Here is a 138181-nt window from a genome sequence, read left to right as displayed (position 1 = left end):
GGTAGATGACGTGAAGCGTTGAGCAGGCTCTACAAGGAGCCGGTTTGCTCATGGAGTACAGTGCTTTACAAGACACCGAGTCCTGGGTAGTGGTGGTAGGAGAAGCCTCCAGAAGGTCAAAGGCCCTCAGCTCCTCCTTTATAACCATACCATTTCCCCGTCCTGGAAGACCTTCCAGTCAGACACAATTTCATGGCAAGCAGTTAAAACCTGACCTGTACCCGGAGCTAGCGCTTGTTAGAAGAAAAACATAAAAGCAGATTTAGGGCTTAAAGCCTTTAGGTGCCTCACTTATCTCAACAAAGAGATTCCCATGATGGGTAGGAACCAAGGCAAAAAGCCTGAGTTCTGGGATTGCCAGGTGACCCCTAAGTCCAGCTCCATATTAAGACAAAAACAGCCAGAAATAAGCCCCCATCTGGGTCAAGATGTGAAGCCTTCAGTTGATTTTCCTTATGGAGCTTTGTTCTGTGGAGTCAAAGCCATTAGTGAAACTGCCTTTTCTCTCCACGGTCTCTCTCAGGAATAGAAGTCACTTCAAATCAGGGAATACTTGATAAATACGCTTAATTCAATACATCATTTAGTCTCTCACTTTTTTTTTCATTGAACTGTCTATTGGACCAGACTGAAATCCACAAAATGCTTGTCTCTGAGACTGCCCTGATGTCGAGGTTATAAAAGGTCAAACTAAGGCAAAAGCATCCAACTGATATTTTGTTTGGGTTCAAAAATAATGGAAGACTGGAAAAATACATTTTAACTCTTCTTGGAGAAGAATACAAGAGTAAGGATCACAAAATACAAACTCTTAAAATGCTCAAACTTGCCAGGCAGGAAGATAACAAATTCGAGGTCCACTTGGTTACAGGGTGAGGACCAGGGCAGCCTGGGCAATTCAGTAAAGTTCTGTCTGAAAATAGAACAGGAATTTGGGTATGTTCAAAGCCAGCCTGGTACACAGCAAATTTGCAGCTAACCTAGGTTTGATGAGACCCTGTCTCAAAAAGCCAAAAATATATAAACCAGACATGATAGCACTCACTCATCATCCCAGCAGTTGGCAATTTGGAGCTGGAGGTGGGTAAATAAGAATTTCAAGGCCATTCTTGGCTAAATAAGTTTGAGGTCAATTTAACTACATGAGACCTTTTTAAAAAATGAGTGTCTGGGGAGACAGTTCAGTGTTATGAGCACTGCCTGCTCCTCCAAAGAAACCACAAGGTGACTCAAAGCCACACCCTCTTCTGGTTTCAATGAGCACCAAGCATACACATGGTTGGTACACAGACATACATGCTGCAAATAAAGTAAAAATAAAATTTAAACTAGTAAAAAGTTTTTTAAAAGGATGGAAGTTGTAGCTATGTGGTAGAGTCTAGCATGCACAAGATCCTGTGTTCAATTCCCAGCAGCACACTAAGAAACCATGACAACAAGAAGCACAAAAATCACCCTAGAATCCTTGACACCTGGTTTGTGTTTGCTCTCATTCCTTCCAGCTACTCAATACAATCTAAAGAGAATATACCTGAGTCTGCCCAGACTTGCCACTCTGGGTGAAAAGGAATGCTACACTGAAAGCAGTAACTGCTTATATCTAGCTCATAATTAAATTCCCAGTGTCAAGAATAGTGCTGACAATTACTATTTGTATCTAATAGATAGGTCTTCTTTGTCAGATCTGCTTTCAGGGGTCTTTTAAAAATTATATGCCTCTTAAAAGTGGGAAACTTCACAATGATTTCTTTCAGTACTGGCCTAACCCACACTTAGAAGGAGTGCGGGGTGGGTGGGGGGACACGACCTTGAGTAAAGACCCAGCACAACTAACCTTAAGAACGGTACTAGAGGGCTAGAGAGATGGCTCAGGAAAAGACACTTGCTGTCAAGCCTGACAACCTGAGTTCAAACCCCTGGACCATTGTATAAATAATAAGATGAAAGCAGATAGACTGACAAGGCTGGGCCATGTGTGGTGCTCATGCTTATACTCCCAGCACTTGGGATGCAGAGTCAGGAGGATAATCACAAATTCAAGGCTATTCTGGTCTATACAGCATATTCCAGGCCAGCCAGAGTTACACAGTGAGAGCACCTGTCTCAACAAGCAAACAAAGGACAGCTCTAAGGTTAAAGGTACAGCACGTACAAGGCCCTGGGTTCACTGACCCAGCATCAGAAAAGTGGGTGGGAGGAAGGGAAAAGGTAAAACACTAAACCTAGAAATAAGGGAGAGGACCCTCTTAGCCTTCCCATTCCCTTTACCCAGGAAACATACAAATCCACAATTAACTTACCAAGTGTCGGATCCCATTCCACGTGTGGTACATGAGAGGGAAGACAAGCACAAACTTTGCTGTGTGGATGAGTGCTGGACCCAAAGACAGGGACTTCACAAACATCAAATAGGACTCAAAGCTCCCAGGAAGCAGCAGCGCCGACAGGCCAAAAAGAGAAACCCCTAGAGAAAAGCAAGGCTTCAGGTAGTATAATGGATTAAGTTGGGTTCTATGACACTTCTTGACACCTGATACAGAGGAAAGTTAGGTCAGGGATGTATTTTAGTTGCCGAAATGTTTGACTAACATATACAAGCCCTGGGTTTGAAACTAGCACCAATAAAATCCATGTATGGGGGACTGGAGAGATGGCTCAGCAGTTACAAGTGAATCCTGATGTTGCAGAGAACCTGAGTTTGGGTCCCCAAAACCACAATGAGTAGTTTACACCACCTGTAACTCTAGCTCCAGGGGGATTAAACACCTCCAGCCTTCAAGGGTGCCTATACTCATGTGTACATATCCCCCTACAAATAAACACATAAATAAACACACACAATTAAAAGAAACAATAAGCCGGGCGGTGGTGGCGCACGCCTTTAATCCCAGCACTCGGGAGGCAGAGGCAGGCGGATCTCTGAGTTCGAGGCCAGCCTGGTCTACAAGAGCTAGTTCCAGGACAGGCTCTAGAAACTACAGGGAAACCCTGTCTCGAAAAACCAAAAAAATTAAAAAAATAAATAAATAAAAATAAAAGAAACAATAAAAATATATTTTATAAAACATGTAGGCTGGAGAGATGGCTCCACTTCCAGAGGACCTGGCTGGGTTCATTTCCCAGCACCCACATGATTGTTAACACTATCTCTAACTCCAGTTCCAGGGGAGCCAACGCCTTCTGGACAATTTGGGTAGCAGGTGTGCACACAGTACACAGACATGCATACAGGAAAAACACTTAGAAACAAAAATGAAAAAAATTAACCAAACAAAGCTGAGCGGTGGTAGTACATGCCTTTAATCCCAGCACTTGGGAAACAAAGGCAGACAGATCTTTGTGAGTTCAAGATCTTCCTGGTTTACAGACAGGTAGGGAGGGCTGTTACACAGAGAAACCCTGTCTCAAAAAACAAAAACAAAACAAAAACAAAAAGCAGGGACTGGAGAGATGACTCAGAGGTTAAGAGTACTGGCTGCTCTTCCAGAGGTCCTGAGTTCAATTCCCAGCAACCACATGGTGGCTCACAACCATCTGTACTGAGATCTGACACCCTCCTCTGGCGTGCGGGCATACATCAAGACAGAATGTCGTGTACATAATAAATAAATAAATCTTTAAAAAAAGAAAAGAAAACAAAAAGCTTAACCAAACAAAACATGTATGGTAAAACATGCCTATATACCCAGGATTTGGGAGATAGAGGAGGATTAGAAGTTCAAGGTTGTTGGGAATAGTGGTGCAGGCCTTGGATCCCAGCACTCAGGAAGCAGGGCCAGGATTTCTGTGAGTTCAAGACCAGTCTGGTCTACACAGTGCATTCCAGGACAGCCAGAGCTATATAACAAGACTCTATCATTAAAAAAACATCAAAAAACAATAGTGGTAGGACAGAGCTGGAGAGATGGCTCAGTGGTTACGAGTACACTGCTCTTCCAGGAGACCCAAGACAAATTCCCAGCAGTTACAGTGGCTCATAACTGCCTGAGTCCTGGTTTCAAGGGATCCTGCTTCCACATATATGCTGCACACACACACACACACACACACACACACACACACACACACACACACACACACACAAATAAAAATAAATCTTAAAAAGAAATAGAAAAATTTAAACTCATGTTTAGATTTTGTATCTCATGTTATAGTGAGAGGGCTCAATTTGGCTCAGGAGTGAAGTGTTAGCCTAGCATGGACGTGGTTTGGGGCTCAACCTCCAGAACAGGAGGGAGGTTTGTGGTAGAGTGCAGGCTACTGCGATTCTGACAGTAAAATGAAATTGCAGTATGATGAGTTACTCCCCAAGACATTAAATCTGAGGTTTCCTGTATCTTCCTCTGGTGTTCAATATATCAGGTAAGGGAACAGCCCCTCTAGACCCCTCCTAGAACCTAGGTGCCAGGGTAGAGACTCTTCAAACAGCACACAGTACAGAGCAGCTAAGGTTACCCCATGCATCACCAGGAAATGCCAGCCCTGCAGGCTCTACTGTCTGTAAAGTGCTATGTGGGGCTATGTGATTGGCAGTAAGTGTTCTGCCCCTTCTAGAAGCTGCCAAAAACTCTTTCAGACGCTTCTTTAAAAGCCCTGCAATAAAAATGAAAACACCTAAAGAATCCCAGGAAGGCTCTCCAAGTGACCATGAAACTTGGATTGGTAGAACCTTGTTATTTTTATCTACAAGGTTGTTACACTAATAAGACATGTTCTGGCCATCTGCTTCCCCGGAATCTCTCGGCCTCAGGAGTATGCAAACGCTAACTTAGAGTGAAGCTGTGTCCAGCACTTCCTCTGCTGGTGACAGCAGCTTCCTTGTGCATGTCCAATGCCCAAGATTACTCTGCCAATTATTAATACAAACAATAATCACAACAGCCTATATTCAAAATTATACGTAGCTAATTAAATTCACAGTCATTAGTAGACATTACAAATAAAAAGAATAATGATCCAGGGAATCTCAAAGGAAACAGGAATTCTTTTCTTTTTTTTTTTTTTTTTTGGTTGTTGTTGCTTGAGATAGGATCTCATTATGTAGAACGGACTGGCTTCAAACTCACGGAGACTGGTCTGTCTCTGCCTCCTGAGTGTTGGGGTTAAAGCATGCACCACCACGACCAGCTGGGAATTCTTGGAACATATCCTACAGGAATAAAGCCTACTCTGTCTTGGTTTTTGTTTGTTTGTTTTGTTTTTTGAGACAGGGTTTCTCCATAGCTTTGGAGCCTGTCCTGGAGCTAGCTCTTGTAGAACAGGCTGGCCTCGAACTCACAGAGATCCGCCTGCCTCTGCCTCCTGAGTGCTGGGATTAAAGGCACATGCCACCACTGCCTGGATTTTTTTTATTACTTTTAGAAGATTTATTTTATTTTTATGTGTGTGGGGTTTGAATTGCAAATATGTATATGTACCAGCTGTGTGTCTGGTGTCCAGAGAAGCCAGAAGAGGGTGCTGGATCCCCGGGAACTAGAATTACAGATGGTTGTGAGACACCATGTTGGTTCTGGGAACCAAACCCAACGCCCGTCTTCTACAAGCGTAGGAATGCTAATGAGTTACAGTGGGAATGTGGGAAATCATAATTAATTTTTAAAGGAATGAATTAATAAAAAGCTTAAAAGGAGTTGGGGGTGTTGTCATGCTACCTTTTCTACCAGCACTCAGGAGGCAGAGGCAGGCAGATCTCTGTGAGTTTGAGGCCAGGCTGGTCTACAGAGTGAGTTCCAGGACAGCCAAGGCTACACAGAGAAACCCTGTCTTGAAACCCTCCCCCCAAAAAAGTCAAGCTTAAAGGGATTACATTCACTCTAAGTCAAGTTACTGAGGTACAAAAGAGGCATGGATAAGAGTCATAGAAACACAGTTTCAAAGATCCCTTTGTGCACACAAAGATCTGTGTGTGTGTGTGTGTGTGTGTGTGTGTGTGTGTGAATACACACTTACCTCCACTTAAGGCCACACCAGTGCCACGGTGGCAAATGGACATTACCATGGGAAGAGACCAACTACAAAGAAACATACAAAGACAATTTTAAAAAAGGATGCCAGGTTTTGTTTTCGTTTGCTTTTCTTAAGGATACATAATTTAAAAACAAAACAAAACCAAAAGCCATCTGGGGCTAGAGACATGGCTTAATGGATAAGAGCACTTGTTACTCCTGCAGAAGGCCTAAGTTTGGTTCCCATCACCTGAGTAGTGGTTCACACTCAGTTCTGGGGTCCTGTCAAGCATTCTAACCTCCAAGTGACCAAGCATACATTTGGTATATACAAATACATGTAGGCAAAACGTTCATAGACATAAAAGAATTTCTTAAAAACAAAAAGCAAGAAAACCCCACCTAGCTTTCACATTCCTTTTTCCACTTTCTAATTTTGAAAATAAGAAATTTGACTGAGTACACAGCTCATAGGTAGAATGCTTATGTATCATGCACGAGGTCCTGAGTTCAATACACTGCAAAAAAGAACAAAAAAAATGATTCATTTTAAAAGAAATCTTAAACTGGGCGGTGGTAGCACAGGCCTTTAATCCCAGCACTCAGGAGGCAGAGGCAGGAGGATCTCTGTGAGTCTGAGGCCAGCCTGGTCTACAAGAGTTGGTTCCAGGACAGGCAACAAAGTGACACAGAGAAACCCTGTCTTGAAAACAAAAAAACAAGAAAACAAAACAAAACAAAAAATCTTAGGGAAAAAAAAAAGCCAGATGTGGTGGCGCACGTCTTTAGTCCCAGCAGTTCTGAGGCAGAGGCAGTGGGTCTCTGTGTTTGAGGCCAGCCTGGTCTAGAGCGGGAGCTCCACGACAGCCAGGACTACACAGAGAAACCATTTTGAAAAACAAAACAAAAGTAAATAAGTAAAAATAACAAGCGTCTCTCGGGCTGCAGAAATGGCTCAGCAGTTAAAACACTTGTTCCTTTTGCAAAGGCCAGAGGTTCAGTTCCCAGCACCCATGACCTGTAACCCAGCCCCAGGGTATCTGGCACCCTCTTCTGGCCTCTGAGGGTACAGGACATGTATGCAGGTGGTGTACATGCCAAAAACAAACAACAACAACAGAACACTCACACATATCTAATAAAACTAAATCTTTTTAAAACGTTATCCCTTGATTTTACAAAACTAAAGCACTGCTACCATTAAGAAGACAGGAGCACAACTCCAGCGCTTCCCACCAGGGCCCACCCAGGTGCCGGCCGGAGCTTGTTCAACGAGAGAGCAATCATGCCGGTCGTGGAGACTCACGCCTGTAACCTCAGGTTACACAGCGAGACCCTGTCTCAAAAAACAAAAAAACTTAAATAGTTCCAGGCCAGTCTGAACTATATAGGACTCTGTTTCAAAAAACAAAGAAACAGAAGTACTATGCTAACTACTACGATATCTTTCCTTGGCATATTATTTAGGAAATAGCCCCACGTTTCCTACTGTTTCTTTTTTTCATGCAAAGTTCCATAATTGGACCTAATGTCAATTTTTTCAAATGACTTGTGAAGAAAGGCCAGGCTTATTTGGAATTATCTCCATCCTCATAAACCTACCCCTCCCCAACCCCTCCCCTCTTTTTTGAGACAGGCTCTCACCATTTATCTTAAATACTAAGATCATTTATTGACCTTCTGTTAGGGTACAATGTCTAATTTCTACAATAAAAATTATTTCTGGAATCTGAGCTGGAAAAAAAATCCTGAAGGGTTGTGGTATTTGTGGAGGTGGTTAAAAAAAATGGCCAGTATCCCCTGGCAGGGACCCAAGTAAAGAGGGCAGCAAGCTCAAGACGCTTTGCTGAGTTAGTGTTTATTTATTTTTAATTTTTAAAAGCTCTATAGGCATTCTTTAAGAAGACATAAACATAATCAGCTAGCACTTCTACTTCTGAAAACAAGAGATGAACACACATGTATGTATAAATACACACACACACACACACACAACTGCAAACACAGTATATATCTGAGCTCTATCCGACAAGAGGACCTAAAGTCAATGATGTGCTGGTAGCAGCAAGCACATCTAACACTCCGGTACTGATGCCATATTGAAGAACTCCGAGTAGCCATGGGCTAGAACAACTTGAGCATCAGAATAAACAATGACTGTAAAAGAGCGTAACTTCTGTGCAAAACAGGAATCCTTGAAAGCAAGCAAGGTTTGTCCCCACAGAAAGAAAGCAAGCTAGAGTACGTGCAATAAGGCAGGCATGGCAGACTCAACCTGTAACCTCAGTCTCTACAAGGTGGAAGCAGGAGGGTAGCCTCAGTTACACAGTGAGACTGAAGCCAGCCTGAGCTACGTAAGACCCTGTCTAAAGCACCAATAAATAAGGAAATTAGTAAATCACAAAGTCGAGAAATGAGCAAGACCTCCAGAAGCTAGAAACTGCAAAAACAAATGGATTCCCCTAGAGCCCAAGGAAAAGATAGCCCGTTAGCCCGTTTATTTATTTTAAAATATTTCATGTATAATTTAGTGTACCATGGTACACAAAATGCAAACTTTGGGGAGTCAGTTCTCTCCTTCCACCATGAGGGACCAGAAGATCAAACTCGGTCGTCAGGCTTAGCGGTAAGAACCTCAACCTACTGAACACTCTTCTCAGCCTGATAACTTTAGCTTAATGGAGCGAGTCACATTTCTAACACAAGTGCAAAAGTATGAACTTGTGTGTTTTTCCATAACTCAGGCTGGCCTTAAATTTGCTATGCAACTGAAAACAGGTTAAACTCCTGATCCTCCCCCCTCAGCACCCAAGTGCACCACCTTGATCAGCCTCAAACGGCAATTTTTTTCCCTCTGTGAAACAGCCCTGGCTGTTGTTTTGCAGACCAGGCTGGTCTCAAACTCACAGAGATCCGCTTGCCTCTGCCTCCCAAGGCCTGGGATTAAAGGCGTGTGCCACCATGGCTGGACTTTAAACAGCAATTTTTAAGATCAAACAACTTAGCATAACATATTCCAATGCTATAAGATTTTGCTGTTTATATGCTAAGGAATCATAGTAGGAAAGTACTAAAAGTCACTGTTCTCCATAAGTAAACCATAAGAGCAGAACACTCTGTATGTAATAAAAACGCTACAATTCAAAACAAAACATTCCAGTCTCAAATGTGAGCAGGGTCAGACAGCATTCAGTGCTGTGTGGTTACAGGACAAAGTGTGTGTGAAGTCTTCAATGTAACAGCAAGCAATTCCAGAAACACCTCTGACTCATGAGCTCTTTGCGTCTGAACTTTTTTTGGCAGCTGTGCATTCAGAAATCTTTCACTTGTGATGAACTTTCTCAAGACACTCCCACCGACTACCAACAGATGAAGAAGCTGTGGATGGTACCATCATTACTGCCCAGCCCACTGCTCCCGTGTGCTGCATTCAATAAGATACTTAGAAAAGGGCCAACTCCAGACCCACCCAGCTCCAGGGCCCTTACCTGTAGATACTGATATGGGGAGAAACAGGACGGTTTGAACTCGTGTTCTTATTCCAGAACCGCTCCATCTCTTCCTTGGCTGTGGTTCCCAACGGAACAGCACTAAAATAAAACAAGAGGTTCAAAAAGGACTAAGGTTTGTATTTTACACAGTAAAAAGTGTATTTTTAAAGTTTTGTTTTATTTTAATTATGTGTGTGTGTGTGTGTGTGTCTGTGTCTGTGTGTCTGTGTCTGTGTCTCTATGTGTGTACGTTAGTGCAGAAGCCTGAGGAGGTCTGAAGAGGGTGTTGGATCCCAGAGGGCTGGAGTTATAGGCAGGAGTTAGCTACACAACATGGATGTTAGGAACCGATCTGGGTCCTCTGCACGAACAGTACATGCTCTTACACTGTGCTATCCCTCTAGCCCTTAAATGTCTTGTTTAAGAAAGGAATGGTTGGATCAGGAGGATGGCTCAGTGAGGACATGCTTGTTGACAAATCTGATGACCCTTGCTGACAAATTTGATCTCCCTGGATGCACATGGTAGGAGAAGAAAAACCACTCCCACAAGATGTCTTTTGACCAGCACCTTACCATCCCTGAGCCCCACCACACACACATCAATAAGTAATATATATATTTTTAAAAAAGCATAAGGGTGTAAAAATGCACTTAAAAAAAGATAAGGCTCAAAAGTTAAGAGCAGAGGCTGCTTTCTCTTCCAGAGGACCTGAGTTCGATTTTCAGCACCCACATGGTGGCTCATAACAGTTAACTCCAGTACCAGGCAATCCAACTGACCTCCTAGACACTGAATAAATATAGTACACAGACAAAAATACAAGAACACCCATATAGATAAAATTAAAATAGGAAAAAGTAAAGAACGCTGGGCGGTGGAGGTGTACTCTTTTAATCCCAGCTCTTGGGAGGCAGAGGCAGGTAGATCTCCGTGAATTCAAGGCCAGCTTGGTCTACAGAGAGAGTTCCAGGACAGCTAGGGTTGCTGCACAGAGAAAGCCTGTCTCAGAAAAAAATAAAAATAAAAAAAAAGGTAAAGACTATAAAAAGATAAAGTGCCAGCAAAGGCAAGAAGACTGGGAGTCCAAGGCCAGCCTGGACCGCATAGTAATTGTAAGGCCAGCACTTAGGAGGTGGAAACATGATGATCGAGTTCTGTATCATCTTTATCCACATATCAAGCTCGATGATTACCCTGAATTACACGAAACCCTGTCTCAAAACAAAACAAAACCCAAGCCTAAAAAAATCAAAGCCAAAAGAAAACATAATAGTTATGTATATTTATGAGTCTGACTAGGTTCTGGCTATAGGAATAGAAAAGATTGTAGTTCTATAAAGTACATTATTTGGGATAAGCAGAAAATTTGAAAATCAGCTGTGTATCAGGTAAGCATTAATCAGCTAATTTCTTAATGGTAATTATTATGCTTGTATAATTATACTGTTACGGGGCTGGAGAGATGGCTCAGAGGTTAAGAGCACTGATTGCTCTTCCAGAGGTCCTGAGTTCAATTCCCAGCAACCACATGGTGGCTCACAACCATCTATAATGATGGTGCCCTCTTCTGGCATGCAAGCATACAGGGAAGGAATGTTGTATACATAATAAATAAATAAATAAATAAATAAGTCTTTAAAAAAATTATACTGTTACATAAGCAAAGAAACATGTTAGCAATTGATGAAACTGGATGAAATGACCATAGGACTACACACAAAATATGGCAGTGACTGTCTATAACGTCAGCACAACAGAGGCTCACACTGGGGTCACTGAAGCTCAACACCATGCTGTACAACACTGCAAGACTTACTCAAAGAAACAAGGCAATGAGACCAACACAAAGGACCAAAAATGTACTATTCTTATTTTCTGAAAAGATAAGGTTTTTGATATTTCCAAGGTAAAACCTTTAAAAAAAACTGTTGAAGGCAACTGCTGAAGTCAACAACTAAGAATAAATATTTAGCAGGAAAAAGTAAAACTCCCAGAGATTCAGCTGCCTCTGACTCTAGAGTGCAGGAACCACCACACCCAGTTTTCTATAGCTTTTTCATGAGGAAAAAAGTTAATAATATAAAAGAGTCATAGTATATAGACTGATTTTTCTTTGGGTTACCAGCTCAAGGGAAAAACATAAGACACGGAGACTTATTACCTACGTTTTAATCTTTTAATCTACGTTTGTTCACGTGGCCGAGTTACCTTTACTCCGTACTGCCCATCCTGCGTTCTCAACGTCTGGCTGGCGACTCCGCCTTTCTTCCCAGAGCTCTTTCTGTCCAGAAGTCCCTGCTAAACCTCCTGCCTAGCTATTTATTAAACAAATAATAGCCCTGTTTAGCTTTTTATTAAATCAATCACAGTGACACATCTTCACACAGTGTAAAGGAATTCCATAACAATAGACTTCAAAGCTTACTTTCTGAGACAAAGCTGAGAGTTAAGGTGGGCTCGGAGGCAGTGACGGCCAACGTGTCTGCAAGAGATTCAAGAAGACAAATTTAGTCACTAACACCAGCATATCAATTTCCCCACCTTGTACTATATTATTATTTATATATTTTTATCTTGTGAGACAATACAGAAACAAGTTTGTTGTGTGTTTTTTGAGACAGTGTCTCATGTGCTCTAGACTGGCCTCAGACTCACGATGTAGCTAAAGTCTTTCCACCTCCCAAGTGCTAGGAGTCCACATTTGTCTTCAGGATGCTTTTGTTGTTGTTTTGTTTGTTTTAAAGCTAGGTCTTACAGGAGGTGGTTTGTCCAGGTCCGGAACCACACCTCAACTCTGGCACGAGAAATAATTTAGGTGCGGGCTGGTCCCGGATCCCGACATAGGTTAAATAAAACACAAGAGTTTAATAAGAAGGGGGGTTGTAATAGTTCAGTGCTTGCCTAACATTCAAAGGATAAGGCTTTGGGTTTAATCCCCAGCATTGCAAAAACTAAACAAGCCAAAATGAGTAACTGACACTAGGAAGCATAGTTTATGTATGGCAGAGACCTGCTCCAAATGGCTGAATTAAATTTTGAAGAACAAGGGATTTGAGGATGGGCAGTCCTAATAGTAAGCCAGGTCATTTCAAAAACTACCATCTGGAGCCAGGGAGATGGCTCAGTGGATAAAAGCACTTTATATAACCCTGACAACCTGAGTTCAATCCCACAAAACCCACTTAAAGGTGGAGGACAAGAGTCAACTGTACAAAGTTCTCTTTGACTGTCACATGTGCACACAGCCACACACACACACACAACATGCAAATAATTAAAAATTATTTTTTAAAAATTAAAATCCTACGTCTACTTCCAGCTAGCAGAGACAAACTTTAAGTCCCAAAGCTTTCTACATGACAGTATAAAAACATGAGAAAGCAAAAGTTCTCTCCATTCCCACAAAAAGTATTTACAAAAAGTAATTACTTTTTCTACCTAAAAGTTGCTACTTAAAAAAAAAAAAATTACATGGACTGGAGAGATGGCTCAGCAGTTAAGAGCACATGTTGCTCTCCTAGTGTACTAGGATTAGTTTCCAGCACCCTCATGGTATTCACAACCATTTGTAACTTCAATTCCAGGAAACCCAACGCCATTTTCTGGACTCTGAAGGCACCAGGCACACACCTGGTACATAGACATACATGTAGGCAAAACACTCATACACATAAAAAAATAATAAACTAATTAAATTTTTTAAATTACATTTTATTGTGTGTGATGGTGTACACCACAACACACTTGTGGGAATCAGACAACTTGCAAGGACTTGGCTCTCTCCTTCCAACATGTGGATCCTGGGATCAAACTCGGGTAATCAGGCTTGTAGACCTGTGATACCAGCATTCCAGAGGTAAGACACAGGAAGACTGCTGTAAATTCAAGGCCACCCTGGTCTAAACAGCAATTTCCAGCCAGCCAGGGCTATATCAAGACCTTGTCCAAAAAGCCAAAAAGGAAAATGAAAAAGAAAAACATTCAACAACACATCCTTTAATCTCATAATTCCAGCCAACACTTCCAAAGCATTGAAGAAGGTGACCACAATGAAGTTCTGGAAGCCAAAATATTTACTATGTTAATTCCATGTAATTAGAATTGTTCACTATGTGCAAGGCACTGTGGAGACAGCAGAGCTCATTAAGACCCCAAACCTGAGACAGATAGTGGTGATGCACACCTTCAATCCCAGTACTCAGGAGGCAGAGACTGGTGGATCTCTGAGTTCAAGGTCAGGCTGGTCTACTCTACAGAATGAGTGGAGCCAGGACTGCCAAAGCTACAGAGAAACCCTGTCTCAAAAACCAAACTAAAAAAAAACCAAACACGAACAAATAGTATATCTTACCTGGATAATTTATTTAAAAAAATTTAAACTCCTGCATGTAATAGTTTAGGAATTAGCTTTCTAGCCAGTAGGTTGTGGCACATGCCTTTGATCCCAGCACTAGGGAGGCAGAGGCAGGCAGAGTCTGAATTTGAATTCGGCCTAGTCTACAGAGCAAGTTTCAGGACAGTCAGGGCTGTTACACAGAAAAACCCTGTCTGGAAAAATAAAACAAAACAAACAAAAAGCTCCAATCGTCTAAATCCAATAGTCTTCTAAAGGGTTTATGATGTCCATCACGTCACTGACACTAGACACACATCAAGAGCCTTGTACTCTACAACAGAGCATCAGAAGGGACCATTATTCGAAGAGAAAAACCCAACCAACCCGTCTTCAGTTCTCCCTCTTCCCTTTGGAGGCAAGAGGTGAATGCAGACATTGTGTACTCAGGGCTCTTAGAAAGAAGTGGGAACAAATCTCTTTAAATCAACTGAATTGTCTCTGAAGTTGCAGGGCACACATTCCTCACACCAAGCTAGGCCCCGTCACTCAGCTACCCAGCAAGAGTTTGCAGATGTGGGCTGGAATCTACCGCATGTTCTGTCTAGTGCTATTGTTTTCCCAAATACCAATGTACGCTTGACACAAGGCCCTACAGAAACAAGCTGCATAAACTCCATAGCCTTATTTGAAATATGAAAGTAAGTATCTATCCTTGTGTTCCACATGAAACCAGAAACTCTGAAAAGACTTTCTGTGCTGGAAAGGAGCCAGCGAGACGGTTCAGAGAACAAAGGCACTTGCCACCAAGCCAACTTTAGTTGGACCCTTGGGAGTCACAATTGTCCTCTGACCTCCACACACAAGCCACGGCACATGTGTGCACACCCACACCCACAATAAAGGAAAAGTGAAAAAATCGTAAAGGGCTATGGCTAGAAGCAAGTGCTTTGTTTTGGGATAGGATCCTGCTCTGTGGCCCAGGCTGACCTGGAACTCAGGCTATAGCTCAGGCTGGCTTCAATATTACAGCAACCTTTCCTGTCTCAGTCTCCTAAGTGCTGAGACTACCGGTGTGAGCCTCTTCAGGCAGCTGATTAAGTCACTTATGTGGAATGGTGTGGCATTTATGGATGTCCTGAGCACATTGTCCTATACTTCCAATAATTTCTGTTACTTATTATGCCCAATATAATTTAAATGTTCCATAAATGTTATGCCATATGGTTTAAGAAAGAGGGATGCTACTTATGTGCAGTCCAAATACAATCAACGGGGAAAAGTTTTATATATATACACCAATGAACAGTCCAGATAAACCAATCACATGCTTACACGAGAAAAAAGGTTTTGAAGCAAACAATACCCGTAAGTGCTGGACTGAGAATGAGTATCTGAATGACAGAAGGTTACAGGAGGGTATACCTACAGTTTCTTCCACATGGACTCAGCATAATGCTTGTCAGGTAACAAACTCAAACTGCTTTTTGTAACATGTTTTTCAAATATTTTCAGCCTCAGACTGGCTGACTCCAGGAAGAACCCAAAGATGAAGACTCTAAACACTAACCCTAAAACTCCTACAATGAAATGTTTGAAACCAATATGATCATTTCAAGCTAAATGTTAATTCACCCAACAAGCCCTAACAGTCACCAACGTATATTACATCAAAGAATTTGAAGGCATTCAATTACGGGTCAAATAATTAAGAATGAAGGACGCAGCTCTGGAAAACCTGGTCCTGCCCTATCTCAGAGAAGAGACGTCTAAGAAAATGCACAGCACCATGAAAATAAGACTGAAGATAACTGATTCCCAACTCCCAAAGACTCACTTTGTAACAAAGAAAACTAAACAGAATCCCTCTATTTTTATACGGCATGACTGAAATGGAAAGAGAAATGAAAACACATTTGGGAGAATCAGGGACTGGAATTTCAACAGCACTGAAGTTAGTTTTCCATAACAAATAATTTCCAAAAATAGGACAGGCATAAAACTGCGTTGGGATTCGTACCACAACTGTCTATGCCCTTACAACTATAGAGGCTCTGGGGATGATACCTAAACAGTGAAGAATTCAGAACAAAAGAAAATCTAGGCTATTTCTCTGGACAGGAAATTGAATTTCAGAGAAAGGCGGGGATACCCACCATAACACAACGCTAATGAAAACAAAGCGAATTTTCTGGGCAGCAGCAGAGACCCACTCCGGCTGCTACTGCTCACCCTGGGCTGGGAGGAATGCATTCGGAAACCAGACAGTGCCCACGCGTTACAGCAGCAGAACGCCAGGGATTAGGAAGCACGGAGGTGCACCACGGAGTCCCTCCCTCTATAGTCCCTAAATCCCCCTCCCCGCATGCCTAGGGGGCAGCTGATCTTGAAGTTAGAAATTTTTGGAGCCTCGGACCTGGGTGGGTTCACAAGAGCAATTTGGGAAGAGGCTTTAGACGTGGGTGTCTTTAGCAGAGGGGCAGCTGCGCCACTCATCCACACAGTGACCTCTAAGCCCTTCCGAGCCGGGCGGGACGGGGGATGCTAGGATCCCTGGGGCGCGGCCTGCACATCTACGGTCCCTTCCCCGTCCCCGTACGCCTACGCCGCTGTCACCACCCTGAGGGCCCAATTCAGGTCCTCCAAGGATGGCGGGCACGGATTTCCAGCCCCAGGCTAAAGTCACCTCAGCAAGAGCGCAGCCATCTTGAGTTCCGGTCTGGACGGAAATGACGCACGGCTCCCATGCTGCCCCTCCCTTTGCGGAGGAGCGGGCGGGACTGTCATGTGACTACTTAGGTTTTTTTTTTTTTTTTTAAAGCTGGCTTTTGCGGTTCGGTTCTTTGTGGATGGTGATTTTTTTCCCCCGGGTCTTTGGTTTTCCTCTCTCGTCGTAGTTTCTTGCATCGTTTGTCAAAGCATTGGCCAAAGCTTCGCGTGATTGTACTTAGTGCTTTTACCTACCTAAGTGTTTATTTTGTACTGCTCGCTCTACCAGACAGCGACTTTGCACCGTTTATTCACTGAGGGTTTCGGCAGCTCACTTCAACTCCCTCCTTTCCAAGTTGTCCTAAAATCTCCGAGTTAACTGACTGAGACACTCAAGGAAAAAACTACTTTGGGCTTCCTTTGGTTCCTTAAGTGCTTCCTTACGGTTCTTCAGCCCTAAAGAGATGTTAGGCAAGCACTATACTTTCGAGCTGTATCCCTAGCGAGATAAGCACACGGAACCTCAATTTGGACAGTACAGAGTGGGGGCGGGGCTGTCAGAGGGCCTTACACCATTATTTGCAAGGGTCGGGGATCCTCTTTGACCACCTCCATTAGGCCTGACAATTCCAGGGCTTGAGCTGCTTGCTACATGAACCAAACTCCCACCGGCCAAAGACAACGCTCCCTTGTTTCTTTTTCAGCGCTATGTGGGTGACACCCACAGCCACAAGAAGCTGGGGCGTGGAGAACCCATTTTTGATTTATATGTGCTGTATATAAATGGTTTTGAGGAATCCAAGTACCGAAATCAGTTGCAGAGCACTCTCAACTGAGAAAAGAGAGTGAGCAAGTGAGAAAGGAATGAAATAGAATGCCAAAGTTCCTGACCCTGGGAGCTGTGGTGGCGGGGCAAAGGGAGAAAGAATAAGGGGGAGGGCAGGGCGACTTATTCTATTGTAAATCTCTTTCGGTTGTTAATATTCAGATCCCATTTATATTTAGCTCGCTAGCACTCTCCTGCCTTTTTCCTTTCAGGATTTAAATAGCACAAATTCGCGTTTCCCCCTGCATCAAATGAATAATACTATTTCTGTAACATTTGACAATGCTCTTTCGTAGACTTTAGGGACTGGAAGGGACCTTAGAGGTTCTCTCGTCCAATCTTCTATTCAGTGCAAGAATCTATTTTGCAGTGTTTCTTGATCTTCAAGACGGCTGCAACACAGTTCAGTGCTGGATACATCAAAAAAAAAAAAAAAGTTTCATGCTGGGAATAGTGGCGGTGCCTGTAGTCCCAGCACTTAGAAGGCTAAAATAAGAAGATCATGAGTTTGAGGCCAGCCTCCAGAGACAGGAGAAACAAAACAAACAAACAAATAAAAAACCCAAACCCCTGCTTTTAAAAATTTAGTAAACAGGAGAAACAGAACAACAAAAAACAGCTTTTAAAAGTAAACAGGTTAATCAGTAAACACAGCCTTCTGGTATTGAACTCTAACCCTCTCGCACCCAGGCTCGGTGGCACACCTGCAATCCTAGTACTTCAAAAGTAGAAGCAGAAAGATCAGGAGTTCAAGGTCGTCCTCAGCTACAGATTGAGTTCCAGGTAGTCTGGACTACATAAACCATTATCTCAAAAACAGAAAAAGTAAAATGTAATGAATGCCTGTTTAACTCAGCTCTGTTATTTTTTTTCATTTTGTTTTGTTTTAGTATGTATAGGTGTTTTACTTGTTTTGTATGTACACCACAATGTGTGCTTGGTGCTCCAGGAGGTCAGAAGAGAGAGCCAGATTCCTGGAACTGGAGTTACAAACCTGTGAGCTGTGGGTGCTGTGCTCACCTTGCTGAGGTGACTCAGTCCCCATTCTCTGGGACAGCAGTCAGTATTCTCAACTGCTGAGCCATTTCTCCAGTCCCATCTCTTGTCTTTTATAATTTTATTGAACATATATGTATAATTGACTTTTTGCCAGTCTGTGAAAGTGCTATAGGGACTCAAAGATACAAGAATATACTGACCAGCCCACCTAACTTACAGCAAGGTCAACAAAGAAACAAACATAGAAAATAGTAAAGCTGGGCATGTAGCCAAGTGAGTAGAATGATTGCCTAGTATTCACAATGCCCCAGTTTTTAGGCCCAGCACTACATATAACCAGACACAGTAGTGCACACCTGTAATCCCAGACTCTGGCCATGTAGACATTCCACACATCTTGTTTGCTTGCTTGATGAGATGATCTCTTATAGCCCAGGCTAGGCTTGAACTCCTGATTCTCCTGCTTCCACTTCCTAAGTGCCAGGAAGGCAGGCATAAACTGGAGCTGATTTCCCCATCTCTAATTCAGTTCTTGAGGAGATCCTTACAGTGCACTAGAGTAAGTCTACCCTCTTGAGTCTGTCATTTGAGACCTTCAAGCTGCCTGTTCAGACTTGTTTCCTACTGTACCCTAAGATCCCCACAGCAAATCCAACATGGGTGTATATAATCTGCTCTAAATATGCCCAGAGCTTCACAAATCTCTCTCTCTCTCTCTCTCTCTCTCTCTCTCTCTCTCTCTCTCACACACACACACACACACACACACACACACACACACACACGCACACACACACACAGTGGCAGGAGGAGACTTATTTTTGCTTCTGCTTTCTGCTGTTCCTTCTAGCCATTGTCCCTTCTTTTCCCCTTTTCAAAATAGCACTTCTCCTTCAAGGTCCCTATAGAACATTGTCCCCTATATCTGGCTGCTCCTTCCTCTGAACTCCATATATTTCTTTTTTTGGTTTTTCGAGACAGGGTTTCTCTGTAGCTTTGGAGCCTGTCCTGGAACTAGCTCTTGTAGACCAGGCTGGTCTCGAACTCACAGAGATCCGCCTGCCTCTGCCTCCCGAGTGCTGGGATTAAAGGCATGCGCCACCACCGCCCGGCCTGAACTCCATATATTAAGTGAAGGTTATTTGAAGAACCTAAGCTTCCTGATGGAGTGAGTGGTTGGTGTTGTGTGGTATTCCCAGCGTTCTGTTCATTGGCTGTTGATGAGTTTGTTGGCTGTTTCTCCCCTCTGCCTCCTCAAACTAGATTTTGAGCTTACAGGCAGAACCGACTTACCATCTGAATACCAGCAATTCTTATACTTTCAAATGGCCAGCACGCAGGACAACATGTGCCTTTGCTCGTTTAAACTGCTGCACAGCAGAAGGCATTGAAGGGTTTCCTAACAAAAGGGGGAGATTTGGGCTTCTTGGAAGTTTCTGAGTTTAAAAAAAAAAAAAAAAAGCTTCTGTCTAGGTAGAATCTCCTAGGATTCAGGGAGATGGAAAAAGTTGTTCCCAAAGGGCTTTGTCATCTCAAGGAGGCTACAGTGTTGCCGTAGCAATCAGAACAACATGGGACATCCTAATTTGGGAGTTCTCTGAAAGAAATTGGCCTCTAGGTCCTAGGGCTCTCAGGCAAGGAGGCTAAGAAGGAAGCCTTTGCATGGCCTTTTGGATATAGGTTTCTTAGCTTATCTATTCCCCAGAGAAGGGTGTCTGTGTCCCTTTTTCAGTCCCTCTCCCTCACCCCCCCCCAACATTCCAGCCTAGGGTAGGGGGAGGTCAGAATATACAAAGCTTTCTGTGTATGGGGTGGTATGTGTTCTCCCACCCCTCCACCCAGAGTATACAATGCCCCTTCTGCTCCATGCCCCCTGCCACCCTCCTAACCACCTCTCAATCACACATGCCAGGCTGCAATTGGTCACTGGCTCAGGACAGCCTCCTCATGCTGGGAATCCAGGGGATTTTAAGCAGGTTCCAGAAAACCCTGCTCAGTTCCTTGTCCCCCACTTTCTCCACCCCACAGATGCTCTGGGCCCTAGCCCCTACCCCAGCTATGGCTCCTGGGGCTCCCTCATCCAGCCCCAGCCCTATCCTGGCTGCCCTGCTCTTCTCTTCTTTGGGTAAGTGGAGACCCCAAGTCCTGGAACCCTGAGATTCAGGTGTTCTCTCAGCAACTTCTCCTGGTCCCCACTGCGCTCTTCACAGCAATTGAGAGCAGGAAGGGGGTGCTATGTTAGATGTGGGGAGGGAAGGGATATATCATTTAAAGGAAGCAGAAAGGGTATTTCTTGAAAAGACATAGTAAAAGAGATCACAGAAAACTTCCTTGAGCATCCAGGTTGGAAACCAGTCAGATGTCCCCAGATCCACGCTGACAGCCCATCAAGAAGCAAAGAGGGGTACGACAAAGAACAGGATCAGATGCTGGGTTCTGAACCCCATTCATTCCCAAGTGGTGCAAGAGCTACCCAACCTTAATTTCCCAGAAAAGAAAAGCCAGGCAATATAAACTAATGAGTGAGCCCACCCTCAGAGGTCTCAGCTTCTTAGATTGGGTTTCTGCCTGTGGCCTCTTGTCTATAATATGAGTGAATCCTAAGATCTTGTCCACTAAAGCCGTCTTCTTTAAACTGACCAACCTTGTCCTTTACCTCTGACAGATGTTGAGTGAGCAAGAGAACATCAGAAAGCAAGGTTAATTAAGTGGGTCCTTCCAAACTGCCTTGTCTTCCAAACGCAAGCTGGAGTAAGGGCAGGATGAGCAGCAGGGGAGGGGAATGGTTAGAAAATCTAAGGTTCTTTCCTTGGTCATGTTCAACTCTTTGGGTTGTATATCCAAAAATTAGACTTTTTTGGTTCATACTGGGCTTTCTGTGGTTCCCCAAGACTATGATGAAGATAGGAAGTTGGGGGAAGCCTTGGTAAAGGAAATGAGGAGCTAGGGAATCTAAGGGGGCGAAAGCTCTGTCCCACCCATAGAACCACTGAGCACGTTGAGAAGAACAAAGATTGATGATGGAATAGGAGGAATAGGAGTCAGAACCAATGAATAACCCTCTTTATTATATTGGGGATTCCCAAGGATGCTCTAAGGTAGAATTCCCAGGAAGCAAAGAAAAGATATTGCATGCTGAGGTGGAGAATTTAGGACCACAAGGGTGAGAGTGGGTGTGGCATGAGCCTCCAGCACTGTTTAGACAATGAGACTTTGTTTGGTTGCCCCCTCCTAAAGAACAGAAAAGTCTACAGTTGTGCCCAGGGCCAGCCCACACACAGTCTCCTTGGAATGACTCTCCTTGTGTGGGTGGGTTATATGGATGGCAGTGGGCCAGTGTGACCAAGACGAGGGAAGATGGGTGAACCGCAGAGGTTCACATACAGAGTCCCCTGAGTGCTGGACTTTGTGTCTTACTCTATACCTAGTTTTTCCCAACAGTGACATGAAGTCCTTCTTCCCTGGCTCCCCAGTAAAGAGCAAACTAAAGGGCAACCAGGGATGCAGCAGGCAGACAGGATAATTGTGGCCAGCAAGAGGACTCAGATTCCTAGTTGTCTTCTTCTTCTTCCTACTCCTCCTCTTCTTCATCCTCCTTCTGTCTTCTTGTAAGAATTTGAATTTGCTGTACTGTGAAATACTATAAAACTGCTCAGTATGGAATGATGTCTATGAGTCAGCACGGAAAGCCATCCCAGATACATAAATTCTTAATTCAAAACAAAAAAGTAAATTATAATGCAATATGTATATACATCATATTTTAAAAAGCTCCACAAAACAAAGTTAGCCATTTGTTATAAGCATAGATATATCTTGAGTGTATTGCATTTATATTGGGTTTTATACATAGAGAAAATATATTTACTAACTAGTAATGGTGGTACAAAGTGGGTGAAGACATTAGGAAAGAAATTGGTTGTTAGAGTAAGTGTCAAAGGAGACATTATCTTTATTGGTATTGCTTTAACAGCTTATAAGAGTGCATGCACAACACGGTGGCGCATGTTTTTAATTCCAGCACTCAGGAGACAGCAACAGGTGTATCTCTGTGAGTCCCGTTGGTCTACATATTGAGTTCCTGGTCAGCCAGGGCTACATAGTAAGACTCTGTCTAAAACAAACAAATAAGCTGAGTGGTGGTGGTGCACACTTTTAATCTTAGCATTCAAGAAGCAGAGGCAGCCAAAAAAAAAAAAAAAAGCCGGGCGGTGGTGGCGCACGCCTTTAATCCCAGCACTCGGGAGGCAGAGGCAGGCGGATCTCTGTGAGTTCGAGACCAGCCTGGTCTACAAGAGCTAGTTCCAGGACAGGCTCCAAAGCCACAGAGAAACCCTGTCTCGAAAAACCAAAAAAAAAAAAAAAAAAAAGAAGCAGAGGCAGGCGGATCTCTTTGAGTTCGAAGCTAACCTGGTCTACAGAGTGAATTTCGGGACAGCCAGGGCTACACAGAGAAATCCTATCTTGGAAAAAGCAAAAACAAAAACGTTAGCTATCAACCATTGGCACACGACTGTCATTCCAACACTCAGAAGGCTGAGACAGGAGGATAATAAATGCTAGGAGAACTATGGGCTGTAGTAAAACTGCCTCAGAAGGAAGGAAAGAAGGAAGGAAGGAAGGAGGGAGGAATGGAGGGGGGAGGAAGGAGGGAAGGAAGGAAGGAAAGGAGGGAAGGAAAGAAGGAAGGAAGGAAGGAAGGAAGGAGGGAGGGAGGGAGGGCGGGAAGGAGGGAGGGAGGGAGGGAGGGAGGAGGGAGGGAAGGAGGGAGGGAGGGAGGGAAGGAAAGAAGGAGGGAAGGAAGGAAGGAAGGGAGGGAGGAAGGGAGGGAGGAAGGGAGAAAGGAGAACAAGGAGACTAAACGGGTAAGTGAGAGCTGGACACCACCCGCCTTCTAGAATCCTACAGAAAAGCACTAATCTATCTCCTCCACGCTAAAGAAGCATCCCATCCAAACACTAAGCAGACCTGAGCCTGCTTAGCTTTTGAGATCAGACAAGATGGGATACATTCAAGGTGGTATGGCCACAGACATGAGGAGCAGTCTTTCTGCTGAGACTGTGGGCTGATGCAAGCATTTACATTCACCAACCAAATTCGTCCAGATGTGTTTGTTTCTTTGCTACGGCCTCACCGGCGTCCCAGCCCTTGATGGCTGGTTGGTCTCACATCCTCTCCATGTCTGACTGGGCCAGTGTGTGCATCTCATGTTCTTCTTCTTACAGTGCTGTCCCCGGCCCTGGCCATTGTGGTTTACACAGACAGGGAAGTCTATGGTGCTGTGGGCTCCCAGGTGACCCTGCACTGCTCCTTCTGGTCCAGTGAATGGGTCTCAGATGACATCTCTTTTACCTGGCGCTACCAGCCTGAAGGGGGCCGAGATGCCATTTCGGTGAGTGTGCTGGGCGGGGTAGGGAGTGTCCTGAAGTTAGATAGCAGGGTGCTTCAAACCACGGAAAAGTGAACTTGGGCTACAGAGGGAAGCTATTTTATGAGCCATAAACTCAACTGTAGCATGGTAAGTAAACAGTCTTTGTCACCTTGCCTGCGACCTGTGTGCACTGCCCTCCCTCTCCCGGGTCAAGATCTGTTACTCTGAGTCTGGAGCCAAGTTTCGGCAGTTTTCACACTAGGGTTCCCTCACATGATTTCCCTCATTTCTCACAGATCTTCCACTATGCCAAAGGACAACCTTACATCGACGAAGTGGGGACCTTCAAAGAGCGCATCCAGTGGGTAGGGGACCCTCGCTGGAAGGACGGCTCCATTGTCATACACAACCTTGACTACAGCGACAATGGCACTTTCACCTGTGATGTCAAAAACCCACCAGACATAGTGGGCAAGACTTCTCAGGTCACACTCTATGTCTTTGAAAAAGGTATGAGAAGGGACAAGGGACAGGGGTCTGGGAAGCAGTTCAAAGAAGGCATCAGGAAGGGCTGATAGGCTAGGGGAAGGGCAAACAGCCTTAACTAATCTGGATGTGGCAATGTGAGCCTTTAATCCTAGCTCTGGGGAGGCTGAGGAGGTGATTGCCTGGGTCACATAGTGACCAGGCTAAAATATATAGTAAAACGGGTGGGGGTAGGGAGCTGTGGGGATAGGCATGGTGGTTTTGACTGGAATCCTAGGACTTCAGTGGTAGAAGCCGATCCATCAGAAGTTCAAGGCCACGTAGCAAGTACCCAAAAACTATTCAAAGGCCAATCTGGGCTACATGGGACCCTGCCCACACCAATATATATATATATATATATATATAATAAAATAATAGTAAAAAACAAAACGCTGGGAAGGGAGGCAAAAGGCAGTCTTGGCTAGAATTTTCACATTTCCAACCACTGGAAATAGGTGTAGTGCGAAGCAACATAGATACAGGCTTCTGTTACCTACCCTTCGACCCACGTTATTTTTTTTGTCCCTTCCTAGTGCCCATTAGGTATGGGGTGGTGTTGGGAGCCGTGATCGGGGGCATCCTCGGGGTGGTGCTGTTGCTGTTGCTGCTTTTCTACCTGATTCGGTACTGCTGGCTGCGCAGGCAGGCGACCCTGCAGAGGAGGCTCAGGTAAGGGGCGGAGCCTGACCCCCCACCTTCTATCCAGGACCCCCCCCCCCAGACTGATTCAGAGGTGGGAGGGCGAAAGAAAAGAGTAAGTGCGTTCGCTAGGAATAGGTTCCAGTGAGACCAATCCTGCTGCAACCCCTCTTTCCACAGTGCCATGGAGAAGGGGAAATTTCACAAGTCTTCTAAGGACTCCTCGAAGCGCGGGCGTCAGGTTAGCGAGATGTGAAACTGGGGAGTGGAACGCTGGGAACCCGGGACACAAGCGAGGGATGGGTGGGAGAGGTCAAGACCTAAGCTGATGTGTGCAACCCTCCCCGCAGACGCCAGTGCTGTATGCCATGCTGGACCACAGCAGAAGCACCAAAGCTGCCAGTGAGAAGAAGTCTAAAGGGCTGGGGGAGTCTCGCAAGGATAAGAAATAGCGGTTAGCGGGCCGGGCGGGGGGTCGGGGGTCTGCAACGGAGTCCTCCAAAGGCTCTCAGGTGGTGGTCATCGAGATGGAGCTTCGTAAAGATGAACAGAGCTCAGAACTCCGGCCTGCAGTCAAGTCCCCCAGTAGAACCAGCCTCAAGAACGCCCTCAAGAACATGATGGGCCTGGAATCGGACAAGTGACGGTCACTTCTAGGCCCTGTCAGAGCAGGGGGACCTAGGCTCCTCTTTTCCCAGGTCTAGGTGCATTCCTCTTGCTCCTCAGCCCTGCCCTGCCCTTACCTCCCAATGAGATGTAAAGTTTCATTTCAACCTTCCTTTCCAAGTTCTTGTGTTCCTCCCTCATCTTTACCCCTCGGCTTTCTCGGAGCCTAGGGACTAACCCTACTCCTCGCCTGCCCCAAGGGCTGCGTGTTTGGTGCCTGTCCCTCAGGCACCGAGAAGAAAGAGACCTTGCCCAACAACAGGCCACTTGACCTTCCCATCCCCCCCCATCTCCACCCCAGCTGATCCCCCTGGCTCTTTCCTGCTCTCTCTTTTCCTTCCCTCAGAGGCCCAGCTCCACACTCTTGTCTTTGGGCTCAAATCCACATCATCTAGACCAGACTCTCCATCGGGGTTTATCTAGGTTGTCGAGTACTTTTTATTTGTTCACCATATTTTTTTCTGTTTGTTTATCTGAGCCCATGCTCCCATGACTGAGGACCAATGACGTCATGTGGCTTTTGCAGTTCCCCACTCCCTGCTAAGTCTTTATCTCTTCTGGAGAGCCAGCCAGCCCACGCAGTGGGACCCCTGATCCTCAGACCTCAGCTACATGATTGATGCCCTCTGACCACCCTGGAGCAGAGTTCTGAGACTCAAGATTTGGGGAAGGAGAGAGAGAAAAATGGATCCTCACGGGTCAGGGGTGGTGTAGGGGGCTTTAAGAAATAAATAAAGAGACAGCAAACAGCAAAACCACAGGAGAACAGGAGGGAAAGGAAGAGGTTGCGCTCCCAGGCGCAGGGGATTGTTAGGATTTTTCCACATTCTGTACATTTCTTCTACCACCTCCAAATGTCCTTAAATGTTTAATAAACACTGACATTTCCAGACACCGCTGCCTCTATCTTGAATTTTCTAGTCCTCATAAGAATCCCCATCTCTTCTCTCATTCCCAACCCACATTTCTTCCTCATTAGCTGGTTTTAGTTGTCAGGTTTGATTTTGTAGTGTTGGCCCATGTAGCATAGTGGGGAAAACTCTGATCTAGGCTCATAGACACATATTTATTTATTACAAACCAGCCAGCGAGCCTGTACTGTGCTAATCTGTGTCCGGCTCTGCTTGTACATGGGTGGGAACACAATAGCTCTCTTTCCCGAGACCTGAACTCTAAAACATGCCAGCTGCTCACTGGTTGTGCTCCCCAGGCTGGTTATTTGCCTTTGGTAAGTTTTGTTTTGCTCTTCATAAACACACAGGACCATTTTATCCACCCTGTGTGATTCCCAGACCTTTTGTAAGAATCAAGTAAGAGGCAGTGGAACCCTCCAAAGCTATAAGCTTAGTTGTACATAGTATAACATTCTGGCCTCTGTGGGCAACGGGTACTCATGTGGCACATAGACACACATGCAGGCAACACACATGTACAAATAATAAAATAAAATTAAAAATAAACGAGTGTACTTCATAAACTAGCACAAATCTCATTCACCTTTACAAATATACATAGAACTTTAGGCTAAGCATGACAGTACATACCTATAACCTCAGCACTTGGAAGGTACAGTCAGGAGGATCAGAAGTTCAAGACCAGTTCTGACTAAATATCAAATTAAAGTTCAAGGCTAGCCTGGGCTACAAGAGACAATGACAACAGCAACTTCATTTTCTTTGTTCCCTATTCTAGAAACACTATTAATAACTGACTAGACAGTTTGTTGATATATCAATACACACATGCACACACATATATATCACTGATATATTAGAATCCTTAGATGACTGTGGAAACATGTTTGCAACAACTTCCCCTGAGTCAGGGGGAATCCACTGGTTACAAAAGAGAGAAAACAACTATATGTCATTCCCCCTGTAAGCCAAAGACATAATTGACACTGGCTTTGTCAGAGATGAGAGCGTGTCTATTCACTTGATGATATGGTTTACATATTTGAACTAGCTCTTGTAGACCAGGCTGGCCTTGAACTCACAGAGATCTGCCTGCCTCTGCCTCCCGAGAGCTGGGATTAAAAGCGTGTACCACCACCGCCCAGCTTGCAGATTTTCTTTCTTTCTTCTTTCTATTCTTCTTTCTTTCTTCTGGCTTCTTTCTTTCTTCTTCTTTCTTCTTTCTTTCTTTCTTTCTTTCTTTCTTTTTGGATGGTTTACATATTTAAAATTTTTATTTATCATTAGTTTTTAAAGTGAGGTGTGTGTTCACACACGTGTGAGTTCTGCTGCTTGAGGAGTCCAGAACTGAGTATTAGATTTCCTGGAGCTGGAATGACAAGCCGTTGTGAGTTGCCTGATGTGAGTATTGGGACTTGAACTTGGGTTCTCAGCAAAAGCAGCGCACAGCCTGTCTGTGGAGCTATCTCTCCAGCTGCTCAAAGGGGTTTTTCGTAAGAGACATCGGCACAATGTCTGAAGGAAAAAGGAGATTTTATTTCACACTATATTAAGAAAATTGAAACGTAGAGGTAAGAAAGTGTGGTGGTCCACTACTGTGGCCTTCAGAAGGCCGGAAGGTGAAAGGATTGCGAGGAGTTCAAGGCAAGCTAGAGCTGTGGAACAAGACCTTCTTTCAAAAAACAAAGACAAACAAAAAGAAAAACAATCAAAAAAAACAAAAACAAGCAAGAAAACAAAAAACAAAAAAAAACTAAACAAATACACATATGAATAGCACTAAATAGACCCAGCATACACACACTCTCACACACACTCACACGCACACACACACACACACACACACACACACACACACACCATTAGTTAAAGAAGAGTTTATGAATTTGAGAAGGAGTGGAGGAGACAATTATTAAAAACAAGTATTTGTTTAAAGTCTGACAAGTTGGCAGGTGCCTGCAGTCCCCACTTTTGGGATTTTGCGGCAGAAGGATGGCCTTGAATTCAAGGCCAGTGTGGGAGTGGAGAGGGGGTGGGGGGGGCACAGGATATTTGCTTAAACTCCTTTAAGCAACACAGGGAATCTAAAAATCACACAGGAAATACTTCAAAATTTTAACCTCTTTATTGGCAGAATATACTGTAATAAATATTATAAATAAAATCCAAAATTGAATTGGTAGTGACCGAGAAAATACGAGGCATTTTAATAGCGTCCATACTTCCACTCTATCTACAGTGTGTTTCCCTGTATAATGAACCCATTTGAATATGTCTATTCTGGTGTGTTATCTGCAGTATGTCCCACCCTCTCCCTTCAGCCTGCTCCTCTTTCATGTCTCCATTTCCATCTACCCACTAGAATTGTGCTTCTCAAAGAGCATTAATAATGTCCATGCTAACTAAATATGCTTCTAGCATAGCATAGCGTGTATGCATGTGCATGCGTGTGCATGTGTGTGTCGTGTATTATTGGTGATTGAACCCAGGGCCTTGTGCACTTGAGCCTAGTGATCTACCTCTAAGCTACATCACTAGCCCCCTGTTGTCAAACCAGTGGTCACTTTGGGTCTTTGTCATCTCTCAGCAGCGTTCAACATTATCAACCATTTCTTCTTTTTGATAATGGTTTATCTCTTGACTTCCTTGAGACATATTATTCTGCTTCTTTGTTTTTAATCTATTTCAGAAAAATGCTTGAATTAACTTCACAGCAGAGACTGAAACATTCTCTTTAGCTTCTTTCACACACTGTGTATTCATTCACATTAATGCTAAAATTTCCACAAGGCTACAGTCGATTAGAGGTGAATATTCTTTTTACCCCTTAACTTGTTATTTTTAAAGTTTTGCTTTTAGATTTATTTACTTTGTGTGTATGAGCCTTTTGTCTGCATGTATGTATATGTACCACGTGGATTCCTGCTGCCCAAGGATTTCAACAGGGGGCACTGGATCCCCTGAAACTGGAGTTAAGGATCAACAAGTGTTCTTAACTACTAAACCATCTATCCAGCCTCCCTTCCCCCCTTTAGATGGAGCTTTGTTTGTTTGTTTGAGACAGAGTTCTGACACTATATCCCAGGCTCATCTGGAACTTACTACATAGCCTAGGCTTACTTCAAACTCTTCAAGAGATCATACTCAAGTCATCAGTCTCTGAGGTGAGCGCCCTCAACCGCTGAGCTATAGCACTAGACCCACTGAGGTTTTAAAGTATGTGAGATAATTCTTTTGCATTTCCAAGGCTATTGTATTATTGTCTAGCATCCTTATTTTCCCTAGACCCTTAACTACCATACTACCATGTTCTTCCACTCTGTACAGCCACACAAACAATCTTTTTTTTTTTTTTTTTTTTTTGGTTTTTCGAGACAGGGTTTCTCTGAAGCTTTTTTAGAGCCTGTCCTGGAACTAGCTCTTGTAGACCAGGCTGGCCTCGAACTCACAGAGATCCGCCTGCCTCTGCCTCCCGAGTGCTGGGATTAAAGGCGTGCACCACCACCGCCCGGCTACAAACAATCTTTTTAAGTTAATTTTAAAAAAGACAAACAACAGAGGCTGGAGAGATGGCTCAGTGGGTAAGAGCACTGACTGTTCTTCCAGAGGACCTGGGTTCAATTCCCAGAACCCACATGGCAGCTCACAACTGTCTGAAAATCCAGTTCCAGGGGATCTGACACCTTCACACCAATGCACATAAAATAAAGATAAATAAATAAAAAAGACAAACAACAAACTAAAATCTTCCATAGATTCTTGATACTCTCCCTAGAGGACAGTACATCCTCCTGTTGAGAACTCTCTAGAGGTATAGATAAGGCTTCAGGCCCTCCCAAGAGTCAGAGAAAGAACTTGTACAAGTCAGTGTTACACCTGATATGAGTCTCCTGTTGCCTCTCTCCCTCCAGGCACATCAGTTCTTCTGAGCCCCATTTCTCTATCTAGTTCACTTCCAACTACTTTTAACTTGAAAGAGCCTCATTATATGCTCCCTGCAGCAACAGGGAAGGCATTTGGATGAGACTGAGGCCCAGCTAGAAATCTGGGAGTCAGGTAAAGCCAGGATGAGGTCTTCCTGAGAAGGAAGAAAGAGGGTCTGGTATGTCTCAGGTATTCTGGACCAAATAGGTATTCTAGGGCTCAGTTAAAGGGTAACCTGCCACACCCCTTTGCCTTCTAAGCTAGGCTGGACTCTAAAATAACTCTAAAGCCATTTCTGACAATTCTGAAGCCATGTCTGAGGCCTCTCAGCAGTAGTGCTCCCCACCCCCACCCCGGGAACCAAGGACATAACACGTGCACGTACTGAGATGTTGGGAACTTCCCATCTCCCTGAATAGGGGCAAGATAACCCGTAGGTGTTGACTCAGTTCCTGGTGTTTTGACTCAGCCCCTGGGAAAGGGGCAAAGTGATCCTCAGATGTTTCCTCTTACCTCGTCTGATCTGGCAACCGCTCTCCAGCCAATTATTGGTAATAGCCCTTTTAAATAAGCCAATCATAATAGTTAAAAAACAACCCCCAGATACTCCCTTGCTTCTGTGGCTTTTTCCTTTAAAAGTAGCCTGTACCAGCTACTTGGGGTCTTTCTGGCTCCTCGAATACTGAAAGACCCTGTCATGACAGAATCAATAAAATCCTCATGCTTTTACATCAGCTGTGGTATGAGAGATAGTCTCTTGGAGCGACTCCTCCTTAGTCATTGGACTCTAGGGTCCAACACCTGACAACCAACCTTTAGTTATCCATGTGATATAAAAAACACAAATTTGTTAATTCCAGCACTCGGGAGGCAGAGGCAGGCGGATCTCTGAGTTCGAGGCCAGCCTGGTCTACAAGAGCTAGCTCCAGGACAGGCTCTAGAAACTACAGGGAAACCCTGTCTCGAAAAAAAAAAAAACAAACAAAAAACAAAAAAATCCCACAAATTTGGGAGTCAAACAGCCTGAGTTCTACCCCTACTTCAACTACTCATTTGTTTTGGGAGTTATTTAGTACCTTGGCGGCTCGTTTTCTTCATTTGTAAAATGGAGATGCCAGTGCATTGTAAGAATTTAATGAATCCTGCACAGTTAACCCAGCACTCAGAAGGCAGAGGCAGGCAGATCTCTGTGAGTCCGAGGCCAGCCTGGTCTACAAAGCAAGTTTCAGGACTGGACACAGCCAGGTCTGTTACACAGAGAAACACTGTCTTGAAAGAAGAAATAAGAATGAAATGAGTTGTAATAAGTTAATATATGTGAAAGCTCCCGGAATGGGGACTAACCCAGAGTGGCTCCCAGAATGGGGACTAACCCAGAGTGGCTCCTGGAATGGGGACTAACCCAGAGTGGCTCCTGGAATGGGGACTAACCCAGAGTGGCACTTTCCAAGCCTTCCTTGCCACTACTCATGTCCTCTCTGTAGCATAAGATGAAGAATCACCCCAACTTCTGCTGGAAGTTACAGGCAGTGGTGAGCTGTCTCACTTAGAAGGTAGGAACCAGCCGGGCGGTGGTGGCGCACGCCTTTAATCCCAGCACTCGGGAGGCAGAGGCAGGCGGATCTCTGTGAGTTCGAGACCAGCCTGGTCTACAAGAGCTAGTTCCAGGACAGGCTCCAAAGCCACAGAGAAACCCTGTCTCGAAAAACAAAAAAAAAAAAACAAAAAAAAAAAAACAAAAAAAAAAAAAAAAAAAAAAAAAGAAGGTAGGAACCAAGCTTGGGTCCTCTGCTAGAGCAGCAAGTGCTCTTAACTGTAGAGCCATCTCTCCAGCCCCACCTACTGTACTTCTGTCTGAAGTGTCTATTTGTCATGAAATTTTAACATTTTAAATCTACGGAATGAGAATCCCAGAGCAGCCCGACTATGAAGTCACCGAAGTCAACAGAGTTCAACCTAGCAAAGACTATCTGCAGACGACCTAGAGGACCTTGTCTTCTCACCCGTGACCTTGTCTTCTCGCCCGCCCGCTGGTCCTTAGAGTCCGACACAGCAGTCTCGCTTTACAAAGGAAGAAACTGAGCCACAGAGACATTTATTAACTTTCCCAAGGCACACAAGTCATTGAACTAAGACTAGAACTCAGGACTAGACCTAGAATCGAGAGGACATCGAGGGGGCAGCATTTGTGCACCTGCATCTCAGGCTAGTGCCTGGATGTGTGAGCTTTGGGCCACCTTCGCCGTTTGACTGCAGGCATCTGGAAAAACCAGACAATTACATTGTGCTCAGAGACACAAACTATGCACCAAAGCTCGGATTCCCATTTTGTGGACATTTTTACTATATACATCCTTCATCTTCTGTTGGTCAGTCTCAGCTATTTCCCGGCATTCTATAGAAAGGAATTTTTACTGCTTTCCAATACAGCAGCACTGCTTGCCTGCTTAAGTCCCCACTTGTCTCACGTCTTTGAGAAGACACATTCAAGGCCGTCTGAATCTGGCTCCTTGGTTGTATTTCCTAAGACCCCCAAACGAAGTCCCTTAACTTCCACAGTCTCAATGATTGAGTTGATTGATTAACAGTCATGTCGGTAAATGAACTCTAAGGGAAGCTAGGATGCTAAGGGGGAATCAAGGGCTGCCAGAACTTTTCTATGACTTTCAGAAGGAACTATCCAAGGAGGGAATGAGGATGCTTTTCTTGTGGTCTTGTGAACAGGCTGACTTTCTGCCTCTCTGGAGACAGTGACTCTCTTGCTTTTCCAGATCTGGAGTCTGACCTGTCACTTAACCAGAAGAAAGAGCACCTGTGATACCTAGCAATATAAAAAGCAGAACTCCCCACCCTCAAACTCTCAATTTCCAGAAGCATAGACAACAGGGACTATATTTAGAGTGGTTATGACAAACAGGATGACAGCAGCTAATTAAAGTTAGTCCGGTGAGGCCTGATTCTCAAACACCGAACACATGGCAGGGACAAGGAAGCTACCAGGAACCACTACCTCTGCAAACAAGATCAGAAATCAGGAACACTCAGGAACAAGAAGCTAAGAGCTGGGAAGGAAGGGCAGCTCCTAGAAGGATATCAGCCAGGGATTCCCGTAAGAGGAAGCCAGTTCCAGGACTGGCTCTGAAACTACAGTGGAAACTCTGTTGCGGAAAAACCAAAAAATACAATTCTTTCCTGCAACACTGTCAAGTCTCTGAATGCAGCTTGAAATACTGTCCAGAGAGAATTCTTGTCTCTTTAACACCTCATTCCCTGTTCCCCACTCCTGACATCACCCAGACCTTTATCTGTCCAAGTCTGGTCTTTGGGAATGTAATTAAATGTATATCCCTAGCTTATAAGATCCCCAGGCTCCTTCCACTTTTGTCAGGGCTGCAACCTTAACTCTGTCATCCCCGCATAGCCGAGAAAGCTCCAGAAGAGAAGTCAGTGTTACGGATGTGATAACGTGATACAGTAAGAAATGTAGGGTCAAACAGGCCAAAGAGAAAAATCCATTTCTAACTGACAGATCCTAACTCTCTGGAGTCTGACCTAGTGACTTGTAATTCTTTAGGCAATTAGAGACCAGCTCCTAATGGCTTCTGGAGCCTCACCCCGAGTGGTGTGTGTCAAAGAAAACAAGTGTTGATCTAAGATTTACTACCTTGGGATTATGAGCTGCTCTCTGGATTTTATTCAAGTACGACCCTGTACAAATGGTCCAGGAGGCAAGGCTGAGGAGCTTCAAACCGTTGTTAAAGGATCCTGTTGCATCCTGGATCTCTCTCTCTCTCTCTTTCTCTCTCTCTCTCTCTTTATTTTTTTAAAGTGTGTGTGTGAGTGAGTGGGAGAGAGAGAGAGAGAGAGAGAGAGAGAGAGAGAGAGAGAGAGAGAGAGAGAGAGAGAGAGAGAAAACAGAGGCCATGAGAGCTTGTCAAATTCTCTGGAGTTGGAAGTTACAGGCAGTTGTGAGCTGCCTCATGTAGAAGGTAGGAACCAAGCTTGGGTCCTCTGCTAGAGCAGCAAGTGCTCTCAACTCTAGAGCCATCTCTCCAGCTTCACCTACTGTACTTCTGTCCGAAGTGTCTATTCTTCATGAAATTTTTATATTAATTCTAGTCTAGTAAATTCCTTCCCCCAACAAGCCTTGACTAGTTCCTACTAAACACATACGTTTTGTCTTCACCCTTAGGTCTTGGCACAGGAATCCTAGAACCCCCAGAATTTACTGTGTGCTAAGGGTGAGGGGAACAGCTTTTAATATTCCTAAACCCTTTAACCCCTGCTTGAGTCTCCCTACGTGGCTCAGGCTGACTTCGAATTCACTGTGTAACCCCAGGTTATTCTCCAAGTCAAAGCAATCCAGCCTCCTGAGTGCTGGGATTACAGGCCTGAGCCACCTCAGCTAGTTCAAAAGCACAATTCAGCCACACCAGAGCTGATGTTAGTTATGGCTCCAAGATGACTCCTAGAATCTGGCAAGGTCAACTGCCTGAGAAGCCAACTTTGTGATGTGAGGATTAGAGCTTTTAGCCCAACCCTATCTCTAGGAAGGGGATAGGGAGTGGAAATTGATTTAACTACCAACATCAGGTGACTTAATCGTGATTATGTAATGATGATTCTATTAAAAACTCTAAAACTGGGGTTCAAAGTTCAGAGAGCTTTCAGATTGGTATATCAGTGTGCCAGGAACATGCCCAAAGGCGGCACACAGATTCTGTTCACATCATCCCTTGCTCTGTTTATTTCTTCCACATTCATAGCTGTTCCCTAGGAGATAGGTAGGGGAGTTTTTCCATGTTTCTCACCTCTCACTAAGTCACTACTTAGCTCAGGCTACCCCTGAACTTCCAATCCTCTCTTGCCTCAGAACCCCAAGTGCTGGGATTGCAAGTGTCCCTCACCATAGTGGGTTCTGAGCTGTCTCCTATAGGACAAAGTGACAATAATAAGTAAGGAACTTTCCCGGGGCGGTCCAGCAAATTTCTGAGCAGGAGGAAGCATTCTGACCGGCAGCTGATTAGCTAGAAGTGCAAGCCACAAGTGGCCTTAATTCTGGATACCTGGTGTCGTAACTACAGGATAAGATGTCGAGCTGGAGAACAGCTTTATGTGAGAGGAAGTCACACGTGTTGTCAGAAGTAATGTGCAAACGTTTCTTTTTTCTTTTAAACTTTTTTGGGGCGTGGAGGTTGAGACAAATTCTCACATAGCCCAGGATAGCATTGAACTAAGTATGTTGCCAAGGATGACCTTGAACTCCTGATATTCCTGCTTCCACCTCCCAAGTGCTGAAGTTACAGGCACACCCAACCATGCTCTGTGTCTTTTTTGCCTTCTGTTTATCTTTTCTGTTAAGATCGTCAGTTTTTGTTCCACAAGACAAAATACTCGAGAAAAAAAAAAGTCTCTCTGTGATTAGCATTCAAAGATCATTTCCTTGGCAGAGTTTTAGGGCTCCAAGGAGAGCCCATCAAAAGTCCTGGACCTCAAGAGAGTGTTCCAGGAAGGCAGAGAGAAGCAACTCAGTTAAGCCATAAGGAACGGCAGGTGGAAGAGAAGCAGCCCTGAGAGTGTTCATTGAGAAACACCACTGATTTAACTGAGGATGCCCAAGTCTCTGTTTTGGGTCAGAATTATCTTTCCGAAATCAAAGGGGTTGGGGCTGTGTCAACAGGCTCCACATTAGTGAGGCAAAATGATTCATCAGATCCCCTCCAACAAGCAGGTCTACAGAAACAGCCTGACAACAGAGAAATCACCACTGCTTAGCACCAGCCACACAGCCAGGACCAGGAACTTCTGCCTGGCCTCAGCGTCATAGAGGCAGATCAAGGTACATGCCGTCAGTTCTCATCTCATTCATAGACCAAAGGACAGGGAGTATTTTAAAAGGTTTATTATTATTAATTAGTGTGTATGGATGTGTCTTTGTGTGAATGTGTATGTGCATATGTATTTGAGTGGTCACAGAGACTAGAAGAGAGTATTGAATCCCTTGGAGCTGGAGTTACATCTGACCTGGGTCCTCTGGAAGAGCAGCAAGCATTTTTACAGCTGAGCCATTTCTCTAGCCCTGGGAGTACTTATTTTACATCCCAGCAGTAGCAATGGGGTCCTTTTTTATTTGCCTACGAGGCTGAGATTTAAGACTACCATGATTACTCTATTGTACTCATATCAGATTCCAAACATAACAATGAAACTTCCTTCTTTTCTCTGGCATCCGGAAGAAGTACTTCCTTTTGCAGAGGGCCTTCCTATGACTTAGTATTCGATTCTATTAATATTCCATAGCCATGGGCTCGCTAGGAGTGAATACACTCTGGAATACAGGCTGACTTCCAGAGATACCGTTGCTTGTTTCTTGCACTTGGTTGCTGTGTGGTTTTGATTCCTATATTCGTGCACCAAAAAAAAAAAAAAAAAAAGAAGAAGGAAGTTATATTGTGGAACATTACTTTAACTATGTGTTACATTTGTTTCTATTGCAGAATATTACTTTAACTGTTTAAAGGTGTGTTACCTTTGTTTCTGTTGCATTTGTTTAGCTATGTAAAGATGTGTTACATTTGTTTCACCATGCCAGCCTAAGGCACCTGATTGGTCCAATAAAAAGCTGAACAGCTGATAGCTAGGCTGTAGAGGGACAGGCAGGGCTGGCAGGCAAAGAGATTAAGTGGGAGGATGAATCTAGGCTTGAGAGAGAAGAGAACAAGAGAGAAAGAGATGGAGATGACCAGGGCCAGCCAGCCAGCAACCACTGGTCAGTCAGACATAGAAGAAGCCGGAAAAATAAGAGATACAGAATGAAAGAAAGGAAAAAAACTCTGAGGCAAAAATAGATTAAGAGACACAGTTTAAAATAAGTTATAAGAGCTAGTGGGACAAGCATAAGATAAGGTTGAGCATTCATAATTGATAGTAAGTCTTCATGTCATGATTTGAGAGCAAGTGGGTGACCCAAAAGAAGGCCTGCTACAGAGTCACAGATGGTGGTTTTTGTATACTCCTATAATCTCAACCCTCAAAAGAGGATCTTAAGTTTCAGGATAGCACCAGCTGCATGGTAACACCCTGTCTTAAAAAAAAAAGGAAGCCAGAGAGATGGGCAGTAGAACCATAAAATTCACAGAGGCCAGGAATAGAGGGTGGGAGTTGTTTAAAAGATAAAATTTGGGGACTGGAGAGATGACGCTGCTCTTGCAGAGAATCCAAGTTCAGTTCCCAGCACCTGCACGGCAGCTCATAACCACCTGTAACTCCAGTGCCAAGGAAATCCAGGTCTGCCTTCTGGCCTCTGTTGACACCAGGCAAGCACATGGTGTGCGTGTATACATGCAGGAAAATACTCACATACATAAAAAAAAAATGAACTCAAGGATGGAGTGATGGTTTAGCTGTTAAGAGCACTGGCCATCCCTCCAGTGAACCTCGGTTTGGTTTTCATCACCTACATGGTGACTGACAATCATCTATCTATATTCCCAATTCCAGGGAATCTGATGCACTCCTCTGGCCTCACAAGGCACACACAAGGTACACAGACATATATGCAAGCAAAACGCCGATATACATAAAATAACTAACTCAAAACCCCCAACTCATAGTATATATAAAGTAAAAACAAATAAAAATGGGTAAAATTTATGTTTTACAAAGTTTACCAAAATAAAAACCATTAGCTGGGCATAAAGGCTGTAATCCAAGTCACTTGGGAGGCTAACGCAGTAGGGTTGTGAGTTCAAAGACATCCTGGGCTACACAACAAGTGCTAGGTTAGCCTGGACTACAAAGAAAAACCATTTTGTTTTGTCATGTTTTTCTCGAGGCAGGGTTTCTCTGTGTAGCCCTGGCTGTCCTGGAACTTGCTCTGTAGACCAGAGTGGCCTCAGACTCAAGAGATCATCGTGCCTCTGCCACCTGAGTGTTGAGATTAAAAATGTGTGCCACCAAGCCCGGTTAGTGCAGTGAAACTGTTTTAATCGCCACTCCCTGCAAAAAAAAGTAAAGAGAAGCGTGGCAGGTATAGATGACTTTTCACGCAATCTTCAGTCATGTTAACATGTAGAGCCCATTGCTCAGCAATGCTACCTCACTTCAAAATCATTTCTGCTTGATTTCTGGTTAAAACCCTCAGTGTAAGAGTGATACTCTTTTAGTGTCCAGAGCCATTGTCTCCGCCTCTTAATTTTATAATCGCTAGGAGGGGAGGGGATGATCTGGGATGAAGACCAAGTAGGAGGGAAATCTAGAACAGGTCATTTGGGGATAAGAAGCAGGGAAGAATAGGTTTGTTTTCAGAGATGTGTACCAAGGGTGATCATAGCTGGCAGGAGAGCAGGAAGCCATTGTCCTTGCAGGTGTACCTGGGGGCGGTGACAGCAGCAGAGCATTGCCATGTGGGTGTTGCATCAAGGAGAGGCCAAGGTCAGGAACAGGAAGGCAGGACTAGCTTCAGCGGAAATTTGCTCGGGCTGTGTTAATTTCCTGTGCCACCCTGTAACCCATGCAGTTTCTCTACTGCCCTCCCTGGGCCAGTGTAGGCTTACATTCGTGCTCAACCCAAGAAAAAACACTAGTAGAGCTTCAGTGGCCCCATTTGAGGGCTTTTTTTATTGTTATGATTATTAAACATGCTAAAATCACATTACAGTGGCTATTTTTGCCCTGACTCCACAGTGGGGTGGCTGAGAACTATAGGGGTGTCACTTGGCTCATGTGGCTCTGGGGATGACTAGAGATGGGGTAGATTAAGAGGTAGGCAGATTAGCAATGGCCAGAAAGCCCCTCATGTAGTGTTTATTTAACAATTAAATTTAACTTCTAGCTTCAGACGTCTTTCCCTTCTCTACTTTTCTTTCCTTCCTAAATGTTTTCTGGCCTATGGCCTCTGGGCCTTCTGCCATCTTTGGCTCCTCTGGACCATGAAGGAAGATTTTCCTGTCTCTACCTGCTTTCCTTCCTTGGAAGGAATCTACTCAGCATGCACTAATTTATTAAGCTGCTTTTTGGGGGGGGGGAGGTGCAGGGTTTTTTGTTTTGTTTTTGTTTTCGTTTTTTGTTTTTTGAGACAGGGTCTCTCCCTATGTAGCCCTGGCTGGCCTTGAACATACAGAGATTCCGCTGCCTCTACCTTCCAAGTTCTGGTACTAAAGGCATGCACCATCACATTCTGCAAGCTCCTTGTTTTATGTCTGCCCAGGGGAAAGGGCAGCTGCATTGTGGCTGAGTCATGGGAGATGGGAGGGATGGTGCCGAAGGACCAGAAAGTGTTACCTGAAGCGTGAGTGCTGCATCTGGCAGAGTAATCTACCCACCCTCAGTCACTGCACCCTGAAGGCTTTCCCATCCTGCCCTCAGCATTAGGGGTAGGGAAGGGTCAAACCTCAAAACCTTTTGTTCTCTGCAACGCACTGATCCACCCTTAGCCTAGTGACAATCAACTGGCGTCTTCTCAAGTCCTGTGTCTCTACTACTGTGATGGCTTAAGAGAGCCTGAGAAAAGAATATATAAAGGTTTAAGCTTGCCTCTAGGAGAGGCCAGAGGGATAAAGGGACAAGACATGTGAGAGCCAGAGCTGTGGAGGGGAGAGAGGAAGTAGAAGGGTGAAGGGAAGGCTGGCCATTCAGGAACTGGAATCCTTTTTCCTTTTCTGAAATCGCCTGAACTTGCCCTGAATCGCAAGGGCAGCCTTCTCTGTCTCTGGAGCTGTCAGGTCGATGTCAATCTCCTCCTCCTCCTCAGCCTTCTTGATGCTGCCAGCCTTCCCTGTAGACAGAAGGAGACAGATTGATGACTCAACCCAACCAATTCCACTTCTTTCCTCAAACCTCAGACCCAGCACCTAGAGTCCACGTTGAGCTAGACTCTTTGAGGTCCCCCCAGTCTGGAGATGACAACTGATGATTCTAAAAGTTAGGGTGCTAGGCTTAGAATTAGCATAATTACCACCAGATGTTTTGCTATCCTTGAATCAAATGACAAACGTCTTCTATCATTACTTATTCCTAAATCATATGGTTTAAATCCCAAAGCACATACCCTTCAGTGTCTGATGGAGAACAGTAGCTTGGATTATCTGAGAGGTTTCTTTTTCTCGCTCAATGTTTTATGGGGCTGGAGAAATGGCTCAGTGGTTAAGAGTCCTTAATGCTCTTGCAGGAGACCAGGGTTTTAGTCCCAGTGTACACATCCGGTGGCTCACAACCACCTGCAATGCCAGTTCCAGGGGCTCTGAAGCCCTGTGGCCTCTTTGGGCACCTTCAAGCGTGTGGTGCACATAAGCTCATACAGACACACATACACATACATAGAAACAATTTTTTAATAAACAAATCTTTTAAAATACATCACTTTTTTATTTTCAGAATCTGTATGTGCCCTGTGTGTGGAGGTCAGAGGACAACTTGTGAGTGCCACTTCTTGTCTTCCATCATGTGGGTCCTAGAGATTGAACGGAGGTCATCAGGCTTGGTAAATAAGCACCTTTTCCCAGCCATCTTGCTGGCCCCTTATCACTTTATAAGTCTTTTCTAACCATTCACAGTTCTTTTTTTTTTTTCTTTTTTCTTTTTTTTTTGTTTTTCGAGACAGGGTTTCTCTGCAGCTTTTTTAGAGCCTGTCCTGGAACTAGCTCTTGTAGACCAGGCTGGCCTCGAACTCACAGAGATCCGCCTCCCTCTGCCTCCCGAGTGCTGGGATTAAAGGCGTGCGCCACCACCGCCCGGCTCCATTCACAGTTCTTATATCACGTTTCTCCCTTCATTAGCTCCGCTAATGGCCTAGCCCGGCCTCACTTACCTTTTTCCTCAGGGTCAGACACCTGGTTGCTTGCTGGGGGTGTTTTTGTGTTCAGCTGGAAGAGAAGAATCACAGCGTGAGATATGCATGGAGGGATGAAGGCACCACTGCCCCAGATCGCTCAAGCACATTCAAGTTTTCCGTGACCAGGCAGATTTCCCACATCTTTTGAAGAAGTAGGTCTTGAGATCAGATGAAAAAATCATCAACATTCATTCAATAAGCCCAGCATGATAGAGAGTGCTTGTAGTCCCAACATTTGCAAGACTGAGGCAGGAGAACTACCATGAATTCCAGACCAACTCGGGCTATGTAGCAAGCCACTTAATAAAAACCTTTTCAAAAAGAATTAAATCAATGGATATTTATTTATGTCAGAGATTGTAGAGGATAAAACAGATAAAGTAACCCGCCTTCACAGAGCTCATTCGAGGGATATTCAGACAACAAGGTGACTGTGGTGTAAGACGGTAAAAAAGTAGCCAGGCGGTGGTGGCACATACATTTAATCCCAGCACTGGGGAGGCAGAGATGGGAAGATGTCTAATTTTGAAGCCAGCCTGGTTTACAAAGCAAGTTTCAGGACAGCCTCCAAAGCTACAGAGAAACCCTGTCTCAGAAAAAAAAAAAATGGTAAAAAGTACCAGAGATGAGGGCAAGGTGGAAGTATTGAGTGCTAGCTAAGGACAGAGGAATAGGCCTTAACATAATCATCAACATAAACCTATCTGGTCAACTGTGGGGTCATCATCATATTATTATGATGATATAATGATGATGATGATGATGATGATGATGACGATATACTGGGGATTGAATCCAGGGCCTCATGCACGCTAGACCAGTGCTTTAACACTGAACTATATCACCAACCCTGGAAAAGTCTCTCTGAAAGGTCTCTCTTAAGCAAGCAGCTGTAGGAGGTAAGTTGGTAAAGACTGCGGAGATCCGTGGCAAGACTCTGGGGTCTTCGCCTCTTTGAAGACCATCAGGATCCAGGCATAGCTGAAGTGGAGAGAGGAAAGAAAGACGGACGGACAGAGAACTAGCTACGGGTGGGAGCAGATTATGTAGGGCCTTGGGGAGACTCAGTAAGGGATTTCTTGGACTAGAAGTAAAAGCCATTTGTAGAACTCTGATTTGCACAAAAGGCAAATGAAAGAGGAAGCAGAAACCCTGTGGGGAGGGCGCAGGACTGCTGCAGTAAACCAAGCAAGAGAAGATGGTAGCTTGAATCAAGAACAGTGGCAGTGCAGGGGGCACGTGGTGAGGTTTTGAGTATTATGTTCAAACTACGATCAAGGTGACTTTAGTTGTATGCGTGGTATTGGGATAGAGGGAGTTGATTCTCCTCCTGAGAAGGAGAATTGGCCTGAAAAACAAAAAGGATTTCTCATCTCCTGCTACAGAGACAACAGCTAATGGCATGGGTTTTAGGGACAGGATCAGGAGGGGTTTTTTGTTTGTTTGTTTGTTTTTGTTTTTAAAACAAGTTTGGGATATCTTTCAATTATCCAAGAGGAGACTTTTCTTGTTATTTGCTTGCTTGTTTGACATGGGGTCACTATGCAGACAGGGTAGCCCTTGACCTAATCCTCCTGCCTCCAGCCCTTCACCTCCCAAGTTCTGGGATGACAAGTGTGTGCCACAATGCCTGACTCTGGCTTGTTTTTTGTTGTTGTTTTGATAGTGAGGGTTTAAGGAAGGATATAGCCCCTCGTGGCTGAGGAGGCGTGGCAGAAGGTGTGTGAGGAGGCAGCCTCTCTATCAGGTGTTTCAGGGCCGAGTGTCTGACAGAGATTAAACTACGGAAGAGAAAGAGAAAAACCGTGGGGGAAATTGGGAGGTTCTGGCATTGTTGTAAGCAGGACAGTGGGTGTTTAGACTAGGATCACAGTGATGAAGAGAGAGAGTATCAGCCTTCAAAAAAGTTTTGTGGTAACAAGCTAGATTGGCAGGTGTGATTTTGAGCACAGAGAACTCTGAAAGAGCTTTCTCCTTAAAGACAGAAGAACTGGGCAATAGTTGAGGATGGAATGAGGTTGTAGAAAGGAGTCGGTTACAGTAGCAGATCTGAATGCTGATGGGAATGATTTAGTAGAGAAGGAAAAATTGATGGAAGACAGAAAGGATAATTACCAGAGAGGTATCTCAAATGAGCAAGAAAGAAAAGGATTCAGCACAAAAGTGGAAGGGTTGGCTGTAGACAGGGTCCTAACACAGCATTTACAGATAGGAACGAAAGCATGCAACGGATGCAGATGTACAGATGATCTCTATCGAGTGTTCCCATTTTCTCAGTGAAACAAGGACAGTTGTCATCTGAGAGTTAAGGGCAAGATGTGGAATATTATTTTAACTAGGCAAAGACGTGATACATTTGTTTATGTTGCATTTGTTTAACTAGGCAAGTATATGTTAAATTTGTTTATGCTGCATTTGTTTAATTATGTAAAGATGTGTTACATTTGTTTTACCTTGCCCTGGCCTAAGGCACCTGATTGGGCTAATAAAAAGCTGAATGGCCAATAGCTAGGTAGTAGAGGAGTAGGTGGGGCTAGAAGGCAGAGAAAAGAGAAGGAGGGAGAAAGAGAGGGAGCTACCTAGACAGTATTTCTCTATGTGTCAGCCCTGGCTGTCCTGAAGCTCACTCTGTTGACCAGGGTGGCCTCAGACTCACAGAGATCTGGGATTAAAGGCATGTGCTGCCACTGCCCAGCACCTCACTGGAATTTTATGTTAATATTTTTTAACTTTAAATTACTTTCTCATTTTTGTTTAGAAGTAGAGTTGGAGTTAATTTAAAGAGTTGTAGGAAAGATGGCTCAAGAGGTAAAAGCACTTGACCAGCAAGCCTGCCTGACAACCCGAGGTCTAGCCTTGGAAACTCTATCTCAAAAAAACCCAAACCAAAACAAAACAGTGAGGTATGGAGTGGGAGGATAGCTCAGTTACTAAAGTGTTAGCTTGTATGCACGAAGACTTGAGTTCAATACAAAGAAGCAGTGTAAAAAAACTCAGGCATGGTGGCACCCATATGCTAGCCCAGTACTGAGAGGGCAGAGACAGGAGGGCCTCTGGGCTTGCTGAGTGTCAAGTGTCAAGTCAACAAGAGACCCTGTCTCTCCACCCATCCCGAAATAGGTGGATCGTGTTCAAGGAGTGACACCCCTCCCGAGGGATCCCTCCCTCTGGCTTCTGTATGCACGCACACCATGTGCACATGCACACCCCACCATGTAACACACACACATGCTCACACAAATGGTGACACATTGTTATTTAGCACAGGAAAGTGTCTTTAAAAGTAGGTCATAGCCAGGTATGGAGATGCACACCTTTAATCCCAACACCTAAGAGACAGAGGCAGAGGCAGGCAGGTCTCTATGAATCTGAGGCCATTCTGGTCTACAGAATGAGTTCCAAGCCAACCAGTGAAACATTGTCCAAAAAAAAAAAGGCCAGAAACCGGTACTGACTGGGCGAGGATTTATCTCAGTAGTAGAGTATGTACTTAGCACGTTCGAGGACCTGGTTTCTATTCTGAGAACCAAATAAACAATAAACTGATTTGGTGATTTGAGTAAGAATGCCCCCCATACACTTCTATATTTGAATGGTTAGGGAGTAGCATGAGGAGGTGTGGCCTAGTTGGAGGAAGTGCGTTGCTGGGAGTGGGTTTGGGGTTTCAAATGCTGGAGCCAGGTCCAGTGTCAGTCTCTCTTCCTCCTGCCTTCAGATCTGGATGTAGAACTCTCAGCTCCTCCAGCACCATGTCTGTCTGGGTGCTGGCACGCTTCCCTCCATGACAATAATGGACTAACCCTCTGGACTGTCAGCCAGCTCCAGTGAAGTGCTTTCCTTTGTAAGAGCTGCTGAGGTCATGATGTCGCTTCACAGCAATAGAAGCCCTAATGAAGACACTGGTAGAGTCCAATATTTTTTTAAAGATAGTATTGTTTACCCATTATATCTTTTCTTTTCTTTTCTTTTTTGGTTTTTTGAGACAGGGTTTCTCTGTGGCTTTGGAGCCTGTCCTGGAACTAGCTCTTGTAGACCAGGCTAGTCTCGAACTCACAGAGATCCGCCTGCCTATGCCTCCTGAGTGCTGGGATTAAAGGCGTGCGCCACCACCGCCCGGCTATATCTTTTCTTTTTAATCAGAGGATGGGTCTGGAGAGATACTTTAGTCCAGAAAGTGCTTGCTGTGTAAGCTTGAGAACTTGAGTCCAATCCTGAGTAACCACATAAAGAAACAAGATAATCCTAGCACAAGGAGAGGGAGAAATGGGTGCGTCTCTGGGGCTTTCAACTACCAGTGAGTTTCAAGTCAGGGAGAGACCCTGACTCAAAAAACCAAGTAGACAGAGCCTGAGAAATAATAGTCAAAGTTAGCCTGGAGCCTCAACATATAGGTATACCTATGTGCTTTGAAATACACACACACATACATATAGTGAATAAAAAAATAAAACTTTAAAATCTGAGGCTGGATATGTAGACACAAATGTATGATACCAACATCTGGGAGGCCAATGAATAAGGATTATAAATTCCAAGACAGCCTGAGCTACAGAGGTAGTGGTGGGTGGAATTTAAAAACACACCAAACCAGGCATGGTGGTACACACCTTTGGTCCCAGCACTTAGAAGGCAGAGGTAGGTGGATCTCTGTGAGTTCGAGACCAGTCTGGTCTACAAAATGAGTTCCAGGATAGCCAGGTCTGTTACACAGAGAAACCCTGTCTCAAAAAAACAAAAAGAGGTGCTGGAAAGACGACTCCATAGTTAAGAGCACTGGCTGCTCTCCCAGAGGACCCCAGTTCATTTTCCAGCAACCACACGGTGGCTCACAGCCATCTAAGGCATCTGCATGCATGCAGACTGAGCACTCATAAAAAAATACATACATAAATAAAAGTTTAAAAAAGAAGAAGAAAAGACACCAAGAAAGCCCTTCTAGTCTCTTGTAGACCAGAGAGCTTCATGGGAGGAAGGATTATTTTTTGAAACTCTAGGATGACTGACACAGTCATTCTTCTTTTTCTCTTTTTGGGTTAATTAATTTTTACTTTATTTTTGCACATTGTAGGGCCCGGGTCTGCCCCTGCTCCTGGGGTTCATCTTGAGGACAGTTTCTAGTCAGCCAGCTAAAACATTCTGTTTGTTCCTGTGCTCCCTCTGCCCTGCCTGGTGATTACCTGTAGGGCATTGTTTACTCCATCTTTGGTGTGGTAATTTCACACCTGCCTGGGTGGAAATCCTTGTGCAGCAGCAAGGTATATAAGGATTTCCCCAAGGTTAAATAAATGGCATTCGTCTGATCTCCTTTCGAATGACCCAGGTCTCTGTGTGTTCTTTCAATCTCCAGGCCCTTACCCGGCTCGCTTACTGGTACAGTGGTGCGTAAACTGTACCGAGGGGGTAACGCAGAATCGGGTGTTACAGCACATGATCAAAATAATGGTCTAATCAGTTATACCTTACACTGTGCCATACTGCCGTCACAAGAAATTTGCTCATGCTGTAAATGTATAGCAAAGATCATGTGTAGTGAGAGATTTTTTTTCTTTTTTTTTTGGTTTTTCGAGACAGGGTTTCTCTGCAGCTTTATTTTTAGAGCCTGTCCTGGAGCTAGCTCTTGTAGACCAGGCTGGCCTCGAACTCACAGAGATCCGCCTGCCTCTGCCTCCCGAGTGCTGGGATTAATGTAGTGAGAGATTTGCTGGCCAATTGTCAAGACACGAGAGTCATGGAGCAAGAGGCAAGTCCAAAAGTTGCATGTTCTCTAACTCAAATCTTACTTTTTGTATTTGTCAGCAAATCTCTGTTATCCTGTCTTTAACCATTATCCCTCTGTCTTACTCCAAGCTTAGTGCCTTAACCCAGCAAAACTTTCCCTTCTTCCCAAATCCTCCCTTTTAAAAATAAAAAATTGGAGTCCCATGCTAAATGTATCCCCTAAGGGGATTTTGTGATGATTTCAATGAGAAATGTTCTCTAAAGCATTGAATACTTTGTATGTATTGTCCCTGCACGTGTTGGCTAGTTTTATGTCAACTTGACACAAGGTAGAGTCCTTTTTTTTTTTTCTGAGGCTGGCCTTGAACTCAGAGATCTTCCTGCTTCTGCCCTTGAGTGCTGAGATTAAAGGCTTGTGCCACCAACTTCCGACAAGGTAGAATTCTTTTAGAGGAAGGGAACCTCAATTGAGAAAATGTTCCCACCAGATCATCTGGGCAAGTCTGTGGTACATTTTCTTCATGTGAGGGGACCCAGCTCATTGTGGGCAGTGCTATCCCTGGGCTGGTGGTCCTGTGAACTGTAAGAAAACAAGCTGACCAAGTAATGAGGAACAAGTCAGTAAGCAGCACTCCTCCATGGCCTCTGCATCAGCTCCTGCTTCTAGTTTTCTGCACTGACTTCTCTGGATGATGGACTACAAGCTGCCACATGAAATTAACCCTTACCCCCTGAAGTTACTTTTGGTCATGCTGCTTGTGACAGTTTGAAAGAAAATGGCCCCCAAAGGGAGTGGAACTATTAGGAGGTGTGACATTGTTGGAATGGGTATAACCTTGTTGGAGGAAGTGTGTCACTGTGGAAAATGGGCTTTGTGGTCTCATATATGCTCAAGCCACACACAGTGAAAGAGTTCACTTCCTGTTACCTCTGAATCTAAATGTAAAATTCTCCAGCACCATGTCTGCCTGCATGCCGCCATACTCCCAGCCACCATGCTCCCTGCCATGATGATAATGGACCAAACCTCTGAAATTGTAAGGGAGCCACCTCAATTAAATGTTTTCCTTTATAAGAGTTGCCATGGTCATGGTGTCTCTTCCCAGCAATTGAAACCCTAACTAAGACAGTGCTTTATCACACACCAGTAGAAACCCTTACTATGACACTGTATTTGTTACTTTTTTATTGCTGCAATAAGACGCTGTGACTAGGGAGAGTAAGAACAGAAAGCATTTAATAGGGCTTATGGTTCCAGAGTGTTGAAGTCCATGATGGCAGGGTCAAGCCATGGCAGCAGGAACAGTTAAGGGCTCACATCTCAAACCAAATCACAATCAGGAGCCAGAGACACTAGGAAACCTCAAAGCCATCCCCCAGTGACAAACCTCCTCCAGGCCACATCTCCTGGTCCTTCCCCAAACAGTCTCACCAACTCAGAACTAAGTATCAAACCTAAGAGTCTCTGGTGGGGGGGATATTCTCATTCAAACCATACAGTTACAGATGGTAACGCTGGCGAGACTCAAGAAATGCGGGCTTGTTGAAGTTAGCGTGTTACTGGAGGCAGGCTGATTGTGTGAGACTTTGAAGACTTAACACCATTTTCTAGTTTATTCTCCCTACATTGTGCTCCTGATTTAAAATGTGAGCCCTCAGTGTTCAATCCCTAACGCCAATGGCCTCCGCTCCGCTATCACAAACTCCAGCTATCTGGAAACATAAGTTGTCCTGGTCAAAGCACTTTACCACAACACTAGAAAAGTAACGAACACAAGCTGTTTCCTTCTCGTGTCAGCTGATCTTGAGCCAAATCCTCTAAGCAAGAGATGTGTCAGGGCTGAACCACACAGGCTGCCATGTTCATCCGCTATGCCAGCGTTCCTCCTTCCTGAGCCTGTCCTGGCCTCAGAATAGAGCGGTGGCTATGATCTGGCTCCCTAGGGGTTCCCAGCTCCATTTGGGTTATATTTATGAAAGGCCATAACCTAAGATCAAGAGTTTCCACTGAGGAGGCCAGAAAGGGGTACAGTAAGGTCCCCACTGCTCACAGCGCCCCGTGAAATCTCCCTCACACCATCAGTTGAAAAGTGCTAGAGGTTCTTCTTCCTGTCCCTCCTCTCTCCATTCTTTCTGGCCAGTTCTCAAAATAGCTGCTGTGGGCACTGCGTTTCTAGATTTAGCTGTTTGTGACTTGTTGGGGGTAGGGACAGTTGGACTAGCCTCTATATGGTCCTCTGCTTGCTCACAGGTCCCTGTCCTCTACTTCAGTGCTCTGGGCTGTTTTCTAGAAAACCATTGGTTTTAGACGAATCAGGGTGGTCTGGTACATGTATAGGCAGGCATCAGACTCCATATTTCAAGTTCGTCCAGTGCTCTAGGAGAAAACCCCTCTCTCCGAAGGAGCAGTGTCAACTCAAGGGCCGCAAAACAGACCTGCGCTTCTCAGCCTCTTCAGCCCCTCCTTCCGGGTGGGTGTGGATCACAAACCTCTCAGGTTCTGGTGTTTTCTGGTCAGAAATAGCAATGGTAAATGGTTTAGCAAAGTGTTTATTCTTCTTACAGGATCCAACAAGGAGAGCTGACAGAAATCAAGGACTTGGGAATGTTACCTTACCTTGTTAATTATTATCACATAGATATTACTAACCTTTTTGTTTGTTTGTTATTTTTGTTTGTTGGTTGGTTTTTTGTTTGTTTTTTTTTTCAAGACAGGGTTTCTCTGTGTAACAGTCCTGGTTTGCTCTGTGGATCCCCTAGAACTCACTTTGTAGACCAGGCTGGCCTAAACTCGCTGAGATCCGCCTGCCTTTGCCTCCCAAGTGCTGGGATTACCTGGCACTACTAGTCTTTTGCATGCACATTAAAAACACCAATATGCTGAGTTATTCTGATAGATGCATCAAATAGGTATTGTTATGTTTTCTGTCACTTTAAGAGGCAAGCCATGCCCACTCCCAGCGACCCTTAACCTCTCGTCGCCATCTTGGATTTCTCTCTGTCCCTTCCCCTTCCCCTCCCTCCTCCTCCTCCCCCCTCTCTCTGCCTCCCTTTTCTCCCTTTCCCCTCCATAACCCCCTGAATAAATATTAAGTCTTACTCTACATGTTGTGTCTATCCATGTCTCTGTCTCCTGCCCACCCGCCATGTGTCTACAATCCAGCCGGGGACCACAGCTGCTATGTGGGGGATCTTGCAAGCATTTTTAAAAAATCATAAAAGGTGCCGGGGGGGGGGGGGGGTCGCACGCCTTTAATCCCAGCACTCGGGAGGCAGAGGTAGGCGGACCTCTGAGTTCGAGGCCAGCCTGGTCTACAAGAGCTAGTTCCAGGACAGGCTCTAGACACTACAGGGAAACCTTGTCTCGAAAAACCAAAAAAAAAAAAAAAATCATAAAAGGTATTGTTATTTTAATTTTTTAAACCAGGAACTGAGGTCAAGAGTGGTGGTTAGTTTTTTTGGCCTAAGGTCATAGAGGTAAGTCACAAGATCAGGGTTTAAAGTCAGAAAGGCAGTCTAACCTTAGAGTCCAAGCTCTTTTTGTTTGGTTGGCTTTTTGTTGTTGTTTTTGCTTGTTGTTTGTTTTTCAAAACAGGGTTTCTCTAGGTAACAGCTCTGGCTGTCCTAGAACTCACTTTGTAGACCATGCTAGCCTTGAACTCACAGAGATCCCCCTGCCTCTTCCTCCCCAAGTGCTGGGATTAAAGGCATGCGACATGCGACTAGAGTCCAGGTTCTTGAACATTATGTTATGTGACATCTAGTTTGACAACTAAAGTATGATGTTGGCACACACATGCCTTCACCCACATGAACTTGAGGAAGAAATCTAATGTGAGCAACTTGACCATTCAGATTATCCCATACAGCACAGCAATCCCCAGGTAGGAAGGAAGGTCTCAGGAATTGTGATCTAATTCTATACCCACAGTTAAGCAGCTGACTCCAAAGTCCAGCTTCTCAATGCACATCCAAAACACCTTCTTCACATCTGCTCCACAGGGAATGCTGCAACCTGCCTCCTCCTTATGGTGTCATCTTCCGTGCCCTGTGAGGACTTCATCCCCCTCTAATGCATACCCACTCAGGTTCCTGCTCTGCTTGTTGATCTGACCATCCGGTTTACCCCCTTCTCCCCTCCCCTGCCCCGCCATGCTTGCTCTGCGGGTCTCCTAACACACCAAACTGACCTCCAGGGACTAGTCACATTCTTCACTCACAGGGCCAGATCCTGGCCCTTCTGAGTGAGTCTGAGACTTACATGTGCAAGATCACCCCACTCTTTTCCACAGCAAATGACTCCCTTGCTTACATTCAAAACCGTTACTCCAGTTCTATCGGGCCTGGAGCTTGGTTCAGTTCGGTGTCATTGCCCACACAGGACCAATTGTTTCGTACTCCTCAGTACCAAACACTAATTAGCAACTGTGAAGCCCATCAACTCCTGCCTTCCCTAGAGAGCCCTAGTTCCTTTCCTTGCCTACCTTCTTGTATTCCTCTCCGCCACTCTCTCCTTTGGGCCTGATGTATTCCAGCAATGTTCCATTCCATCATCTTGGCAGTAGGTGCCAATTCCCACGAGCATCCTTTTGTTTTCTCTGCGGCTCCAAGTTGTGGACTCTCCCCTCCCATGGGGGGTGGGGCATAGAAGATGAAAGGCCTGCTGGGTTAGGGAACTTTTTTCTTTAGGCTTTATGATACAGATGGAGACCATCTTCTCTTTCTCTAGTATTTCTCTCCTATAAGCTTTCTACCCATTTTAGTTCTTCCAATTCCAGTAGAGGAAAACATATACTTTGCCCATCTCTACCTTCCCAGAACTTTTTTTTTTTTTTTTTTGGTTTTTCGAGACAGGGTTTCTCTGCAGCTTTAGAGCCTGTCCTGGAACTAGCTCTTGTAGACCAGGCTGGCCTCGAACTCACAGAGATCCACCTGCCTCTGCCTCCCGAGTGCTGGGATTAAAGGCGTGCGCCACCACCGCCCGGCCCCTTCCCAGAACTTTTATCAGCATCCAGATGATGTCCGGTCCCATCTGAGCTCGCAGCTCATCCCTCTCTCTCTTCTAGGAATCAGGACAATCAGTTCCTTTTACTCTCAAACATAAACACGCCCTTTCTCTGCCTGTTCCCCCGCTTTGATGTGAATTCCTTTTCCGAGCACCATTAGAAAGACAAGAAGCAGGGTGGGCCTGGGACCAAGGTCTAAGGAACAATACTATTAAAAGGATAGGGAAGATCATTATGGTAAGAGAAATAAACCAGACTCAGAAAGACAAATAGCAGGTTTCTTTCACATGCAGACTCTAGACGGGAGGGAGTGTGTATGTCTTGGGCAATGAGCAAAAATAGAAAGGGGACCTGAAGGGGAGGAAGCGATCTGAAGGGAGAGGAGAAAATGATGGAATACAAGTGACACGGGACAGAAGGGGAGACGCTGGTACAGGAAGGGGAGGAGGAGGGATCTTCTTTCCAACAAACAGGGAACAATAGGACAGTTGTTTGCAAAACCAAAGAAGCCCACCTCAAACTATGCTTGCACCTTCCAGAAATTACCTACAAACAGATACAAGACCTAAACTTTGAAGAAGCAGAGGCAAGAAGACCAACACAAGTTTAAAATCAACTTGGTCTACGCAGCACTGCAGGGCTGCCAGCAGCACAGAGAAATCCTGTCTCAAAGCTAAGCATGGTGGCACTCGCCTTTAATCCCAGCACTCAGGAGGCAGAGGCAGGTGGATCTCTGCAAGTTGTCTACAGAGTGAGTTCCAGGACAGCCAGGGCTGTTCCATAGAGAAACCCTGTCTTGAAAAAACAAACAGGAAGAAAAGAAAGAAATCCTGCCTCAACAAGACAGCAGTAGCTACAATTAAGTGTAAATTTTTAGAATAAAGCACAGGGAGAAAGTTTTTGCAACCTTAGGATACAGAAAAAATTTTCTTAGATATACCAAAAGCAAAACTCATAGAAAAACATTATAAACTGAATTTTTCCTAAGAGAGCAAAGGAGCAAGCTACAGGCAGAAAGAAATATTTACAAATCCCATATCTGATAAAGAATTTGTATTCAGAGACTTTTTCATTGTTTGGTTTGGGGTTTGTTGCTTTTTTGAAACATGGTCTTACACTGTGTAGCTGAAGCTGACCTAGAATTCACTAGGTGGCCCTGGCTTATATCAAAATCATGGCAATCCTCCTTAACCTTTTAAGTGCTAGGACTGCAGGCATGTTTCACCATAGAGTAGGTTTTATTTATTTATTTATTTTTTCTTTTTGGTTTTTTTTTTCGAGACAGGGTTTCTCTGTAGCTTTGGAGCCTGTCCTGGAACTAGCTCTTGTAGACCAGGCTGGTCTTGAACTCACAGAGATCCGCCTGCCTCTGCCTCCCGAGTGCTGGGATTAAAGGCATGTGCCACTGCCGCCCGGCTAGAGTAGGTTTTAAAACAAATTTTTAAAAATTTCTTATTAGAACTAAAGAGATGACTCAGTGGTTAGGAATACTTGCTGCTATAACAGAGGACCAAGTTCGATTCCCAGAACCCACATGCTGGCTCACAACCACCTGCAACTCCAGTTCTGCGGGGTATAGTGCCTTCTTTTGGCTTTCTTGGGCACCAGGCAAGCTCACGGTTCACTTGCATACACAAAAGCAAAACCCTTTTATACACATAAAAATAAATCTTAAAGGGGCGGGGGAGGCTGGAAAGATTGCTCAGTGGTTAAGAGTTCTTGCTGCAGCCAGGTGCCTTGGAGCACGGTTCTAATCTCAGCATTCAGGAGGCAGAGTTATGTTCGCGGAGGCTGCTTGTTCATTCCTGGCTGCCCAGAACCGAAATAATCACACAGAAACTATATTATTTGCAATACTGTTTGGCCAATAGCTTAAGCATATTTCTAGCTAGCTCTTATATCCTAAACTAACCCATCTCCATTAATCTGTGCATCACCACGAGGTCATGGCCTACCAGCAAAGTTCCCAGCTGGAGGCTCATCTCTTTCTCCTAGTGGCGGCTACATGGCTTCTCTATGACTCCACCTACTCTCTCTATATATCTCTTTCAGTCTAGCTTTTCTCTGTTAAGCCATTGGCCAAAAGCATCTTATTTATTAACCAATGGCAATAAAACACATTCACAGCATACATCACCTCCCACATCAGAGTTAGGCATATCTCTGAGAGTTTGAGGCCAGCCTGGTCTACATAGTAAATTCTAGGACAGCCAAAGCTACGTAATAGAGAGACCTTTGATTAAGAAAAAAAAGAGAGAAAAAAGAAAAAGAAAAGAAGAAAAAAGGGCACTGATTGCCAATTCCTGGGACACCCAACCCAAGAAAAAAACAAACAAACAAAAAACCCAAAAGATTATTGTGTTCAAGCATGGTATAGCATGCCTGTAATCTCAGCACTAGGGAGGCTGGGTCAAGAAGATCATGAGTTTGAAGCCAATATGAGCTATATAATGAAACCATGTCTTTAAAAAAAGAAATAAAACAAAAAAAGAAAAAAAAGAAAACAAAATCCCAAAATAATTATATGAGTCAGCATTGTCTTGCTTAGCTGCTCCTTCCCAGCTGCCACTACTGAGGAGTAGGTACCCCCACTTAACTCAGTGTTATACAGAACTAACTCACCCTGACCCCTTCCCTTGTTTCTTTTCTTCCTTTGTCGCTTTCCCTTTTAGTGGTGTTAGTTACCACAGCAACCATTATCACCAGAAGGGGAAGACAGGGTCACCCCCCCTTCACACCCCTTTCCCAAGCAGCAAGTTAAAACCAGTTTGGGGAAAGGTAAACTCTACAGCTTTTTCTGTACTCTTCACACTCCGGGACTCTTTAAAGCGGGATCGCAGCCGGTGGGGTTAATAACAGCAATCCTCAGAAGCGAGCATCAGTCCCTTGTACCCGGGCCAAGTGCACCCTGTATTTGCATGACGTGACTTGGGTGCTGTGCAGATGGAAACACAATCACGTAACTTCGATGAGCAGCCACGGATACCCACAGTTCTGTCTCTGTAGACCAGGGCAGAGAAACCCAAAAAGAACTTGAAGCCGAAAAAAATTCTAAATAATAAGCTTTAAAAGAGCCCCGCCTTTTGTTTTTGTATTGTCGTGAATCGGAGACTTCACCAACTCCATTTTCAGGAAGTAAAGGGGAGCACAAATCAGTGGATATTTTAAAGTGGGTACGAGTTAGTGGATCGTTTTCCAGGCGGTGGTAAGAGACTTTGTTCCTCCCCGCCCACGGGGGTGTGTCTATGAGTGCTGAATGTGTCCTCCACCAGGGTTAAAGGAAAGTCATGGTTAAAGGCCCGGACAGAAGCCGCTGGGATCCCGTGCCCCGGCGCGACCCTGGACTGCTGTTTTTGGAGTACTGTTGGAAGTGTTTCAACTCTTCCAGCGCAGCAACCAGCTGCAGTCCTCCGACTGCTTTAGAAAGATTTGCTCAAGGTCACCCTCAAGATAATAACAGAAAAAGAACTGGGAACCTGTACTCTAGTTTCTACAGATGCACATTCCTCATACAGAAAATATAGACCAGGCGCCTGATATCTCAGACGCCTTTTACCCTAAACAGCCCCAGTCCCCTTGTTGGTCCCTCTCCCTTTAGCCACCCCACCCTGTTTCCTGGAACAGTCCCCTGGTTTGTACCTCTCCCCTCAGCCACCCCCCACTAGAATAGCAGGAATAGCAGTACCCCCCACTAGAGTCAGGGGCAGAGTTCCCTGCCCATGCCAAATCATGGTTCGCAGTGAATCAGCAACCCCTGCCCATTCCTCCCAGCCCAGGCTGGGCTGCCACAGTTTAATAAGTGGTTATTTGTGGCACTCTGCACACAGCTTGGCGCAGTGCCTTTACCCCATACTGAGGACTAGGGGAAGGGGAGAGAGAGAGAGAGAGAGAGAGAGAGAGAGAGAGAGAGAGAGAGAGAGAGAGAGAGAGAGAGAGAGAGAGAGAGAGAGAGAAATGCCAAAGCTTCATTTATTACTCTAATCTTCAATGTGCATCCCACCCATGGTGTTAACGTTCTAAAATAACCGCATTAATCCCCCCCACAGCCTACAAAGCAAACACTCAGCTGGAGGGCTTTGTGTGGGAGGGAGGCAGCACTGAGCACAATAGAATGGTAAATGGCACCCCTTCCCCTGGGTGGAGGTTGGGAACCAGGTGAGAAAGCCTTCAGGGCTCACCCAGTGGGAAGCAGAAATCAAGCTGCTGAGTGATGTTCACCCATGTGGTCGCTCACCCCTGTAGCAGCAGTAGTCAGGAGGCTGAGCCAGGAGCATCTCTGAGTTCGAGGCTAGTCTGAGCCAATAAGCCCTAGGCCAGCCTGGGCTAGCAATGCAGGAAGGAAGGGAAGAAGGAAGTGAGGAAGGGAGGATAAAGGGAAAGAGGGAGGGAGAGAACTAGGCTTGGGTAAGTCTGATCAGTGAGATCACAAGGTCTAAATCCATTGTCTAGCTTTTTTGTCGCTGTTTTAGGTTTTGGTGGTGTTTCTGTGTCTTGAGTCAGGGTCTTATGTAGCTCAGGCTGATTTTGAACTCTGTATGTACTGAACTCCTGATCTTGCTATCTATCGCCTCCTAAGTACTAGGATTATAGGTACACACCACACCTAACCACAGAGTCTAGGCTTCTAGGTATTTATTTAAGGGCACTTTGAAGGAATGCAGATTTTGTGCAAAAAAGGGGGGAACATTTGATGTTTTGTTTACTCTTTCTCATTTTCTTTATCTTTCTCATTTTCATATTCTTTCTCTCTGTATCCATAAATTCTCATGTAACACAGCCAGGCCTCAAACTCACTACTTGGGGAGGATCTTTTCCAACTTCTGACCCCCCTGCCTCTAACTCGGGAGTGCTAGGATTACAGGATCCTATTTTGTGCAGTACTGGAGAGCAAACGAAGGGTTTTGTCCATGTTAGGCAAGCAATCCACCACCTGAGCCACAGCCTTAGTCTTTGTTGGTTTATTCATTTATGTTTTGATGGAGGATCTCCCCTCAGACCTAAGACCAGCGCTGAGCTGGCTACATAGCCCAGGGGGCTCACACTAACCATCCCCCTCCTGGGAAAGGAAAGCCTCACCACAGTGTGGCACTGCTAGGGAGGGACCAGGAGGTGTGGCCTTGCTGGAGGAAGGGTGACACTGGGGTGGGCTTTGAGGTTCCAAAAAGCTTATACCAGGCCCAGCATGGCGCTCTCTCTCCCTCCCTCCCTCCCTCCCTCCCTCCCTCCCTCCCTCCCTCCCTCCCTCTCTCTCTCTCTCTCTCTCTCTCTCTCTCTCTCTCTCTCTCTCTCTCTCTCGTGTGTGTGTGTGTGTGTGTGTGTGTGTGTGTGTTTATGGATCGGGTTTTAGCTCTCAGTTACTGCTCTATCACATACCTGTGTGCCACCACGCCCTCTGCCATGATGATAATGAACTAAACCTCTGAAACTGTAAGTCAGACCCCAATTAAATGTTTTCAATTAGAAAAGTAGCCTCGGCCAGAGTATCATTACAGCACCAGTGACTAAGACATCTAGTGTCCTACCAAAATGTACCCTATTAATAAATACGGAGGTCTTGTGGGTCCAAAACGTCTTTCTATCTTCTTTCTCAGTCTTTATTAAATCACAGTTTCTGTTGCTTATAGAAAATATCTATAATATATTCATTAAAAATTAAGCCGGGTAGGGCCGGGCGGTGGTGGCACACGCCTTTAATCCCAGCACTCGGGAGGCAGAGGCAGGCGGATCTCTGAATTCGAGGCCAGCCTGGTCTACAAGAGCTAGCTCCAGGACAGGCTCTAGAAACTATGGGGAAACCCTGTCTTGAAAAAACAAAAAAAAAAAAAAAACACCAAAAAAAAAAATTAAGCAGGGTGGTGGTGATGTACACCTCTGGTCCCAGCACTTGGGAGGCAGAAGCAGGAAGATCTCTGTGAGTTCAAGGTTAGCCTGGTCTACAGATCAAGTTCCAGAACAGCTGGAGCTGTTACACAGAAAAACCCTGTCTCAGAAGAAGTAGTTACAGATAGGGACTGGTAATGTAGTTCAGTTGGTAGAGGGCTTGCCTAGCATGCAAGAAGCCCTGGGTTTTATTCCCAGGGCTGCATAAAATCTGATTTAGTGGTGCATCCTCATAATCTCAGTACTAGGGAAGTAGAAGCTGAAGGATCAGAAGTTCAAGGTCATCCTTCATCACACAGGGAGTTTGAAGCCAGCCTGGGCTACAATAGACCTTGTCTCAGAGAGACAGAGAGAGAGAGAGAGAGAGAGAGAGAGACAGAGACAGAGACAGAGAGAGAGAAAGAGAGAGACACAGAGAGAGAGACAGACAGAGAGAGAGACAGACAGACAGACAGAGACAGAGAGAGAGAGAAAGAGAGAGAGACAGAGAGAGAGAAAGAGAGAGAGAAAGACAGAGACAGAGAGAGAGACAGAGAGAGAGAAAGACAGAGACAGAGAGAGACAGAGAGAGACAGACAGACAGACAGACAGACAGACAGAGACAGAGAGAGAAAGAGAGAGAGACAGAGAGAGAGAGAGAGAGAGAGAGAGAGAGAGAGAGAGAGAGAGAGAGAGAATATTACAGGTGGGCAGGGTGACACATACCTGCAGTCTCAATACTTGGAAGTCAAAGAGGTTAGAAAGTTCCAGACCAGCCTACATAGTGGGATCCTGTGACAGACACCAAGGGAAGTGGGGGAGCAAGAGTAGAATTGCAAGATTAAGGCAAGTATGGTCAACCTAATATGAGCCTGTCTCAAAATAACATACAAAAGGAGCTGGGTATGATGGTGAATGCCTGTAATCTCACCATTTGGGAGGTAGAGGCCATTATGTGAGGAGGTCAAGGTAGAAGTATATGTCTCCATAAATATATTAACTAATTAAAAATGAAAACTTAAAGGGGAAAGATAGCTTAGTGATAAAGTATTTGCTCTGAGCTCAATCTCCAGTGCTGTACTTTTTAAAACTCTGCATGTGAATCAGATTCCTCCGGATTCAACAGAGTAACAAGTTAAAAGAGTCCTGAAGAAAATTCATTTGGAAAGAGACAGCAGCAGTAAGCCCTAGCCTTTTAGTATACTGCACAAACTCAATGAGATTTGGGCTCAGGTTCTTCACCTGTAAAATAAGAAGATTGGGCCAGATGATCTTTAGAGCTCTTCAGCAAATCTAAAACTCTGTCACTATACCGTCTAGATAGTTCATTTTGGGGTTATCCTGCAGAAGATATACCTGACTTTCTACTTTCAAGAATTTTTGCAAAACAAAGTTTTATTTTTCTATGATGAACCAGACTTTAAAAAATGACTTAGAAAATTAGAAAAGTAGAACATAAAAAAAAAATCAGTAAGCATTCACAGAATCAAGTTTGAAAAGAGAGCTGTTGGTTTATCTTCTTCCCCTTAGCCAGAATTACAGTCTCCATATGTCCATTGTTAGGACCCCCCACAGACGGGCAAGAGAGATGCATCAGACACACCCACCACACCTCTATGGCAGATGGGCAGGAGAGATGCATCAGACACATCCACCACACCCCTATGGTCACGTGCCCCACAGAAACTTGACATTCTGTGAGATGGTGGCTGCCATTTGGGAGAATGAGTCATCTTTAGACGCCTGCCCCCCCCCCATCACAAGATGAGAAAAACATCAACTCCTTACCACCAGAAATTCTTATTCAAGTCACTAAAGCCGGCAACCTAAATGGGTGAGCAAAAAAAGGACGAACAAAGTTGTGAACCAAATTCTGGTTTCCCTGTTTTGAAATACAGATTTCCAGAAATTAAAAAAAAAATCTAATAATAAGTAGCCCGTCCTATGTTGTTTGTTCAACTTAACCACAGTAATAATAAACCATCAATGAGAGAGAGAGAGAGAGAGAGAGAGAGAGAGAGAGACTTGGATGACAGGCTCCCTAACAATTGGCTCACAGAAGATGCTCTAATTGAATGCCCTTTGTGAGGAAGGTTGCAGGTGAAGAAGGATGTACATGGCCGGGGGTGGGATGAGGGTGGGGCAATCCCTAAAGAGCAATATCTGTTTCCGTTAGGTAAGAACACCGCAAAAGAAAAACAAAGGAGAGAGCAGCAGTTTCAAGTTCTCTCCTAATGATCTAGAGGATCTGTACCTTGTTTGGTCCCCTGCCAGCTAAAACTCAGGAGAGAAACTGTGGGGGATTGTCACAAGAAGCCGTGGCTCCTATTTCAGGAGAGTGACTGCTGGACCAGAGGATTCTTCCGGTTAAGTTTCTCACAGATGAGAAAATGCAACATGTAAAACCCTGCAGTTCTGCTCCGTGCAGCCAGTTATGCTGCATAAAAAGGGATTAGAGGAAAGAGCCCCTGGGGACTGATGGATTTCCTATAGCCAAGCTTCACAGGAACCAGGGGAAAGTTATTAAACGACAGGAGACAGACTATGATTCACAGCAATCAAGTCCTGCCTCCAGCTGTGAACACAGACAAGCTGGCGATGGTCCCCGCAGCTCCTCAGCACAGGAGCGTGGAGACACAGGGAAACGCTCTGCTGCAGTACTGAGTGACAGCAAAGAGCCACCAAGGGAAAACAGAGCGAGCAGTCCTACTCAGCAGCTCTACCAGGCCCCTCACACTTTCAGTCGTCTGGTCAAGAGCCCCCGCCCCACCCCCGCCCACCACTGAGGCATTCCTCAGTTGAGACGTGAGTCTCTTAAAGTCATCCCAAATCTCATTTTGTGCAGTGTCTCTGAAGCAAGGAAATAAGCAGGTGGGGGAGGTGAAACTTACATAAGATTCAGGGTACAGGGCTTTCCTGGCCCAGGCACATCAGCTTGAAGGAGGAAAAGTAAAGCCCTTTGGAGTCTCCCCAGAGCTCCAGAGCTCTGGGCAACACTTCCGCTTTTATCAGAGTTTTTTTTTTACAAGAGGAAGAAAACAGACCGGTTCTTAGACTGTGGGGAAACAGAGATCCCCCCCTTGGGGCTCTGATTTCAAAACAGCTGGTCTCTGTGTACACCCAGGTGGCTGCCTCTGGATATTATAAATAATCATCCCTGAAGCAAGGCTTCTCTCTGCGGTAGGAGGCAACTTGGATGGCTAAATTGCTAGCTGGAACCGGTTTTCTCTGACAGCTTAGGAGGCTGGGCAGTCTTACATATAGAGTTCCCACCAAAGGATCCCACTCTTCTCCTGCAGAGTCCCTAATTGAGGCTAGCCAATTTCAGCTGCTGTCTAAGAGCGGCCCCAAGGTATGAGTTCCCCGAGCACACGCCAGATTGTCCTCCTTACCGTGCAACACCACTGCCACTCCCCTAAAGATCCCTTTCTAAGCCCTCTAACGCCTGTCCTACCCAGGGGCCATGTGTCTCTCCTCATACACACAAACTAACCACAGACCGTGTCAGCAGAGCCTCAGATCAACTCCCAAGGGGGATGGCTTGGATTCAAATGGTCACATTTAGAAGCACGATGATGGGAGGAGTGGTTTGCGCCCTAGACCTTGGTTGGGGGGGGGAGGGAGAAGAAAGCCCCTCTTCTCTTGGGAGAGCTAAAAAGCCAGAGAAAGTCACTCCTTTCATTTTTATTATTATTTTCTTTCTGCAAGATTGCCACGGTCACAGCACAACCAGCTGAGGTATGTGGAAGCTACCGTCTTTCCTCTGCAGCCCACCAGACTCGCTGGATTTCCCAGGGTAAACTCAGTGGACGCCGCAACCAAGACAACCTAGCAGCTGGCACTAACGGACACCCGAGGTGATAACTTTTGGTAGGAGTCAGCAGAATTACTGAAAATACTCTTTCCTATCTAAACCGGGGCCCAGGCTGCAGGGAATTCTCTCTGTCTCTGGCTCTCTGTCTCTCTCTGTGCCTCTGTGTGTGTGTCTCTGTTTCTCTCTCTCTCTCTGCCTCTCTCGCTCTCTTCCCCATATCTTTCTTCCTCCATCTTCTTCCTCCATCTCTCTCTCTCTGTTTCTCTCCACCCCCCCTCATTTCTCTCTTCTCTCGCTCACTACTGGAGATTGAATCCAGAACTTCACTCATACTAGAGGCCAGTTGCTCTATCACCAAGCGATCTTGGGAATTCTTATGCTGGTTTCTGCAGCTAACTTGAAACACACACACACACACACACACACCACAATAGCTAATCCAGACTCCAGATTGAACGCCTATTCAGAGCCAGGTAGTGCTTAAAGTACTTTGCACATATAATTTAATCTTTTAGAACAACCAGAATTACCTTCTTTTTACAGAGAAAAAGTAGAAGCACAGACAAATCCTGTGATGCCCCTAAGGCCTCATACTGAGTAAGTAGCAGAACAAGGCACTGGATGATTCCTGAGAAACAGATTGAACACAAGGACATGCTCACTAGGAAAGTGGGCACAGATGGAAAGCATGAGATGTTACTGCTCATACCAACATCACCTGGGGACGACAGTCCTCGACGTAATATGAGGATGTGCCTGGGGTGCCACAAATCAAGTCTGACAATAAGACAGGTCTTCTCAAAGTCTTACCATGGACAGTGTTCTTTGAAATGAGTCAACCAATTAAAAGGACTGGGTTGGCTCTAATGAACACCACAGAACCTGTCCGAAGACTTCGAGATGTAGCAGGCACTGAAGATGGAGGTCTACTCTGTAAGGGACCATCTCCCCAGGGATTGGACTTGCTACTAGCCCAATGCTCGTGGGAGGCAGGACAGGTACCCCAACGTTCCTCACTGAATGAGTGAAAAGTGCCAGGGATGGAGCTCTTGGCTGCTGCCTATGGAGAACAACACAATGCTAGGGTAGGCTGGACAGAACCGAAGTGAGGACAGCAAGGAAAACCATGGAAACCTCGGAGCAATAAGATAGATGCGGAGGACTAGCACCCCAAGAGACAGCTTATCACCCCGAGAGCTCAATTCCCGCCTACAGCCCCCTCCCCAAAGCGTTATCGACAGTTGGTAGGCTAAAAGCACCCCCTTTCCAGTAGCTTCAGGAAGACGAGAGATTGAGAGCTGTCCTAGAGGGGCAGTGGCGTCCACTCAGAGGGTACCCCTCGCCTCCAGGGGACCTGGAGCCGCAGCCTCCTCCCCGGTGCGGCACGGCTCACCTCGCTCATCCCGGCGGCCGGACGGGGCGTGGCAGGCGCAGGTGAGGCGAAGGGTCCTCGGGGGATGCGGGGACCGTGGCCGAGAGTTGTCGGGCTCCGGGGCAGGCGCCCTAGCGGGCTCGGAGGAGAAAGTGCGCGCCTCGAGCCGCTGCTTCGTGCTGCCCTGGGCGCTCTGGCTGAAGCTCTGCTAAAGGGACCCCTTCTGACCAGGTCCTGTCAGCAGCTCCGCGCGCCTTGACCGGGCCCATCTTTTATAGTGAGCTCCGGTCCCCGCCTCCAGTCCAACCAATAGAAACTCTGCCTACCGCAGACTGACAGCTCCTAGAACCCAGTGGTGGCAGACTTAGAAATCTGCTGCATTTCCAAACTAGGGTAAGACAGAGAGAGCGGGAAGGAGGGGGGAGACCGTCGGGGGATGAGAAGACAGAAAACGAAGTAGGAAAGCGGTGAAGGAGAGAAAAGTAGTATCCGAAGGAACTGAACTCTGGTCCTCTGTGCAAGAACAGCAAAGGCTCTTGAGCTATCTCTCTAATCCCATATGTTGTATATATATTTTAGGGGAATAAACAGGGAGGAAGAAAAAATAAACAGAACACAGGTAAATGCATGAACCTTCTGGTAACTTTAGTTAATGTAGCTCTGTTTATCTATATAGTTTCATCCCTTTAAGGAAATTCTTTACATTTTCACGCCTTTGTTACTTGTAGGCATTGTACAATCTCTTACAACTTCAGTCAGCCAAACCCAGATACTTTTAACTTTCACAGATATATTCTTTGGTAGAATATAATACCTTCACAGCCTACTAAAACCATAACTGCGCTTGTCTCAACCATTCAGTGGTTTGGCCTCTTCTCAACAACCGAATTCCAGTAAGACTTCAAATAGTCTCTTTTTTCTAGCTTGCCTCTGCGGTTACACATTTCCCCTGGAAAGAAGATCCACCTGAGATCCTCTGGTTCTGTTTCTATTAGGAATCTGGTTGCCTCGGTTACTAAAGTTCTAACTAGGCTAGCTCCTACTCCCTTTATGCAACCTCTGGAATCTTTCTAATGAACAATTAATTAGCTTTGAAAGGGTTGTCTTTAGTGAAACAGACCTCAATTCTTAAGCTGTTGTGAAGAAATTCTAGTGAGAATTCAGCCTCCAGGTTAGGGACCAGCTAGTTTTTGCAGGTAGCAATCAAATTAATAAATGCTCTTGTCTTTGACGGACATATGTACTGTTAGTGAGCCATCTCCTATTATGTGTGAATATAGACACAAACAGTTATGTCAACAAACAGGTTTGACTATGGCTGATAATAAATGTATTTGTGATTAATGAAGTCTGAATCTTATATTAATTTCATGAGCTAAGAAAGTTCTTTAAGTTTTAGTGGAAGATCTGGAAAGATGGCTTAGCAGTTACGAGCACTTGCTGCTCTTCCAGAGGACCCAAGTACAGTTCCTGGAACCACATCCAGTGGCTTAGAAATGTCTGTAACTCCAGCTCCAGAGAATCTGGAACCCTCTTCTGGCCTCCGCAAGCACATACGTGACAACATGGCAGATACTCACAAATACATTAAATAAATTTTAGTAAAAAGTTTTCTTCTTCTTTTTTAAGGTAAACTCCCAAAGACGCTAACAACACCACTTGATGGGAATAAATGATCTAATTGTAGGGTTTGTTTTTTTCAATTATTTAACTTTTTTAAAGATTTATTTTCACTGGGTATGGTGATGATGCACACACCTTTAATCCCAGCACTTGGGAGGCAGAGGTAAGCAGATTCCTGTGAGTGTGAGGCCAACCTGGGCTACATAGTGAATTCTCGAACACAATAGAGTGCCCAAGGAGGCCAGAAGAGGGCATTAGAACTGGAGCTACAGGTAGTTGTGAACCTCCATGTGGGTGCTGGAAACTGAATTTAGGTCATCTGCCAGATAGCAAGTGTTCTTAACCAACCCTCTAGCACTGGTTTTTATTTATTTATCTATTTATTTATTTGGTTTTTCAAGACAGGGTTTCTCTGTGTAACCACCTTGGCTGTCCTGGAGCTAGCTCTTGTAGACTAGGCTGACCTCAAACTCACAGAGATCTGCCTGCCTCTGCTCAAGTGCTGGGATTAAAGGTGTGTACTACCAATGCCCGGCAGCACTAATTTTTTTTAAATAATGTATTTATTTTTATTTTACCCGCATTTGTGTTTTGCGTGCATGTATGCCTGTGTGAGGGTGTCAGGTCCCCGAGAACTGGAGTTACAGATAGTTGGAAGCCACCACATGATTGCTTGAAATTGAACCCAGGTCCTCTAGAAGGGCGGTTGTCACTGCTCTTAATCACTGCTTCATCTTCCCAACCCTAATTTATTTCTTTTTTTTTTAAAATTATTTTTAGGCCGGGCGGTGGTGGCGCACGCCTTTAATCCCAGCACTCGGGAGGCAGAGGCAGGCGGATCTCTGTGAGTTCGAGGCCAGCCTGGTCTACAAGAGCTAGTTCCAGGACAGGCTCTAAAAAAGCTGCAGAGAAACCCTGTCTCGAAAAAACCAAATAAATAAATAAATAAATAAATAAATAAATAATTTTTACTTTTGCTTATGTGTATAAGTGTTTGTCTGGGCACCATGTGTGTGCCTGGAGCCCACTGAAGCCAGAAGAGGGCATTGGATCCTCTGGGACTGGAGTTACAGACAGTTATAAGCCACTATGTGGGTGCTGGGAATTGAACCTGGGTCCTCTGGAACAGCATCCAATGCTCTTAATTGCGGAGCCATCTCTCCAGCTTCTGATTTATTTTACTTTTAATTATGTGTATGTGTGTGAGGAGGGGACACTATACATGTACGTGCAGGTGCTGGTGGAGGCCAGGAGAGGGCACTGACTTGCCGGGAGCTGGACTGACAAGTAGGTGTAAGCAACCCTGATGTGGCTACTGGGAGCCAAACTCTGGTCCCCTGCAAGTGTCGTCCATGCTCTTAACTCCTGAGCCTTCTCTCGGCCCCAGTAAAACCATTCTTACCTATATAGCAACCTATATTTGGCTCATAAATCAATCCCTTAGATGATTCATAGGACAATATAAATATGCCTAAAAGTGTGCTATAATAGTAGGTCATATAATGATAAATAGTAGTATGTCAAAGAAGAAATACATTAGTTAGGACTAGCTGGCCTAGTTATTAGTTAGGTGTCACATGCCCTTAATCCTAGCATTTAGGAGGCAGAGGCAGGTAGAACTCTATGAGTTCAAGGCCAGCCTGGTCTACAGAGTTCCAGGATAGGCTCCAAAGCTACCAGAGAAACCCTGTCTTAAAAAAATAAATCAGTTAGGACCAAAAAAGTCAAAAGTTTCCTGGGGAAGATAAGATTGAAATTGGGCCTTACAGGAAGGAAAGAATATAGACAAACAAAAGAAAGAAATCTGAGTAACAACAAGAAAAATATAATTAAGCTAGATATGGAAAAATATATAAAGATATATGGAAGGGTTTTCCACTATCAGAAGAATTTTTTAACTTAGCTCCCATACAAATAGCATTGCTATGGCTGAGAAAATGGTTCATCAGCTCAAAGTGCTTGCCACGTAAGCCCGACGATATCAGTCTGCTCCCTGAAGCATATATAAAGGCAGAAGGAGAGAATTGACCCCACAACGCTGTCCTCGGACTGCCATACATGTGTCATGGCATGAGTTCCTGCCATCATACACACAGTAATACATAAAATCAATAAACAAATAACGTTTCTAGATTATTTTATTTTTACAGAGGAAACAGGATTGGTTTTATAAGAAAAACACTAATAATAAGAAGGCCAGGATAGGAAAACTGCAGTTGTACAAAGTATAAGAGCCTGGGTGACAGTTACAGGAGAAAAGGGACAGCGTCAAGAAACCAACAGCAGGTCAAGAACTGGTGCGTGCCTGTAGTTCCAGCATCAGAGAGAAGGTAGACATAAGTAACGTGAGTTACAGGCCAGAGGAGCTAGACATCCTTTCTCAGAAAACAGACATCCTCGTGCAGCGCGATCTTTATAGTCTAATGGGAAAGATACTGGCATGCCACAGAGAGGCAGTGTTGGAAGTGCTAAGAAGGAAGTCTAGGGAAGTGAGGAGTCTCATAAAGTAATAAAAGTCATTGAAATTGCTGGGTGTGGTAGTCCAGGCACAGGCCTTTGACCCCAGTGTTTAGGAGGCACAGGCAGGCAAATCTCTGAAAGTTCGAGACCAGACAGGCCTACATAGTGAGACCCTGTCTCCAAAGAATGAGAGAGAGAGAGAGAGAGAGAGAGAGAGAGAGAGAGAGAGAGAGAGAGAGAGAGAGAGAGTTAACGAGAAAACAGCAGAGATGACTTTTAAGAATAGCAATTTTAGTTGTTAGGTTTTTGTTTGTTTGTTTATTTGTTTTGTAGCCCTGCTGTGGCTGTCCGGGAACTCAGAACAGGCAGGCCTAGAATTCATAGAAACCCACCTGCCTCTGCCTCTGCCTCTGCCTCCTGAATTCTGGCAAGAATCGCAATCTTTTTGTTTGTTTTTTATTGAGCTATATATTTTTCCACTCCCCTCCCTTCCTCCTCATTCCCCTTCCTCTCCCATGATTCCTCCCACTCTCAATTTACTCAGGCGATCTTGTCTTTTTCTACTTCCCATGTAGATTAGATCCATGAATGTCTCTCTTAGAGTCCTCTTTGTTGTCTAGGTTCTCTGGGATTGTGAACTGTAGGCTGGTTTCTTTAATTTATGTCTAAAAACCACTTATGAGTGAGCCAATATGATATATGTCTTTCTGGGTCTAAGTTACCTCACTCAAGAATAGCAATCTTAAAAAAAAAATTACAAGTGTTATGGTGTATGCCTTTAATCCCAATCTCCGGAAGATGAAGCAGGCAGAGCTCTACAAGTTCAAGACCAACCTGGTCTACATCTTAAATTCGAGACTAGCCAAGGACACATAGTGAGACCCTGTCTCAAAAACAAGCAGGGGCTGAAGAGATGGCTCAGCGTTAAGATCACTGCCCTCTCTTCCAGAGGACCTGGGTTCAATTCTCAGCACCCACATGGCAGCTCACAACTGTCTGTAACTTCAGTTCTAGGGAACCTGACATTCTCACACAGACATAAGTGCAGGCAAAACGCCAATGCATATAAAATAAAAATAAGCTACCTTTAGCCGGGCGGTGGTGGTGCACACCTTTAATCCCAGCACTCGGGAGGCAAAGACAGGCGGATCTCTGGGAGTTCGAGGCCAGCCTGGTCTACAAGAGCTAGTTCCAGGACAGGCTCTAAAAAAGCTGCATAGAAACCCTGTCTCGAAAAACCAAAAAAAGAAAAAAAAAAAAGCCAAGCAAATAACATGATTCTGTGGAACTAGTTATAGATTTTGGAGATCTTCACTCGCTAAGATGAGGACAAATAAAGCATATAAAGGCACTTTGTAAACGGTTATCTTATCTTAAGCTGTTAGGTATTTTCTTTTTTTTTTTTTTTTTTTTTTTTTTTTTTTGGTTTTTCGAGACAGGGTTTCCCTGTAGTTTCTAGAGCCTGTCCTGGAGCTAGCTCTTGTAGACCAGGCTGGCCTCGAACTCAGAGATCCGCCTGCCTCTGCCTCCCGAGTGCTGGGATTAAAGGCGTGCGCCACCACCGCCCGGCTGCTGTTAGGTATTTTCGCTTTTTACTGGGAATAGATGGATCTTTAGGGAAGAAGATAGAAGATGGAAGGAAGCAAGGCTGAGCCTGAGTAGAGAGTCTACATAGTTGTTCTTAGAGTCTTGAGAGAAGAAGCACCTCTGAAGCAGGAGGAACTATAGAGCTGTCGGAACAGAGGGGACAGGGCTGGAGGTGTGGGGGGCAGGGCTGGAGGCGTGGCTCCGGCTAAGGAGCAGGGTTCTTCTCTGGTAGTTTAACTCCCAGCACTAGGGGACAATGAAGAAAGAATAATAGCATGGAGGTTAGAAAAGGAAGTGTCACAGAAGACAATGTGGCTATCAGGGTTCAAAAATAGTAGAGATATTTTTTTTTTTTTTTGGTTTTGCGAGACAGGGTTTCCCTGTAGTTTCTAGAGCCTGTCCTGGAACTAGCTCTTGTAGACAAGGCTGGCCTCGAACTCAGAGATCCGCCTGCCTCTGCCTCCCGAGTGCTGGGATTAAAGGCGTGCGCCACCACCGCCCGGCTAGTAGAGATATTGAAAGGGAAAAAAACATAAGAGAAAGCCCACTGAATTCAAGAGACTATTAGAGATCACTGGTGAATTGAAAAAAAAAAGGATTAAAATCAGATTATGATCAGATGAAAGGATCTCTTCCCGTTCAGAGTGTTTGTGCCAGTACTTGGGAGGTCAAACAGAATAGAGCAGGCCCAGACTGGAAAGTTGACTCAACGGACCTGAGGAAGGTCAGCCAATATCAAATGCAAACACACGGAAGGTAGGAACAGCATGTAGCAACAGTTCAGAAGTCAAAAAGGAGTCTGGAATCAGTATGAGAGAATAATAGGCATCTGGCCAGAGAGTCGGAACAACAAAGGATAATCAGGTCTAACAGACAGCAGCTAAAAGGAAAATAGGAATGTTTCCAGATGACATGTTGGGACTTCGGTGTAGCAAAGTGCCCCACACAGACAAGACATCCATTAAACGTTTATTGTAAAAATGAGTACATTCACTCAATGTTTACTGAATGAACGAATAACACAAATAATTTCGTATGGAAAGAGTGTAAGTTTAGAATGAGACTGTATTTTATTTTATGTTATTTTATGTGTATCAGGGGTTTTCCATCATCTGTGTATATGTACCATGGGTCTTGCCTAGTATCCTCTGATGTCAGAAAGGGGGCATTGGATCCTCTGGAACTGGAGCTGCAGGTGGCTGTAAGCCAACAAGGAGGGACTGGGAATGGAACCTAGGTCCTTTGTAAGGGTAAAAAAAGGTAACAAGTGCTCTTAACCACTGAGCCATCTCTTCAGCCACTGGAATGAGACTTTAATTCATTTCTTACTCAATTGGTTTAGCCTGAAACCATTTATATGTGCCTGGAGGACTTAAGACTATGTATGTCCCACCTAGGTATCATGGTTCATGGCTTGTTTTTCTTTTTGTTTGTTTGATTGATTGGTTTTCTATAGAGGGTTTCTCTGTGTAACAGTCCTGACTGTCCTGGAACTCATTTTGTAGACTAGGCTAGCCTCAAACTCACAGAGATCCACCTGCCTCTGCCTCCCAAGTGCTAGGATTAAAGGCGTGAGCCACCACTGCCTGACTCATGGTTCATGCTTGTAATCTTAGCATTTAGGGTGCTGAGGCAAGAAGATAGCCATGAGTTTGAGGTCAGCCTGAGCTACAAAGGAAGACACTATCTTAAAAAACCAAAAGCCACATCTCAAAGCCTCTGTGAATCAAAAAGTAAAAGATGCAGACTTTAGTCTGACTCACTGGTTCATAAAAGTTTGTTATCATGGTACTCAGGAGGCTATAATAAATCTCAAAAAAAAAAAAAAGAAAAAAAGCCGGGCAGTGGTGGCGCACGCCTTTAATCCCAGCACTCGGGAGGCAGAGGCAGGCGGATCTCTGTGAGTTCGAGACCAGCCTGGTCTACAAGAGCTAGCTCCAGGATAGGCTCTAAAAAAGCTGCAGAGAAACCCTGTCTCGAAAAACCAAAAAAAAAAAAAAAAGAAAGAAAGAAAAAAAGAAAAGGGGGCTAGAGAGATGGCTCAGTAGTTAAGAGCACTTCTGGTCTTCCAAAAGACCTGGGTTTGATTCCCAGCACCCACATGGCAGTTCACAACCATCTATACAATGCCCTCTTCTGACCTTCATGGCATCAGGCTTATAAGTGGTGCACAGACATATATGTAGGCAAAATACCCATACACATAAAGCAAAACTTGGAAAGAAAAAAGGAAAAGAGGAGCCAAGCAATGATGGCACCTTTTAATCTCAGCATTTGGGAGGCAGAAACAGGTGGATCTCTGTGAGTTCGAGGCCAACCTGGTCTACAAAGGTAATTCTAGGACAGCTAGAGTTGTTATACAAGCGAACTCTGTCTCAAAAAACAAAACAAAAAAAAAGAAAAGAAAAGAAAAGGAAGAAAGGAAAAGAAAAGGAAAGGAAGGAAGGAAGCAAAAAGAGCAATCCTTGGACTGAAGAGGAGGCTCAGTGGTTAAGAGCTTATACTATTCTTGCAGAGGACGCACATCAGGGGGCTCACAACTGCCTGGAACTCCAGCTCCAGGGGATCTGGTACCCTTCTGGTCTCCTACACGTGCTCCTGCATACACATACAATAAATAAGGATTAAATTTTTAAGGAAATGTTTTTTTAAAGCTCCATTTTAAAAAAGCAGTTCTTGCTGGGCAGTAGTGGTACATGTCTTTAGTCCTAGCAGTAGTGAGTCAGAGACAGGCAGATCCCTATGAGTTCCAGGACAGCCTGGTCTACAGAGCAAGGACCGGGACAACCAGGGCTACACAGAGAAACCTTGTCTTGAAGAAGAAAAAAAAAAAGCCATGTCTTTAATACAGAAGCTTACAACTGATTGATAGTCAGAAGCCTGCAATTGTTCTTCAGATAGTACAGTGACAAATTTGGGTGCAGATGTAACTTAAAGGCTCCTAGAGGCTGAAGGGCCAGGAGGACCAAGAGAGGAGGGACTGAGAGTGGCAGGAGTTGGGTGGGGAGGGCGGGTATGTGAGGTGATTCCATCTGAAAGCAACAACAAGGGCGGATGTCCAGGTAAGTGAGCACAGCCTGTTCAGGGCAGTCTAAATGTTTAAGCACATCTAGCGCCAAGTGCGATGTACTGGGTCAGGGCGGGGAAGTGAGGACAGAATAGGAGAGGCCAGCGTGATAAATAGAGGTCAGATCACAGAGGACTTTGTGTTACATGCTGAAGAGATTGGATTTTTTTTTCCCCTGAAGGTGATGGAAATCAAATGAGGAATTTTAAGCAGGGGAGAGACATGATCAAATTTGCATTTTTGAAATAGCAACCGCGGAGGATGGGTTAGGAGTTGAGGCTGAGAGCAGGGAGAATAATTTAATAGGCTACTGCAGAGAGAGTGAAAAATGGTGTGGGCCTGAACTCAGCTGAGAGGTGGTGGGCGTTTAGAGGTCAGGGGACAGCAATGACAAATCACGACTGCTGGTCAGTTTTAGGGAGCAAAAAGAGGCCAGGTACTCCATCTTCCCACTTAACATCTGGAAGAGGGTAGGAATGGAAGAACAAAGAAGGAAAACAGTCAGGGGATGAACACGTACAGACCCCTCCCATCTTTTAAGCACTGTTCAAAGAATTTTATATATTACTTTATTCTTTACAATAAAGTTGTCTGGTAGTTCCCTGACCCCAGGTAAAAGGAATAAGAATTTAGAAAGCATAACACTCAGGTCTCAGTCAGCATTTTTCTAGATCCTGGCCTGGGGTAGGTATGTAGGGAGAGGGTGAACACATCAATGAACTGAAATCCTACTTTCCATGGATGCCCATGACCCATGCAGAAGATTCCACTTTTGGTCTGGTCCACAGAAGAGGTCGTAAGGCTGGAGAAGCTGTGCTGTAAATAGGAAAGTTAGCTCAGAGAAGTCTGTTTCCAAGAAACCCTGTCTCAAAGAAGTATAGGATGTCCTACGCGTGGTGCTATGTGTCTATAATCTCAGCACACAGGAGGCAGAGACAGGAGGATAGGGAGTTCAGTACCAGCCTCAGCTACATAACAAATTCCAGACAAGCTGAGGCTACATGAGACCCTGTCTTGAACAACAGCAGCAGCAACAACAGAAGTACAAGGTAGACTTCTCCCTCCCCAAAAACCAAGGCTCAGAATAATTTCTAGACCCCAGTGAATGAACAGCCCCAGGCTCAAATGTTTCCTCCAGTTGACCTCTCCCTAAGCATCCTGTACTGTTTAAGTCAAGGTTCTATCGCTGTAAAGAGACAACATGCCATATCAACTCTCATAAAGGAAAGCATTTAATTGGGACTGGCTTATAGTTTCAGAGGTTTAATGTTGGGATCTTTTTGTAGACTGTGTAAAGATGTGTCTCTGTCCTTCCTCATTTGTCTAAGGCACCTTCTGATGGTTTAATAGAATTGAAAGACCAATAGCTAGGCAGAAGAAAATAGGTGTGACTTCAAGGCAGAGAGAGGAACTCTGGAAAAGAATCTAAGGCAGAAGATTCACCAGCCAGACACAGAGGAAGTTGGACTAATGGTACTGAGGAGAGGTAATGAGCCATGTGGCAGAACATAGATTAATATAAACAGGCTAGCAGGGCGGCGGTGGCGCACACCTTTAATCCCAGCACTCGGGAGGCAGAGGCAGGCAGATCTCTGTGAGTTCGAGACCAGCCTGGTCTACAAAAGCTAGTTCCAGGACAGGCTCCAAAGCTACAGAGAAACCCTGTCTCGAAAAAACCAAAATATATATATATATATATACAGGCTAATTTAAGTTTTAAATTAAACTTAAATTGGTTGGGTTGTGGTGATGGAGCTCTATAAATTTTAGGCTAGCCTGATCTACAAAGCAAGTTCCAGCACAGCCAGGGCTGTTACATGGAAAAACCCTGTCTTGAAAAAACAAAACAAACAAACAAACAAACAAGCCTAAGCTAAGGCCAAGTTTCCTTTTTCTTTTTCTTTCTTTCTTTCTTTTTTTTTTTTTTGAGACAAGGTTTCTCTGCAGCTTTGGTGCCTGTCCCAGAACTAGCTCTTGTAGACCAGGCTGGTCTCGAACTTCCAGAGATCCGCCTGCCTCTGCCTCCCCAGTGCTGGGATTAAAGGCATGCACCACCACTGCCCAGCGGTAAGAGCTAAAGAGCTAAGGTCAGAACTTGAACTTAAGTTCTTAGAGTCTTGTTGCAAAATATTTGGCTAACAATGTAAAGATGTGTTGTTGTTTCACCTTGCCTGCCTAAGGCACCTGATTGGTCTAATAAAAAGCTGAATGGCCAATAGCAAGGGAGAAGGTAGAGGTGGGACTTGGGGGTGAGGAAAGTAAATAGGAGGAGGAATTAGACTCAAAGGAGAAAGCAAAAGAGATGACAGGGAGATGTAGAGGCCAGACAGACAGACATGGAGGAAGCAGGAAAGCAGGACACACAGAATGAAAGAAAGGCTAAAAAGCCCCAAGGCAAAACATAGCTGAACAGAAACAGGTGAAACTAAGTTAAAAGAGCTAGTGGGATAAGTCTACGCTAAGGCTGAGCATTCATAATTAATAATAAGTCTCCGTATCTTTATTTAGGAGCTGGTTGGTGGCCCAAAGAAAATTCCAACTACAGGTCTCTCACTTTCCCTCTCTCTCCCCCGACCCTCTGAAGCAGGGTCTCACTATGTAGCCCTGGCTGTCCCGGGGCTCACTCTGTAGACCAGGCTGTCCACAAACTCACAGAGATCCACCTGCCTCTGCCTACCAAGCGCTGGGACTCCTGGGTGGTGGTGCATTCTAGGCTCTTAGGGCTTTATTGCTGTCGTTAAACAAAAGTGAGGAGAAAAGGGTTTGCTTCCGCTTACACTTTAGTCAGTCATTAGGGGAAGCTAGGATGTGGCCTGTTTCTGGAGCTCCTGCCTTGCCTTCCCTGGACTGAGGAATTGGAACCTGGAATTGCAAGTTAAATAAATCCTTCCCTCGTATATGTTGCTTTTTGGCCAGGGCATCCTATCACAGCGACAGAGAGAAGCTAGAGCAGGTCCATAATCAGATTCCTTGTCATAGGACCTCTCTCTGTGTGTCTCTCTCTCTCTGTGTCTGTCTCTCTCTCTCTGTCTCTCTGTCTCTCTGTCTCTCTCTGTCTCTCTGTCTCTGTCTCTGTCTCTCTCTGTCTCTCTGTCTCTGTCTCTCTGTCTCTGTCTCTCTCTCTGTCTCTCTCTCTCTCTCTCTCTCTCTCTCTCATTCTTCCTCCTCACGCTGTCTAACCGCAGAACAGGTGCTTGATAGTAGAGTGCTGAAAGGCACTGTCACTATGGAAGAGGCTGGGGGACCAATGGAGGACATTAGTAGCTCCAGTAGCCTCTTTGCCCCTCTGTACCACCATCTTCCAATCAGCCATACAGGACACCAGAAGGGTTATTGACTTCTCTTCTTCTCTTTCAACCCGATGATTTCACTTCCCATGTATTTTTTCGACACTCCTCTTCCTATACGTACTGCCACTATTCTCCAGTAGACTTAACCTCTCGCCTGCATTATGACAATCGCTTGCTGGTCTCTGCTTCCAGGGCCTCACCCTCACATTTATCTGTCAACCAGCCACCAAAGCGAGCTAACCAGAATACAGTTCTGGTCATATCTTTTCCCAGTTTGCGCTTTAATTTTTCTTACATCGGTTCATTTGTGTGTATGCATGTTTACCTCGGGACATGTGTAGAAGTCAGAGGACAACTAGCAGAGGTTGGTCCCCTCCTTCTGTCCTGAGGGTCCTTGGGACTGAACTCTGGGTATCAGGTTTGGCAGCCAACACCTTTAATACCAAACCATCGCTCCAGTCTCAAGCTTACCACCTGAAGTTCTCTCTGAAAAAAAAAAAAACTACCAGCCATGGTCCTATACTCCTGTAATCCCAGCACTGGGGAGACTGTGGAGCAAAACTGCAAGAATTCCAGCCTGGGCTACATAGCAAGAGCCGAGACCTGTATTGCAAAAGCAAAAGGAAGGAAGGAAGGAAGGAAGGAAGGAAGGAAGGAAGGAAGGAAGGAAGGAAGGAAGGAGGGAGGGAGGGAGGGAGGGAAGGAGGGAAGGCAGTCAGGCAAGTTTCCCAATGGATTCAAACTGCTTAGTCTGACACATGAGATGTCCCAGTCTGGTCCGCACAAATCTCAGCCTCATATTGCTTCCCTCTCGCCCTGTCCCTTCTCATTCTCAGCAGAAGTCCTGTGCTTCAGCAAGAAGCCTGCTCGTGGCTCTGCTACATCTGCCTTCATGTTTCTGGCTTCTTGAACATCTGGGTTGCGCTTTCTGATTGAGTTTGTTTTTGTTTTCTCCCAGCTAATTCTTCATTGTCTTTTAGAAATCAACTCAGTTGCCACTCATTCAAGAAGGAAATGGAAAACGGTATCACTCTGCCAAATCAGGATTAAGGTCCCCTCTTTTGATCACATAATCCTCTAAACATAGCTCTATCAGGGGTCTGAATATATTTCTTTATATCTGTTAAAAGGACTGTCTGCTTAACAGGTTTAACCCTCATGAATACAAGAGAGTGTCTTACTCATCTTCTTTATCATTCTATCTATGGTATGAGACCCTATGGTAGGGTCTCAATCAGTATTTGTTGTTTTGAAGTTTTTTTGTTTGTTTGTTTGTTTGTTTGGCTGGTTGGTTGGTTGGTTGGTTTTGGTTTTTTGAGACAGGGTTTCTCTGTGTAACAGCCCCAACTGTCCTGGAACTCACTCTGTAGACCAGACTGACCTCAAACTCAGAGAGATCTTTCTACCTCTGCCTCCCAAGTGCTGGGATTAAAGGCATGTGCCACCACTGCTCAGCTTCAGTCGGTATCTGTTAATAGAAATAATTACTATACCATCTTCTGAAGTTCATGGATGAATGTATACATGTGGTACACATAAAAACACTCTGGCATGCACATACACATAAAATAAACAATTTTAAGGCCAACTGTTGTAGAATAATATTTTTGCACACTGTGATGATGTGTCACTCTAATTGGTTTAATTAAAAGCTGAACAGCCAATAGCTAGGCAGGATTTCCAGGCACAGAGGATGCTGGGAAAAAGAAGGGCAGAGACAGGAAGAAGCAGGAAAGCAGGATAGACAGTGCATAGATGAGGTAAACGAGCCTCAGGCAGTACACACATTAATAGAAATGAGTTAATTTAAGTTAAGCTAGCTAGAAACAAGCTTAAGCTAAGGCTGAGCATTCATAATTAATAGTAAGTCTCCATGTCATGATTTGGGAGCTGGTGGTCCAAGAAAGCCTGCTACAAATGGGGCTGGGCTTTAGGGTTTCAAAAACCCAAGCCAGTCCCGGTGTTGCTCTCCTTCTTCCCCCTGCCTGCAAATCTGGGTGTAGAAATCTTAGCTACTTCTCAAGCACCAAATCTGCCTGCATACCACCATGCTTCCTGCCATGGTAATAATGCACTAAACCCCTGGAACTGTAAGCAAGCACCAATTAAATGCTTTTTTTTTCTTTAATAAGAGTTTCCTTGAACTAGGCGGGTGGTGGTGCAGGCCTTTAATCCCAGCACTCAGAAAGCAGAGGCAGGTAAATCACTGAGTTAAAGGCCAGCCTGGTCTACAAAGTGAGTTCTAGGACAGCCAAGACTACATATAGAAACCGTGTCTTAAAAAAACAAAACAAAACAAACAAACAAACAAAATCAACATGGCAACAATAAAATTGAACCAAGTATGGGAATCCTCTGATTGCTAGGTCCTGTGTGATCGATCACACAGGTCACACACAACCCACAAACTCAGCTCTAGGACAAGAGTTCCCAAATCAAGTTGAACTCCTTCTAATTTATTAGAGTCGTGTGTGTGTGTGTGTGTGTGTGTGTGTGTGTGTGTGTGTGTGTATGTGTGTGTAGGCACATGTGTAAACCAGAGGACAATCTTGGGTATCATTTATTATTCAAGTGCCATCCGCTTTTTTTGTGAGGGGTTTTGCTGTTGTTCTTACATTTCTTTATTTGGGAAGGGGTGGACATATGCCACTGAGCATTGATAGAAGTCATAGGACAACTTGCATGGGGCCAGTTCTCTCCTTCCACCATGTGGATTCTGGTATCAAAGAGGTCATCATGCCTGGCAGCAAGTGCCTTTCCCCACTGAGTCATTACGCCAGCTCCACCTTTTGAGACAGTCTGTTGAGACAGTCTCTCACTGGTCTGGAATTCACCAGCTAGGCTAGACTTACCCCAAAGAACCACCTGTCTCTGCCTTCTTGGCATTGGGATTACAAGTATGTCCCACTGTAATGAGTCTTTATCTGCTCCACCAGCTCCCAAATAAGGACTCGAAGACATATCATTAATTATGAAAGATCAACCTATAGCTTAGGCTTGTTCTTAACTAACTCTTATAAAAAAATTAACCCATTTATATTAATCTGTGTTCTGCCACATGACTCAAGGCTGTTACCTCTCCTGCACATCCTGTTTGCTCTGTATCTCCTGGCATCTCTGCCTTTCTTCTTCGTAGAGTTCTCTCTCTCTGTCCATTATACCTAGACCTCCTGCCTAGCAATTGGCAATTTAGCTTTTTATTAAACCAATCATAGTGACACATCTTCACATGGTGTAAAGTAATATTCCACAACATCCCACTGTGCCTTTTAAAACAATATGGGTTTGGATCTGATAAGATGGCTCATGGGTTAAGAACATTGCTGCTCTTCCAGAGGACCTGGGTTCAATTCCCAGCAACCACATGGCAACTCAATATTGTGTGTATAACTCCAATTCCAAGGGTCTGGCACCCTTAAACAGACATGCATGTAGGCAAAAAACTGTCATGTTTTGACCAAAAAACAAAGAACACAAAATAAAAAAAAAATAAAACTTTTTTTAAAAAAGTGGGCTCTAGGATTTAAACCCAGGTCTTTGCTTGCTTGTATAGTAAGCACTTCAATGACTGAGCTATTGCTCTACCACCTAGGGTTCACTTTTATTTATATCTCAGTCATCCCAAGTAAGGAAGAGGTATCTCTTCTGACTTTATGCCTAAATTCTTGATCTCCTAAAGTCTTTTTAAAACAAATTTCTGGAGTTAGAGAGAAGGCTCAGAGGGTAGGAGCACTTAACGCTCTTGCAAAAGATTCAGGTTCAATTCCTAGTACAGAACATTGTAGCTCACAACCGCCTATAACTCCGGTCTCAGAAGACCAGACAATGTTCTCCAGTCTCTGTTTGTATTAGGTGTACACATTAAAAGAAAAGCATTAATAAATCTTTTTTGAAAGAAAGAAAGAAAGAAAGAAAGAAAGAAAGAAAGAAAGAAAGAAAGAAAGAAAGGAAGAGCGAGCTACGAGATGGTGGTGCACACCTTCAATCCAAGCACTTGGGAGGCAGAGGCCGGTTGATCTCTGTAAGTTTAAGACCAACTTGGTCTACAGAGTGAGTAACAGGACAGCTAAGGCTACACACAGAGAAATCCTGTCTTGAAAAGCCAAAAGGAAGAAGGAGGAGGAGGAGAAGGAAGGAAGGAAGGAAGGAAGGAAGGAAGGAAGGAAGGAAGGAAGGAACGAAAGAAGGAAGGAAGGAAAGAAGGAAAGAAAGAAAGAAGGAAGGAAGGAACGAAGGAAGGAAGGAAGGAAAGAAGGAAGGAAGGAGGGAAGGAAGGGGGGGGGGCGGTTAAGAGCACTGGGCTGGTCTTCCAGAGGACCTGGGTTCAATCCCCAGCACCATATGGCAGGTTATAACAGTCCTGTAACTCCAGTTCCAAAGGACCCGACATCCTCACACCCCTCACACAGACATACATGCAGGCAAAACACCATTGCACATAAAATACATAATAAAAAAGAAATTTCTTTGAGAGCCTTGTATAATTGGCATACCACATGTGAAAAACCTTGCCTTCTCTCCCTCTTCAGCTCTCCTCACTCTATCCAGGATCCACGTAAAGAGAGGGCTGTAGATTTAGCCTAAAGCTCACCAATAGGGAAAACAAGTAGCAGTTTTCAATGATCAGTGAGGGCCCCACCTATCACAGCCCCTCCCCATCTGCTACCAACCAACAGCTGGAACATGCCAGGAAAACCTCCCGCCTCAGGTCTTTGCCCTGGGTCCAGAGTCTGCATCCTACCTACTACATATGGCACAGAGAGTACCCGGAGGTCACATGCATGAGACCTAGAGACAAGGTACCGAGGATAATCCCAAATTCCTGCAGCTCCTGAGATCACAAGGAGAGTAGGGTCAGCGTGGAGGCTTGGGGAGAGATTCTGTGGCCTGTATGCAGCACGCTGCCTAAGAGAAACAGGTGGGTAATCTGTGGAAGGCCGGAGACCGAAAACAACACTTTTGCTTTTGGTGCAGACAGTGCTGGTATCGGGTGGAGGGTAGGTAGTTTTGGGAAGGGATCTCGCAGAAGAAGAGGAAGAGAGTCTAGTGTGTTTCTGAGCTGACTGTTAACTCCCATACCCAGGAGACCATGACAGCCATGCTAACACTTGAAACCATGGCCAATGGAGAGGAATATGAGCCGAGGAACTGTGTGGTGTGTGGAGACCGAGCCACGGGCTATCATTTCCATGCCCTGACTTGTGAGGGCTGCAAAGGCTTTTTCAGGTGAATGCTTTCTCCCCATCAGAAACAACCCCCACACTCCTATCGGGCCGCCTTGAAACACTGGCCCATCTCCAAGCTTATGGGGCTGTAATACTCTCACAGCTAAGCTGTACTGTCCTGTATCTAGCACCCTCAATCGTGCTGCCAACACTGTATAGAACCGGTGACATAATAGAACAGCAGGCCAACCATTTGTCCTGGAGGCACAGCCTATTAGTCAAGAGCACTTGTGTAGTACACATGATCTGCCCAGGACCAAGTTAGTACCACACAATGAGGGCTCCTGAGTGGCCTCACTTCCCCATGAAAACGCTCCAGCTGCTTCTGAGGACCTTTGGACACAACTCAGATTAGCCTGTTGTTAAACCAGCTACCTTTTCATACCCTTCCGGTCTCCTCTTACGCTCAGCTGCCTGCTTCGCTGTCATCTCAGATCCTGCAGTGTCTCTCTCTGTCTCGCAGACGAACAGTCAGCAAAAACACTGGTCCCATCTGCCCATTTTCTGGAAGCTGTGAGGTCAGCAAAGCCCAGAGACGCCACTGTCCAGCCTGCAGGTTGCAGAAGTGTCTAAACGCTGGCATGAGGAAAGACAGTGAGTTGGCCCCCTACCATCCCAGGAAGCCATTGAGTGTGCTTCTCTGCTGTTTAGTATACCCAATAGCTCGTGTTCCACATAGCAGGCAGAGTAAGCTTTTTGAAACTTAATTAGATTATGCCACGGTTCCCAAAACTTCCAGTCTCTTTTTTTTAAGTATTTTTTTATTTTTAATGTGTATAAGTGTTTACCTGCATATATGTCTGTGCACCTTGTGTATGCCTGGTGTTCACAGAGGCTCGAAGAGCATGTTGGATCCCCTGGAACTGGAGTTGCAGATGACTATAAACTGCCATGTGAGTGCTGGGAATTGAACCCAGGTCCTCTGCAAGAGCAGCCAGCGCTTTTAACCCTGAGCCATTTCTCCAGTCTCTCCCCGCTCCAATCTCCTTTAAGGTATATGATTTCATACATATCCTACTTCAGACTTTGTCTCTTAAGCCCCTTCAGCACATTCCAGCCACAATGGCTCAGTGCTGTCCTCGAGTACAGCAAGCTTCCTCTTCCCCAGGACTTCCCATTTCCTCTCCCTGGAATGTCCTTCCCCTTCAACGTCACCTGGCCTGCTTCTTCTCTTCTATCTCTGGAGTACGTGGTACCCGTCTTCTTGTAGGAACTTCTTAGTTATCCATTGCTGCGTTCCCTGTGCCAGGTAACTGTGCTGTGCTCCCAACAGATAATGCAGCTGGCCTCCCACAGCTCCAGCCTGTCAGCTAAACAGCACAGTCACACTTGGGCATCAAGCCCGCCCGCCTCTCAAACTCCAGCACTTCCATATCACTTTCCTTCCAGCATGGAGCGGGTGGAAAGGACACTGTAGAAGCCAAATGGCACTGCCTTGAGTTCCGCCTGTCTCACTTATTTTATGGCTGTGGAAGTGTTGCTGGAGTCTACGCTTCTGAGAAATACGAAGCCTGCCCTGTCTGATTAGAGTCGCTACAGCCAGTGAAATCTAGCCGTAGAACCTTTGAAAGTACAATGCTATGCGAATCTAAAGTGACATTTTCAAAATGAAGACCCTTCTTCAACGTTCCCAAGGAGCCAAACATCTCCTCTTCCCACTTTACTCTCCACCCCTCCCTTCTTTCCCATGGTGCACTGTTTCCTGCTGCAGTGTGTCACCGATAAATACGAGGTCGGTAGATGTGTGCAGACACACTGGTTCAGTGAAGTCCACGGAAGCCTCAGAAACCTTCCTTTCTTCCTCAGTCCTCACATGGGGAGACTGAGTAGCCTCACCTCAAGGGGTGGAAGAAAGGGGCTCTCTGCTGCTCTCAACTTATGTCGTCTTTCTTGCCTGCCACAGTGATCCTGTCAGCAGAAGCCCTGGCATTGCGGCGAGCCAGGCAGGCACAGCGGCGGGCACAGAAAGCATCCCTGCAGCTGAGTCAGGAGCAGAAAGAGCTGGTCCAGACCCTTCTGGGGGCCCACACTCGCCATGTGGTCCCCATGTTTGGCCAGTTAGTGAAGTTCAGGGTGAGAACTTACAGGATTTGTCCTGGGTGCCTGAGGAGGTGACCTGAGGGAGAGAGCTATTACCATGTCCTGAGAGAGGACAGATCTCCAGAACCCCAGAGTGGGCAGGTTCCTCAGCCAAAAACCCTTCTAAGGCTGGTGAGAGCCAAAGGCCGGCCAAGGCTGAGGCCTCTCACTCAAGCTCTGAATTCTTCCAGCCTCCAGCCCACCTGTTCGTCCATCACCGGCCCTTCCCCACTCTGGTCCCCGTGATGCCCCTGCTCACACACTTTGCAGATATCAATACTTTCATGGTGCAGCAGATTATCAAATTTACCAAGGAACTGCCCCTTTTCCGGTGAGTACCACGTGGTCTTTCAGGAAGTAAATGCTTCATAAACCATACCAGGCTCTGATAAGTCACATGTCCGCCGGCCTTTCCGAGCACTAGGCCTTCAATTTTCAGCACTAGGTATGTCAGTCGGGCCTTTTGATGGGCAGGCCTAAGTCTAAAGTGCCCTTGTTTTCTGCCCCACACAGGGCCCTACCCATGGAGGACCAAATCTCCCTCCTCAAGGGAGCTGCTGTGGAAATACTGCACATCTCACTCAACCTTACTTTCTGTCTTCAAACGCAGAATTTCCTCTGTGGGCCTCTATGCTACAGAATAGAAGATGCTGCCCATGGTAAGATGGTAGGATGGCACAGGCTGTGTGTCCTTGGGGTATAAAGTATGAAGTGCCACCGGGAGGCTCCTAAGCCTACTGCCTCTCACAGTAGGGTTCCAGTGGGAATTTTTGGATTTGATCATGCGCTTCCATGGGACATTGAAAAGACTGAAACTCCAGGAGCCCGAGTATGTGCTCATGGCTGCCATGGCCCTCTTCTCTCCTGGTGAGAATCATCTAAAAGCCAAGGAACTAACTCTCAACCCCTTTAATCTATCCCTGACTATCTTGCTTCCCAGCCCACAGTGTGGATCTATACCATTCTCAGTCCCTGTACCACATGAGGCTCCCCACCTGTGTCCCTGCCACTTGACCTTCCCACTTTCCTATTTCAGACAGGCCTGGAGTCACCCAGAGAGAAGAGATTGATCAGCTGCAAGAAGAGATGGCACTGATTTTGAACAACTACATTATGGAACAGCAGAGGCCCCAAAGTCGGTAGGTAGGAGGCTGAGGACTCACAGGCTGCACTGGGGGAAGGAAGAGATTGGAGAAACATTGGGATCAGAATGAATGCATTTACTGTTGTTTCCTTCGGGAATCTAGATCTTCCCTTGGGCCACCCCTATCACACATAGTTCCAGTACCCAAACTGCGCACACTGCTGTTCCTTCTCACTTTTCCAAGGTTTTTTTTTTTTTTTTTTTTTTTTCAGTAGAGATGCAAAGTAGTAGCTCATAGCCTGTGTTTGATAGCATTCCTGAGACTGGTGAGCCATCACCTCACCTCTCCAACTTCATTCTTCTTCTTGGCCCTCTCCTTTCCCTTGGGTCAATTCCTTGAACTTTTCAGTTCCACTTGAAGCCATGGTCATTCACAGTTTCAGGGACAAAGCCTGTCCCTGGTTCGAGAGTCCAGGCTCCGAAGTTAATGCCACTTTTGTTCTGTTCATTCCTTGATAAATCAGTTTGCTAAGAGGGGGATGTTTTATGCCATAGAACAACACACCCGCCTTCTAGAACTCCATCTAAAAGGTTCCACCTTCAGGTTCTATACAGTTGAAGTGTTGGCCAAGTCTAGTTCTTTACATTTGACCTCTAAGCCCTGGGTTCAGGAAAAACTAGGCACAAAGAAGGAAGACAGTGCTGACAAGAGGCCCTCTTGGGGACTTCTGAACATTTTCAAAATGTAGTATGTGCCATCCACAGCAGGATTTTCTAATGTTCAGACTTCCCTCCTGGAGGGGCAGTTTAGGGGACTGGGGCCTCAGGACAAGACTCCCAGCTGCTTCATTTCCCTCTTCTTTCCCTGGTAACCCTACTACTCCTTCCGAAGGTTTCTGTATGCAAAGCTGATGGGCCTGCTGGCTGAGCTCCGGAGCATAAACAATGCATACTCGTATGAAATACAGCGCATCCAGGGACTGTCTGCTATGATGCCACTGCTTGGGGAAATCTTCAGCTGAGGCCCAGGCTGGCCTCCTTCCCCAGACCCCCTGGGATACATTGGACTGGCTAGGGGAAATTACTGGTGCCCAAGATGGGGACCAGCTAAAAGGAGCTCATTGGCCCCAATGAAACACTGAACAGCAACTGTCTCTCCGTGCGGTCATCCATGGGGTGTGGACAGGGCAGGGGGCAGAGAGTGGGGAGTTGGGGTGACCACAGGACCAAAGTGGCTCTCTGGAAACACAGAAGATGGGAAAGGAGGAAGTCTCAGGGCTAGGAGGTGACGGTCCTTCAGGGAATGGGTGGGCCCATTCTTTGGTCTTTCTATGGCCAAAGATTTAGCTCTTTAACCCTATTTTCCCAACCTTGGGAGGCTGAGGGATGGAAAATGGGAGAAATGGTATAGGAAGTGAATCCCATGCAGATCTTTCTGCTCTGAAGAAGGAGCTAATACCTTAATCAAATAAAAATAATAAAGAAGAAAGTAGGGTGAGGGAAGCCAGATACATCCCTTAATCCTTCTCCTTCAGTCCAGAGCCATAGAGATATGGAAAATTATAGTAGGGCTGATGGCAGAATTGGGAACCTCAAACCACTGCCTCATGGGGAAGTGATCGTGTGGCAGCTTCAGTTCTGAGGAGGACATGGTCCTGCCCCCCACTCTGCCCATGGGACCTAGAAGTCATCAGCAAGGTAGGCTCTGGAGAGGGACCTAGTTAGTCTCTGGCCCTAGGGCATCTGACTCAGAGGTTCCAGCTGCTGTGTGGAGATCCCTCCAAAACCACTTCAGCCCACGGTGATGCTGAAGCCACAATGGAATCTGTTGCGCCAGTGATTGAGGAAGGCTCCCAGGGCGAGAGTGACGGGCAGGGGGGGCATCTTCTTCTCCAGCACAGCACCAACACACCAGTTACTGTCCACCAGGCCTGCCAGGGAAGAGGACACTGGTCAGGCTGTATAGCAGGACTTGGAGTAAGGAGTCAACAGAAGCAAGGTAGAGCCTCCTACCCTCCCTGTATAACCCCAAATCCCTCACCTCTAAACACCATATTGGCCTGGGGCAGAGTCAGGTGGTAACCAAAGGAGAAGGTTGTATCTTGTAGCCTTGTATTTGCCTCAAACTCCACTCCAACCTGAACCTGAGAAGCAGGGACAAAAATGAGAGGAGGAACCGTCACCACGAATACCAGAAGAGTCCCAACAGGGTAGCAGCAAGCTGGGCGCATGTGTGGAAATGTATACCAAAGTGAGGGTTGGAAGACTAATAGGCCAGGAGCCTGGGAGGACCTGAGGGGCAAAGTGACTAGGATAGCGGATCAGGTCAATAATCTTACCTGCTCATTTGCCCTGTGGTAATAACTTGCATGGGCCCCACCTGACCCAACATTCAACGTAGCTACCCAGTGTACAGCTGGGGGGGGGGGGGGGAAGTACAGAGGGAAAAGACAGTTACTGTAGTAGACAGGGGCAAGGAACCCCAGAAAAGCCCAGAGTCGCTCCCCTTCACCACTATCTCACTTGGCTCCATACCTGAGTACTTCCCAGCCAGAGTCAAGATGGCCCCCTCTTCGCCCGGTCGCCGGTGATAAACGAGCTCTCCTCCTAGCACCAGCCGTTGGGTGATGCTCTGCAGGAAGTGAGCGACCATGATCACTGTGGGGGAGTAAGGAGAAAAGAGTCAGGTTTGCACCCCTGCCATCCAGTCATCAAGTTCCTTTTCTAACCCCCAAACTACATTGAAGATGAAACGGCGTGACCGACATTGTTTGCAAATGGACAGGCAAGAAAGGACTCCGTCCTAGTTCCCCACCTGACTCCCCAATCAGGTCAGGATTCCCCAGGGTCAGAGTGGCTGTGTAGTCATCTCCCCGATACTCGCCATCAAACTGCCATGTCAGGAACTTGGCCTGCTGTGTCTGGGGAGGAGAGTAAGAAATAAAATACCCTTCCCCCTTTTCATGTTCAATATTGCCTCTGCTCCTCCCCCTGGACCCCCGAGGCAGGATACCCATGGAAGAGAGAGAGAGGTGCCTCAGCGGATGGAGGCAGGAACTGTGGGTCACCTGGAAGACAGCCTTAGCTCGCAGCCGCTCTGCCAACAGAAGCAAGACCTGGGCGTTGAGACTACCACTGCTGTCCATATCCCCCACCACGGTGGGGAACACCTGTTAAGGAGTGTAGACAGTAAGGCCGAGATGGGCAGGTAGTTTTTATAGACCTAAACAGGAACACTAGGATTTCCGTAACAACACACAGTGCCCCCTGGTGGGCCTCAGAGACAAACGCGGGCATCTTTGCACAGGCGTCTCTCTCTACCCCGTCCCATTCAGAAGAGCCGCAGAGAACAAAGTTGCTGAATGATCTTCCTGACAAGCACATACATTTCCTCCTCGAGACCTACGCCCACGTGAGGGTCTAGGGAGTTGACACAAATGTGGTGGAGCCCTCACCTCAGTGGGGCTAAGCTGCCAGTCCCCTGCGTAGGCGGCATGGAGATGATATCCTGGCAAGCCCAGGGCACTCATGTGCACAGTATGAGCCACCTGAGGAAAGAGGAGACAATGGAGAATACAACATTCTATCCCACCCTTGATCTTTTTCCATTCAGCGGGTGTTTCTAAAAACCTCAACTGTTCCGACATATGAAGAGGGTCACTGGATTTTAAGCAACAAGTCCCACAGGCAAAGAAAGGAAAAGGGACCCCCACATCGTCCCTCACTTGTCACACCTAGCCTGGCTAAGACTGGAGTAAGAGGTGTGGAGAAGAGAGTCCAGGGACGGGCAGGGAGGTGAAGTGAGGAGGGGCCGGAGAAGTGGGAGCACCTGGAAATGGCTGCTCAGAACCTTGTTGACAACCAGCTTCACGCCCTCCATCTGTGCTGGAAATACATCTGAAAGGAGTGAGGGGAAGGGAAGGAATAAGTACAGATGAGGACCCCTAGCCAAGGAGATAGACCTCCCTTTCATCCCCACATGAAGCACTGAAGGAAATGACCTCCTTTCAAATCCTGCAACAAAAATGCTCTGCTTTGGACATCGGATCCCTCTTGACAGCTGGATGCTCCAGCTGTGATCTCTCTGTTCACATCACGGGGCATCAGCGTTCGAGACCCTCTCTACCCTCTACCCCTTCCACCTAAGACACCCAAACACCACGTCCTCACCTTTGCACAACCGGTGCAGCCCATCGAAGCTCCCGGGGTTGGGCAGCGGTTCCTCTCGACGGGGGGTCCGGCGGGGTAGAGTCCCCAGCGGTGCCAGGCCCAGGGTGTTACCCATTTTAGTCCAGAGGACAGGGAGGGGTCGGGGTTAGCCTGGGGAAACAATCTATTGCTCCCTCTATCCCCCACGAGCTCCACCCCCCATCATCAGGCTCCCCAGTTTCAGAAACTTCCATAGGGTTCAATGCTAGACCTGCAACAAGGAACAGTAGGGGAAGAGAGCACCGATGGAAAAATTGAATCCCAGGCACAATCCCGCCCCATTGTTGATCCTTCACCCCCACCTGTCACCCCTGTCCGCTCTCCCATTATCTATTCTTAACCACCACCACAGGCTTCAGCTAGCTCCCTAGTTTCTCTATTCTTCATTCCCACGTCCCAAGGCTCTGCCCGCAATGGAACACTAACCCTTACCATCTCAAAGCATCCCGCTGCCTCTTTCCCCTAGGCACACCCCGGTCATCTTGATGGGGGCAGCCATCTTAAATAATGGCAGAACTATAGCTTCAACCTGCATTCTAAGCATGGCCATAAGCGCCATCTTGGAAATGGGCAAAGGAAGCTCAAAGACCCAACCCACCCAATGATGAAAAAAGGTGCTTAAATTTCCAGTGACCAATGGGAGAGGAGGAAGCAGAAGAGAGGCAGCCCTGACGGCCCCAGAGCTTCAGTCCGCTGTTGCAGGGGCGAGTGGGAGTTTGTGGGTGGTACTTTAGACTTGAGTCGAAGGCCGCGTAACAAAGATCGCCCAGCCTCTTCAAGGTCGAGAAAAATTTGTGTGCGTTTAAGGCGCTAGAGGGAGCATTTTGCCCAGCATCGCTGGAGCTCCTTAAACCGGACCTGAGAAAAATGAAACTACAGTTTGAGTTTGGAGACGTGTCCTATGAAGAGACGCTCAGGGAGGGATTGTGAAGACACCAGTTCCCATTCCTCTCTACCCACCTAAAATCCTCTGGGGGATCCCCACAGCCCTCCCCCGCACACCTCCAGAGGGCTACTGCTCACAAACACAGCTCTCCCCTAGAAAATAGAACCCTATCACCACTATCTCCCGCCTCTGGCATTCTACAAGCCAGGCCTTCTTGTTAGAATAGGAAAGGCTGTGAGTTTGAGGGAGGGGAGCGGGTTGTGGGCAGAACTAATTTCTGAAGCTGCCCTCTCCAGTTACTCCTTCCTTGCAGACAGGACTAATAAAATCCAGGAATCCGACTACAGCCTGTCCTTACACTCTTCCCCCAGGGCCAGGGGAAAGCGGTAGTGTGACAAGAGAGCTACTTCACAAGAGGACAGCTGGAAATGGGAGAGATTTCTTGGTCATTGTTCGCACCCTGCCTCTCAGTAGTGTTCTGGTGCACACAGGGTAAATTTGGGGGGCCAAAGGGTGAAAGATAGCAATGTTTCCATATCTACTTAGCTAATTCCACTGGAGAGCTCTGGGCCTAGGGAATGTGCCTCGTAGTCTCCCCCCGACGACACTAATTAGAGCTTGGTCAAAGGGCCAGGACCTAACTGATAAGGTGATTAAATAACCAGGCATCTTCGACCTTTATCTGGACTGAAACCTCTTAACTGTTGCAGCTGGGAGCAGGAAGGAGGGCAGAGGCTATTTTTCTGAATTTGTTCTTTTGGGGGTAGGGTATATATGCACTGATGGGGACCCAGGAGTGTTAGTCCACATTCTCATTACACATTAACTCAAAAAGGGACAGAGTCAGCGGTATCTGTTCTGACTTGTATTCCCCTAAGCCCCATTCCCTGCCACTTCCTATTTCAATTCCTTTTTCCTTTTCTTCCTCTCTCTCTCTCTCTCTCTCTCTCTCTCTCTCTCTCTCTCTCTCTCTCTTTTTTTTTTTTTTTTTAGACAGGGTCTCTCTATGCAGCCCTGAAACTCACTATATAGACCAGGCTGGCCTCAAATTCACAGAGATTAGTCTGCCTCTGCCTCTCCAGTGCTGGGATGAAAGGCACATGCCATCACGCCTAGCTTCTTTCTCCTTTCTTTTGTTCCCAAACACCTCTTTGCCAAGTTGCTATGAAAGTATGAAACCTATAGGGTTGGGGGAATGAAGTCTATCCACAGTGAGGTAAAGATAACAAGGGCTACCAGCTTCATGTCAGAACTTCCCAGAGAAATAGCTTAGAATCCTGATTCCCTGCTATGTATCAACTCCGTTAACTTCAGCCCTCGATCCCAACAGAATAAAACATAAGCAGATCTTGGTCTTCCCCTGAGTTTATAACCCCTGCCTCTCATTCTAACACCAAGAGTCCCCTTTGCTTGTTCTTCCGTCCATCTCTGCAGCTTGTTTACTCCAGCATGATCTCTGCCCCTCTGGACTTGCCATGCTCGGCATCACCTGACAGGGGTGGGGAAGGAGAAGTGTATATAGCCCTGTTTCCATCCAGGCCCAGGGTAGATGCCAAGGACAGCAACGCTACAGGTATGACGAGGGAGCAAGGATGTGGGCAACATGCAGAGAGGATGGGGGCTTTGACTGTGGAATGGGAATTAAGTTAGCGTGGGCATTCAGGTGGGAGATCTCCGGAAGGGGCTTCAGCCCAATTGACTTCAGTGTCCTTCCCACCAGCAGCACTGTTCTGAGGCTACGGTCCCACTGCCACCATCATGAAGCTGCTTGCAATGGTTGTACTGTTCGTCACTGTCTGCAGCCTGGAAGGTGAGTTTGTAATACGGAGGAAGGAAACCAAAGGAAAGAAGGTGCTGGGGCTTGTGGCTACCCAACTCTCTGTGCTTCTACAGATGAGTGTGCCAACAGAACCCAAGAGGAAGATCGTTCCCTTTCGAAAGTCTAAAAAACAAAACAAAACCCCAGAAAACCAAGAAAACCAAAATACAAACCCCAAAACCTCAAATACCTAGCAGGACACCAGTTTGGGGAAGCGGCTGAAAGCTGGGATGGATCTTGTGGGGTGTGACGGGAGACTGGGATTCACTGCTGGGAATCCAAATGAAAAGATGGTGCATTTGTGTTTGTGTAGGGGCTTTGGTTCGGAGACAGGCAGAGGAGCCGGGTCTGCAGAGCCTGTTTAGCCAGTATTTTCAGACCATGACTGACTATGGCAAGGACTTGATGGAGAAGGCCAAGAGCACGGAGATCCAGACCCAAGCCAAGTAAGTTTCTAGGAGAGGGCTCAAGGGGCTCCAGAGCTGCAGAGAATAGGAAGATAGGCGTTCTCGTGGGAATCTTAACTCAGTGGCGGGGGTTCCTGGAGATTAGGCTTAAAAATCCCCCCTTACCCCAATAGATCCATCCAGTGTATTCCTCAGGTGGGGGCAGCAGGAAGTGGACCTTGGACTCTAGTTGCTAGTGTCTGATACCCTGCTTGCTGCATGGAGGGTCTACTCTTCCTCTTCTAGACTTTCCAGGGTACTTCAGGGTGCACCACTTAGAAACCTGGGTTGGGTCAGTCTGCTCTGACCTTCACCACCAACACAGGCCCGGTCAGTGACTAGGGCCCTTCACATCAACCTCTGATCCTTCCCCTCCCCAGGGCTTACTTTGAAAAGACACATGAGCAGCTGACACCCCTGGTCAAGAAAGCCGGGGCAGATCTGATGAGCTTCTTCAGCAACTTTATGAACTTTGAGAAACCAGCTTCTGAAGCTAAGTGAAGTGTGGGACACCAGTCTTCCTACCCCAGCTCCCCACTGGCCTGCCCTAGAGGCTCCCCTCCTGCCCACTGGCCTGCCCTAAAGCTCCCCACTCTACCTTCTGCCCGTGTTGTACAATAAATGCAGAAGGAATCAAACTGTGCCTCGTGTCTTTGGGTGACAGGGAAGAAGTAGCAGCGTGGGGGAGGAGCAGGAGGAAGGAAAAAGATTAACTGTTTCTAAAAGGGGAAAGGGACGAGAGTTTTGGCGTGACCTGTGAAGAAAGGGCTGAAGAAAGAAGTGGTGGACATGACAGAGTAGGTGCCTGTGATTTTCTCCACACTCGAGGAGTCTCTCCCGTGAGTGGCTCAGTAGCATCACTGAAGGACATGGACCTAAGCAAGGAATGAAGGACTCACAGCTTGGGGTCATAGGAAACAAGGGCAACCCTCAGAATTTCTTCTTAACTTTCTATGAATAGATCGTGAGGTGGTTGTTGTTTTGTTTTGTAAAAAGAGCCCAGCCTTGTGACTCAAGACCCCATCTTTCCCTTTGAACCTGGAGAACACTGTGTTTCCACCATCCCACAGTAAAAGATTAGGCTAACCCTTTTCTCCCAAAGCACTCTAGCTTCTTCCTTCAAAACCGCTCATTTAGCCAGGTGTGGTGGCACACACCTGCCTTTAATCCCGGCACTCAGGAATTCCAGGACAGCCAGAGCTACAAAATAGAGAGGCTCGGTCCCAAGACAAAGCAAGCCAGTAAACAAACTGCAAAAGGAAAAAGAAAACAAAACAAAAAGGCTAAGGATATAGTTTAATGGTAGAGTCCTTACCTAGCATGTGTGAAGCCCTAGGTTCAATCCCTAGCATTTGAATCATATAAAACCACCACAACAAAATGCAAAAACAAACAAATAAAAAACCTTTTTGTTTTATGTAGAACAGTGTATATATACAAGAAAGTCAGTCCCTACCTTCAAGGTGACCTTAGACAAGTTAATATTTTAAAGAAATTCAGTATAAATTTGTATAAATTTCTTATACAGGTTAGTGAGCAGATAAAATGATACAATGGGGAAATACTTTGAAAATATAAGTCACTATGCAATGCTGTGCTGTCCGGCACAGGGGATTGCTACATTGGACACTCTGGAGTGCTGTGCTGTCCGGCACAGGAGATTGCTAGATTGGACACTCTAGCCTTTCTGGAGAAGGCAGGCAGGTCAGAGACAGAGCTCACTGCACCCTTCAAGGCTTAAGTATCTCCATGAAGAGCTTCCAGGTGACCAGGAAGAGGACAGACACTGGCAGGGATTCCCTGACTACCCACCTTGTGGGAAATGACCTCCCATTTGGATCCAACTTGTTCCTCTTGACCTTTCCTACCTCCAACCTATCAGGTTCCCTCTAAGACCCTTCTTGCTCCCAAATCCCCTGAAATCCATTGTCCTTATACAATCTTCCACTAGGAGGGTCACATGATCCTTGCCATCCCATTCCTTCTGCATGCTTGGCCCTTCAGCGATGCTAACTCAAACGTGCACAAGCTGAATTGATATTATCTAGATTGGTGACTCCTCTAGGTTAGACATACAGGCTTCTCTACAAACCAATCAGGATTCATTTTCAGACACAAAAAGCCACACTGAGTACAGAAGTAATTTCTTAGGTTCCAGGGTCTCTAAGTACATGTATACTCCCAACCCAGGGTAGCGGGCTGTGGTAGTGCACGCCTTAAATCTCAGCACTTGGGAGGCAGAGCTCGAGGCTAGCCTGGCCTCCAGTATGAGTTCCAGGACTACACAGAGAAACCCTGTTTGGAAAAACAGACAAGCAAACAAAAGAGCCAAGTAGCCCTGGAATCCTGTGTTCTCAGGAGCTGAGTTTGCCTCACCCTAAACTGTATCTTCAGTACCCAGTCTAATGCTTAGTACAAGCTGAACTGTTCTATGACAGATGACAAAATGAGCAGAGTCACATCTGTACTGGCTTTATTGGAAGGTAATCCCTTTCCATTGTTTAGCAGGAGCTGGGGATCAGGGGAGGAAAGAGAACTGAAGCAACAGAGTATGTAAGGGAACAACCATCTGTGAGTAAGTCTTTAACGGAAACGAGTGACTGCAGGCGGACATTAACTTAGAGCCTGGCATCATAGGAGTAAGTCAGCTAGCATCAAAAGCACAGAGGTAGCATCGTGATGTCAGCTGTGAGGGCTAAGAGAGAACCAGAAGCAGAAAAAGAATGCAGCCAAGGACATATGCTCTAAAGCTACTGGGGTGGTTTCTCATGCTTCAGAGTCTCGTATGTCTCTTGGTTCCGGGTACTCAGGCCCTGCAGGAGAGTCAAAGGCTGATCAGGAGTTTGAGCTCATCACAGGGCCCCCATTCACCTCAGACCCCATTCCTATCAAGGTCACTCTAAACCCCAGCCTCTTTTTCTGACCCCTAAGGTAGGGAAAAAAGGTTCACTCACCGTGTAAACAGCATCTGATTTCTGTAGAGATGAAAGGAGCAAGGCATTAAAGACCTATACCTTCTTCGGGCCCTGCCCCCCATCATCTTCTTTCCCACCCAGGGACTATCTGGGTCAAGGTTAGCGTTCGCTGCCTTAAGCTGGGAGCACTCACATACTTGCTCCCGTACCCGAATGGCTACAAACACCCTTCAGTGCACCGCACAATTCTCGGGCGTTGTCACCTCTGCTTCATTCTTTCCTCTCCAGATATTTTATCTGCAGCTCTACTAGATGGCAGTGTGCTACTCATCCTGAGGTGAGGGGCAGGGTGCAGATCAGTCTCCAAAACACATGCCTTCCCCAAGGTCTCAGAGCTAAGGCTAATAACCCAGGAAGGCTGAGAGCCTGAAAAAAAAAAAAAACCATCGACGAGCAGGTGTGGGACTCCATACCTCATAGCTGGCTATTGCTGCCTTTCTGACCTGGATCTGGAGTGGGGGAAAGGCAATCAGTAAGGGAGAAGTTGGAGGCTCATCTCCTTCCCCTCCAAACAATGGCGAACCCCTTCAGTTTCCCTTCCTGAGACCTCCCACCCCTGGGTCTAGTTCTTCGACCGTCCCACCCCACCTTACCTTGAGTCGACAGTAGAGAAGGGTAAGGACAATACCATACAAAAACAGGATGGCGTCCAGGATATAGCAGAGCTGGGGCTCTCGTAGGGCAGCTGAGGGGATAACAGGATGCCCATGGGACCCGGTGCACAGGGAAAGGGAGGGTTGTTGCTCAGAGGAAGGGGAAGGGGTCAGAGAGGTGGGACAGGGTCTTGTGGGAAGAAACTAACCCCATCTTTAGACTGTAGTTCCTCTTACCTGCCCCTCTTCCCCCTCACACTACGGCAGGAGTCGGATCGAAGCATAAGGGTTGGGTTGTGGTAAGACTTAGGCTTACTGAGGGTTAGACTTCCCTCTTGGCCCCGACCTCTCTCTTCAGTACTGTGGTCCCTCAGGCATCATTGAGCACTTCTTCTACCTCAAGGACCCATTCGAGTTTACTGGGCTGAGACAAAAACCTCAGCCCAGTGGGGGAGGGAGAGAGAGATAGTGGCAAATTTTCAACAAAGAAACCACAAGAGTATGTCTCTGCTAAGTCCTGTGACCTGCGGCTGAGGGCTGGACAGGAAGGATGTGAGCTGGGGAAGGGAGGGAAGGCAATTACTCTATTATTGGTCATCCCAGCCTCTCTGCCTTCTGCCACCCAAGGCACTTAACTATACCAAAACAAATCAACAAAAACAAAAACAAAAACAAAGTGACTTCTATGTGAGGCCCCATAGGCAACATTGACTCTCCACGTAAAATTGGGTGGTGACCACAGCTCAAAGGAATGACCACAAACTAAATCTAAAATAAAGATTCTTCCTCTTGCTACTCTGCACTCTGCCCTGTTAATCATACTAGGCCTCTAAGAGGGGAAGTTTGTGCAACTGAAAAAAAAAAAAAAAAAAAAAACAAACAAATCACACAGGCGCTGAGAGTGGTGGGCCATGCCTATAATCCCAGCACTTGGGAGGCTGAGGCTAAAAGCGTTGGGTGAGTTTGAGACCAGCCTGAGCTATATAATTAATGAGTTCCAGACCAGCCTAGGATACAGTGAGATCCTGAAGGGAAAAAAAAAAAAAAGCCAGGTGGTGGTAGCACACGATGCCTGGGAGGCAGAAACAGGTGGCACTCTGAGTTTGAGGCCAGCCTGGTCTACACAGTGAGTTCCAGGACAGCCAGGGCTACACAGTGAAACCATGCCTTGAAACATGAACAAATAAAACAGGAACTCACAACAAACAACAAACGACAAACGACAACCCCCCCTCCAAAAAAGAGAAAAACCAAAAATCTAAGAAACAAAATTCCCCAAACAATAAATTGTACAGGAACTGAACATGGTAGCCCCACAATATCAGGAGGCTAAGGCAGGAAGAGTGTGAACGATGCCAGCCGGGCTACATGAGATCCTGCCTCAAAATACGGCACAGGATCTGGGCTGAGATTGCTCCCAGCCCTTTCAGAACCACAGGGGTGAATGTGAGCTACTGGGCCCCTGAGGTTTGCCTTTCTCATCTGATTCATGAGTCCCTAGGACTGGGACTTTATACCACCCATCCCCTCACCAGCTGACAAAATGGTGTGACCCCTGTCCAGTCCACAGAAGTCACTTCTACTTTTGCTTCTACAACACTCCTATACAATATTACAGAAATCTCACAACTACCTTGTGAAACAAACACCAACATCACCCTTTCATGGAGGATAAAATGCAGGTACCCAGAAAAGCTTAGAAACATTCAGGGCCAGCATCAGGCAACAGAATTGGAACTCAAATCCAGTTTTTTCTGCCTCCAAAGCCCATTCTTGTTTGCCTACAGTTTAAGCCCTACCTCTGTAAAAAGCCAACCCTCAACCAGCTTTTCAAACTCCCTGCTTGCTGGGCATGGTAGTACAGGCCTATAAACCCAGCATTTGTGGTGGAGGCAGGACTAAGAAATCAGGGTTAGCCTTAGCTAAATAGGGAGTTTTCAGGTTCGTCTGGGCTACATAATACCCTGTCCCCACCACACCAAGACAAACACCTCACACTGATAGAATGCAAAATGAGCCAAAGCTGAGGGGAAGTTCTTTGGCAGCCTAGAAGCTCAGAGCCACTGGATCTTGGGCTTTTACTTCTCAATTGATGATTGAGAACACGGAACTCGACCCTCTGCTGCCTACTGATGTCAGCTGACAGAATGGTATGGCCCACGCCATCCCCAGAAACGGAATTCATGTCTATTTTGAGTCCCCTGCCTTACTCCCAAGCTCACAGATAGGCCCTAGCCTATCTAGAGGGCATTGTATATAGAGATCAGCTCCCAACAGAGACCGAGAGCGTCCCGTGGCACTGCTGATCAAGACGGAAGTTTCCTAGAAAAGCTCTCCATGCTGGATGGCCCACCCTGACAGACCAACCCAGTACGGGAGGTAAGAAAGGAACAATAAAGATAGAATCAATGACAAGCGTCCAGGTGGGAACCCAACAGGGCTAACTTCAGAATCGGCCACAGCCCTGTGCCCACCCGCCCGGCACCAGCCTTCTCCCTGCCATCCATAACTCACGCCCTAGCTTCCTACTCAAGCACAGCTAAAACACACCAAACCCTTTCACCTACCTGCTTGTTCGACCAAAAGGAGCAAGAGCAAGACCACGGCTGGAATCATCTTGGGCAGGGCTTCAGGGCTGGGAACTGGCGATCAGACACTCTGACTGAACTGCGCAGCTGTGCCCACGAACAGCTCCCTGACCACAGTTCCCCCCTTCCTGCCACGCCTTCCCCCAACACTTTGGCCCCTTCCCCTTCCTGCACTAGAGACCAGGCGGCTCCCGGAAGGGCCAACTAGGGGAGCTGGAAGATCTGGCCTCTATGCCTCAGCCCTTTCAGGGACCAACCTCCTAACCCAACAGAATGAGCAGACTTTCATGTTTGGGAAAGGCTGTCTATATCCGCCATGTTTAACAGCCCCCTCATCAGGAGGAACTGAGGGGAAAGGGGAAATGGGGAATGGAGAAGTGGAAAGGGCAAGCAAGAGTCAGAGAAGGGGTGGAGATTCAGCTGGGAAAATCAAACAGAAATACAAAGTGAAAGACAGTAAGACACCAAGAAAGACTCACTAGAAGCTTGGTATAGGGGCCGCAAGGCGGCTAATTTAATATAATTTCTCTTTTTCTAGTACATGCACAGAAAGCCTGCACAGCTAAGTCGGCGTGTACATGTATGTTTGTTTATACACACGGAGACACACAGCTTCGTTTCCTATGAGGGACAGGCCTTGCAGGGGAAGCTGCCAGGCGTGGGAACACAAAGGCTGTGCCTCTGCTCATCGGTCTATTTCCCCAAACACAATATCCTGGGTACCTAGAAGGTGAGAGGATAAAGTGTTATTGCCAGAGATCCAGAGCACAGGACTGTGTCCGAGACACTCTGGCCTAGAGTCCAGGACACAGTCTACAGTGAACATGGAGCGTTTGGTTTTCTTCCCAAACAGAATCCCAAACTCCGTGCCTTAGACAACCTTACTGCATAACAGGTCTCATACCTATGATGGCTACGACATCTGCCAACATGTGTCCCTTAGACATCTTGTCCAAACCAGCCTGTGGAGATGGGGATAACAGCATGTTAATGTAAGTTTGCAGAGAAGAACGCTTTAAAATTCCACCCAAGGCAGGGTGTGACAGTATATAAAGTTAATCTCAGCACATGGGAAGATGCTTATGAGTCTGAAGCCAGTCTAGTCTACATAGAGAATTCTAGGCCAGTCAGAGCTACATACTGAGATCTCACCTCAAAAACAAAACAAAACAAACCACGACAAAAACCCCAAGCCGAAATCCTCACCTAAGTTGGGCACAGGAGCTCATGTCTGTAATTCTAGCACTTGAAAGTCTTAAGGCAGAAGGGTCACTGTGAATCCAAGGATAGCTCACACACATAGTGAGCTCCAAGCTTATCTGGGTTATTAAGCAAACTTCTATCTTAAACAAACAAATGTCAAAACAAATTCTCATCCAAGAGTTGGATGTGGAGGTGTGTACCTGTAATCCTCGTACCTGGGGGCTAAGGCAGGAGACAGTAAGTTAGAGGGCAGCCTTAGCTACATAGGGAGTTCTAGAAAACCATAGCAAAGTCCTATCTCAAAAAGCAAGGTGCTGGAGACATGGCTCAGCTGCTAAGAGCTTGGACTGCTCTTGCGGAGGATCCAAGATTGGTTCCCAAAACCAATTAACAGGTAGTTCACAACTGCTTGTAACTCGAGCTCCAGGGGATCCGAGTCTCTTTTGGCCTCTGAAGGCACCTGTACTCATGGACCATACACACATACACATACAAATAAGCTAAAAAGAACTTTTTTGTTTGTTTGTTTTTCTAGACAGGGTTTCTCTGTGTAACAGTCCTGGCTGTTCAGGAACTTGCTTTGTAGACCAAGCTGGCATCAAAGTCACTGAGATCTGCCTGCCTCTGCCTACCAAGTGCTGGGATTAAAAGTATGCGCCACCACTGCCTGGCTAAATAAAATTTTTTAAGCAGCTGAAAATAAACAAAAATAATTATTGATGTATTACAATTATACCATTGAGATTGTCTTACCAGGTGGGCAAAACCAGGGGCCTTGATCTTGCACCGATAAGGTCGGCTGCTGCCATCAGATACCAGGTATACCCCAAACTCTCCCTGTTCAAGGAAGAAAGTTGGACGCCCTATTAGTAGGAAGAGTGTTCTCTCTTCTACCAAAGCCTCTCTGGTTCATCTTTGAACTTTCTCTGTCACTGTCTACCTCCAGCCACCAACTTTTCTTTCCCCTTCTCTCCTCACCTTGGGCGCTTCAATGGCCGTATATGTGGCTCCAGGAGGAACTTGGTAGCCCTCAGTATACAGCTTAAAGTGATGAATTAGTGACTCCATGGAAGTCTGAGGGGAGAAAAAGGAAGCATCAAAAAAAAAAAAAAAAAAAAAAAAAAAAAAAAAAAAAAAAAAAACCAGATCCAGCCAGGTGGTGGCACATGCCTTTAGTCCCAGCACTCAGGAGACAGAGGCAGGCAGATCTCTGTGAGTTCAAGGCCAGCCTGGTCTACAGAGTGAGTTCCAGGACAGCCAGGGCTGTTACACAGAGAAATTCTGCCTTGAAAAAGAACAATAAAAGAAAAAGAAAGAAGTCCTATCTAAGCTCTTCCGTTGGGCTTTCCCCAGCAGAGAAAGCACTCTCTGCCCTTTGGGAGACTAACAACCTACATGTAAATAAGGAAGCAGTGAAGACAGAATAAAACTTGAGTGTGGTTAAACTGAAAGGCAGAATTTAATCCAAGGACTTTTCTCTTTCCCATGCCTGACCTCTCTTCCCTGTCCCTGCAGCCCACCTTCATCTCTGCTCGCTTAGGTGGGGACACTTTGGCGTCATCAACCTTGATCTCTCCCGGAGGCATCTTGTTCAGGCACTGTACAATGATGCGCAGGGACTGGCGCATCTCCTCCACACGACACAGGTACCTGACGTGGATGAGACAGACTCAGAACAAGAGAAAGTAGGCAGAGGAGTAAGCAGGAGTCTGGACGGACGCCCTTTGGGAGATCTGAAATGTTCAGTAAACATTCCTGCTTCTGCAGGAACAGTGTCTCTGCTCGTCTTGGCTGCCCATATAAACCCTGCAGTATTTTGATTCTACCACTGAGTCCTTCTCCAAATCCCTCCCGCAAGAATGTGGCCTGTAGTTTTTCCCTCCTTACCCCTTACCCTCTTAAACACAGTTCTGACTACGGAGTAAAGGAGTCAAATGGAAAGATAAACAGAGAACAACAGAAGCAAATCTTATTCAGGGTCAGTAAACAGGACTGGATTTTGAAGCTTAGAATCAAGCGGGAAGATCGCTGGGTCAGGAGGATTCCAGTCCTAATCACTAGCAGGCTAATCATGCTTCAGCTTTCTCAGCTACAAAAGCATCCAAGCTAGTTCTCTCTAAGGCAGGATGGTGGGATAAGGGGAAAAAATAAATAGCACTATTATTTGGCGTTTGTATTGGGGGAGAATACTAGGGGTTATGAATGCTAAGCACAACTCTACCAAGTTTGCACATTACACAGGCTCCTACAGACACTAGGAAACGGAGCAAAGAAACCAGCAAGGATTTGGGTCTTACCTGTCATAGCAGTCTCCTCGAGAACCAATAGGAACATCAAACTCGACCTGGTCATAAACATCATAGGGCTGGGTCTTCCGCAAGTCCCACTGGATGCCTGAGCCTCGGAGCATCACTCCACTGTAGGGCGTAACGAGCATAAGGACGACCCTCCACAGAAACAGGAAAGGACACGTGCGTGTCCTATCTGCCTCTCCCTGCCCACCACTCTGGTTATGGAACACAAACTCATGGCATGGAGAGGAGAGTAGCAAGCATGCGTGCAACCAAGACACTGGGCTGTAACCCTCTATAACTTTCCCACCCCTAAGGAAAGAAGCTGTATTCTCCTACCTGAATCCATAGTTAAGTGCATCTTCTGCTGATACAACCCCAATATCGACCGTCCTATTTCGCCAGATCCTATTGTTGGTCAGCATCTATAGTTGGAGAAATCCAGTGTGCTAATATTACATGACAATCTTCAAAAGTCTCTGTACTTACATAACACTGGGTACTAAAACTCCACAAGCCCTTTTAGGGGACCAGGATATTTTTTCCCGTTGATTTATATCTTACCTCCTCCACCTCATCAATCCGAAGAGAGAAGTTCTTAGAAAACTCGTAAATGTCATCCATAAGCCCAAGAGGTAGGTCCTAGAAACCAAGTGGCTTCTTGTTACAGCACCCTTTCCCAAGCAGAGTTAGTTCCGTTCCCTGAGCCCACACTGCCATCCAGTGGACAAAGAGGGAAGAGGCATGTGGAGGCTGAACCACTCACCTGGTGCACTCCTCCTGGTCGGATATAAGCAGCATGCATTCGGGCTCCAGATACCCGCTCATAGAACTCAAACATCTAGACAGAACGCACTGGGAATTAGAAACAAAGTCCAGCAACCCCCGAGTTCAGCAACAAGGTAGCCCACTGCCCTAACTCTGACTTCTTGTGGCTAATCAAACACTTTCTACAAATACAATCCAACAAAATATGCTTCTCCCCTATTTTCATCTGTCTCCTCCTTTCATCTTCTCCTTCCTACCCTCTTGTACTTCCTTCCCTATTCCTATCCACGCCTTTATCTTATACCTTCTCTCTTTCTTCAAACATCCAAAAGAAAGGAGTCATGGCACCAATGTCCAGGGCATGTGTGGTCACAGCCATGATATGGTTCAAAATCCGTGTGATCTCTCCAAACAGCACTGCAAGACGGAAAGACAAGAAGTGATGGACAGGGCTGGAAGGATGGTTCAGCGGGTAAAGACTCACTAACAAGTCTGGGGGCCACATGGTAGAAGCAGGGAACTGACTCCCAAAAGTTGTCCTCTGACCTCCCCACACATGCCTTGACATATGCTATTTCACATGCATCCATATACACAATAAACATACAAATCAAATATTTATAGTGTGTGTGTTGTGTTTTTTTTTTGTTTGTTTGTTTGTTTAAGAAAGAAGGACATAGGAGCCAAAGACTCATCCTGCAAATCAGTGTGGGTGGAATCTGGAGTCCAAATACCAAAGTTGCGTTCGATGCACTTAGAGGTCCTGTGGGCTTCCAGCAGAGATAAGGAGCTGAACATACCTCGGATCCACTGTGCCCGAGGAGGAGGCTGGATGTTTAGTAGCTTCTCCACAGCTAGAGAATAGGCCTGTTCGTTACACATCATAGACACATAGTCCAACCGGTCAAAGTATGGAAGGGCCTGTTGGAAGGGAGGAATGAAGATCACATCTAACAGGCCCAGAACTGCACTGTCTGCGGTTGGAAACCTTCCTCTTGTCAGACTTCAGAAGTCAATGCTTACCTGCAGAGTCTCAGGAGTCCCAACAAAACAACAAAAGCTCCCATAACAGCTTATCTAAAACTAGCATTAAATGTTTAAAAACTGGCTCTCTAAATGATAAGACCTTGATTTACCATGTTTGATAATTTCCATGGTGAAAATAATCCCACTGTGGTCAATTTTAAGCTATCAAAATGTAACTGAATGTACCCCTGAGACACGTGGCACAACATTATACAGTATTTTTACAACTCTACATAGTGAGTTCCAGGACAGTCAGAGCTACATAGGGAGACCCTATCTCAAAAAAACAAACCGAACATAGACACACACAGACACATACACACACAATGTATAATTTAATTTGTAATAATAACTTCAGCAACCAAGTCATAAAATTCCTAAAAACTTAGTACTCAGGCTCTTAAAAGCCAGCACAAGTTGACTTCAGCACTGTGACCTCTCTCAAAGAGTGCCCTGAACTTCTACGTCTTTCTCCTCTTAGTCCCTTGAAACTGAGATTATGAAGGAGAAAACAGTGTTACAGAGCTTTCCCCCAGAATGTCAAGAAAGCTAAGTTCCAGCTGCCTACCAAGCCAGTTCCAGCTTCCAGGAAGAAGGCGGAGTTAAAACGCTTCTCACTGGGACAGCCTGTTCTGGTCCTGATGTCACTTGTGACGCAGGATGATGCTACAGGGGTTAACCCACGAAAGTTTGAACAGAAACCACCACTGCTTAGGCTCCCTGGAGGAAGCACATTATATACAGTCACAGTCTAAGCCTTGACTCCACTCTGCTGTTCTCAGAGCCTTGCTCTATAACAGCAACAAGAAAAGAGCAAACAAAACCCAACCAATCAGACAGACAGAAAACCAAACAAACAAACAAACAGACAAACAACCAGACAGACAGAAAAACAACCAACCAACCAAACAAACAGACAAACAGAAAAACAACCAACCAAACAGACAACCAGACAGAAAAACAACCAACCAAACAAACAAGACAGAAAAACAACCAACCAAACAGACAGACAAACAACCAAACAGATGGAAAAACAACCAACCAACCAACAGACAGACAGACAGAAAAACAACATTTGGAATTGAATTCCAGGTCCAACTCCTTCAAATCTGACCTTCAACGAGTTAGGTCACACAGTTCTTCCAAACACGGCAAATTCTGTCACAAACCTCCGGTCACTCTGACTCATTGAGTGTTTCGAAAACAAATTTAAGAGAGTGGGAAGACACAAGAGTCAGCTGTTAATCCTGAAGAGCTGACGTCTCATTCCTCTGTCTCTGCCTTGAGGAACACTGGCTTTGACGCACTCGTTTTTTTTTTTTTTTTAAATATTTATTTATTTATTATGTATGCAATATTGTGTCTGTCTGTATGCCTGAAGGCCAGAAGAGGGTACCTCATTATAGATGGTTGTGAGCCACCATGTGGTTCCTGGGAATTGAACTCAGGACCTTTGGAAGAGCAGGCAATGCTCTTAACCGCTGAGCCATCTCTCCAGTCCCTGACACACTCGTTTAAGAGGAGGGAAACTGAGGCACTAAAGTAATGACAAAAGGGCCAGCCAAAAATCAGACAGAGAAAAGCTGGAGTGTGGTTCCAGCTATAAAGTACTGATGCTGGAAGAACCCAAGAATCCTGCATCCTTTAACACCGCTCCACGCTCCCAGCCAACAACGACCTCAAAGGACCAATGTTGTTATTTACTCTTTACTCTTTGGGGGACCGCCACATAGCTCCCAAATAAATACAAGGAGACTTATTCTTACTTATGAATGCCTCGCCTTAGCTTGGCTTGTTTCTAGCCAGCTTTTCTTAACTTAAATTATCCTGTCTACCTTTTGCTTCTTGGCTTTTACCTTTCTCCATTCTATATACCTTTCTGTCCTTTTCTTGAGTGACTGTCTGTGTGGCTGGTGGCCGGCCCCTGGCATCCTCCTTTCCTTCTCCTTTTCTCCCTCCTCTCCTTCTCCTTTCATTCTCTCTGCCTGGCAGTCCCGCCTATCCCTCTACTGGCTGTTCATTAGCCCAATCAGGTGTTTTAGACAAAGTAACACAGCTTCATAGAGCTAAACAAATGCATCATAAAAGAATGCAACACCTTAAATAACAACATCACTAAACAAATATTCCACATCATAAAGGAATATAACACTTCTTAAAATAATATTCCACAGCCGGGCAGTGGTAGCACACGCCTTTAATCCCAGCACTTGGGAGGCAGAGGTAGGCAGATCTCTGAGTTCGAGGCCAGCCTGGTCTACAAGAGCTAGTTCCAGGACAGGCTCTAGAAACTACAGGGAAACCCTGTCTCGAAAAACCAAATAATAATAATAATAATAATAATAATAATAATAATAATAATAATATTCCACAACACACTAACCCTTGCCACCCTCCTGCCCTGAAGCTTGGAGGCAGCAAAACCATCAGGTCTCAAGCTACAGATCAGACCCCATCAACAGAGCCCTGTTCACCTCCACACCTGCAGATAGGTCTTGTACTCAATGAGCTTCTCAGTGCCCCGGTGCAGGAGTCCGATGTGAGGATCGCACTTCCGCACCATCTCTCCACTCAATTCCATCACCAGTCTCAGGACTCCATGGGCTGCTGGGTGCTGGGGCCCAAAGTTCAGGGTCACATTGGAGACCATTTTGTCTTTCAAAATGTCCACATCTGAGAAGTGGGAAATAGTTCAGAGCCAAATGGTAATCCCCAAAGACAGCAAAAAATTAGTTCTTTCTACATATCTTCTGCCTCTCCACTCCACACCTTGTTAGCACCCTCCTTCCAATTAACTAGGAAGATGGCAAGAGGTGGGGAAAAGGGAAGGAAGCTCTAAAGTATCCAATAAGAGGGATCATGAAGTCCATATTACAGCCCCTAGAATAGTGGCTCTCAACGTGGGTCACAACCACTTTAGGAGCTGAAAGACTCATTCACAGAGGTCACCTAAGACCACAGGAAAACACAGATGTTTTCATTATCATTATCATTCACAACAGTAGCAAAATTACAGTTAAGAAGTAGTAACGAAAATAATGTTATGGTTGGGGTCACCACAAGAGGAACTGCATTAAAGGGTCGCAGCCTTAGGAAGGTTGAGAACCCTGCCCTAGAACACTTTTTATTTTGCTGTTGTGCTGAAGATTAAACCTAGGGCACTGCTTGTCCCAGGCAAGTGCTCTACCAGTGAGCTATACCCCTCCTCCTTTTAACTTTCAGACAGGATCTCACTAGGTTACCCAGGATGGCCTTGTAGACAAGACTAGTACTGATCCCTTAATGAGCTTCCTGAAGAGTTGGGCTTACAGGCCTGTGTCATGTGGCTTGGCTCGCTCCCTCCCTCCCTCCTTCCCTCCCTCCCTCCCTCCCTCCCTCCCTCCCTCCCTCCCTCCCTCTCTCTCTCTCTCTCTCTCTCTCTCTCTCTCTCTCTCTCTCTCTCTCTCTCTCTCTCTCTCTCTCTCAGCAGGGTTTCACTATTGTAGCTCCAACTGGCCTGGAACCTACTACGTGCACCAGGATAACTTTGAATTCAGAGATCTGCCTGCCTCTGCATAAGTGCTAGAATTAAAAAGATGTGCTAATACAGCTGACAAATATTTATTTTCTATTTTATTTTTCTATGAGTATGTGTCTGCCTGAGTGTACATATATGTGGCACATGTGTGCAGGAGCCCACAGAGGTCAGAGGGCACCAGATCCCTGGAACTGAAGTTATAGATGGTTGTGAACCAATCAGTATGGGTGCTGGGAATTGAACCTAAGTCTTCTAGAAGAGCCTTTAACTGCTGAGCCTTGGCTCCTTATCAGTAACTCATATCTAAAAGTATATGATGAATGGACAACCAGTGAGAAATATACACTTCAGCTCAGCGAGGGGGTACATGCCTTTAACGCAGCACAAAGAAGACAGAGGCAGGTATTTCTGTGAGTTCAAAACCAACCAGGACTACATAATAAGACCCATCCTTAAGAGGGGGGAGAAATATGTTCAATATTTAATATTAAATGACAGGATTGCTCATTGATTTTGAGACTGGGTCTCAGCTCAAGCTGGCCTCAAACTCACTACCACTATGTAATTGAAGGCGGTAACCTTAAAATTCTGATCCTAACAGGCGGTGGTGGTGCATGCCTTTAATCCCAGCACTTGGGAGGCAGAGGCAGGTGGATCTCTGTGAGTTCAAGGCCAGCCTGGTTTAGGACAGGCTCTAAGGCTACAGAGAAAACCCTTGTCTGAAAAAAAAAGATCTGATCATCCTGTCCCTACTTCCTGAGTGCTGAGATTACAGGAGTCTACAATCGCTCTGGTTTATTCCGTGCTGGGTATTGAACCTAGGACCTTGTGATTGTATGGATGCCCCCAAAATACAAAGGAATTTTGGGTGACTGTCTAGGCAGTCAGATGCCTCTGTCATTTCTAGAGCTTTTGGAAGTCATGTGCAACGCATTTTTGTTTATTTAAATAATATAATATTCTTCTGGTGCCTCTGATGAGGTTGAAGACTAGATAGTTATAGCTTCAGATTTTCTTAGATATCACAGAAAGTAAGTTAGGTATAAAAGTTTGGATTTACTAAGCCAGGATAGATTGTGACAATGTGTCACTGTGATTGGTTTAATAAAAAGCTAAATAGCCAATAGCTAGGCAGGAGGTATGGCCTAGACTTCTAGATGGAGAGAGCTCTGGAAGAAAAAAGGGCATTGCCACTAGATGAATGAGAAAGCAAGACATGTAGAAGGAGAGGTAAAAGCCATGAGTCATGTGGTGACATGTTGATAAATAGAAATGGATTAATTTAAGTTATAAGAGCTAGGGGCTAGCGGTGGTGGCACATGCCTTTAACTCCAGCACTTGGGAGGCAGAGGCAGGCAGAACTTTGTGAGTTTGTGGTCAGCCTGACCTACAGAGTAAATTCTAGCACAGCCAAGACAACACAAAGAAACCCTATGGGGGGGGGGGGCGCGGCTATGGGGACAAGGCTATGGCAAAGGCTGAGCTTTCATAATTAGTAAGTCTCCATGTTATCATCTGTGAGTTGGCAGTCCCAACGAGAAAGATCACCTACATATGGCACCCAAGGTCCAGCTACATATATCCACATAAGGCCTGATAAAGCTGGAAAAAAAAAAGTTCAGAACACAGAGTCAAAAATGACTTCCCAGTGTCCCTGGTCTCCTGGATAGGCTTGACGGTGAGCAGAGACTGTCTGTGGGCTGGAACCAGCCACCAGCCCCATGCACTAAGCTGAGTTTCGCAGCAGCTGACACAGCAGTTTAAGATTTGTCTCATGCGGTCAAAAAACGTGGCAGGTGCTTAGTCAAGATAAATTCAGATGGAAAAAAACCTCTAAGTAGGTTACAGTGTGTTTAAAAAATATGCATAGGCTTTAAAAGAAAATGGATATAGACACTCATAGAAAAAAATAATTTATAAATAATAAGATAAAGTCTTTAAAGAGAGGAAAATATGTGAAAAAAATAAGCCACATAAAGATAGAAAATATACAGAGAGCCTGGAACCTATGCAGTGTCTTCTTGATTTTCATTTTTTTGATTGCTAATGAACAAAGAACAACAGCTGAGACATTGGACTGTGGAAGGAACAAATCAGCCTAGATACTTTAGGAATGCCTTAACTTTAAAATGGAAGTCAGAAAATATATTGCTTTAGGGAAGAGGTTATGCTTCTGTTTCCACAGAAAACAAAAGGCTATGGATTCACTGCAGATTAGAGAGGATCAGGTTTGATTGGGGAAGGGCCCCTGAAAATCCTGGCTGCAGATAAAGAAACAAACCTAGAAAAAATACAAGACATGTGACATATATTTTACCTGCTCAAACATAAAACAAAAAAAATCATCTTTGGCTGGCTTGTGTTGTTGTAGAATATTAGTTGAAGATATGTTACATTTGTTTATGCTTTGGAATATCTGTTTAATGATGCAGAGATGTGTTACATTCTTTTATGTTGCATAAGTTTAAGTCTGTGAAGCTGTGTTACTTTGTCTGCCTAAAACACCTGATTGGTCTAAAAAAGGACTAAATGGCCAATAGCCAGGCAGGAGAGAAGATAGGTGGAGCTGCCAGGCAGAGAGAATAAATAGGAGGAGAAATCTAGGCTTGAGAGAAGGGGAAGATACCAGGGGCCAGCCACCCAGCAACATAGGCAGATATAGAATAAGAAGGAAAGAAAGAGATATAGAATAAAGAAAGGTAAAGGCCCAAAGTCAAAAGGTAGATAGGATAATTTAAGTTTAAGGCTAAGCATTCATAAGAATAAGTCTCCAAGTATTTACTTGAGAGTTGGATGGTAGGCCCCCAAAGAGAGAAAAAAAAACCAATTATGTTGTGTACATACTTGTGCTAATGTAGATATGTATGTTACCTTTGAAAGCTTGTGTGTTTTCACAGCAAGGGAACCAGAAACCAATAAAAATTGGTGGCCCAGCCCGCAGTTTCCTCAGAGTTCTGCCTCTAGAGCAGCTTCAAGGCTGCTGGCCGAGAAGGTCCAGCCCTACAGACTATTCCAGCCAGGACTACAAATAAGCCTCGAGTTTCCCACTGCAGAGACTGAACAACAAATGTTATGGCTAGTTTTCCCAGGACTTGACCAATATTTCAATTTTCTCAGGTTTCATAAAGATGCCATTCCCCAAGACAACAAGAAGCAGTCTAGAGAGCACAATGCCCACATTCCCAAGAGGTGGGATGGGTGGTTTTTGGTCACTGGGTGGGTTATGGATGAACGGGGATTGATCACAAATTGTTACTGGTCATAGGGAGAAAGCTAAGCTAAACAAAGGAGATTCACTGGGCTTTGGTGGCACTCATCTTTAATCTCAGCACTCGGGAGGCAGAGGCAGGTGGATCTCCGTGAGTTTGAGGCTAGCCTGGTGTATAAGAGCTAGTGCCAGGACAGGCTCCAAAGCTACACAGAGAAACCCTGTCTCGAAAAAACAAACAAACAAACAAACAAACAAAAAACAAAGGAGATTAGACTTAGGGATCTCTTTCTGAAGGGAAACGGGGCGGGGGGGGGCTATAGTATAGAAATGAAAGTATAGGATAAAATGGTAGATCGTTGAGTCTACTTTTAAAAAACCAGAATCTCAAATATTTACATTGGTATGGATTTTTGTATATTGAATGCTGTGGAATAATCCTCTGTACACTGTGAAGATATGTTGCTCTCATCGTTAATAAAGTTTATTGATAGTTAGGCAGGATTTTCAGGTGGAGAGGATGCTGGGAAGAGGAAGGGTGGAGTCTGAGGAGTATGAGGAGATGCAGAGAGAAGCAAGATAAACAAGCTGTGCTGAAAGAAGGCACCGCCACATGGCAGAGGGCAGATAAGAAATAGGGTAATTTAAGTTGTAAGAGCTAGTTAGAAACAAGCCTAAACTATCAGCCAAGCATTTATAATTAATAAGTCTCTGTGTGGTTATTTGGGGAGCCAGCTGGTGGAACAGAAAAATCTGCCTACAATTGATACAAATTTAAGGTTATTTTTGTTGTATGGAATATGTTTATATTCTTGTTTTAGGCATTGTACCTAGGCAGCTCATTTAAAAACATAGTTTTAGTACTTGAAAACTATTTAGGATAGGGGCTGGAGAGATGGCTCAGTGGTTAAGAGCATTGCCTGCTCTTCCAAAGGTCCGGAGTTCAATTTCTCACAACCATCTGTAATGAGGTCTGGTGCCCTCTTCTGGCCTGCAGACATACACACAGACAGAATATTGTATACATAATAGATAAATAAATAGTTTAAAAAAACTATGTAAGATAATAAAAAATAAAGATTAGTAGCTAAGTCATCTACATCGATCAATTTTATAGTCATGTTAGGAATATTTTCAAGATCATACAAAGATACATTTTAGATAGGTGATCTTCAAACACTTCAAAGACCTTCAGGATATGGCATTTAAGATGTTTTAATAACATAAGGCTTTTCATGACACTGAGACACTGAGACAGTGAGACAGACAGTGTCTGTACCTGGCAAAACCAACTTACTTCAAAAAATCACGATGAGCATGATGAGCATTGAAGAACCTCCACATAGAGTTTGCTTTCGTTGTGGCAAAAGCTAGCCACTGAGCAAAAAAATGGCCTTTGCTTTGACTGCTCATAGTATGTTGTCCAGAATGGAAAGCAGGACAGAAAGGCAACTGCCAAACTTTGCCAAGATAAGGTAGGACAGTCCTTCAAAATTCCTGCTTCACAGAAAGGTCTGTCAGGTATTATAGGACTACAAGCCAAAAATGGATGTTCCAACATTACAGAGGAATCTTGGGTGACTCTCCAGGCAGCCAACTGTTTCTATAGTTTTGAAAGTTGTTTGTTCTGTACTTCCTGTCCACTCAAGTAATATTTTACCCTTCTTGGGTCTCTGATGGAGACTGAAAATTAGCTAATTATAGTTTTATAGTTTTTCTTGTTACCAAATTCAAAAAAAGAAAACATACATAAGAGATGCAAAGTTTATAAGGTTAAGAGACATTTCAATTCCCAGCAACCACACGGTGACTCACAACCATCTATAATGAGATCTGGTGCCCTCTTTTGGCATGTAGGCATACATAGAGGCAAAATGTTGTATATGTAATAAATAAATAAATCTCAAAAAATGTTTTAGATATAAAACTTTGGACTCATCAAAAGAGGATAGATAATGGAATATTTTCCCTAAATTTACCAAATACAAATGAACTGGACATTTTAAATGTAATTCTTATATGATAATTATTCTTACTGTTTAAAGTTTTACGGTGTTGATAGTTAAAATCTTTCTTTTATACAAGAAAGGAGAAATGTTGTGGAATATTCCTTTACACTGTGTGAAGATGTGTCACTATTATTGGTTTAATAAAAAGACAAATGATCACTAGCTAGGCCGAGGTATAGCCCAGACTTCTAGACAGAGATCTCTGGGAAGAAACAAAGGGTGTTGCCAGCTGGATGCAGGAGGAAAAGGAAAAAGCCATGAGTGACACAGCGACGTGTCAACAAGTAAGAATGCGTTCATTCAAGTTTTAAGAGCTAGGGGCACAAGCCTAAATTATAGGCCCAGCTTTCACAATAAATCTCCATGTCATTATTTGTGAGCTGGTGGTCTCAATGAGAAAGATCATCTACAAGTAGCAAAATAAAAGTTATGTAGTAGCAACAAAAATGATGTTATGGTTGAGGGTCACCATAACATGAAGAACCATATTAAAGGCCTTAGGAAGGCTGAGAATCACTACCTCACAACAATGTCATGAAATGCAGTAGGTACTCCATTCACTGGTAAATGGCGAGTTAAGACTTGAAATCAGGGTTGGAGAGATGGTTTAGAGGTTAAAAGCACTGGCTATGCTTCCAGAGGTCCTGAGTTCAATTCTCAGCAACCACATGGTGGCTCACAACCATCTGTAATTAGATCTGGTTCCCTCTTCTGGCCTGTAGGAATACAGGCAGACAGAACACTGTATTCATAATAAAAAAAAAAACTTTAGAAAATAATAACATGTAAAATGATGCTTGGGGAAGATGAAGAAGGTAATACTATATAGGATTCTTGGAGATGGGACAAAAATCAACGACAAAAATTCAGTAAACCCTTTCTGTATTTTGCAGGGGTTCTGTTTCTTTTGGAGGTCTATTAGTGAAATATTGCAAGGGGGCAACAAAAAACAAGAAAACAAACAAACAAAAAAAAAACAAGCATCCATAAGAAAAAAGAAAAAAAAGAAACTACTGATGAAAACATATGTACCTTAAAGATTTAAAGTTGAGTTGGTCAGGATGGAGAGATACACAGAAAGGTAGAAGAGAGAGACATTCAGCTTGAGGAGTTTGGATAGAGATGGTGGAGGAAAAGGAAGTTGGTAGAGGAAGACGGTAAACTGGATGCTTTCTCTGCCTCTCTGGCAGACTTTCACCCCAGCATCTGGCACCTTAGTCTTTACTGATCCTAAATCTTTATTAATAAAACTGAACAACTGAGATTTTGTTAAAAGCAACAAAGGACACCAGGTAATGGCAGTGCACACCTTTAATCCCCAGCACTTGGAAAGCAAAGGCAGACAGATCTTTGAGAGTTCAAGGCCACCTTGGTCTTCAGAGAGTTCCAGGACAACCAGGATATGTACACAGAAACCTTGTCTCAAAAAACAAACAAAAAAACCACGATCATGGGACCACTGATCCAAATTGAAAGATCAAGAGGAAGAGTAGTTCCAGCACTTGGGAGGCTCAGGGAGGAAGATCTTGTTTTAAGGCAACCTGGACAGCAAGGCCTTGTTTCTTTCTTTTTAAAATTTTATGTGTATGAGTGGTGTGTGTGTGTGTGTGTGTGTGTGTGTGTGTGTGTGTGTAAAATGCATGCATGCCTGCTGCAGTTGGAGGGCAAAAGAGAGCATCAGATTCCCTGAAAGTGGAGTTATAGATGGTTATGAGCTGCCATGTAGGTGTTGGAAATTGAACTCAGATCCTCTCAAAGATCAGCAAGTATCCTTAACCACTGAGCCATATCTCCAGCACAAGACCCTGTATATTTTCAAAATACAAAAACCAAAAGAGCTTAATTGGTTGGGTTTTGTTTCATTATTGTTTTATTTTTGAAGACAAGGCAGCTCTCTGGATCTTTTCCTATTTTAAAGACTTTTGTTTTGTTTTGTTTTTCAAGTTAAGAGTTTCTCTGTGGTTTTGCAGCCTGTCCTAGAACTTGGTCTGTAGACCAGGCTGGCCCTGAACTCAGAGATCTGCCTGCCTCTCCCTCCTGAGTGCTGGGATTAAAGGCGTGCGCCACCACCGCCTGGCTATTTTTTTAAAATTTTAAGTGTATGAGGAGTTTGCCTGTATGTATGAATGTTTACCACCTACATGCAGTTGCCTGAAGAGGCCAGTGGATCCCTTGGAACTGGAGTTATAGGTGGTTATAAGGCACCTGATATGGATGCCGGGAACTGAACCTGGGTCCTCTGCAAGAGCATTAAGTGCTCTTAACTCAGCCAACTCTCTAGCCCCAAAACACCTAGTTTTGATGGGGGGAAAAGACGATTCTATTTAAATAGGTTTCATTCAAATGCTTTTAAGAAACCCATGTTGTCCACAAAGAGATAGAAGTGTATTGAGTCTGGAAAAAACTGACATCAATTAAATAACGGACCTCTCAGTGTTGAGGACAACTGTCATTCCTTTCAATCTCTAACTAATAAACCCCTGCTATTATCACTTTTTGCCTGAACCAGAGGGAACCCAATAGCACTTTAAAAAATCAGCCAAGATTTTGATGACTTGAGACAGCAGCTCTGAGCACTCACCATTCCAAGGAGGAGGCTTCCAGTGGGCTGTTTCCTTGGAGGGGTACATGACAGCTCCCGCAAACTGCTGTGCCCATTCTATATCTGGCTGCCATTGCCGAGCGCCTCTGAGGAATTAAAGATAAATCCTATGCAAACAGCACGAACCGTGTGCTTGGTTCCTCTGTCCCCATTCACTGTTTTTCAAAAATGTTTTTAAATTTTAATTTAATTACCACATTTCTCCCTCCCCCCCAATCCTCCCATATGCCCCTCCCCAAACTCCTTCAAATCTATGGCCTTTTTTAACTAATTGCTATTGCATGTGTGTTCATATATTCGTATATGCATATATGTTCCTAACTATCCTATTCACTCTTATGCGGATGGGTCCAAAGAAGGAAGGCCTGTATTGCAGGGCTGTACTCTTCAATGCCATAGTGCAGTTTTGGAAACACAAAGCTGGGGTCCAAGCATGAATACGAATGTTGAGAACAGCATTTGTTCATGGTAAACCTAAGATTACTAAGAGAGAGGTGGGAGGGAAGGAGGACGGAGAGAAAGAAAAATGCAAACTGGCATATGCGAGCGAAAGAGAGGAACTAGGGAAAGAGGGCTCGGAGAGGAGGGGTCTCCCTTCCGATACGAAAGGAGGTACGCTCAAATCATTAATTTGTAAGGCAGGGTCCTCTACCTCACCTATTTCTCCTCTGGTAAAACAAAGTCAGCCCTCCCCCGCTTGCCCCATCCTCCGTTACAGGAGGCACACTGTATCTAGGGACCTGAGAAACCTGGCCTGCCCAAGGAGGGTCAGAGGCCTGGGTCATTCTTTCCTCAGGGGTCACAGGGCCCTTGAGATGTCCTCAGACTCGAGAAATCCTAGTTTTGAAGAGAACGCAGGCAGGAACGGCCTCCTCCTCACCTGCTAGGCTGACTCGGCAGTCGGACCCCAGACCCGGGCCGCAGCACCTGAGCCCCGACACCGCGGAGGCAGCACACAGCCCTCAGTGCCGCCATCTTTCCCCGGCTGCAGAGCGTAAGAAGGAGAACCGGGCGGAAGTGAATCCCGTACGCCTCCCTGTGGGCTTCTCTTCTATTGGCACAATGGGGCCACCATCTTGGAAGCTGGCAGGGCGGTCAATTGCGAACGCGACGACATCCGGATTTCGCTTCTCCAGCTCACTTGCGCTTAAATAACTACGACTGCAGTCATCTTTAGTAAGGCCGTCCCTCCCGCGGCTCTCTCCTGAGGCAACTCCGCGGTGAATCCCACACTTCGCGCTGCGTCCACTCCCTGCACTTGAATTTACCTTACAAACTGCGCTCCCTCTAAGACCCCGCCGCACACTCTGCATAGGTGTTCGTTCCTTCACTGTGCCTTTCCATCTTCGTCATCCTCCTGCGGTAGTCCTTACGGCTATCCGATTTTTCTGAAGGCTCAGGTTTTGAGAACTCTTCTTTCTTTACGGAATCCAAGAGTTAATTCCCAGATGTCCGAAATCGGGATTATGGAAAGGGATTGTGGAAAAGTGCAGTTGGGTCTGAGAGCTAGCCAAAACAAAAAGGAATCGAAAGCCAAGACCACCAGTATTGGTAGTGTCGTGCAAGGGTGTGGAGCCACTTTTTACAAATGGAGATCCTCTGTTAGTGACCCTTATATCCCTACGGAATCACAGATTCAGGAAGCGTTCTTAGTGATACCTGGTAGCACCCTACCTCCATTCAGGACAGTCTCACCCTGCCACAGTCCTCCTCAGAAGGATCTAATAACATAGAAATGTAATAATAACAGGACTCTGGACCTAATTCTGTATGGACAAAGAGTTTTCTTGCCCTGGAGGCTGATTTTTTTCTCTTTCGTTCTTTCTTTCTTTTTTCTATTTCTTTTTTTTTTTTTTTTTTTGTCTCCAAGCCCAGCTCCAGCTGGGCCACCCACTCTTTGAGGTTCTACAATTTTCTCATTGGAAAGAGGCCTCCCCCACACCTCCCCCAGACAGGGTCTCTGGGATATAGCCCACCAGCAGTGCAGCTGGGTGGAGCAGACCGACCAGGGGAGCGGCACTGAGAATTCTTAGCTGCAGAGGAAGAGGAGAAAGCCAGATTTCTAGGCTGAAAATTGACCTAATGGGAACCATACCAAAGGGTGGGGCCAGAGATCCCTGGGCTGTGGGAACTGACCAAGACGTGATGTAGACAAGGCAACCCCCCAGAAAGCCAGGGCAGAGGCTTGGTCCCCTTACCCTCTACATGCCCCTCCCTTTTCTAGGCCTTCTTCCCTGCAATATAATTTAAATACTAAACGCAATAATGATGAGAGGAGGGGTTACTCATTTTTGTGTTAATGCAGCCTATGAGACGACAGACTCTAGTTTGCTTAGCCCTGGGGGTAGTCTAAGCTGAAACTGGGATGAGGACTCTTGGGGGGCTGCCTAGGACACTGCATCTTTTGTGCCTTCTCCCTTCTGCCAACACCCCCTACATGCTGTGGCTGCCACTCTATGGCCTTTTGTCTTGCCCTGCTCACTCACCCTCTTTGTTCTCAACTCCCGATGGGGGGGGGATGGAAAGAAGCAATAAGAGCACCCTGGTGACAGCTCCTCTTGCCCCTGTCCCTTCTGGTCCCTCATCCCTTGTGTGACTCCTCCAGCCTCAACCCCTCTGCTCAGGACCAGGGAGGGCCAGGGCATGTGATGAGGTCAAGAGGAGAGACTAGAAGTCACCACAGGGCGGGTAATTCAGGAAGTGATAGGCACCAGGGCAGGTATTAGTGACTGGAGCAGGAAGGGAGGGGGAGAGGAAGCCTTCTGATGAATACCATGTCCGTCCATGGGGACAGGAGGTGACAAGGCAGAGAATGAATAAAGGGGATGGGGTAGGAGAGGGGGTGCTTCTCTGGGAAAGGGAAGGGACTGCTGAGTGTACTCTCCTTTCTGGGGATTTCCTGGGGAAACAAGTGAACACAGGGTGGAGTGGACAGACATTGCCCTACTGCTGAACTCTTTGCTTCTTTGCCTTCAGAGTCATCTATTTATTTCCTTAGTCCCCTCCAGTTCTGAATCAGAGAACTCTGCTCCCTTCTCTAACACCCCACACATGTACCCACCAATCACTAGCTCCATCCCAGGTTCTAGGCTCCTGTTTCTCTCAGTACCCTCAAATGCTGTTTGCAGTCTCTTGCTCTGTCCCATGGAGAATGAGGAGTCAAAGATTCCAGGAACCACTGGATTCGAAATGTGGGGGTGGGGATCGACTTTGAGTAATTCTGGGTTCCCAAGAGAGCAGGTCTTGTCTAGGTGAGAGGCTGGCTGGCTTGAGGAAGGGGGGGGTTGGGGTAGTTGGGATTAGGTAGGAACAGGGCCAAGAGCCTGGGGGAAGCTACTGGGAGCTGAGCCAGGGGAATGGGCAGTCAGGAAGTCGGGGAGGAGGAGACCTAGGGTGAAATGGCTGTTCATGCTTTGGATAGGGTAGGGGTAACTCAGGAAGGCATAGCAGAGGGGGAGAGAGAGAGAGAGAGAGAGAGAGAGAGAGAGAGAGAGAGAGAGAGAGAGAGAGAGAGCAGAAAAGATATACTCTGGATCTTCCTCCTATAAAAAGAAAAGTAGTTGACTTGTCTCCTCCTTTGTCATCTGTTTATTTTCATCCCAACAGAAAGGTCCTGACTGCTGTCTCCTGCTTTCCTGTCTCTACTGCCTCTTCCACTTGGTCCCATCCTCTCTTCTCTCTTAATACTTCTTTACCTGTTCGCCACTTCCTTTTAAACCCAGACGGCTTGAAATCAGCTTCTGGGGTAGAGGGCAGCAAAAATGACATGTGAGGGTGTCAGGCTATTCCAGGCTGGACAGGAGGGACATGAATTCTCCCAGGACAGAATCTCATCTGTGTGTGTTCGCCAGGCCCTTTCCCCGAGTCCCTGCTTCCCTTGGGGCTCTGTCCCACCAAAAAGGGAAAGAGACAGCTGAGGGCTGCTGGTGGGATTTGGGAAAAGGATGTGTCATCAGCTGGCTCAGTGCCCATAATGCATCTGGTTGCTAGAGATTCCCTTCCCCTGGGCAAGTCCCTCTTTTTTTTTTTTTTTCCTTTCTTTCTTTTTAAGGGAAAGGGGAAAAAAAAGGAAAAGAAAAGAAACAACTAAGGTCTTTGGGAAGCGATGATACATGCGTCTGAGTCCCACTGACTGAGCTTCTGGCTGAGTGGCTTACAGATCAGCCAATCACACACAGAGGGAGGCTCGGGATGCTTAAAAGAGCTGGCGGGGAGACAGGCTGGGGAGAACCCGGGGGAGACCCACTGATACACAGAAAGGAAAGAGACTGATGAGAAGAGAGACAGAGACAAAGAGACAGCAAAGGGAGGCAGAGACAGAGCAGGCACTGAGGGAGAGCCACAATTGGGCAGAGGGAGAAGCCAGAGAAGCTGAAGAAGACACAGACAGGGAGAGACAAAGACCCAGGAGAGAAGGGCACAGGAGGAAGTTTTGGAGGAGAGAGGTCCTTAGGCGCTTTTCCTGAGCCCAGGGATTATTTTCTTCATCTTCTTTGAATGTCCCTAGCCCCTCTAAAAACTTCGCCTTAGATTTTGGCGCAAATCCGAGCCCCTCCGGCTTTAACGAGGAGTTTTCCATAGTTAGGGTGGGGAGGATTTGATGCCTCCAATGGCCTCAATCCATCCCAGCTGCAGCAGGGGTACCATGTCCCAGATGGGCTTGCATCCCGGCAGGGGCTTGACTGGGCACTGGCTGCGAAGAGCCCAACTCTGCTTGCAGCTTCACACAGTGCCTTTCTCTGGTCTGGAGTGGAGGCGGTCGCTGGTGCTGCTGCTGGCCTCCCTCTTGCCCTTAGCCTGGGCAGCCAGCCCCCTCCCTCGGGAGGAGGAAATCGTGTTTCCAGAGAAGCTCAATGGCAGCATCTTGCCCGGCTCAGGTACCCCTGCCAGGCTGCTGTACCGCTTGCCAGCCTTTGGGGAGGTGCTACTACTAGAATTAGAGCAGGACCCTGGGGTCCAGGTTGAGGGGCTGACAGTGCAGTACCTGGGCCAGGCACCTGAAATGCTGGGTGGGGCAGAGCCAGGTACCTACCTGACTGGCACCATCAATGGAGATCCGGAATCGGTGGCATCTCTGCACTGGGACGGGGGAGCCCTACTAGGGGTGTTGCAGTACCGAGGGGCTGAACTCCACCTCCAGCCTCTGGAGGGAGGCTCCCTTAACTCTGCTGGGGGACCAGGGGCTCACATCCTACGCCGGAAGAGTCCTGACAGCAGCCAAGGTCCCATGTGCAACGTCAAGGCTCCTTCTGGGAGCCCCAATCCCATTCCCCGAAGAACCAAGGTAGGCAACCCTGGAGTTTTTGTCCTGTGCTATCCTCCCGCCACGTCTGTCCTACTGACCCCTATTCACCCTGTCTCCTCCCACTTCCACTTCTAGCTTATCAGCCTTTCTCCTCTCTGCCTTCCCTATCTCCACTACCCTTACTTTGAAAAGTGTTGGCTTCTCCCTGCCTTAGCCATTTGCTTTGCTCTGAGGATTCCCCGAGGTAACACAGATTCTCTGGGCTGTAACGACCTCCCCCCACACACACACACCCCGCCCCTTCCTGGCCGTGGAGTCTCCTGCTGACACAGTTCCCAGCAGTAAAGCTCTCCTAACGGCCTGTTGGCCTAGGCTCTTTTCTCTGCCCCAGTGATTTTTACCCCCACCCCCAGCTAGAGAAGTGAAGTTTGAAGCCTGATGGGGTTGGGTTTTTTTTTTTTCTTTCTTTTTTTTTTTTTTGGCTTCTGACGTTGCCTTTAAAATTGTTCTGGCAAATGGTGAAGTAGGACAGGCGAGGAGAAGCATCCATACCTCTGGGTCAATCCTCTTCCCACACTGTGGGCTGGCTGCTAGGCTGCTGGAGGCGCCATCCTTTCCTCCCTCCCACTCCTGGGTCTCCCCCTTTTTTCTCTCCCACCCCTTCTCCAGCTTTAATCCAGACCAGACGCTCCTTCCACACCCGCCACGCTGAGATCTGGCCGTGGCCCTAGCTGCTGACTGAATTGTTCCTCCAACCACATAGGGCAGACACGTCGGTCGGCCTTGTCACAGCCCGGCCCTCTCTCGAGCTCTGCTCCGACAACCCCTGCCACACTCAGGGACCCCCAGTGCCCCTCCCCAGAGCAGTCCCAGCTGCTTTTCACCTCTGGGGCCCACTCAGCCCTGAAACGTGGCAAAGCCTTCTCCTCTTTCAGAACAACAGCTGATTCTTCAACATTACCACAAAAGCCCTGTGCTTTGGGGTTAGGGGGAGGGTCCAAACCAGTCACTTCAGGAATCCTGTGAGGCATGTGAGGGCCAGCTGACTCTGCTGAGTTCTAGACCCAGGAAGAGAGGGAGAGAAGGGATCCATGGGCCTGGGCGGCTGTTTCAGGACCCTCCTCTCATTTTTTTTTTTTTTTCTCTTCAGCGCTTCGCTTCTCTGAGTAGATTCGTGGAGACACTGGTGGTGGCAGATGACAAGATGGCAGCATTCCACGGGACGGGGTTAAAGCGCTACCTGCTGACAGTTATGGCTGCGGCAGCCAAGGCCTTTAAGCACCCAAGCATCCGAAACCCTGTCAGCTTGGTGGTGACTCGGCTAGTGATCCTGGGGTCAGGCCAGGAAGGGCCCCAAGTGGGGCCGAGTGCAGCCCAGACCCTACGCAGCTTCTGCGCCTGGCAGCGGGGCCTCAACACCCCTGAGGACTCAGATCCTGACCACTTTGACACAGCCATTCTGTTCACCCGACAGGTAAGGCTCCCAGGCAGTACCACACCTAAGAACCACAACACAAAGAGACACTGCCCATACACAAACCTGATGGAAAGGGCGTCCCTAAAGTCGTGCAACATGTACCTGGCCCCAGCCATCCTGCCGTGGGGTGACCATCCGGGCCCTGGCCATGCTGGGTCCTCACCAATCTGGATATCAGCCCCACGCCTCTTCTGTGCTCCTCCTCCACAGGACCTGTGTGGCGTCTCTACTTGTGACACTCTGGGTATGGCTGATGTGGGCACAGTGTGTGATCCGGCTCGGAGCTGTGCTATTGTGGAGGATGACGGACTCCAGTCAGCCTTCACTGCTGCTCACGAACTGGGTAAGGTAGCACTGGGGCAGTGTGGCCCCTGAAGTGGACCTGAAGGGTACTGGGGATGCTATAAGGAGATAAGGGGCTCACTAGAGTGCAAATGGGGGTACCAAGGTATTCTCTTCCTCCTCCTCCTCCTCCCCAAGCCTAGGTCCAAGTTCAATCTCCTTCTCTGTTCTGGGTGCAGACAAACATAGATTTTTCTATTAAAAAAAGTAGCAGGCAGGTGGGAACTTCTTTGAATTGTATATATGTACATGAATTACATGTTTGGAAGGAGAGAGAGTAAGGGAATGGGGACTGAGGATTGGGAGTCTTAGCTACAGTGGACAACATGCAGAAGAGGCCTTTCCTCTGGGGAAGAGAAGACAGAGCAATAGGGGCTACATATGGAACCTTCAGAGAACTATAAGGAGATTTGAGTTGGGGGAGGGGAGGGGAGGTGGAGCTGATCAACAGCAGCTGCAACCAAGCTTATGATGGACCACCCCCCTCCTCGAGGACACAGGATGGAACCCTTGGACGCTAGCAGGATCTCTTCTCTTACAGGCCATGTCTTCAACATGCTCCATGATAACTCCAAGCCATGTGTTAATCTGAATGGGCAGGGGGGCTCCACTCGCCACGTCATGGCTCCAGTTATGGCTCACGTGGATCCTGAAGAGCCTTGGTCCCCGTGCAGTGCCCGCTTCATCACTGACTTCCTGGACAATGGCTACGGTAAGCAGGCGACATCTTTCTCAGAATAAGACTTGATTCATGCCATCTCCCACTGGACTCTTCTTTCTGGAACATTTTCTATGGGCCCTACTGACTCCTCCATGTGTGCTGTCTCTGATGTATGTGATGGGGTGAAAATGCTGCTGTCTTTGTGTGGTTCCCACTTCCTATGAAAACAAATAGCACAGGTAAGGGAGGCAAATACTGGCTCCATACAATTAGAATTTACATTTAAACCGGGCAGTGGTGGCACACCTTTAATCCTAGCACTTGGGAGGCAGAGGCAGGAGGGTCTCTGAGTTAGAGGCCAGCCTGGTCTACAGAGCAAGTTCCAGGAAAGCCAGAGCTATACAAAATAACCCTATCCAAAAAAGAAGGAGGAGGAGGAGGAGGAAGAGGAGGAGGAGGAGGAGGAGGAGGAGGAGGAGGAGAAGAAGAAGAAGAAGAAGAAGAAGAAGAAGAAGAAGAAGAAGAAGAAGAAGCTAGCATTGTCCAGTGTTGAAATGGATTAGCTATAAATGTAATTACCTTGTCATTCGATAAAGTGTACAAGATAGCTGAACGACTTTCTCCAAAGTTTATTTTATTTTTATTTATGTGTGTATGTGTGTATGCATACATGCTTGAAGGTGCCCATGGAGGCCAGAAAAAGGGTGTTGGATCCCCTGGAACTGGAGGCAGTTTGTGAGTTACTTGATGCAGGCGCTGGGAACTGTACTCCAGACCTCTCCAAGTGCTCTAAACTGTGGAACCAACTCTCCAGCTGCCCAAAGTTACTGACTAGAGGCATTCTCAAGAATTCTATAGATGGGCACATGCCATCAATCCCAACACTGGTCTATGTAGTGAATTTCAGGACAGCCAGGACTGTATAGAGACCATATCTATTAAAAACAATGTGTAGCAGAACCAAGCAGTGGAATATATGCCTATAATCTTAGTATTGGGGAAACTAAGGCAGAAGGATTGCCACATGACTTCCAGGCAAGCTTGGGTTATGTAATAGTTCCAAGCTATATGATGCTATGGAGTGAATGAATCTCTGCCCCCAAGACTCCAGATAGGGTCGGCAAGATGGCTCAGCAGGTGAAGGTGCTTGCTGCCAAGCCCAATGACCTGACGACCTCTGAAAGTTGGCCTCTGACCTCCATACATGTGCTGTGGCATGTGCAAATGAACAAGTGAATATAATAAGAAAAAAAGGTTTTAAAGCCCAAATACTAGAAATGATAATAAATTCTATGGTGAGTAAGATGAGGCAGAAGCGCTTTGGTTCCTGTGCTGACTGAGCTCTTTGTTATGTGCAGACAGGCGGCTTAAGTTACTTCGCTTCTCTGGGTTTGCAGTTAGTTAATCTATAAGTTAGCTATACTAACAGCCAGTATCTCACAGTGGTGTGGTTAGTAAATGAAATCATATGGATTCAAGGCTTTGCCAGTACTGATCACATAATAAGCACCCTTAGCCACCAGGGAGCCCAGGCTCTCAGTTGGCAATCCTTAGTGCCCACCTCAGGCTCTTGCTAACTTTGTATCTTAACCCCCTTTCAGGGCACTGTCTCTTAGACAAACCAGAGGCTCCCCTGCATCTGCCAGTGACTTTTCCTGGCAAGGACTACGATGCGGACCGCCAGTGCCAACTGACCTTTGGGCCTGACTCACACCATTGTCCACAGCTGCCACCACCCTGTGCTGCCCTCTGGTGCTCGGGCCACCTCAATGGCCATGCTATGTGCCAGACTAAGCATTCACCCTGGGCTGACGGTACTCCCTGCGGATCCGCACAGGCCTGCATGGGCGGCCGCTGTCTTCACGTGGACCAGCTAAAAGACTTCGATGTGAGAGCCCAGGGCATGGCTCGGGTGAAAGGCTTGCAGGGAGGAGACTGGTTCTAAACCCAGGAGAGTGTGCTTATCCCACTTCCGTTCTGTGCCTCTGCAGATTCCGCAGGCTGGGGGCTGGGGTCCCTGGGGACCGTGGGGTGACTGCTCTAGGAGCTGTGGGGGCGGTGTCCAGTTTTCCTCCCGGGACTGCACAAGGCCCGTCCCCCGGAACGGTGGCAAGTACTGCGAGGGTCGCCGCACCCGTTTCCGCTCCTGCAACACTGAGAACTGCCCAAGCGGCTCAGGTGAGAGCTGGGAAGGCGGAGAGCCCTGGGAGGGGATGCTAGAGGAGAGGTGCTGTCCCTAGAGTGCGGAACTAAGGTGCTGGTGACTCTGCTGGGGGGGGGGGGGGGGGAGGAGACAGACGACGACTACTTTCTTTATCTTTCTAGAACTGTCCCTGGCAGTCTGTGAGGGAGAGAGATGTCATGCCAGCTAAGGTTCTGAAAGGCTAGGTGGAAGGCTGTGTGGGCTAGTGGGAGGAGAGAGAGGCTCAGTCTGCTCATTTTATCCCCATAGCATTGACCTTCCGTGAGGAGCAGTGTGCTGCCTACAACCACAGGACAGACCTCTTCAAGAGCTTCCCAGGGCCCATGGACTGGGTCCCACGCTACACAGGTGTAGCCCCGCGAGACCAGTGCAAACTCACCTGCCAGGCCCGGGCACTAGGTTACTACTATGTACTGGAGCCACGGGTGAGGACCAGAAACCCTTAGGCCCAGTCAGGGCTTACACACATCCCAGTGGTCTCTCTGGGGGGCGGGGAGAGTCCCTCCAGACCATTGCTGGAGTGCATTATGCCATGTTGGCCTGCCTACAGATTCACTATCTTGTTTGTCCACATCCAGTATTAGGGAAACAAATGCCTAACTCTGGATATGTGACCGGGGAAGCTGCTCTAACTTGTCGTATCTCTGTTTCCTTCCCTCTTTGTTCATCCTTTTGTACCCCATTTGATGAGGATGGAAACAGGTGGCCTTTTGGGAAGGTCCTCAGCTCTCCTTTCCAGGGAGTCCTCTCTCAAAGTATTGACTCTCGGACAGCCAGTCCTCAAAGGACAGACCTCCCAAAAATCACTGACATCCGGACACTCCCTTTGTATTACAGAGTGGCTGGTTCAAGGCAAAGCATGCCCTGCCTACCAGTTTTGGACCCCCTCTCATTCCCAGTAGTCTATAGAAAATTCCTACAGGTCTGTTGCCCTCTAGTGTCCATCTGGAGGCCATACCATTAAGTTTTTGTTGCTGGGACTAAAAACCCTTGCCTTCTCAGTTTGTGATCTTTCTAAACCTCATAATTTTATCCTTAGAAATCTCATGTAGTAATTGTGGGACCTAGATTTTGTTTATAAAGTATTTTGCACATCACCTGTTTCATAGGCAATGCTGGGAAAATGATCATATCACTATTATCATTATAATCCTGTAGAGGCTGGGTGGTGGTGGCACACACCTTTAATCCTAGCACTCGGGAGGCAGAGGCAGGCGGATCTCTGTGAATTCAAGGCCAGCCTGGTCCACAAGAGCTAGTTCCAGGACAGGCTCCAAAGCTACAGGGAAATCCTGTCTTGAAAAAAACAAAACAAGCCGGGCGGTGGTGGCGCACGCCTTTAATCCCAGCACTCGGGAGGCAGAGGCAGGCGGATCTCTGTGAGTTCGAGACCAGCCTGGTCTACAAGAGCTAGTTCCAGGACAGGCTCCAAAGCTACAGAGAAACCCTGTCTCGAAAAACCAAAAAAAAAAAAAAAAAAAAAAAAAAAAAAAAAAAAAAAAAAAAACAAAACAAAACAAAAGAAAAAAATTCCATATAGGTAAAGCCCCACTACATCCCCTTCCTTACCCATTTTTTTTCCTGATACCACTTTCCAGATGTTTAGCTTACAAACCCCTGCCTACTTAGCAAGAACCCTTAGCCATGTCCCTCCTCTACTCCTCAGGTGGCAGACGGAACTCCGTGTTCCCCAGACAGCTCCTCGGTTTGTGTCCAGGGGCGCTGTATCCATGCTGGCTGTGACCGGATTATTGGATCCAAAAAGAAGTTTGACAAGTGCATGGTCTGCGGTGGGAATGGTTCTAGCTGCAGCAAGCAGTCGGGCTCCTTCAGAAGATTCAGGTCTTTTCACCATTCCTGTTTCCCCTCTGTTTTCCTGGTCGCTCTGCTGGGCTTGGGGCTAAACGCTAAAGCGGGAGACAGACAAGCAGACATTACAATGCAGAGTTCCACACGGTGGACAGAGAGGACACAGGATGCCGTAAGAGCCTTTGGGGGCACCAGGGAAGGCCTCCTGGGGTGGTGACCTCGGAACTAAGAGTAGGAACTGCACAGGCCCCAAGGAGGCCGGGACTGAAATAAAAAGCAGCAATAGGAAGTGTCCAGTGAGGAAGACACACTTGCTGGTAGCTCTGTTCTCAGGTGGATACATGTCTCATGTAAGCCTGAAGACACACACACACACACTCAGGCAAACACAGTAGGGCAAGCTGAAGGGATTCGAGAGATGCCGAGTTCTTTACTTACTTTTTCCTTTTTCCTCACAGGTACACGAGTTCTTTACTTACTTTTTCCTTTTTCCTCACAGGTACGGATACAGTGATGTGGTCACTATCCCCGCCGGGGCCACCCATATTCTTGTACGGCAGCAAGGGGGTTCTGGCCCCAGGAGCATCTACCTGGCCCTGAAGCTTCCAGATGGTTCCTACGCCCTCAATGGTGAATACACGCTGATGCCCTCCCCCACGGATGTGACACTTCCTGGGGCAGTCAGTCTGCGCTATAGCGGAGCCACGGCAGCCTCAGAGACACTGTCTGGACATGGGCCTCTGGCCCAACCCTTGACGCTGCAAGTCCTGGTGGCTGGCAACCCACAGAACGCACGTCTGCGGTACAGCTTCTTCGTTCCCCGACCAGTTCCTTCAACACCACGCCCTCCTCCCCAAGACTGGCTGCACCGCCGGGCACAGATTCTGGAGATCATTCGGAAGCGTCCCTGGGCTGGCAGGAAATAACCTCACTCTCCCGGCTGCCCTTTTGGGGTGCCGGGGCCTCGGACTCATCTGGGAGAATGAGGAGGTTCTGCAGCTGCCTCATGCTAAAACACAGCAGGGAAGTGCTGTAGAGGGCGAAATCTGCCCTGCCTCTCTGCCCTAAACTGCAGGCTGGCCCTGCCCTGGCTTCCTGCCCTGGGAGGCAGTGATGTGTAGGTGAATGGAAAGGGGCTAGGAGACGCCCCCTATCTAAACTGCCCCCTCTGCCCTGCAGGTCACAGGAGGGAGAGGGGAAGGCAGGATGGGTCCTGGATCCCAGTTGTATTTATTTAGTATTTATTCACTTTTATTTAGCACCAGGGAAGGGGACTAGGGTCTTGGGGAAACTCAAGCCCCCACCCTAGCTATGAAATCCAGGGTGGTGGTAACAAATATAAGTGGTGTGTGTGTGTGTGTGTGTGTGTCTGTGTGTGTGTGCATGCGTGCACGCGTGTGTTTTTGTATGAGGTACAACCTGTCCTGCTTTCCTCTCCCTGGCTTTTTTTTTTTTTGTTGGCTGGGAAAGGGAGAGCCAGAGGTAGGATTGGCCTTCAGGGAGTGAGGGATTATCATATTTTTAAATGTACAGATTGAAGTCTGCTATTTATATGCCCCTCTGGGGGCCAGACAAATGTGGTTGCACCTTGGCCCCACATCTTTGAGCATTTGTTTTCTCGTTTGCCAATAACAATAATACCTCCCTTAGACATTTGTTGTAAGGGTTAAATAACATAAATAAAGAACTAGCATAATGCCTCACCCTCCGCAGGTACTCAGCAAATGGTGACTGCTCTTATTCTCATCAGCATTCTGTCCACACTCCTCCTCCATGGAGGGTCTGCCCTGCACTTAAAGCTGACAAGCACCCATCTTATGCCGTTCTTTATCCCCAGGCTCAGATCCCGTAGTTGTCCGTACTCTAAGATTGGGAGACACTGTCAGAAAAGGCCGTTCTGTCCATCACTTCCGTGGGCACATAACCACCTGAGGCAGACGTAATAAACACTTGGCAATATAGCCAACAAGAACACGAAGATACAGAAACCAAACAACCCAACTCCTTCAACACAAACAAGAGTGTAGTTGTAAGAGTGATGGTGTCAAGGGCTGGAGAAGGATGCTGCAGTAGCATCCTGGTACTCCAGAGCTGACGGATCTGAGCTTGAGCTAGGGTGCAGCACCTTATTACCTGGGTGATGTTGGGCAGGTCACTGAAACACAACTTTGGATTACAAACATATGGGGTCAATAGTAACTGCTCCCATTGCTCTGTGCTCAAGGATTTTCGAACAGTAAAGGGTGTTGTAACATGAGACGTGACCTTTGTGATGACTGACTTGGACAGTGACTCCACCATCCATCGATGGAAGCCCAGTAGACTTCTTGGAAGATGTGAGGTTAGAATGGAATTCAATGAGAGGAACAGGATGTGGTCTGGTAAGCAATAAACAGCAAAGCGAAAGAAAAAAAAATGTAGACGGATCTAATGAGAGTGGAGTCATCTGTTCAGTGGTGCAGAATGTGAGGAGCAGCACTGAGCAGAAATGGATCTCCTTTCCTTGAGGAACAAGATGAATCACCTAGTCAGTCTTGGGTGTGTTATAGATGGGACAGGTGGGCAAAGGCGTGGGGGAGAGTTTCGAATGTTAAGTGGCAAATGCAAACCTGCTAGGGATTGGGAAAGGGACTGGATGTTGAGGTGGGAAGGAGCTGTAGGAAGAGAAGACCCCAAGGTGAGGGTAGACCATGGAGAAACCAAAGGCATCTTGCTCTGCCATACCACCTTCAGTGGGAACTGCCAGACATGACTTGAGACGCAAAGCAGGGCCTCTGAGGTTGAGAGGTGGGCCCAGAGGTTGTCGATGGTTGCGTGTGTTCTCTTCAGTGGAGCTATGCTGTGGAGTATTAGCTTAACTATGCAAAGATGTGTTGCTTTGGTTTATGCTGCATTTGTTTAACTATGAAAAGATGTGTTCTGTTTTACCTTGTCTGCTTAAGGCACCTGATTGAACTAATAAAAAACTGAGTGGTTAATAGCTAGGCAGAAGAGGGATAGGCAAGGCTGGCGAGCAGATAGAAAAGGGACCAGCCAGCTGGGCGCCCAGCCAGCCAGACATGGAAGAAACAGGAAAGCAAAACGGACAGTACGTAGATGAGGTAAATGAGCCTCAGGGAACCACATAGATTAATAGAAATAGGTTAATTTAAGTTTAAAAAAAAACTAGCTAGAAACAAGCCTAAGCTAAGGCCGAGCATTCATAATTAATAATAAGTCTCCATGTCATGATTTGGAGGCTGGTTGTCCAAAAAAGCCAGCTACAGAGCGAGGCTTTGCTGATCAGGTTCTGTATGAGACAGAGCTTCACACCGTGCCCTGTTCTTTATACCACCCAGCACAGTGCCAGCCTGCTCACTCTGCAGCAGTGCCGGAAAGGGATGGCCTCTCCCTAGCAAGCATGGCTCCCCCTGCTGTTCTTGTTCTCTGCTGGGTCTTATGGTCCTGCTACCAACCAGGTAGGAGGAGAGTGGGATAAAACTACGGTGATCTTCAGTTGCTTTGTCCAGCCGGTAAAATTGGACCATATGTTTATGGACCTTAATACTATGAACTCATGGTGCAAGCTGAGCTCTGTTCAAGCGAAGGTAAAATAAAAACACAAATGATATATGACTGTGTCCTTAAAGAGCTCACATTGCATCCTGGGGAGGAGGTTGTGCATTGCATGTGCACAAACAGAAACAAAGGGATAGTACAAGGAACCATAAGATAAGGGCAAAATGACTTTGCAGAGATTGAATCTGGAACCTGAGCATCCTCAGGGCTCAGGAAGGAGGAGCCCTGGTTGGGTTTTGGAAGGTAGATTGATGTGGGAGTGTTTTCTATCTATCTGTTGCTTTCATTGGTTAATTAATAAAGAAACTGCCTTGTCCCTTTAATAGGACAGAAAATTAGGTAGGCAGAGTAGACAGAACAGAATTCTGGGAGAAAGAAAGCAGAGTCAGGCAGTCGCCATAGCTCTCCTCTCCAAGATGGACGCAGGTTAAGATCTCTCCTGGTAAGCGACCACCTCGTGGTGCTACACAGATTACTAAATATGGGTTAAAGCAAGATATGAGAATTAGCCAATAAGAGGCTGAAACTAATGGGCCAAGCAGTATTTAAATGAATACAGTTTCCCTGTAATTATTTTGGGTGTAAAGCTAGCCGGGTGGCAGACGCAGCCCCGGCCGTTTCTATCCTTTTACAGTAGATCACTGTGATAGCCCTTCTCACATTTCCTTAGGGCACTTGGCAATTTACTTTGTAAATCACTTTTACAAAAGTTATTTTTAAGAAACTACTTTGCTCACTAGGCTGACACAAAGAAATTTTCTCCTTGGAAGGTGGAAACGCGAGGATCGGGACTTCAAGGCCAGCCTCTGCTGCTACATCACAGTAAATTTAAGGCCAGCCTGGCTACACAAAACCTTGTCTCAAAAGAGGAGGAGGAGGGTTGGGTGGTGGTGGCACACGCCTTTAATCACAGCACTCAGGAGGCAGAGGCAGGTGGACTGATGAGTTAGTGACCAGCCTGGTCTACAGAGTGTTTCAGGACAACACAGAGAAACCCTGTCACGAGGGAGGGGGGTGGCAGGAAGAGGAAGAGAAATTTTTTTTTTTCCAAAAAATGTATTGAAGGCTAGAGAGATGGTTCAGTGTAGTGATGGGAGCAGCGGGCTGCATTCCTGCCGCCCGGCTCCCACACGGCTAGCTTTACACCCGAAATAACAACACACAAATTGTATTCTTTTAAATACTGCTTGGCCCATTAGTTCCAGCCTCTTATTAGCTAATTCTCACATCTCTTGCTTTAACCCATATCTAATAATCTTTGTAACACCATGAGTGGTGTCTTACCCGGAAAGATTCAGCATGTCTGACCTGGTGGCTGGCTTCATCGCAACTGGTTGTAGAGGCAGGGCAATTGTCTGAGCCATCTACCTCACTTCCTTCTTCCTGTTCTGTCTACTCCACCCACCTATTTTCTAACCTATTAGGCCAAGCAGTTTTCTTTATTAATTAACCAATGAAATCAACAGATTGATAGAAGTCCTGCCTCCATCAGTTCAGCATTTAAGACCACTAGCTGGTCTTCCAGAGGAGTCGAGTTTGAGTCCCAGCACCCACATGGCAGCTCACAACAATCTACAACTCCAGTTTCATGGAATCCAATACTTTCTTCGGGTATTGATGTTTCTCTGCCAGCTTAGTGACTGCACATGAATCTACTATATTATAATGATCATCTGCAGCCCCACGGCCCCTCAGTCAGCCATTGGCTGGCCACTCGGGGGCAGACTGGTGAGGCTGCAGCTGTGATATGTAGGGTTTTTTTTTTAATATTTATTTATTTATGTATACAATATCCTGTCTGTGTGTATGCCTGCAGGCCAGAAGAGGGCACCAGACCCCATTACAGATGGTTGTGAGCCACCATGTGGTTGCTGGGAATTTAACTCCGGACCTTTGGAAGAGCAGGCAATGCTCTTAACCACTGAGCCATCTCTCCAGCCCCTGTAGGTTTAAATTATATCTTTATCATTATATTTATCAATAAGACCCAGGAGTCAAAGGCTGGGGTATAACCTGCTAGCTCAGAGAGGCTGAATAGCAGCTAACTGATCTTGTTTTTTGGTGGGAGACACCACAAAAGATGCATCTCTTCCCTTATCCCACAACCAAGAGGAAGCTCAAACTCCAGTCCCTGCCCTTTTCCTTTTTGCACATCTTCTCTATCTAAATTGTTTGCTTCACCGTGGCCAATTCTGGTCAGCTGGTCACTGGCTCCGCCCCCTGAATCAAGTTAAACTTTATTGGGCAGTCTTGGGAGTGTCAAGAGTGTGATCAAAATATCCCACAACATGATCTCTGTGGGTACTAGGCATGCGTGTGGTACACAGGCATATATGCAGACAAATTACGGATAGCCACGAAATAAAAATAAATTTAGAAAGGATTGAGTTTAAAGACTACTTCTGTGATCAAGAGAGTAGGTAGATTTGTACGGTGAAAGGGGATCAGAAAGAGCTAGCCCTTCAAAAAGATGAGTAATCCAGTCCTCAGTGTCAGTCAGCCCCTGACCCCTTTCAGGAATGTCTTCCATATTCCACGCTGCCCCACAGCCAGAATATAAGCTACACATAATACCCATCCTGAAGTTGAGTCCAACAAGCTCTTGCGAGGAATGGAGATGAGGGAATATACCTCTTCATATATGGGTCAAGATGACCTTGGTCAATGCCAGTCTAAGTATTGCCTCTGTAGGCTTGAACTATGATGCGGTGTAGAAGTAGCGGAGGGGCTGGAGAGATGCTTCAGTGGTTAAGACCACTGACTACGCTTCCAGAGGTCCTGAGTAGAAAGAGGGAAAAGAGAAAAAAGGAGGTGCCGAAATGGTTCATGTATCTAATATTTGTAATATTTGTAATGGTGAAAAAGAGGGAGCAGTGAGGGACTTGAAAAAGAGGTGGCAGTGATTGACAAGAGACATACTTCTTAAAGTTCAAGAGGAGTTTGGACTAGCTCATTTCATGGGATGAACTCATCTGAACAGGGAAGGAGATTGAGGCAATACATGGGTTGGACCAATTTCTTCAAACCCCTCCTGCCTGGCCCTGATAGTCTTACTTTTGCGGTTAGAGCAGAGGAAATCTGGGCTTTTGTCCAACCACTATTTTTGTGGTGGTGGTGGGAGAGCCAGGGTTTCTGGAGAGTGCTGTGGGATGGGTATTTATTTTTCTACACAAACTCTTGCTCCACTTCTTTTCTCTCCACGCAGTATTTTTTTTTCTGTCTCTAAAATACTAGATTGACAGTGATAAAGAAGTATCTCATTGGCCAGAGCTTGTCAGGGAGGAAGGGCCAAGGGACCAGATTCAAAGGATTAACATATTATTGGGTAAGAGAACGACGCTTCTGAGCCAGTTGAATACCTTCCCCATTGACTGTTGCTGGGGGCGGGGAGGCAAGATCTTTGGCAGCAAGAGTCACCAGCTGACAGCTGGAGGAAACCACCAGCTCTAAATATGCTTGGAAAGAGGGGAGTCAGAGAAGGTGGGGGAGCAATATCCTCAACAACATCCCCAGACAGGACCTTATATGGGGACAGGCTCAGAGCACTTAATTAGCCTTGGGAAGGAGAGGAAGGGCGGAAGTATATTTAAGCACCCACTATAGTCTTCAACTAACAAAAGTCCCATGGGCTCTTGCAAACAGTGACACACATTTTATACACACCCTGATAGAGACATGTTAGGCACATTCTCTTGATAATGTATATGCAAATATCCATGAGAGAAAGAGACAGAAGAAGAGGAGAAGTATGAAGAGAAGGAGGAGAAAGAGGAGAAAGGAGAGAGATCAGGAAAATGAGTCTCAAGAATAAGTTAAAAATCCTGCTTGGGGGGTGGGGGTAGGCTGGAGGGATGGCTCAACAGTTAAGAGCACTGGCTGCTCTTCCAGAGATCCTGAGTTTAATTCCCAGCAACCACATGGTGCCTCACAACCATCTCTAGTGGGATCTGATGCCCTCTTCTGGCATAAAGTCATACATGCAGATAGAGCACTCGTATACATAAAACACATAAAATAAAATATTTTAAAAATCCTGCTGGGTATGAAGGTATATTACTGTAATTCTTGCACTCAGGAAGTTGACTTTCCAGGAATTCCAGGCCAACTTTGGCTATGAAAAATGACTGCCTCATGCCAGGCGTGGTAGTCCATGCTTTTAATCCCAGCATTCGGGAGGCAGAAGCAGGTAGATCTCTGAGTTTGAGGCCAGCCTGGTTTATAAAGTGAGTTTCAGGACAGCCAAGGCTACATAGAGAAAAAAGGGAGAAAGGAAAAAGACTGCTTCAAAAACTTGAAAGGGTCTAGCCTAAGTAGCTAATCTCAGGTTCCAGATCTGGTCTCCAAAGACAAGGTAAAGGGCTGAAGAGATGGCTCAGTGGTTAAAAGTATGTGCAACTTTTGAAGACCAGGTTGGGTTCCCAGCCCCCCACTGAAGCTCATAACCACCTGTAACTCCAGTTCCAGGGATTTCATTACCTTCTGGTTTGCTGTGGGTACCAGGCATGCATGTGGTACACATATGTGCATAAAGACAAACATTCATACACAAAAACAAAATAAATGAATATCTAAAAATTAGAGAAAATAAATATATCTAGAAGAACAAAGTGAGTAGCTCCCAAAGAACAATACACAAAGTCCACTTATATCCTCCACATCCATGCACACACGTGTGCCACCACATGCACATACACCCCAAAAAAGTAAAAGGAGAAAATATGAAGGTCAGTTTTTACAAGAATAGAATCCAGATGTTCTTGCTCATGCCTATAACCCCTCAGATATTGAGAAGCTGAGGCAGAAGGATTGCCATGAGTACCTGACCAGATGGCAATACCTGTTTCAAAAAGACAAAACAAAACAAAGCAGAAACAGAAGAACAAAGTAGTTGCGTGTGATGACACACATCTGTAAGATCAGTACTGGAGGCAGGATGCAAGAGGACCAGTTGTTCCCAGCTAGTATGGACTGCATGTGTCTCAGAATAAAACAAGGAAAACAAAAGCATCAACAGCAAAAGGAATGAAGCACATGATAGAGCAAAGTCTCAGAAGTGTTGTGGGATATTTGTATACTGTATGTATTGCTGCAATTGGTGTAATAAAAAGCTGAATGGCCAATAGGTATACTGGAGTTATAGGTGGGCCTTCTGGGCAGAGAGAGAACTCTGGGAAGAAGAAGGTGCAACTGCTAGCCAGATGCAGAGGAAGTAGCATGGGCAGTCGGGAGAGATGAGGTAATGAGTCACGCAACAGAATGTAGATCAAGGGCTGGAGAGATGGCTTGGTGGTTAAGAGCATGGCCTGCTCTTCCAAAGGTCGTGAGTTCAATTCCCAGCAACTACATGGTGGCTCACAACCATCTCTAATGATGTCTGGTGCCCTCTTCTGGCCTGCAGGCATAGCAGGCATACAGACAGAATATTGTATACATAATAAATAAATAAATATTAAAAAAGAATGTAGATCAAAATAAGTGAGCTATTTACTTTTCTTTTCTTTCTTTTTTTTTTTTTTGTTCATTTTGGATTTTCAAGACAGGGTTTCTCTGTGTAATAACCCTGGCTATATCCTGGAACTTGCTTTGTAGACCACCCTGGCCTTGAACTCAGAGAGATCCACCTGCCTCTGCCTCTGCCTCCCGAGTGCTAGAATTAAAGGCATGCACCACCACACCTGGCTAAATGGGTTAATTTAAGTTATAAGAACTAGTGGGACAAGCCTAAGCTAAGGCCAAGCTTTCATAGTTAATCTCCATGCCATTATTTGGGGGCTGCCTGGCAGGACAGAGACAGACTATCTGCTACAGAGAAGTTCCCTGGGGGAAGGGAAACACATACCAATGATCTGAATATTTTTGACACTTCTGCTAAAGTGAGCTGAAAAAAAAAAACCCAAAAAACAAAAAAGCAAAACCAACCAACAACTAAACAACTCCTGACCGTTCCCCAGAAGAATCAGGTGTGAGGCCAGTGAAGTGGCTCAGTGGGTTGAAGGTATTTTTGCTCCCAATGCTGTGAGCCTGACATCCTTGGTTAATCCCTGGAACCTGTGAGAGGTGGAAGAGAAACAAGTCCACAGAAATGTCCTTCTGCTGCCCTAAGCTAAAAACCAGGGCTTCTACTCAGTTCCTATTTTGTGGTCACTATCCAGATGTTGAGAATAGTGTCTGTTGCCTACCAACACTTTTTTATAGTCCTTACTAATGACCACAAGTCTTAAAGTGGGCTTCTTTTCACAGATGAAACCCACAAAATCAGAGGATTTCAAAGCTGCCATTGCATTCAAATCCAAAATTACCTAGTTTTGAACCTATTCAGATTTTTAATGTACCAGGCTTTCCTCTGGGCCACCAAGCAGCTCACAAATAAAGACACGCAACTTAATTATTAGTTAAGACTTCTCAGCCTTACCTTAGGCTTGTTTCTGGTTAGCTTTTATAACTTAAATTAATCTGTTTCTCTTAATCTACATTTTGCCTTGGGGCTTTTTACCTTTTTTCCCTTCTGTATGTCCACCTTCCCTGCTTACTCTGTGTCTGGTTGACTGGTCCTTGGCGTCTCCCATTTTTTCTCCCTGTTCCCTTCTCTCTCCACCCTCGAGCAGAGATTCCTCCACCTACTTATTCTCTCTGCCCACCAGTCCTGCCTATCCCTCTACTGTCTAGATATTGTCTGTTCGGCTTTTTATTAGACCAATTAGTTGCTTTAGTCAGGCAAGGTAAAACAAATGCAATATATCTTCTTTTCATAGTTAAACAAATGCAGCATAAACAAACGTAACATATCTTTACATAGTTAAAGTAATATTCCACAACATTTCTATACAATAAGAACAATTATGGAGAGATGGCTCAGAGCTTAAGAACACTGACTATTCTTCCAGAGGTCCTGAGTTCAATTCCCAGCAACCACATGGTGGCTCACAACCATCTGTACTGAGATCTGGCACCCTCCACTGGCATGTGGGCATACATCGAGGCAGAATGTTATATACATAATGAATAAATAAATCTTTAAAAAAAATAAAGTATGTATACCATACCATAGATACATATTCAAGATTTTAGTGGGAAACTACTTTGAGTTCTAAAAAGGCTGATTCTGTAATTACACGTCTGTTAGAAGTTATGGCCATCATGGGTATACCTCTACTAGTTAAAACTGACAATGTTCCAGCATATGCCTCCAGTAAAATGAAACTTTTTTGCATATTACAACATAAAACATATTACAAGTATAACATACAATCCTACAGGACCAGCAGTTATAGAAAGTTGTAATTCCACTTTAAAATAGATGCTTAAGTCCTGGAGAGATGACTCAGAAGTCCTGAGTTCTATTTCTAGAACTATACAGTGGCTCACAACGACCAAGAATGAAATCTGGTGCCCTCTTCTGGCATGTAGGCATAAATGCAGGCAGAACACTATACATAATAAATCCTTTTTTAAAAAAAGAAATGCTTAATAAGCAAAAGGGGTAATAATGACCCCCTAGAGTCAGATTGCACAATACTTTATTGATTTTAAACTTTTTAAATGCTAAGAAAAGGGAAACAACATCTACAGAGAGACTTTAGATAACAGAAATAAAAACACTGAACTGAATCAGCCAGTATACTTTAAAGATGTGGAAAATGTTACGTTGGGGGAAGTTTTACTTTTATTTCTTCAGGAAAAGAAAAGTATGGATATTGTCAAATTGACAAGGATTCCATTCGAAACAGGAGAGACCTTTTGAGTAGAAGAGGTGATAGTTCATCAACCACTGTGGCGATTCAACCTGACAAGAGGGAAAACCAAATTAAGGTAGGGACAGGGATTTGATTTTGTCTTTCCAAGAAAATAAAAACACCCAACTGAAGAATCTGAAGAGCCTTGGACAAATCAATCATTGAAAAAAGAAGGGAGAACCATCTGAGAAAAGTAGCAGGAAAAGGAGTAATATGGCCCAATGGCATAGAATACTTCCTATGGAATAAAATTTCATAAACCTTTCAAAATGTCTGTTTTTGCTGGTTTCTACAGACATGTTAAACAGGTAGTTTTTATGTAATCCAACTCAATTCAAAACTAAGGCTGGCTTTGGAGTTGGAGTGTGGCTCTCTCCTTCTATAAACCCAAGCATGTCTGCTAAATGAAAATTCAAAGTCTCTGTCTCATATCAGAAGAACCACTTGGTATGGGACAGAAGAAAACTAAAATCTAGAGACTATTGTATTGTCACTAATCTCATACCCCTCAAATTTATTTTGACTCTTTAAAACTTTCTTAAGGTCTAAGTATTATCTCAAAATATAAACTTTGCTTTGATATTAATGTTATTATAAAGTACTAATTCTAACCTTAGGCTTCATGTAGCTTCCTGTATGTGATTTCAGGCCTTAGTTTATACAGCTATTTAGGAATTAAGTCTGGATATTCCAGGCGTATTTAGTAGATCATGATCCTTTAATTTACAGCATATGACATTTAATATGGTTTTTTCTACAGTTAACGATAAACATTCCTAACAACAATCTCTGAAGTCTCCAAAAAAGATGATGGGGCCCCACAATGACAATTCTACCTGGATTGTGATAATGCCATTAAGTTAATAAAAACCACCTAAAGATTGGCTTTGGGCTGCAAACTGCTCAAGATAATTCCAAGGTGGCTAGTTGAGATGACCCACCTTCAGGCACTACTCCAGCCAGTACTTCAGATAAGCCCTACACTATCCCATTGCTCAGAAGCTGGCAACACATGACACAGCTAACTGTCCCAGGATTTGACTGTTGCTTCATTTTTTTCAGGGTCTCTTAGAGAAGCATCACCCCCCACACACAACAGGAAGTAATTTTAAGAACACAATGCCCACATTCCCAAGAGGTGGGTGTGGGTGGTTTTTTTACTAGGTTATGGATATCATGTAGGGGGGTTGTTTACAAGTTGTTATTGGGTACAGTCAAAAATGGGGGTATAGATATAAGATAAAATGGGATATTGAATCTAATTTCAAATTAAAAGCAATAAGTAGACTTAAATAATTTACATTGGTATAGATTTTTGTATATTAATACAAATTTAAGGTTATTTGTTACACTGTATATATGTTTCTACTCCTGTTTAAGATATTTTGTATATTGTTACAAATTTGAGGCTATTGTCCTTATACTGCACATCTGTTTCTATTTTTGCTTAAGGTATCACCTATAAAGTGGTACCTATACATCTTGTTTAATTATGCAATAAGTAAATAAATTTGTCAATTATTTATGAACTGGACATTGAGAATGTATTTCTTACTTGATAATTGTTCTTGTTGTATGTAGTTCCATCTTTGTTAAGGTTATTACCTTTCCTTTCTATTTGGACAATAATAATTCTTATTGTTTATAGTT

At 45.7% G+C, this 138181-nt stretch overlaps 9 protein-coding genes across 19 annotated transcripts in view; 4 read left to right on the top strand and 5 right to left on the bottom strand.

The window, feature by feature from the left end:
* Positions 1 to 16559, bottom strand: part of Sdhc (succinate dehydrogenase complex subunit C) — a 19103-nt gene extending 2544 nt beyond the window's left edge. The window contains exons 1-5 of one of the 2 annotated variants that reach the window (XM_038349447.1): positions 16459 to 16559; positions 11865 to 11921; positions 9434 to 9535; positions 5950 to 6011; positions 2301 to 2464 (exon numbers count right to left, since the gene is read on the bottom strand). In XM_038349447.1, the coding sequence (XP_038205375.1) occupies positions 2301 to 2464; positions 5950 to 6011; positions 9434 to 9535; positions 11865 to 11921; positions 16459 to 16559 (486 nt within the window). Of the gene's footprint in view, positions 1 to 2300; positions 2465 to 5949; positions 6012 to 9433; positions 9536 to 11647; positions 11789 to 11864; positions 11922 to 16458 lie in introns of those variants that run through there. The other variant, XM_038349448.1, reaches the window with a different exon arrangement.
* A 3775-nt stretch (positions 16560 to 20334) lies between these two features.
* On the top strand, positions 20335 to 25296 carry Mpz (myelin protein zero). The gene is made up of 6 exons (XM_038350032.1): positions 20335 to 20431; positions 23532 to 23698; positions 23974 to 24187; positions 24739 to 24874; positions 25025 to 25085; positions 25195 to 25296. Exons 1-6 carry the CDS (start codon positions 20335 to 20337, stop codon positions 25294 to 25296), a joined length of 777 nt encoding a protein of 258 aa, XP_038205960.1.
* A 13643-nt stretch (positions 25297 to 38939) lies between these two features.
* Positions 38940 to 80763, bottom strand: Pcp4l1 (Purkinje cell protein 4 like 1). Of its 3 annotated transcripts, XM_038349462.2 has the most exons (4): positions 49334 to 49378; positions 47383 to 47477; positions 41156 to 41210; positions 38940 to 40123 (listed from the first exon to the last, which is right to left on the bottom strand). In XM_038349462.2, the coding sequence occupies exons 2-4, from the start codon at positions 47437 to 47439 to the stop codon at positions 39981 to 39983; spliced, it is 255 nt and encodes an 84-aa protein (XP_038205390.1). In that variant the 5' UTR covers positions 47440 to 47477; positions 49334 to 49378; the 3' UTR covers positions 38940 to 39980. The 3 variants fall into 3 exon arrangements, with proteins under 3 accessions (XP_038205390.1, XP_038205391.1, XP_041911994.1); XM_038349463.2 differs by lacking the exons at positions 47383 to 47477; positions 49334 to 49378 and adding an exon at positions 80576 to 80763; XM_042056060.1 differs by lacking the exons at positions 47383 to 47477; positions 49334 to 49378 and adding an exon at positions 62970 to 63204.
* Nr1i3 (nuclear receptor subfamily 1 group I member 3) lies at positions 79691 to 84512 on the top strand. 6 transcript variants are annotated; one of them, XM_038349457.1, is made up of 9 exons: positions 79691 to 79893; positions 80059 to 80201; positions 80664 to 80794; positions 82104 to 82273; positions 82471 to 82610; positions 82793 to 82938; positions 83033 to 83146; positions 83320 to 83418; positions 84256 to 84393. In XM_038349457.1, exons 2-8 carry the CDS (start codon positions 80065 to 80067, stop codon positions 83373 to 83375), a joined length of 894 nt encoding a protein of 297 aa, XP_038205385.1. In that variant the 5' UTR covers positions 79691 to 79893; positions 80059 to 80064; the 3' UTR covers positions 83376 to 83418; positions 84256 to 84393. The 6 variants fall into 6 exon arrangements, with proteins under 6 accessions (XP_038205385.1, XP_038205378.1, XP_038205384.1 ...); XM_038349450.2 differs by having other exon boundaries at positions 79692 to 79893; positions 83316 to 83418; positions 84256 to 84512; XM_038349456.1 differs by having other exon boundaries at positions 79692 to 79893; positions 83030 to 83146.
* On the bottom strand, positions 83459 to 89396 carry Tomm40l (translocase of outer mitochondrial membrane 40 like). 2 transcript variants are annotated; one of them, XM_038349459.1, is made up of 10 exons: positions 88005 to 89396; positions 87534 to 87683; positions 87193 to 87260; positions 86819 to 86911; positions 86432 to 86533; positions 86179 to 86284; positions 85899 to 86021; positions 85703 to 85779; positions 85405 to 85507; positions 83459 to 85294 (listed from the first exon to the last, which is right to left on the bottom strand). In XM_038349459.1, exons 2-10 carry the CDS (start codon positions 87646 to 87648, stop codon positions 85155 to 85157), a joined length of 927 nt encoding a protein of 308 aa, XP_038205387.1. In that variant the 5' UTR covers positions 87649 to 87683; positions 88005 to 89396; the 3' UTR covers positions 83459 to 85154. The 2 variants fall into 2 exon arrangements, with proteins under 2 accessions (XP_038205387.1, XP_038205386.1); XM_038349458.1 differs by having other exon boundaries at positions 87534 to 87783; positions 88005 to 89394.
* A 562-nt stretch (positions 89397 to 89958) lies between these two features.
* Apoa2 (apolipoprotein A2) lies at positions 89959 to 91361 on the top strand. 2 transcript variants are annotated; one of them, XM_038349461.1, is made up of 5 exons: positions 89959 to 90031; positions 90182 to 90268; positions 90591 to 90723; positions 91104 to 91276; positions 91309 to 91361. In XM_038349461.1, exons 2-4 carry the CDS (start codon positions 90217 to 90219, stop codon positions 91222 to 91224), a joined length of 306 nt encoding a protein of 101 aa, XP_038205389.1. In that variant the 5' UTR covers positions 89959 to 90031; positions 90182 to 90216; the 3' UTR covers positions 91225 to 91276; positions 91309 to 91361. The 2 variants fall into 2 exon arrangements, with proteins under 2 accessions (XP_038205389.1, XP_038205388.1); XM_038349460.1 differs by having other exon boundaries at positions 89962 to 90031; positions 90179 to 90268.
* Positions 91362 to 93179: 1818 nt separating this feature from the next.
* Positions 93180 to 97213, bottom strand: Fcer1g (Fc fragment of IgE receptor Ig). The gene is made up of 5 exons (XM_038349219.1): positions 96859 to 97213; positions 94292 to 94383; positions 94112 to 94147; positions 93678 to 93698; positions 93180 to 93536 (listed from the first exon to the last, which is right to left on the bottom strand). Exons 1-5 carry the CDS (start codon positions 96905 to 96907, stop codon positions 93474 to 93476), a joined length of 261 nt encoding a protein of 86 aa, XP_038205147.1. The 5' UTR covers positions 96908 to 97213; the 3' UTR covers positions 93180 to 93473.
* A 156-nt stretch (positions 97214 to 97369) lies between these two features.
* Ndufs2 (NADH:ubiquinone oxidoreductase core subunit S2) lies at positions 97370 to 114532 on the bottom strand. Its single transcript, XM_038349218.2, has 14 exons — positions 114384 to 114532; positions 113483 to 113589; positions 104650 to 104840; positions 101942 to 102062; positions 101446 to 101558; positions 101140 to 101214; positions 100938 to 101015; positions 100713 to 100798; positions 100380 to 100499; positions 99603 to 99732; positions 99061 to 99156; positions 98836 to 98919; positions 97784 to 97841; positions 97370 to 97602 (listed from the first exon to the last, which is right to left on the bottom strand). Exons 1-14 carry the CDS (start codon positions 114476 to 114478, stop codon positions 97565 to 97567), a joined length of 1392 nt encoding a protein of 463 aa, XP_038205146.1. The 5' UTR covers positions 114479 to 114532; the 3' UTR covers positions 97370 to 97564.
* A 3350-nt stretch (positions 114533 to 117882) lies between these two features.
* Positions 117883 to 126616, top strand: Adamts4 (ADAM metallopeptidase with thrombospondin type 1 motif 4). Its single transcript, XM_038349217.1, has 9 exons — positions 117883 to 118787; positions 119899 to 120222; positions 120436 to 120568; positions 121109 to 121279; positions 122830 to 123116; positions 123220 to 123406; positions 123681 to 123856; positions 125098 to 125273; positions 125740 to 126616. The coding sequence occupies exons 1-9, from the start codon at positions 118104 to 118106 to the stop codon at positions 126164 to 126166; spliced, it is 2565 nt and encodes an 854-aa protein (XP_038205145.1). The 5' UTR covers positions 117883 to 118103; the 3' UTR covers positions 126167 to 126616.
* Positions 126617 to 138181: the final 11565 nt, after the last annotated feature.

Source organism: Arvicola amphibius, chromosome 12 (assembly GCF_903992535.2).
Source record: "Arvicola amphibius chromosome 12, mArvAmp1.2, whole genome shotgun sequence".
Classification (NCBI taxonomy): Eukaryota; Metazoa; Chordata; class Mammalia; order Rodentia; family Cricetidae; genus Arvicola; species Arvicola amphibius.
The sequence above is the reverse complement of the archived record's forward strand: the minus strand, read 5'-3'. Positions and strand labels throughout refer to the sequence as shown.

What these genes read in the sequence shown, in the direction of transcription:
- Mpz (XM_038350032.1), top strand. Translation starts at nt 20,335, where the DNA reads ATGCTCTGGGCCCTAGCCCCTACCCCAGCTATGGCTCCTGGGGCTCCC. An exon ending in CCTGCTCTTCTCTTCTTTGG is followed by an intron (nt 20,432 to 23,531) that starts GTAAGTGGAGAC and finishes TTCTTCTTACAG; the next exon opens with TGCTGTCCCCGGCCCTGGCC. An exon ending in GGGGCCGAGATGCCATTTCG is followed by an intron (nt 23,699 to 23,973) that starts GTGAGTGTGCTG and finishes CATTTCTCACAG; the next exon opens with ATCTTCCACTATGCCAAAGG.
- Pcp4l1 (XM_038349462.2), bottom strand. Translation starts at nt 47,439, where the DNA reads ATGAGCTGGGTCCCCTCACATGAAGAAAATGTACCACAGACTTGCCCA. An exon ending in AGACTTGCCCAGATGATCTG is followed by an intron (nt 41,211 to 47,382) that starts GTGGGAACATTT and finishes CTTCTCTTCCAG; the next exon opens with CTGAACACAAAAACACCCCC. An exon ending in GTCTGACCCTGAGGAAAAAG is followed by an intron (nt 40,124 to 41,155) that starts GTAAGTGAGGCC and finishes TTCTGTCTACAG; the next exon opens with GGAAGGCTGGCAGCATCAAG.
- Nr1i3 (XM_038349449.2), top strand. Translation starts at nt 80,065, where the DNA reads ATGACAGCCATGCTAACACTTGAAACCATGGCCAATGGAGAGGAATAT. An exon ending in GGCTGCAAAGGCTTTTTCAG is followed by an intron (nt 80,202 to 80,663) that starts GTGAATGCTTTC and finishes TCTGTCTCGCAG; the next exon opens with ACGAACAGTCAGCAAAAACA. An exon ending in AAGGAACTGCCCCTTTTCCG is followed by an intron (nt 82,611 to 82,792) that starts GTGAGTACCACG and finishes TGCCCCACACAG; the next exon opens with GGCCCTACCCATGGAGGACC.
- Tomm40l (XM_038349459.1), bottom strand. Translation starts at nt 87,648, where the DNA reads ATGGGTAACACCCTGGGCCTGGCACCGCTGGGGACTCTACCCCGCCGG. An exon ending in TTCTGAGCAGCCATTTCCAG is followed by an intron (nt 86,912 to 87,192) that starts GTGCTCCCACTT and finishes CTCTTTCCTCAG; the next exon opens with GTGGCTCATACTGTGCACAT. An exon ending in GAGCTAAGGCTGTCTTCCAG is followed by an intron (nt 86,285 to 86,431) that starts GTGACCCACAGT and finishes TCTCCTCCCCAG; the next exon opens with ACACAGCAGGCCAAGTTCCT.
- Apoa2 (XM_038349461.1), top strand. Translation starts at nt 90,217, where the DNA reads ATGAAGCTGCTTGCAATGGTTGTACTGTTCGTCACTGTCTGCAGCCTG. An exon ending in CACTGTCTGCAGCCTGGAAG is followed by an intron (nt 90,269 to 90,590) that starts GTGAGTTTGTAA and finishes GTGTTTGTGTAG; the next exon opens with GGGCTTTGGTTCGGAGACAG. An exon ending in GAGATCCAGACCCAAGCCAA is followed by an intron (nt 90,724 to 91,103) that starts GTAAGTTTCTAG and finishes TCCCCTCCCCAG; the next exon opens with GGCTTACTTTGAAAAGACAC.
- Fcer1g (XM_038349219.1), bottom strand. Translation starts at nt 96,907, where the DNA reads ATGATTCCAGCCGTGGTCTTGCTCTTGCTCCTTTTGGTCGAACAAGCA. An exon ending in CCTTTTGGTCGAACAAGCAG is followed by an intron (nt 94,384 to 96,858) that starts GTAGGTGAAAGG and finishes TTATCCCCTCAG; the next exon opens with CTGCCCTACGAGAGCCCCAG. An exon ending in TTCTCTACTGTCGACTCAAG is followed by an intron (nt 94,148 to 94,291) that starts GTAAGGTGGGGT and finishes CCCCCACTCCAG; the next exon opens with ATCCAGGTCAGAAAGGCAGC.
- Ndufs2 (XM_038349218.2), bottom strand. Translation starts at nt 114,478, where the DNA reads ATGGCGGCACTGAGGGCTGTGTGCTGCCTCCGCGGTGTCGGGGCTCAG. An exon ending in GGATTGATGAGGTGGAGGAG is followed by an intron (nt 100,799 to 100,937) that starts GTAAGATATAAA and finishes CTCCAACTATAG; the next exon opens with ATGCTGACCAACAATAGGAT. An exon ending in CGAGGAGACTGCTATGACAG is followed by an intron (nt 99,733 to 100,379) that starts GTAAGACCCAAA and finishes CATCCACGTCAG; the next exon opens with GTACCTGTGTCGTGTGGAGG.
- Adamts4 (XM_038349217.1), top strand. Translation starts at nt 118,104, where the DNA reads ATGCCTCCAATGGCCTCAATCCATCCCAGCTGCAGCAGGGGTACCATG. An exon ending in CCATTCCCCGAAGAACCAAG is followed by an intron (nt 118,788 to 119,898) that starts GTAGGCAACCCT and finishes TTTTCTCTTCAG; the next exon opens with CGCTTCGCTTCTCTGAGTAG. An exon ending in ACCAGCTAAAAGACTTCGAT is followed by an intron (nt 123,117 to 123,219) that starts GTGAGAGCCCAG and finishes GTGCCTCTGCAG; the next exon opens with ATTCCGCAGGCTGGGGGCTG.